The sequence below is a fragment of the Antechinus flavipes genome, chromosome 4 (assembly GCF_016432865.1).
Source record: "Antechinus flavipes isolate AdamAnt ecotype Samford, QLD, Australia chromosome 4, AdamAnt_v2, whole genome shotgun sequence".
Taxonomy (NCBI): Eukaryota; Metazoa; Chordata; class Mammalia; order Dasyuromorphia; family Dasyuridae; genus Antechinus; species Antechinus flavipes.
The window spans coordinates 48,789,864-48,928,589 of NC_067401.1; the positions used below are offsets into that span (position 1 = coordinate 48,789,864).

Genomic DNA, 138,726 nt, shown 5'->3' on the forward strand with positions numbered 1-138,726 from the left:
TTTTATTTTTGAGTACGTAAAAGAAGCCATTCTTTGCCTCATTTCTTACTTAGCCTTAATCACTGACAAATTCAGACCTGTTGGGGATCTTAGCTTAAAAGACCAAGGCGTCCCATCACATCTAGGGCCATCCCCAGTCATTCTGATCTACGTCCGGCCGCTGGACCCTGATGGCTCTGGAGGGGAAAGTGGGGCTGGTGACCTTGCACAGCCCTCCCTCTCTCAAGTCCAATTCACTTCCCTGCTATGATACCACTTTCCCATGTCTAGGTCTTCTGTGTGGAAGAGGGATACTCTATAAGGTGAAAATACGGGATAGAGTGCTGGAACGGGAGTCAGGAAGGCTCATCTTCCTAAATTCAAATTTGGCTTTAGATACTATCCATGTATGCAAGTCACTTTAATCCTATTTGCCTCCGTTTTCTCATCTGTAAAATGGATATGACAAACCACTTCAGTATCTCTGCCTTCTGCCGAGAAATGGGCATCAGGAAGAGTCAGAAATGACTAAAATGACAAAAGAACAAATATTCCAAAGGTGCAAAAATACAGAGTTGGGTCATGGGAAATGGAGTGTCTTCTGAGCCAGTTTAGTTAAGTCACAGAGTGTGGGAGGGAAGAATAATACCCAATAAGATTGGAAAGATAGGTTGAGCTTTGAAAATTTAAGAGAGTAATTTTTAATATTTTATGCTAGTACCCATCAGAATTAATTGAGGGGGGGAAGGAAATCACATGGTCAGCTGTGTAAAGAATGGACTTGGGGCACAGAGAAGGCTTTTAGAATCATTTAGGAGAAGGGCAACAAGGGCCTGAATTCAGGGAGTGGTTGTGTGAGTGGAAAGCGGGGGTCAAGGGCAAAGGTAGAAATAGCAAGGTTGTCAACAGTTGAGCTATGTGAGGAGATGAATAGGAGTAATCGGGGATAATGCCAAGGTTACAAAGCTCAGAGAAAGACTGAAAAAGTGAACTCAGAGTGAAGGATTGGGATGGAGAGGGGGGAGAGCATGAGTTTGATTTGGGAAAAGGTGAATTATCTGGTACAAATGGCTTGAAATGTTCATTAGTCAATTGTTGATAGGGTACTGAAACTTAGTGGAGAAAGGATGTTCATATATATATGTCTGGGAACATCTGCATAAATTTTAAATTCATGGCAAGTGATGAGATCATTGAGAGAGGATAGAAGATTAAAACCAAGCCTTTATTCACAAAATGTAATATAAAACAAAGAAAACTGAGGGAAAAAGTTCTGAAAGACAGAGGGAGAAATAAGAGAGAGGAGTGTGTCTCATCTAGAAAAGTGAGGAGAGGGTGGGCAGTGGGGTCAGATGCAGCTGAGAGAGAAGAGCTGGGATGAACAACATAACCGGAGAGGATTTGGGAGCATGTGCTTTTGTTAACTAGGCATGTAAAGAAAGTGCTCTTCCCTTTTTTTTCGTACTGAGGCAGTCATTTCCGCCATATCCAACTCTTCCTTGACCCCATTTGGATGTTTTTTGTTTGTTTTTTTGGCAGAGATAGTGGGTAGTTTGTCATTTCCTTTTCTGGCACATTTTTCAGATGAGGAAACTGAGGCAAAAAAAGTTAAGTGATGGGTTACACAGATAGTAAGTGTATTAGACTGGATTTGAACAACTCGGGTGTTTCTGAATCCAGGCTCAGCATTCTATCCACTGAGCCATCTTGCTGCCCCACTTCCTTCTCCAGCTCATTTTTACAGATAAGAAAACTGAGGCAAATAGGGTGAAGAGACTTACAGCTAGTTAGTATCTGAGTCTAGATCTGAACTGAGCTCTTCCTGACTTCAGTCCCAATGCTCTGCCCTCCACACGATTAGCTATTAGCTGCCCCCTAAAATTAAATAAGGGAATGAACATTTTTTGGAGTATGATTTGGAAACTAAAAGAATCTTGCTGCTGATGATGCAGAAATCTTTAGAATCATATAAGAAGCAACCCAAAAGGGCAGAAGGGTCTGAGAAGAGCCCGGCTTTCTGCTGTCCCCTGTCTATTGTTTATATCCATTGCCTCTCACATTGGTTTTTTCAGCATGTCTGGAAAAGTACACCCCCAAACGTTTTAGAATAAGGAGTCTGCTACTTTCAGTTCTGAACAGTTTGCTCCAGAGGGAACCAGCAGAGTGAGAGCTCTGTGTCTCCCTATCTTAAACCTCAGCAAGCAGAGCTGTCTGGGAGGTGTTTGTCTGGCTGAGGAGACTAGTTTGGGAGTCATTTCTTACTTTACAGAGCAAAGCAGCAAAGAAAATAATAATTAGGGACACTATCCAGGATAAGATAAAATTTCAATTAATTATGTGGATGTTAATTAAGGAGTTTGAACTCCACTGAGGTAGTATACTATAATTAGAGTTAATTTGGGATATAACTTTTCCCATGGCATTCTGACAACTCCCTTTCACAATGAAGCTATTTAGTTGCCTTTTGTCTTGGACCAGACTTTTAGACTGAATTTTGAACTTCTCTCTTTTTTTTTCCTCCCACTGCCTGAAGATTATAAGAATGATGGGGGAGAAAAAAGTACTTTGTGCAAATTATTCTTAGATAATGTGGCTCTGTGTGTTAGAGTGGGAATAATGCAGGACACAGAAGCAGAAGGGGCTTGGGTTCAAATCGTTCTGTCATTTACTAGCCATGTGGAGTTGGGCAATTGAGACTCAGTTTCCTAATCTATAAAAAGGAAAATATCTATGGTATCTACCTCTGAGGCTTGTTGTGAAGATAGAGTGAGATAATATATATAAAGTGTTTTGGAAACCTTGAAGTGATATATAAACATCTTGTTATTATTATTATTACTCTTGTTCCCTCTTGCTAGGGCAGATCTAATTAACAACGCGCTCTCTGAAAACTTGTAGGACATACTTTAAAGTCTAAACTGAATCACTTAGATTTTCTCTATCATTTTTTAAAGTCTAGAATCGGCAAAACAATTAAATCAAGCCTTGACTTACAGAGGTGTAAATATTCACACTGAAAATTTAACTGTTGCCTTAGGAGCTGGCTAGCTTTGGTAAATCTTCCTCTTCTTCCTCCTTAAAGTTAAAAAAAAAAAAAAAACTCTTTTATGCCATCTTTCATTGTAGTCTTTCCATAACTCCTCCATGGGGGCTCCCACGGGAGCACTGAGGCTACCCCTCTCCCCCAATAAGCTCTTGTTCCCATTACAGGATATCAGTTTCCATTCTTGATTGTGTCTGACACAATTTCTTCTATTTAAGTCATCACTGGGAATGATTGCCATCCTCCAGTGCCCACTCTGTGAGCCTTCCCATGTTCTATAAAATACCTGTAATTTTAATAAATCATAACTTGAAATCACACAGCATCTCAGAGAAGAGCAATGTGTAAAGTACTCCCAAAAGCAGCTACTGAAGACAAACTGGATCAGGATGCTACATGAGTTGTAAAGTGTTACTGGAACACCCTGCCAGAGCGCTGCTCCAGTCTCTGGTCCTGGCATGGGGCTGACCTCAATTCTCAAGCATAAGCTCTCATGGGTGCTGCCAAGCTGGAAAGTCATCAAATATGAGGCAAGCGATGGGCTGCGTGTCCAAGTTCCAACTGGTTCTCATAGTGATCATTTTTTCACTTAACAGAAAGATTATCTGCTAATTCACCGAGAAGGTGTGATCGCATGTTTTCAGACTTTTAAAAATATAATGACCAGTTGTGTTGATCCCCCCCCCTTTTTTTTTCTTTTTTCCTTGTCTTTAAAAATACCATTTGTTATATGGAATTTACCCTCTGGAAGGGGAAGATTTGGGGGAAAACTATGATGATGTATGAAATGAGACATTAATAAAAAGTTGATTTAAAAAAAGTAGGGGGCGGGAGAAGAAACCATAATTGATATTGGTAGAGGAGGTACATTGACCCTTTAAAGTTATATATTTACTACAAACATATTTAGGAGGCAAAATGAGCACTTGGTTAGTCTAGTGATAGAAACCAATCATGATTGCTAGACAATGTGATAAATTCAGTCCCTCTAGAAGCTTCACTGTCTGCCTATAATTCCCTGCCTTATAGCTAACAGATTTCTCCCTCTTTGCATTCTGCTGCCTTTGGGGTGTTATCAGAAAGATACTAAAATCGAATTGGCTTAGAAAGGAAGTTACTTTTTTTTTCTATTTTGGTGGATTGTAGTAATCACAGAATTAAATCTTTGTACATGATGGTCTGGATAATACATAGTATCAAGAGAACAAAAATAATTTCTGTCTGGCTTGGGGGGGGACATATTATATAATTGTACTTTTTTTTGATTTACCTTCTTAAGAAGTTTTTTGCTTCAGCTAACAAAATAACTCACATTTACCTACTACTTAGGGATTTACAGATTTACCAACAGTGCTGTGAAGAAAGTTTTTGTTCAGTCATTTTCAATCGTGTCTGACTCCTTGGAACTCCCATTAGAGTTTTCTTAGCAAAGATGTGGTTTGTCATTGACTTCTCCAGCTCATTTTACAGATAAGGAAACTGAGGCAAACAGGGCTAAGTGACTTGCCTTGTGTAATCCTAACACAGCCAGGAAATATTGGATACCAAATCTGAATTCATGTAGATGAGTCTTCCTGACTGTAGATCCAATGTGCCACCCAGCTGCCGCAGATGAAAGTAGTTAAGCATTGTTATTTCAGCTTTATAGATAAGGAAATGAAAGCTCAGAGAATTTATTGTTCGCCTGCGGTCACACAGCTCTTTAATGTCAGCAGCAGGATTCCGATAGGAGCATCCTGACTCACTCCAGCTCTCTTTTCCATTCTAGCATGCTGTTGATATAATAGTAGGGTTATATAGGGATATGTCCAACTATGTTACACTTTCAGTGGGATTATTGACTCCTTGGAAGATGGCAGACACTAGGGATCAGGGCTTGGGTTGGTTGTTGGCAGGTGTCCATCCATTCTTGAAGAGGACCAAAATGACATCACGGTATGGAGTGGAGTTGTCCCACTGTGGCTGATGAGACCAACGCGAGCTCAGAGTCCTCTGCTGCATGTCGGACACAGATAGTCCCATGAACATCGGGGGGGCTTCTCCAGCTCTGCACATCTTGTGATTTTTCAGAGCTAACTCCATCCTGCTTCTCTCACAGAGCACAGCCCCTTCTCTGATAAGGGCACACTGTGCCGGGCGGTCCTGTGCCAGCCTTTTCTCTGTCCTACAAGCAATTCTGAAGTTCTTGAGAGACCTTGAGAGTGTCCTTGTATCCTTTTTCTGACCACCCTGTGAGCACTTGCCATGTGTGAGTTCTTCATAAAATAATCTTTCTGGCAAGCGTACATTTGGCATTTGAACAATGTGGCCGGCCCCACGGAGTTGTGCTCTCCGCAGTAGAGTTGGAATGCTCGGCAGTTTGGTTCAAAAAACAACATTAGTGTCTGGTAGCTTATCCTGCTAGGTGATCTTCAGAATCTTCCTAAGATAATATGGATCAAGGCTTGATTTATTATTTAGTTGATTGTCTACACTTAAGAAAGTGATGGAGAAAATAATGCAAATTAAATTTAAAAATATGTCATACTTAAGTTTTTTTTTCCTTCCAGAGAGCCATTTATTAAATATTAGCACATTGCTGGATATAAGGATAATGGTAAACTCATACTATAATGTTACTTTGAGCCAATTATATAGTTAAATTTTAGAGCTGCTAGGCGATTCAGTGGATAGAGTTCCGGACTCAGGAAGAATCATCTTCCTGAGTTTAAAAGTGACTTCAGACACTTATTAACTCTGTGACCCCAGGCAAGTCACTTAACCCTGTTTTGCCTCAGTTTCCTCATCTGAAAAATGAGCTGGAGCAGGAAATGGCAAATCATTCCAGTATCTCTGCCAAGAAAATCTTGAAGTATTGGACATGACTGAAATGACTGAACAACAAAAATACTTATATTTCAGCCCAGGGATACGGTTTCATCCATAATATCCATAACAAACATGTTCTAACAGCATTCTGTTATATAAAAATTAGATTGCATTCCTCTAACAAACATCATCTATCTAATAGCAGTGGTAAGTGACTCATAATCCAACTGGGTGAGGAGGCGAAACCAATCCAGCATTAAGAGTTTCCATGCATATTTACAACATGGATAATATACAAATGAATTAGAGGAAATTGGTCATTAATTTTTGCCCACAAACTCAAGTTAAACTTCTCTGTGCTGGGCAGATCTGCTAAGAGAGGCTATGCTTCTCTATTTTTTTCCATCCTAGTTGATGCCATATTTTCCATAATTGTTGACCTTTTGCTGAGAACGTTTGCCACATATTAAAAAGGGGACTGTGTATCCTGAAGGAGTCCTAAAGGGATTATAATGGGAACATCGTGTGGGATGGAGCACAAATTATTAGAGAGACCGCCCCATTAGTCCTTATCCAAGTGAAGATTGCTCCACTGTGGTAAGGACATAATTCATCGGAAGCTTGTTTTCAACTTCAACAGGACTTCTTGGAAAGTCTAGTAGGCAAATCTTATGCCTTCTAAAGTTCTGACTGTAGCCTAAGGGATGAAGATAACAAACATTTATTAAGCACCTACTACTAGCTGTGTGACCCTGGGCAAGTCACTTAATTCTTAATTTATAAAAAATGACCTGGAGAAGGAAATGGAAAACGCTTTTGTGTCTTTGCCAAGAAAACCCCAAGTGGGGTCGTGAAAAGTCACTGGACACAACTGAACAACAATATGCCCAGCATTGGACTAAGTCCTTTATAAATATTCTCTCATTTGACACCTGCAGCTACTCTGGAAGGTCAGTGCTACTATTAACTCTATTTTATAGTTGAAGGAGCTGAGTCAGATGTTAAATAATATTGTGATGACCAGGAATATTTAGTCTGGGATTCTGTAACATACAAACAACCTTTTCCAGGGTGTAGCTTGGGTGGGCCGAGCCCAAAATGTGTGTATTTTGGGACAGGGATGGTGATGGGAGTAGGAATGATGGTAGTGGTGGTTCTGGGGACAAGAGACCATTTTTGGTAAATGAAGAGGAACTCTGTGTGTGTGTGTGTGTGTGTGTGTGTGTGTGTGTGTGTGTGTGTCAGACAGACAGAGACAAAGAGAGGCAGAGACAGAGGGAAAAAGAGAAAGGGAGAGAGAATATTCATGGGAGAATTTAGCCAAATTTACTGGATTTTTTTTTCTATTCTTTTCCTTTCACATTGAGTGAAATCTGTAAAATTCTACCTATATAATATGCATCCAAAAAGTTTTATTTACTCCTAGAACTATGGTTAGTTGGTAGTTTTTTAGTTATGGAAGGTCTTCTGCATGTAGTTAGAGAGTCATAAACAGGCTTTTAAATGATATTATCTAGTCCAGTATTTTAATTGTGCTGGGAAGGAAACTGAAGCCTTAGAGTGCTTTAGTGCCTGGACCAAAGTCACCGAGTTCATTAGCAAGAGAGTAGGGATCACAACCGAGATGTGCTGACTTCCAATCAGTCGCTCTTTCCAATGCACCGTTCATGAAACGCTCAGTTTTCTGAAATGGCCCTTGCTGGGCAGGGAGAGTATTTGAAGGCTGCAGCAGAGTTATTGGTGTGTTCTAGGTTATAAATTTGGGAGCTGCCAGTATGATATCGCATTCTAGCTCTGGCTTTTACATTGACTGTTGCTTTGCTCTGTATCCAAAGTTATGAGCCAAGAATTCCAGTGTCTCTTATGGCCAAGTTATAAACCATAGGCAGGACTCCTTGCACATCGCTTTGATGTAGACTGGACCTGGCCTATGGTCACGGGGATGTCAATGCCTTGGCATATTACCATTCACACAGAAGGTACTTAATAGATGTTTGTTGATTTTAAACAAATAAATAGGGCTCATATTTTGCTTATGCACCATATGTCTAAATGTCTCTTTTTGAATTTGAAGTCACTTCACTTCTTTCATATTTTTTCCTCTATATTCTTTATGGGTACCATGTACCCCACCATTTACTTGTCTATGAGGTGAATCCTGAATTTATTTTCGTGTTTATTTCAGCATAGGATAGGATTGTTCAGCAAACATGAAACATTTTTATGTACTTCAGACTCAAATGGATTTGTGAACTTAGTGATTTAGGATTTCCCTCCAAGGATGCAGTTTGCACCTGTTCCATGCCAGCCATTCCCTGGGGGATTTTTGCCCAGGCCCTCTGAAAGCTCAGCACAGGGCATCCATCTGGTGTTCTCGGATCCTTCTCTTTTTCCCAGGGTCCAGAGGGTATCACTAGAACCCTCCAGTCTTTCCCTCCGTTTTCCTCTCTTTCAGTCACACAGTTCCCCGATGATATCATTAACAGGAGCTCTTCCGAGTTCCCCATTGCTCATGTGTCACAGCCCACGTGCCTTTTCAGTGCCTTATGGGTGATACTTGTTTTTAGTTCTTGAACATACTTTTGATAAGACGTAACCTTAGGGGATCTGCTCAGTATACATCTGTCCTTGTGGTCTGGAGTGTCTGTCTGAGGGTAAATAAAGGGGAAGAGGAAGTGTGGGCTAAGGAGGGAGGGCGCCGAGGCACAGCAGAATAAGGGGACGGAGTCTCCCAAGACAGATTATTGAGTCTGCTATGTTTTGTCAATTCAGGGGTCTGCTGGTAAATGTTTAACAACCAGCTCTCTGGGGGGGAAGGAATATACCGATGATATACTTTCAGCTTAATATGCATTATTGACACTTTCTCCATCACCTTCCTAAATTAAGACAAGCAACAAAACAAATCAAACCCTGATTTACAGCTTTTGCCGATTTCCACCTTGAAGACCTACGTCCAACACATGGAAATTGGCATTTGTCCATCCAGTATCTACTAGATTACAGAAAAGCCATTAGGGGACAGGCTGGGTTTCTTCACCTGTTCTGATCTATTGAGCTTGAGACAAAGGATTCCTGCCCTTCCATTTCTCTTTTGGGAATCTTTGTGGATTCTCTCGCAGCTTCCAGGGGAGCAGGAGAATCCTTGGAGTTCATGCTCTTACTTCTCTGTGGCCTGAGTGACCCCCCCCCCCCGTCCAGACGATGGGGGGAACCCTGAAACTGTCCTGACACATTGTACATGGCCCAGGGATGTATCGTCCCGCCAGAACTTAGTCGTTTGGAGAATAAATCGGCTGGGACATCACACAGCCTCGTGGGAAGGCACTTGAGACAGGAGCTGTGGTTTTGGTTTCCATCACTGAGAAATCTGAGGTTATTTTTTAAGGAAGTTTTAGCCAGTTACTTTTTGAGTTAAGTCCTTGAAACTCTTTATTAAATGACCTTTGCAGTTTAGGGAAGTTAAAATTGTGTGTGTGTGTGTGTGTGTGTGAAATGTGTTAGTGCTTAGGTAAAAGGATTTAGATCTTTTATCTGTGGAAGAGCACTCTTATTGTGATTCCTGGCCTGATGGTATTTAGATTGAATTTAATTGTTTTCCCAATTCACTTCCTTCTCTTTTTTACTAATTGTGCATGTCAGCAGTACATGCGCAAGCTAAGACATCATCCTCTTGATGTCACTGGTCCTTGGGAACGCAGGAGGAACAATAATAAGAAATGTCAGCAGTAATACCCCTGCTCCTTGGAAAGCCTTAACTTTGGCTCCCTTTGCCTGAAGGGAGGCGCTGTGGGATGTTCTTAAATTTTTCTTTGGTTGATTTCATTTCATTTAAAGCAACTCACTGAGTTAAGCAGCATGTGTTAAGCACTTATTAGGTGCCCGGCTTTGTGCTAAGCACTGGGGATGCAGGTAAAACAAAGCCAGCCCCGGCCCTCCAGGAGCAACCATTCTAATTGGAGAGACTGGCACAGTGAGCTTCAATTTGGGGGTTTTCTGCTACAATGGAGTATATGGTTGGAGAGCTCTAAAGTTAATTTCATCTCACTTTTATGTCAATCCTGAATATAGCTGAGGAATGGGGGAGTGGATTGGAGATTTCCTTGGAAGCTCTAGGCTGCCCCTTCCTCTGACACCTGTGCTCTGGCACCCTCCAAATGCATGACCAGTGGTTGCACGTTGGTCCCTACTCTCCCAGTGAGCCACCAGTGGCTGTGTTCCAACAAAGAGGCAGACTGGAAACCATCTCTCACTACTCCATAAATCCCAAGTTGCTCACGGAGTTTTCAGTTATCTTTGCTGTAATCTCATCTTCTCTTTCCTCCCTCCCACCCCAGTACCTTAATTTCATTGGTGTGATTTCTCAAGTTAAATGTATACTAATATATTTGCAAAAATAAATAATTTGCTAAAATAAATTTATGCTAAAATAGCATATTATGCTATTCAAGCTTAAAATTGCCCTGAGACTTTTGGGAAACCCTGTATTTGCCAAGTCAACAACATAGTTGTATTTGTAAATTAGAAGTTACTTTCAAGAAGCATCTGATAGTGTAATACTATTTTATTATCGCCTCATAGTCTAGTACATTATATTTTATTAGGAATATGCAGGAGCATTTATATTGTTTACCAGCAGAATTTGAGACAAGCAAGCTCCTTAATTGCATTGTATATATGCATATGCAATATGCAAAGCACTTTCCTCAGATCAATTCTACAAAGTAAATAGTGAAAGTACTATTATCCCCATTTTACAGAAGTGGAATTGAGATCCAGGAGATGGAAGACATTTTCAAGGAGCTATTGCTGTCCTTCTGCCTCTTAAGTCTTCCTATCCCTCCTACATTGAATTATATGTCTTTTCTTTTTTAAAAAAAAGTTTAAAAATTTTGTTTCCTAGTTTTCTTAACAAAGAAGAAAAATTCAAAGGCATAATTGAAAAAGAAAAAACAATTTACTTGTCAACCCTAAGAAAGTAGTCATTTTCAGTTCGCTTGTCTAAAAATGGAATTTCGTTCATGAGCTCCTTGAGGAAAGGAACCACCTTTTTCCTTTCTTTATATTTTCAGTGTTTAGCACAGGGCCTGTGCTGTAAGCAGGGGATTATTAAATGATTGTTGATTGACTGGAAGGGATAATACCCACAGAACCAACCTCACAGGCTTGTTAGCACGGTCAAATGAGTTGAGAAAAAAATTCTTTGAAAACTTTAAAGTTCTATATAAATGTCAGATGCCATTTTGGGAGAGGAAAACTAGGGATCATCTATCTAGACCAGTGATTTCTTTGTGAAATTCCCATTATGGAACTCCTTTCTACCAATATAGTATTTACCTTATTATAATCCAAAATTAAGTATTATCTGGAATACTGAGAGGTTAAGTTACTTGCCCATGGCCACACAAAGACTTTTAAACTCAAATCTTCCTGAGTCCCAAGACTAACCTCCAATTCATTACACTGTATTGCTTCTTCAGCTGCTATTACTGCCTCTTGATATTATTATGATGATTATAATTATTTATAATAATTATGATTATTCATAAGAATCAAATTTTATTGATGGAATTGTATTTGGATCCTTAATTGAGGCTATAAATCCTCTTTGGAATGTGGGGTCCCTTCTTCTTGCTCAGTTTGGTCTTAATTTATGTTCTCTTAGTCAGCAGGAGAACTTAACTAACTTGGCCACTGACCCAAAACTAATGTACCCAATGGGCATGTGCTATCCTGTTTCCACTCAAACACCTTGCAGAACATATTCCTTGTTTCCTGAAACTACCTTAATTTTTTGAATCTCAGAAAGATCTTATACTTCTTCTTGTGTCATTAGAAATCCAGAACTTTAAATGACTTCTGTAGCAAACCCTTAAGACGTCCATATTTTTCCTTGGCAAATGCAAATAGTTTTAGAAAAATGCTTTTGACATCTAGGAGTGTGTTAGCCTATATCTAAGCATTAGGCTGGCTTCTTGTAGCATGATCATGTGCAAATATGGCTTTTAAGTGAAAACGAGATAATTGAGGCTCTTGTTCATTCTTTTGAGTTTTGGATTTTTTTTTTTGTTTGTTTTGAAATTTTTAAAACATGGGGTTGCATCCATCCATTCATACTTCCTTTGGGGATAAATGCCAAGCATCATGTTTTCCATTTCATGATCTAACCAAGGGTTGGTTCCCCACTGTCTTTCTCTAGTCTCATATCAATCTTGGGGAGAATTTGTTGCCAGATGATTCCATGGACAATAAGTCTCCTCAACAGAATGGACTAAGGCAGCTATTTTTGTGAGACAAAGAAGAATTGTAGATATTTGGACACTGACATGTAAAAGACATGCTTTTGTGGATGACGGGTGGGGTTAAACCACTGAGCTGCAATGAGAGTTGGGGCACAAGGCTAGCTTTATTTTGCTAAGAATCCTGATTATGAATCTGATAGCATGAAATCAGCTAGCATTTTTTCCCCTTCATTAAAAACTTTAGTAGGAGACTTCAGCAAGATAGGGTCTAACATTTGCAATAACTGACCCAGAAGTCATTTTTGAGAGGATATTACTTATTATGCATTGCAGTTCACTCACTGCTTGAATAATGTTTATTGTGCATTGTGAATCAAGATGAGAACTTTTTTTCCCTTAGAGAAAAAAAAAGTTCCTCTGCTATTTTAGGAACCATTTTCTGCTACCTGTAAGCCTGTTTCCTCTGATAGAGATGGATAAGAGACTGATATCCTGTGTGCATTTGCTTTGAAGATATAGTATTAAAGGGACAGCCAAAAAGTCTTAGGAACGAGCTATTTTCTATTCTATTTTGTCCCCTTTATTCTCGGCACTAGCTTTCTTTTTTACAGCTCTGGCTACGTTGAAGCATCTGCAGAGTTGATTCCCCTTTGGTTTTATTACAAATCAGGATGATACATCAGAATAGGGCCATCAGAATGATGAAGGGACTTGAGTCCATATCATGTGAGCACCGGATAAAAGAACGGGGGATGTTTAGTCTGGAGTAGAAAAGAGGACATGAAAACCATGTTTGAGAATTCATATGATTATAGATCTAGAGACTGTCTTGGGATTTTTGCTGAAATACATATAGATTCAAGTGCTTGCCTCACAGACAGTAATTACAAGCAGGATTTAAACTCAGGCTCATGGCAATACATATTCCTTTAAATATGAAAACTTTTGTTTTATTAGGGGAAAAGAGAAGCACAAAAAAAGGAGATAGGACTAATGGCAGAGAGAAGGCAGAGCTAGTTGATGGCCATATTTTTCTTTTCTTTTTTTAATTAAAGCTTTTTATTTTTAAAACACACACATGGATAATTTTCAGCATTCATCCTTGCAAACCCTTGTGTTCCAATTTTTTCCCCTCTCTTTCCCCATCCCCTCTCCTAGATGGCAAGTGATCCAATATATGTTAAACCGTGCAATTCTTCTATACATATTTCCACAATTATCATGCTGCACAAGAAATATCAGCTCAAAAAGGAAAAAAATGAAAAAACAATATGCAAGCAAATAACAAAAAAACAGTGATTCACACTCAGTTTCCACAGTCCTCTCTCTGGGTGCAGATGGCTCTCTCCATCATAAGATCATTGGAACTAATGGCCATGTTTTTCTACATCAAAGATAAAAATCTTTGGACTAGAAAGGAAAGAACAAAAATGGAATTGATATGAAAGAAAATTAATGATAATAAGATGCCCTTGATGTGTTAGGTCACCTGACCCTGCTAAATTGTATGTTTAAGTCCTGAGATTACTGATGGATGTGATGTAACTGCCAAACCCTGACATGTGAATAAGACTCTGAATAATGAGAGACCTAACCTAGTAATTGAGAAGTACAAATATTGAACCAGTTTCCGAAAAAGGGAAGTGATAGTGAACATAGAGAGCCAGTATAACCTTATGAAGAACAGGTTCTATATTCCTTCTTTGATACCTTCACTAAACCAGTTAGTATAATGTATAGATAGGGTTTACCTAAATTTCAACAATGTGTTGACCAAAGTCTGTTTTTGTGGAAGAAATGGAGAGATGTGGGCTATATGATAGAAGAGGTAGGTGGATTTGGGATTGGTTGAAGAGGAAAAAAAACCCTAAAAGAGTAATTATTAGTGGTTCATTGTCAATCCTTCCAGATGATGATCTGGAAGGACATGTACAGTCCAAGATTTGGGATGATGATTTCTTTTTTTTTTTCCTATGTCTTGGCTAAAGGTAAAGGCTTCTTGCCAATTTGTAGATGGCAGTTTTAGAAAGAACACCTAAGACAGTGATTCAAGTCTTCAAGATCCAAAAAAAGAATCTAGTCAATCTAGAACATTGAGCTGAATCTGTAAATAAAAAATTCCATAGGAATCAATGTATTACTGTCTTGTGTCTGGTACAAATCAAGGTTACAAGATTGACAGTGCAGAGAAATGGCTGCATAGGAATTTCTCTGAAAAAGATCAAGACTACAAACTTAAATAGAGAATACATATCAAGGGATATGGTGGCTATCTTGGGCTGCAACAAGAAAAGAGCATCTCCCTGCCAGAATTGTTCTGAGGATCAAATAGAACATGTTAAAGTACTTTAGATACCTAAAATTTTCTATAAATTCTGGCTATTATTCTTGTTATCATTATCTGCATTATCCCCTTTATACCTTACCCTGGTCAGACCATATATGGAGTATAGAGTTAAATTTGGGGCACCACATTCTAGGCAAGACATTGATAAGATGGATAGTATCTGAGGGTGACAGAATGGTAAAGAGCCTTGAATTCTGGCCATAGGATTATTGGCTGAAGGAACTAGAGTAGAGGAAACTCCAGAGGAACATGATTGTTTTTTGAAGCACTTTCATGTGGGACAGAGACTGCTTCTGTTAAACTGGAAGGTAGAATTAGAAGCAATGGGTAGAGGATGTAAAGAGACAGAGCTGTTGGAATTCCAAAGGGCTGCTTTTGGAGGCAAAAGCTTCTCCCTCATGGTCGGCTCTTAAGCAAAGACTGGATTCCACTAGCATATTAGCTAGCCTTTTCTTCATGGTCAGACACCATCAATACAAATAAAAGTTATTTATTACTCTGTGCCTAATATAAAGATATACTATTAAGGTAAAAGGCTATTTGGCTCTATGATACATAGCCCAGGCAGCTATGCTTTTTAAGTCTTTATGTTTATTTTTAATCATTTTTTTTTCTTTTTTCCTGTTCCTTCTTCCTTTATAATTTATCTTGCTTTGCTTATCTCAGTAGGACTGTATATTCACCTCTTCTTTTCTCTCCACTTAATAGTATTTTATTTTTTCCAATTTCAAATAAAGATAGCTTTCAACATATACTTTTGTAAGATTTTGATTTCCATTTTTCCCTCTCTCCTTCCCTTCTCATCTCCCCAAGATGATAAGCAATCTGTATAGATTACATAAGTACAATCATTTAAAACATATTTCCACATTAGTCATGTTGTGAGGAAAGAATCAGAACAAAAGGGAAAAACCAACGCTTCTCTCCCTTTCTAATTGGCTGCCTTTAGTCTTTTTGAGGAATAGGATTCCAAGGTAAACTGAAGTTGTTAGATTTATATTTAAAGTGAGATTGATTGACCTTGACTTTTCTTCTGAGGAATTTTTCGTTAAACAAATTAAACATTTACTAGGTACCCAGTGTGCAGAGCACGGGGATAGAACACAGAAATAAAGTTAGAAGTCAAACACTTATACATACAATATCACACAATATTTCAAATGTATTAGCATTGAAGCTCAAGTGCCTTATGAAGTATGAAGAACAAGGTTGTTGAATGGAAAGAATTAGGGAAAGTTTCATAGAAGTGTTATTTGAGATGGGATTTTAAAAATCAGTAGGAATTCAAAATGTGAGGAATTGGACCCAGGCCTAAAAAAATCATAAGCAAAGCTATGGGAAAGTAAAGTGCATTTTTTAAAGGCAGAAAGGAAAAAAAAAAAAGTCAGTGTAATCTTAGGCTGCAATAAGTAAGGCAATAATCTACAGGAATAAAAGTCAAGAAGTCCTGAGTTCAAATTGTGCCTCAGACACATATACCACACAGGTATACACACGATTGGAATTACGTGATAAGGTAGAGTGCCTGATTGTAGAGGACTTGGAAAACTAGTCACAGGAATTTGGATTTGGAACAGGGGAGCACTGCAGATTTTTGAGCTGAGAAATAACAAGATCAGATCTGTATAAAAAGTTATTCTAATATTGTTAAAAGGAAGCATTGGAAGTAGAGCAGAGAATACCTCTTAGAAGCCCTATAGTAATAGTCCAGGTCGGTAGCAATGAGACTTTGTACTAGAGATGATGTGATGAAAAGAGCAATGGACTTGGAGTTGCAGAACATGAGTTCAAATCCCAACTTCTGATAGTTACTATCTGTGTGACCTGGAGCAAGTCACTTCACTAATCCTTCCCCAAATGAGAAGATTGGATTAGATGACATCTAATCCCACTTGGGGGCAGTTAGGTGGTTTAGCAAATGGAGCACCAGGCTTGAAGTAAAGAACTGAGTTCAAATGTGACCTCAGATACCATCTGATCCTGAGCAAAAAAAACATATTTTCCCTCAGTTTCCTCATCTGTAAAAATGAGCTGGAGAAGGAAATGGCAAGCCACTCCAATATTTTTGCCAAGAAAACCCCAAATGGAATCAACAAAGAGTTGGACATGACTGAGACAGCTGAGCAAAAAACTCCCTTTTTAGCTCTTAATAGATAAGCTTATTTAATGGTAGTGGGGATAGAGGAGGGAGAAGATACAGTAGATACTGTAGAAATCATATGTGTAGGATTTGCTACATAAATGTCCAAAATATTGGAGAAGGAAATCACATAATCCCAAAGTTACTGACATTAGTTTCATTAGCTATGTGATCCTGGGTTTGACACTTTATCTCTCTTAATTTCAGTTTCTTTATGATGAAGGTGGTGCCATAGACAGAAATGGGTATTGGGTTACAGAGAAAGCAATGAGCTAGGGTTTATACATTTTGAAGAAGTTTCTTCCTTTGAGTAAAGTGTCAGATTTTGTGATTCCTATTTTGGCTCCTGGAGGCTTTTTACTGGCTCCTTGTTCCCAGTTTGTGTGTTTAAATTGAATTACACTGGTTAGATCTAAACTAAGATACTTGCCTCAATTCTAAGCATCATATACACTAATGTTTACCACATTTTATAAACCTTAAGGAGGCTTTAGGTCTCCATGAAAAACACTGGCATTGAATCTTAAGAGTAGAATTAATGATGACAGAAAATGCTCTTATGGTTTTATTAAACCTATCCCTTATAAGTAACATGCTTTCACAGAAATTATATGAAAATGTGCAAGAAGATAATGCTGTACCAAGAGACCTACTCTATATACATAACAAAGAATTGCTTAAGCCAACTGTTACAGATGAATCATATCAGTCAATTCATAGCTGACTATGGAGCATCTCACTACTCTGAATGCCATATTTTTGGGAAACAGCATTAGTAGTCTATGAATTTCAGTTATTCCAAAATTCAGAAATGTTCATTAATTTCCTAAGTACTATCTCAGTATGCTTTAGAATAGCTGAAGTCTCAGAATTTTAAACTTGGTTTTAAGAACACATAGGTACATTCTTAACCTGAATGTCAGATAAAACGGTTTATGGATACACAGTAATTGATTGTGGAGGCAGTCCCGTTTGTCTTTTATGGAATTACAAACCTCGGATCAAGTACCTTGCTATTTGATGGTGTTATCTAGCCTCACTGAGTTAGGCTACAGTCATCTTTTAGCATGTGGTGAAATTTCAGAATTGAGACTTTCTGTCTCTTTCTTTCTCTTTCTTTCTCTTTCAGCTTGTTTCTTTCTGTCCAAGAAAGGGAGATAGAATGATCTCTCTTTTTTTAATAACTTTTTATTGACAGAACTCATGCCAGGGTAATTTTTTACAGCATTATCCCTTGCACTCACTTCTGTTCCAATTTCCCCCCTCCCTTCCTCCACCCCCTCCCCAAGAAGGCAAGCAATCCTATACATGTTGAATAGGTTACAGTATATCCTAAATACAATATATGTGTGCAGAACCGAACAGTTCTCTTGTTGCACAGGGAGAATTGGATTCAGAAGGTAGAAATAACTCAGGAAGAAAAACAAAAATGCAAGCAGTTTATATTCATTTCCCAGTTCTTTCTTTGGGTGTAGCTGCTTCTGTCCATCCTTGATCAATTGAAACTGAATTAGCTCTCTTTATCGAAGAGATCCACTTCCATCAGAATACAGCCTCAAACAGTATTGTTGTTGAGGTATATAATGATCTCCTGGTTCTGCTCACTTCATGTAAGTCTCGCCAGTCCTCTCTGTTAGAATGATCTCTTAAGAAAAAATTTTTTTCCTGAGTTTAAATTCCCCCTTTGCAATATGCCCAGTTTTAGGAATAATGCATCTAAGGACTAGATGGCTCAGTGGATGTAATAGCCCTGAAGTCAGAAGGATCTGAGTTTAAATCTGGCCTCAGACACTTAACATTTCCTAGCTGTGTGACCTTGGGCAAGTCATTTAACCTCAATTGCTTGGGGGGGGAGGAATAATGAATACTGTGATGTATTTGTGTATATTTGAATTCCCATTTTCTGAAATACTTATGTTAAATTCTGTCATTGGTTCTAGGCCATTGAAAATATGCACTCTGCATTTAAATTATGCAACTAATGGGATTCCTTATATGCACTAGTTAGGACCCATCATTATTGGCCATGTCATTCCTTTCTGAGCTGCACTTTGCACATCTGTAAAATGAATAGCACTTATCCCAGGGTTGTTGTGAGCATCAAATGAAGTGTACTTTGCAATCTTGAAAGTTTTATATGATTATTAGCAGCTATTATGCTGACAATACTGAAGCACATTCTATATTAAGATATGCACATGCAAATACACATGTACAGCTAAAGCACATGTAAGTTAAATCGCATTTTATCATAATCCCGTTTTGATAATGTATCTCACTGATTGTTGGGTTGCAAGTTGTGTGCTTTAAATACCATTGAGGGAGTAGGTTTATTGCTCTGAAGCAATGAAACTGAAGGTGTGGCTTCTAATGTTTAAGTAATCACTTTAAAGGAGAACTGGGAACATATTCTTGGCACTCTCTTGGACTAAAAACGCTCTGTGCAAATGCTTTGTAATCTTTCACAGATCTATGCTAAAGAATGTTTTGGCAACAATATGGTCGTTTATAGGGTTAGAGCTTTATATAGGAATTTATAGGGTTAGGAGTTTATAGAATCAGCATTAGGAGTTTATAGGGTTAGGGGTTTATAGAGTCAAGGTTAAAGGTTTATAGAATCAGGGTTAAGGGTTTATAAGGTTAGGGTTTTTACTGAGGCCAGTAGACTGGAGTAAATAAAAAACAAGTTTGCTACTAACATCTTGACTTTTTTATTCTTTAATACAGTTATTAATTGTGATCATTTATATCTTTACTCAGCATTAATTGGCCCCCATTCTCTAATTTCATCCCCCTCTAATGACTCCTCCAAACCATTGCCAGATGGATCTTAACAATGTGCACTTCTGTTATGGTTCTTCATTGCCAACAAACTCCTTGGTCCTCCAAAGAGGACCATCCTGCCCTTTCAAATTAATCAAATGAGAATGTTTATAACTGGCCAGCAGATGGATGAATGAGTGAATAAATGTATAGAAATGGGAAAAGATTCTATTCCAAGCATGAGAAACTATCAATACATGGAGAGAGAAAATAGATTGCCTTTATAAAGAATAGTAAGAAGAAGAAAAAAAAATTGACTAGTTTTCCCGTTTTGACTTAGTAATTGAGCAGGAAGATGGAGATAGAAGCAGAGATTCAGGAGGAAATGCTAAATTATCCTATCCTAGAGCTGATGGAGGAGGTGACACATTGGAGGACTCACCCTAATTCAGAAGCGAAAATTGGAGATTCAAGGAAATAGCCAAGCAGAAGGATTGGCTCATATTTGTATGAAATCTCTCTGGGGGTTCCTTAAAGAGTTAGCAGAGAGAAAATATTTTAGAGCCATTCTGACGCCACAGGACTAAAGAAACTTCAAGTGATTGCATTTCCAGGGCAGCGTCTCTATGGTGGCATTAGGTGGCAGTGCCAAGGGCAGAGAAAAGCTAATTCATGTCAAGGAGCCCTAACAGGAAAGCCAATGTGAAGGCAGTGGTAACGAAAGGAATGAGGACTGAGAGAAGATAGCAGTAGAATAGAAAGGCAGGGAATGATGAGAAGAGTCACAGCAGCGAATGATGAGTAGGAGACAGCCAGGTTTGGCAGTGGTGATCCACATGGAGGAGCACCCAAAAGGACCTCCCCTACAAGGAGGCTGTGTACATCTTTGGAGGGAAGCAAAGAATCATCAGGGGAGATGTTCATGGCTCAGTGGATAGAGCACCAGCCCTGAGGTCAGAAGGATCTGAGTTTAAATCTGACCTCAGACACTTAACATTTCTTGGCTGTGTGATCCTGGGCAAGTCACTTAACCCCAATTGCCTCAGGGGAAAAAACTGGTATTCATTTTTGCTTCTAGGAAAAATATGTTAGGAAACTAACCATACTACCTGCATCTGTAATCAAATGGAATTCATATTTCTTAATGTGATAATCAGAATCCAAAAGTAATTAGTCTTTGGGAGTAATTGATGTAGAAAGTTCAAATTTTAAAAATCAACAACAAAATCCTTAAAATGGATTCTTTCCTCATTCCTCTCTTTCTTTTCTCTTAGCCAACACTAATGTGGTGAATGTTACAAAGGATTTGGCTCCACATAGACCCCTCAGGTGGGTCCTGCTTAAGCTTGCTTTTGCAAATTGTTTATTTCTGAGAAACTATTTTGATATTAAACAAGTCTTCAAGTTAAGTTTGAGAATTGTTCGAGTAAAATTTAAGACATTCATTGGCCTTTTTAGAATGAACAAAGAGTTCCTTAAGTATTCAAATGATTTCAGTGAAGGGGTTTGTATCATTTTGTATAAAAAACAGATACAGAGTTTTATACTTAACAAATGTAATCTGAATGGAAGCAGAAATTACTATCATAGTCATTGGAGCATTATTCAGTAAAATAGATTAATTGAGAGCAAGTCATTTCCCAGAAAAGGAAAAGCTTTTCTTTTAGAAGGACCAACAGAATAAATAGTTTCTTCTTCTTCATGCTAAGATTTTAGTGAAATATGAATTCCTTAATGTATTTTCTTCCTTCTCTGTAAAACTCTTAGAAAGGATAGGGGAAGGGCTTTCCATATGACTGGAAAAGATAATGCATAGGATCCATGTTGCATTTCTGTTCATATCAAGGATCCTATTAGAAGAACAGATTACATATAACGCGTACTCAATTCTAGGTTATCTATGAATAGATATTTATCTTTATTTTACTTTATTTTTTTCACTTATATGTAAATTTTTCCAATTATATGTAAAGATAGCTTTCAAGATTTGACTTTTGTAAGATCTGTAAGTTCCAAATTTTTTTGTCCTTCCCTCCCTTACCACTCTTGTCCCCAAGACAACAAATAAGCTGATATAAGTTGTATGTGTACAATCATGTTAAACATATCTCCATATTAGTCAAGTTGTGAAAGAAAAAGCAAAACAAAAGGGAAAAACAACAAGAAAGAAAAATAATTTTTAAAAAGTGAAAATAGTATGTTTTGAGCCTCAGTCAGTCTCCACAGTTCTTCGTCTGGATGTGGATGGCATTTTCCCAAGTTGAATAGATATTTGTCACACACAAAAATTCATGGAGAATGAAAAAGATGCCAAAGGACTATAACTAAGCAAATGCCCCAATTCTCACAAAAGGGAAGAAGGAGGTTCATTCAAACTAGCATGACTATATATCAAAAGCAAGTCATGCCAGACTAACCTCATTTTCACTTCTGACAGCCCTACTAGACTGGGAGATCCAGTGAATGCCATAGATATAATATATTCAGATTTCAGAAAAAATGTTTGACAAACCAGGTAGACAAGATAGAGATGAACTGGATGATCAATCCTCCTGGAACTTGATTCTGCTATTAGCAATCTCTCCTAGCTTTATTCTTTCTACAAATTGTATAATTTCTGCCTTAGTTCATATCACTGACAGAAATGTTGAACATGAAGTGCCTTGAACTACTCAAAAAAACTCATCATCATCCCTGTTTTTTCCTTTTTAGCTTTCACTTCTCCAGGTTAAACATTTTTAATGTCTTCAGTGAAGTGGTTTCTAGTCTCCTGAACATTCTGGTTGATTTTTAGCTTGTCAATACATTTGATAAATTTGAAACTCACAAGTCAACAGAGCAGAGACTAACGATTACCTCACTTTGGACACTGAAAATCCTACATTTGAGTTAGAGATAGCCACAAATTGATAGAGATCATGTGGAGTATTAATTTCTTGTAGGCCTCCCATTTGTCTCGCCCTCACACCAACAAGAATATATCTTTCTATGAATGCCCCAAACTAGCATTTTCATGGCTTCAATTATGGTCTTCACGCAGCTGTTGCCTAAATCTTCTTCTCTAGTTCTGAACTCTCTTTTTTTTTTTTTTTTTCTGCGTTCCAGATCCACATCTTCAATGGCTCATTGGCCATCTCTATTTCTATGTCCCATTAGTAAATGCAACCCAACATGTCCAAAACAGAGCTTATCATTTTTTCCCCTAATCCACTATTTTTATTAGTCCCTGTCCTCAAGGATCCTACTTTCTATTAAGGGAGAAACAACACAAACACAGAAAATTAAATACAAAATATATGTCCAGGTAACTTATGGAGTCAGGGCACTAAACAAATAAAAAGAAAAACACCAGAGAGCAACCCCAGATATAACAAAAAACAAATTCCGAGTTAGAGTCTAAAATAATTTAAGGAATAATCATCACCAGATCTTCTTGGATAGGCTTCGTGTGGGTAGTAGCACTTGAACTGAACTTTGAAGCTAAAAATTCAGGGAAGCAAAAGTGGTGAGGGAGGAGGCTCTAAGAATGAGGCTTAAGAACAAGCTTTAAGCTTGAAGGCACAGGGGTGGAAGATGAATTTCATGCAGCACTGACAGAAGGAGGCCAATTGGGCTGGAATGTAGCATGAGTGGGGATGGATCCCTTCAAACTATCATTTTGTATTTCTCACAGGACCTCAGCACTCAACCCAACCCTGAAAAAACTTTCTTTATAACATCTGCAACAAGCAGTAATCATTCATCCTTTGAAATCTCCAGTGATAGAAGAACCCATTACCTCCTAAAAAAAGCTCATTCCACTTTTGGATAGCATTATTGATGTCCTGAATTTGACACTGTAATCACTAAATTTAGTTTTGTCACGTGGGTCGTTCTTCCATATAACAGCTTTTCACATTCTTCTCAAGAGGTAGCCAGGTTGTGCAGTGTGTATGGAGCACTGGATCTGAAGTCGGGAAGACTTGAGTTCAAATGTGGCCTTAGATACTTTTTAAACTTTATGACCCTGAACAAATTGCTTAATTTCTGCCTCAGTTTCCTTATATGTAAAACGTAACATAATAATACCCAGCTCTAGATTTCCTATGAGACTAAAATGAAGTACTATTTAATAAAGTGCTTTTCAAACTTTCAAGCACCTTATAAATGCTACCTGTTCTTAATACTAGTTATTATATTTTAACAGCTATCATGCCCCACTTTGTCTCTTTGAAGACTCTCCAGCTTGTCTATGTCCTTCCTGAAAATATGTCTAAGGCTATTTTCCAGATATGGTTCAAGTAAAAAAGAAAGGTGGTCATCTCCCTGCTTCCACATTCTATTAATACTGCCTTCTTTTAATACGTTCTCAAATTTCATTACCTTTTTTGGAGTATCATATTTACATTGTAATTTAGTCCTACTTCTCCCATTTTATATTTGTGAAGATGATTTTTTTTTTGAGACCACATTTGAAACTTTAAATTTGTCTCTATAAAATTTAATCTTGTTAAGATTTGGCCCAGTATGCTAGTCCTTCTTTTGTATCCTTTCTCTTTCATCCAATACTAATAATACCTTCTAGTACACTGTAGAGAACAAAAGAAAACCTGGAAGGAAGCACAGAAAATCAGGGTAGTTTTGAAAATGACATGTAGTGTTTATTACATAGTTGTTGCTTTTTTTAAGTTAAACAATATAAATGGAAATTCATGGTTTTATATTGAATCCTCTTTTTATATATGGAAACATGATTTTTTGATCTTTTTGTATTTTAAATCAACACAAATATAAACATTTTAAAAATTATCCCAATTTTGAATAATTTTCAATGTCTATAATTTGATAAATATTCTGACTGTCCATTTCCAGAATCACAAAATTTGAGACTGGAAAGGAACCTTAGTGGCCATTTCATCCAACCTATTTTTGAAAGAAATCCTCACTATAACATATCTAACAAATGGTCTCCAGCTTCTGCTTAAAGAACCCCAAGAAGTGAAAATCATATTCTCTCCAGGCAGCCCCATTTCACTTTGGGAAGTTTTTCTTCACATCAAGCTTATAGGTCTCTTTGCAACTTATACCCACTGTTCCTACTTCTACTTCTGTGACCAATTAGAACAAATGTAACCTCTCCTCCAGGTGACAGCCCTTCAGATCCTGAGACTTGCCTCTAGATTTGCTGTTGCTGTTATTCAGTTGTTTTCAATAATTTCCAACTCTTTGTGACCCCATTTGGGATTTTCTGGGCAAAGATACTGGGGTGGTTTGCTATTTCCTTCTGAATTTCATTTTACAGATGAGGAACTTGAGACAAACAGGATTAAGTGACTTGTCCAGGGTCATACAATTGGTGTTTAAGGTAGGATTTGAGCCCATAAAATGAATCTTCCTACCTCTAGGCCTGGGTGCTTTATTCTCTATATCACCCCTCTCTCCAAGCTAAGTATCCCCAGTTCCTTCTATTCAGTTGTAGAACATTGATTATCCTCTGATAACTCTTCACCTCATCAGTGGTTGCCCAGAGCTGAATAATAGGACTCTGGATCAGGGATTCTTAAATTTTTTCTATTTGCAAACCTTTTTTGTCCAAGAAATTTTTATGTGATCTTGAGTATATAGGCATATAAAATGGGCTACAAATCAAATATTTACTGCTAATCATAATTTTGCAACCCTCACATTCAGTTACACAATACAACAGTTTAAGAAGTTTGGATCTAGACGAGGTCTGAAGAGGATAGAATACAGTTGGATTATCATCTCCCTGTTCTCTGAAGATCACATTACATTTTATGGCTGCCTCATCATGTTGTTGACTCATATTGAATTTACAATCCATGAAAATTCCCAGGTTTTTTTGAGAACTGCTGTCTCACCATGCTCCGCCACCTTATACATTCAACACCACAAAAAGTGCAGATCCTTGAAATACTCCATTAGTCACTTCCTTCTACGTCAACATCAAACCATTAAAGAATATTCCTTTGATTCAGGTATTTGACGATTTCTCAATTCACCCAACTGGGCAAGCATGGTGTACTGGATAGAGCACTGGACTTGGATTCAGAAATACCTAGATTCAAATCTACTTCAGATATTTATCTGTGTAACTTTGGACAAGTCACAGCCTTTCTTTGCCCCAGTTTCCTCATCTATAAAATGGAGATAATAAGAGCACTTATCTCCCAAGGTGGTTGTGAGGATCAAATGAGATAATATTTGTGTTAGCACTTGGCACAGTGCCTGGCACAGAGTAGGTGCTATATAAATACTAGCTATTACTATTATTATTAGTTCCTTCATCTGTAAAATCAGGATCTCACCTATCCCACAGGGCTGTTGTAAATATCAAATGAGAAAACATATGCAAAGTGTTTGTAAACCTTAGAAAACTGTAAAAACTATTACTATCATCTAGCTTATCTCTTTGATTATACAAGCTTAAGGACTTCTTCTTTGTGAAAAATCTAGCAAAAAAAAAGAAAAAAATAATCTATTTTACTAGTGTCCAAAAAATGGGGGCAGAGGAGAATGAGGTGAGGTAAGTCTGTGTGACCTTGGTCTTGATAAAGCCACCTGCACTATGAAACTCCTCCAGAAAGTCTTCTGGGAAAGCTTTCTATTTTTGTCAAGGATACCTTCAATGTGTGCACAAACCATTTTCATATTTAATACTGGCCAAAAAAAGGCAGATATTTAGATTAGTAGTTTCTAATGCTATGTTGAGCCCCTCCCTGCCATGTTCTCAAAAAGCACCATTTGTGATTTTTTTACCCTGATTCTTTTACAATCTTCTTATTCTTTACATAACTTGAAAACTAATTCTTAAATGCCTTTAAAACTGGTCCCTAGAAAATAAAAATAAAAAATACTAAAAATAAATCAATAGATAAAATAAAATCACCATTTCCAGTAAAGGTATTGGGGGGGGGGGGGCAGAATCGGCCCCTACAACATGGATTTCTCCTGCATATATTTGTCAGGTCCACTCTCTTTTCCTGACTTCTGATGGAAGTAGAAAGAGGGCTGTACTTTCTTGGGCTTCCTCCTCACGGTCTAGGAATTTCATCTCCACAAGATTATTTCAGCCCTGTGATTCACACCTGATCTTAACTTCTGCTCACTGGGCCCCTGGGATTGGAAAGGGTGGGTAAGGATGACTTCTCCCAGAATCTTCATTTCAGGAAGGTCAGCCATCTCTTCATTTCCCATATGCAAACTTTGCCATTGTGCCGTTAGTATGGATCTCTTCCCTGCTTCTTTTTCCCTTTCCCAGCTTCCTTTTGTATGTTGTCTTTCCCCATTAGATTCTAAGCTCCCTGAAGATAGGAACTCTCTTTAATTTTTTTTTTTTTTTGATTCTCGGTTCTAATACAGTGCCTGGTGCTCAATAAATATTTATTGATTATATTTAATAAGGAAAAAATATAAATTTTTACATTAAAATTTTTAAATATGAACTTCACAAATACAAAGTGGAGGAAAAAGGGCTAATAGAACAGCTCATACTAAACAAATCTGAGGGAGAGTTAATGGATTACTAACGCAATGTGAGTCAACAGTGTGACGATGAGACAGCTAAGAAAGCGAATGCAATCTTGGGCTATACTAAACTTTACTCATTAAAATTATTAAAAGAGCTATGGCCTCTAGGAATCGTAAGGGATAGATGAGTTGAACACTGTCCTGGTCAGACCACACATGGAAAGTGCTCTTCAATCCTAGACATTACTGCTTCTTCATGTAGCTGATCAGGAACGAATATGGCAGAATGCAAGCGTGGTGTTTTCATTGTGATTGTCAAAGAGAAGAGAACATTGTGAAAATGCTGACAGATCTGTCCAATTAACATTTATTTGTTGTCCTTCTGGTTTCATCTGCAAGTGATCTTCTGGTAATCTGGCTTAGCCAGATCATGAATCATACCAAGCTTTTCAACAAGTAAAATGTCTCTTTATCTACTTTTCCCTGTTTTGTGATGTTTATTATTCATAGTCTTGAGTTTTCCTTGTTTGTAGAGTTTTGTAGATGACTTGTACCCTGAAATAGTGTCATTCTTGCAGTTTTAAATCTATACTTGTATTGTCCTTTTGCCTGCACGTCTCCCTGCTTGGTTAGGAAATTATGTTTCCTGACTGAAGCAGTTTCTGGGCTATTTCTGTGACCTCTGTGGCAAGAAAATGGTTATTGACTTGGTTCCCCTTCCCTTTTATTGAGTTGAAAGTGTGTTTAATTAGATTGAGTTGAAATATTTTCTTCTCATTTTTGCCTTTTCTTCTGATTGTTTACTTTGACTGTCATTGCAAAAGAGGAAGCGGGGACCATGAAGGATTGGGGAGGAGGCTTTATTCAAACTGCTAGAATACTCCTTGGTTAGCAGATTATCTGAGGTTGCCCATAGCTTTTTCACTGGTGTTTTGCTGGCTATCGATAAATCTTTTTAAAGCCCAGAATTATCCCCATGTGATGTGTTATTAGAGTAGGACTTTGGTGAAAGAGTTCTTTTCCTTTTCTTTTTCTTTTTTTTCTCAACAGTATTTTATTTTTCCAAATACATGTAAAGATAGTTTTCAACATTCATTTTTGTTAGACTTTGTACTCCAGATTTTTCTTTCTCACTCCCTTAACCTCCCCCCCCTCTCCAAGACAGCAAGCAATCTGATATAGGTTAAATATGTGCAATTCTTTCAAACATATTTCCATATTTGAAATGTTTTTCAAGAAAAATCATACCAAAAGGGGAAAAAACACAAGAAAGCAAACAAATAAACAAAAAGGTGAAAATACTGTGCTTCAACCCACAGTCTAAAGATGCTATTTTTCAACATCTAATGACTGTTTTCAGATGGTAAAGTCCACGAGGAAATGGTCTATGTATCCCCTACTATGCCTGGCATAGTGCCTGGCACATCATAGATGCTCAATTCATATTTGCTGAATGAATCATTAAGTAAACAAAAAAAGGCCTCTCAGTCACCAAAATAGGTGTTCTAGTTTATTCACTAAAGTCACCTTACTTTCTTTTGATCCCTTCAATCATGAAATCAGCCAGCATTTATTAAGTGCCTATTGTATGCTAGATACTATGCTCATTATTGGATAAAATTTATGCTGAAATTAAAAATCACTGTAAAAGATGGAAGAAGATTCCTCAGGCCTCACAAAAAAAAAACCTATGCATTTTTTATTTTACATACATTTTAGCATTTAGTTGATAGCACCACCCATAGCAAACTAGAAATAGTAAATTACAGAAGGGAGGCAGGCAGCAATAAATACCAACTTATAAATAGTAAAGGAAGACATAGAAGAAACCAGAAAAGCATAGAAGACTTGGGCCATTTAGTGTAATAATAGACAAACATGTATGTGTATGTATGTATACATACCTATACACATATATAGATTTTTATGTGATATAGTTATAGATTTATTATATATGGAATATTTTTAATTGCATATTATTTATTTATATGTATAATTAACATTATAGTTTATCGATTTATACATAGAATATTGTGCTATATAGAATTAGGCATACTATATATATTTATGGGGACACAAGGTAGTATAGTGGATAAGAGTGCTAGGCCTGGAGTTAGGAAGATCTGAATTCAAGGCCAGCCATGGCCATTTTACTCCATTAGCCTCAGTTTCCTAATTTGTCAAATGAGCTAGAGGAGGAAATGGCAAACCATTCCAGTATCTGCCAAGAAAATTCCAAATGGAATCACAAAGTATAAAATATGACTGAAGTAACTGAATAATATATATATATATTGTGTGTGTGTGTGAAAATAGATATATACATATCTATTTGTATTAAACACATGTGTATTGTGTGTATATATACATATATGTGTGTGTATATGTATACATATATGTATATTTACACACATATATATATATTCACTAAAGCCCTAAGGATATTCTACTTTTGCAGCTCAGGAGAGTAATTGGCATTCATAATGATAATCATGATGAAGAAAAGTTTTTAGATGTTATAATACTTGAAAGTAAGGTTAAAGATTTTCTATGGAAGCTTAAAAAGAGCCCCAAAGTAAGACTTTCTCCATTGTTTTGATATCTATTTTTTAGCACCAGATATCCATGAATATGCAATTACAAATACCAGTGCTGGTAAATTCATTAATCCAAGGTACAAATAAGGTCACCAGCACTAGCAGTGGGTGGGCTTAACACAAGCAGTGAAAAATATTTGGTTCTTGAAATAATACTGGCACTATTTTCTCTTGAACCTTTGGCTTCAGAAAATGAAGTCCAAATGAGACCTTTTTTTGCATTGAAATATGCTTGCAATACTCTCAGACTTTGATGAAATGAAACCAAATTGAAACTGATCATCACAATTATTTATATTTAATAAGAGGCTCCACAAATTTTTGTTAGTCTCATGGATATTCTCAATAACATTAATTATATATAAAATGAACAAATTTGAGTCATTTAAAATCTAAAAGTTTCAAAATATTTTTAGCAGCATTTTGGTGGATAGCAAATAATTATAAATAGAGTTGATGTCTATCAACTGAGGAATGACTAAACAAATGTGGCCAGTGAATGAAATGGAATATTATTGTACTCTTAAGAAATAACAAATGTGATGGGTATAGAAAAGCATGGAAAGATCCAAGAGAAATGAAGAAGAATAAAAGTGAGCAAAGTCAAGAAGACAAATAAAAACAATGACTACAGTAATATAGATGGAAAGAACAATCACCAAATAAAAAAATCAATAGTCAATGTTGCAAAATTACAAAGAACAAGCATGACAAAAATAATATGAGACTATGCCTTTACTCCAATCCTTTGCAGAGGTGGGAGGTCCACAAGTAACATATTTTCAGGCTTTTTAAAAAATAGACTGATGACTTAGGAGTTTCCTTTTCTTTTTCATGTCTTTAGAAATGTTCTATTTAATAGTACATAGGATGGTTCTTTGGCTAGTATTCTTAGCATACTAGCAGAAAATATAGTAATGTAAAAAAATCAATAAAAGCTTATTTTAAAAAAAATTAAGTTTATTTACCTTTCACTTTGAGGTATCAAATAGCTGATTTGTCCTTACTATATTAAATATTCATTGGACCAATTCAAATACCATGATGAGTAGAAACTTCCTCTGGTGGTATAGGATTTGGATTAGAAAATTAATCATGAAGATTGTTTCTGCTTCCTACAGAGAATCTCACTTTGTGCATGCTTAGCTTAAGCTTGATTCTGTTTATCTTTTGAACAAACTTCAAGAATCAAGAAGACTATACTTTTGCTGAATTTTATAAATGGGCAACCAATGATACTACTAGTGTTTTTCTTGTATAAATTTATATTTCATAAGAATGTTAGAAAAAATTAATGGAAGTGATTAGAACTTCCAGAATCTTTTATATAAAACTCAGTGCAATTTCTGAGAGAAACAGAAAAAGGTCTTTTGCTGGAAACATTATTGTTTCCAATGTATTTTTATTAGCAAAAACTCTTGAGTTTATTTAGATACTTAGAAATAACTCTTGCCCACTTGGCTCCTGGGTATTTCTTTTCTAGTGATGATCCCTCTCAGTCAAAAAGTGAATTACTTCAGAGTTGGGATTATTGTATTAGACTATCATGATTGTAAGTTTCATAAATAATATAGATAGATGGACCCTCTGATCTCAAATGGCTGACCCACGTGTGTCCTGGATATATTTAGATAGATATGATCTGACCCACCCTGTCTCTAAGGGATACTGTAGTTTCTGCTTTTGGAGAGCAAAGAGATTTGAGCTTGCTCATTCACTCCATTATCTGACTTCCAGGAAGAACATTGGATTAGAATTAGATCTAAGTACTACTTATATATTTTTACTTAATAATTAATAATAATACTTAAAATATTTTTAACCTAGATATATAAAATCCTCTTTTTAGGGGTCCAGAACAAATTCTACTTTTGCTTGTCAATCTAATGGAAATGATAATAGCTTTCATTCAATAGCTTGCTTAACTCCTATAAAACTCTTGGTATACACACATACACACATTCACACACACATACACATACAGTTAGTGAAAATTGTGAACAAGCCCATTTGTCAAAATAAATAGTAAAAAGAAATTGGAGAAGTTATTTACATTAGAGTAGATTAAACAATACACATGAGTAAATGAACTTTTTGCTCTGGAGCAAGATGAAATCTCAACTAAATCAAATAAAGTACAATCTCACAGGAATCCATTCATAGCCGTCTGCAAGGGGTAAAGGTACTGAGGAATCAAAGGATATGTCATGGGGGGTGGGATACTGATTTCTTCACATGCTCGTGTCTCAAGGGAGATCTTCCATCCCCATTCAAAAGGGAACCAAGAAAGATAGCTCTTATGGAATACCTTTCCCACTACATTTAAAATAAAATTTTGTTGCTTTTTTCTTCTTTCTTTATCTTCCTTTTCTTCTTTCCCTCCTTCCTTTTTTCCTTCCTTCCTTTTTTTTTCTTTTTCTTTTTTCCTGGCTTTCTTAAGTTTTAACATTTTTATTGATTTCTTTTTATTTTTTTATCACCTACAATTCCAAATATATCCCCTCTCTATTAACTATCCAAAAACTATCCCTTCTAACAAACACATCAATGAGGTCTGACAATAAATGTAGTGTTTCACACACAAAGACATCCCACCCTTCAATCTCTGTTAAAAAAAAAAAAAAGAAAGAAAGAAAAAGGTATGTTTTCTCATTTCTTCTGAGGCCCAACTTATTATAATTATGTGATACTGTTTCATTTTTCTATTGTACATTGTGTAGTCTTTGTACATTCTATTTTCTTGTTTCTGCTCACTTGACATCATTTCATATAAATCTTCCCATGCTTTTCCACATTCTTCAAATTCATTGTTTCTTATAGCATTGTAACAATCTTGGATGCTGGAGCCAGCTCTATCAAGCTCAAGTTCTTTAGTTAAATTTTATACCTCAAAAATCAGCAACAAAAATCAGAAATTAGGTATAACTCAGAACTTGGTTTAATGTTTTGTTGATTGTCTAGACATAAAAAAATGTTAATAATGTACATTAAATTTAAAAGCTTGTGTGTTTTTTTTTCTTTTGAGAACCTGATTGTTAAACATTTTCCAGTACACTCTTTTATGATCTATAAATGTTACTCGAAGTAAGCAGTAATGCAATAGAATTCTTGAGGAATGAAGACTGCCTAATAGGGAGCCTTGTGGCTGTAGGACAATTACTGTTATTTATATAACATTTTAAGGTTTGCAAAGTGCTTTACATTCATTATCTCATTTGAGGTCACAATATTCTTGATAATACTGTATTATGTTCATCAATCACTCAATTGATAATCAATAAACATTTATTAAGTGTCAGACACTGTGCTATGATTGGTCTTTCCCCAGTCAATAAGCATCTACTTTGTTTCTAATTTTTATTACAACAAAAAAGGGGTTGCTGTAAATATTTTGGCATATATGGGAACTTTTTACCTTTGATGTCTTCGGGGTATGTGCATAGCAATGGAATCTTGGGGTCAAAGGATGTGAATTTTTTCACCAGCCTCTCAGCATCATTCCAAATTGCTTTCCTAAATGTTTGGAGCAATTTACTACTTCACCCACAGTGTGATATTAAACCTGTATTCCACCACACCTCCAACCATGACAACCATCTGTGGTTATCTCCACCAGTTTGTTAGGATCGAGCCTCCTTTATTTAGATAGCTATAGTAAGTACATATATGGTTCTGATTCTTTTTCATTTTCATTACCTACTTAAGAAATTATACAAACTGATTCTAGCAATCAACGCTCTCCATCATCTGATGTCAGCTTGTCTTCCCATCATTACCTCATATGGTCCATTCCAACCAAATTATGATACTGTCCACCTCCTGTTCTCATTCTGTTCTTCTTGGTCCCTCAGCTTCGCCTTGCCTCTCATGCCTGAAGAGACCTCTTGGGGTTTCTTTTATAACTTCTCCCTTGCTTCAAAACCCAGCTCAGACACAGTGTCCATCATGAAATCTTCTTTTAGTCTCTCTCGATGAAAGCAGTTACTTCCTCCTCAAATTGTTCTTAATATTTTGACTTAAATCTCTCCTCATTTCTTTGTGTCTTTCTCTCTGTCTCTATCTCTTTTGCTGTCTGTCTCATATGTCTGTACATGGTTTATCTCCACCATTAGGTTATAAGCCTCTTTCAGATGTGTTCTATGTTACTTTGTAGGCATAATATATGACATGGTTCCTTATACATAATACTTAATGTATTGAATAAATAACTGTATCACTTTATATAATTCTTCCATATGTTGTATTCATTACATGCCAACATGTCACAATTTATTCAAATGTTCCAAAATTGTTGGATGCAAATTGTTTTGGATCTTCTGCTTTTAGAATGCTTTTTAGAGTGTTATCATAAGCATCTGTATCTAGAAAGTCTTTTTCTTTTAAATGGTATCCTAGCATTTGGGCATTGTAGTGGGAGTACTGGGCTGAGAGACAGGATCAGTCTGGAATCTCATTTTGTCATTGGGTAATTTTTCAGTCTTGTCCAATTCTTCGTGACCCCATTTGGGATTTTCTGGGCAAAGATAATGAAGTGATTTGCCATTTCCTTTTCCAGCTCATTTTATAAAGGAGGAAACTGAGGCAAATAGAGTTAAGTGACTTGACCAGGGTCATACAGCTAGTAGGTATCTGAGGCTACATTTAATTCTCAAAAATGTCTGAGTTGAAACTTAGTGTTCTATCCACTATGCTACCTCACTGCCCTAAACTCTCATTATATACTTCTAAGTTGCTTTCCCAAAAGATCATGCCTTGTGCATTTCAACTAATAATCAATGAACCTTAAATTTTTTATAATGGCTATAAAGTTGGCAATAAACTAATAAAATGTGCACTAAAAATGGATTAACATTATAAAGAGAAGTGTGTTGAATTAGGAAAAAGAGACCCAGAGTTCAAATTATGGTTCTGCTGCTTACCACTTGTATGACCTTGGATAAATCACTTAACTCTTTCAGGTTCTGTAAAATTAAAGAACTGGAAGATATGATCTTTAAGATCTTTTCTAGCTTTCAGTCCAAAACTCCATAACAAATGTTTATTAAATTTGAGTGAGTTCACAGCTCCACCAACATGACATTCCTGTTAACCCATAGTCTTGACAGTTTTAAATTGAACTCTCTTTATTAATTCAATTTCATGGGTATATTAAAGTGGTGTCACAGTTCTAGTTTGTATTTCTCTGATTATTAAAGAGTTTGAAGAATTTTTAAGTGATTATGAATAATTTCTGATTCCTAAAAGAACTATTCTTAGCTTTGGTCCATTGATACACTGGGAAATAGACATTGTACTTATTTATATTAGTTTCTTTTCAATTCTGCATTTTTAGATTTTTTTTCTAAGATAACTGAACGTACTTTAACTACTTTTTTCTTTTTTGTTTTGGATACACTTTTTGTTTTTGACGCAAAATCCTTTTTTTCCTCTCAGCATTTTGTTTTTCTAATTATATGTAAAGATAAGTTTCAACATTCATTTTTATAAGAATTTGAATTCCAATTTTTTTCTCCTTTTTTCCCTCATCTCTTCCTTTCCTAAAACAATAAGCATTCTGACATGGGTTGTACATGTACAATCTTTTAAAACATATTTCCATATTGTGCTATGAAAGAAAAATCAGAACAAAAGGGAAAAACCATGAGAAAAAACAAACAAACAACCAAAAAAAGGTGAAAGTAGTATGCTTTGATCTGCAAAGTTCTCACTCTGAATGTGGATGGCATTTTCTATCCCAAGTCTGTTGTCTCTGATCACTGTATTGCTGAGAAGAGCGAAGTCTCATAGTTGATGATCATATAATCTTGCTATTACTGGTACAATGTTCTCCTGATTCTGCTCATTTCACTTAGCATCAGTTCATGTAAGCCTTTCCATATGTTTCTGAAACCAGCCTGCTTATCATTTCTTATAGAACAATAATATTCCATTACATTCATCTACCATGACTTATTCAGCTATTCCACAATTGATAAGCAGCCACTCAATTTCTAGTTCCTTGCCACTACAAAAAGAGCTGCTACAAACATCTTTGCACATGTGGGTTCTTTCCCCTCTTTTATGATATCTTTGAATTCCTTTACTTGTAATAATATTAATTTATTTTGTGTTTTTTTGTCTGAAATATTTTTTAATCACATCCTTTTTGTGTCTAATAAAATGATGATTTTTGTTTTCTCTACAAATGGGATGATTATTTTTTTCCTCTAAGTTTTTATATTAAAAATATTTAGGTCACCACTACAATAGAAGAGCTCCTGGCACATAATTAATGATGAATAAATTTTTGTTTGCTTGCTTGATAGTGTCTAGTATAGAACATTAGGGCAGCTAAGTCTGATGAATAGAACAATGCATAGAGCCTTAGGCCTGCAAAAAGGAACACTCTTCCTGAGTTCAAATCTAGCCTCAGATACTTAGGAGCTGTGTGATTCTGATCAAATCCCTTTATCCTGTTAACCTATACTATGGACTGGAGAAGGAAATAACAAACCACTCCAGGATTTCTGCCGAGAAAATTCCAAATGGAATCACAAAGTTGGATACAAGTGAAAATGACTGAAACAACAATAGTGATTTTAGCGTATGATCAGTGCACAAGGGAAATGTTACAAGTAACACGTGGGACCAGAGAACATATATAGACAAGACACATGTATAAGAAATATAGCCAGCCACATCAATGTCAAGAATGAAAAATTTGAAAATCCTTTCAAAATTCAACAGATTTCCCACTGACTTCTGGTGATTCTTTGGACTCCCTCAGTCCAAACTGTTAAATTATGGACTGAAATTCTTTTAAACTACTTTCATACTCCTAGGTAAGCAGTCTGGGTCATTTCCAGGTCGTCAGAGGGATCTCTACTTTAGCAAATACTGAAAAATATCTGAATGTGAAGAGTTAGGAGAGTGCAGAGTTTTCCACCCGCATAATGTTGCCATGCAAATCAGCAAGACTGAATCGGACTGTGGGAAGCTACTGAGGCTGGCAACCCCCTTTCTACCCTTCCCGTGTGCCCTCCCTGCCACTTGCTGCACTCCCTACCACTAAAATAACTATACTCAGCTAGAGTGGGGTTAAAGGGGCTTCGTCCAGGGCGCCAACATCCAGGGAGCCTCTCTTCCATTTCTTTGAATTGCCTTTTGACTCTTGGGCAAGCACTAAGCACCCCTAAGCAGAGCAGGCTTTCTAAATTTTCACTACCAGGATCCCATAAACGTCCTGTTTTCTTAGGGTGGCCTTACATACTCCTCCCCAGCCCCTACTCTCATATTCTGGCCTGTGGTTGGACTGTCCTCTGACTGCCCTTTGTTACTGCTCCCCTCCTTTTGCCCAATGCAGACCTCATTCAACCTTTTTCCCAGAAGAAATCACTCCTAATTATGGTCCTGTATGTAGCTCATCCTTCCCGAAATATGTCACCGGAACTCCAGATGCGGCCTGACCAGATCAGAGCAGGGCAGATCACCCCCTCCCTACTCCCGGATACTAACTGTGCTTCTAAGATTGCATTTGCTTTTTTTGGATTTCGCTTCAGCTGTTGACTCATTGAGCTTGCTTGTGAGTTCAGTAAAAGAGAAAAAAAAAGGCCATTTTTTCAGATGTTTTGATATTTAGCCACAGTCCCCCATCTTGTATTGCAAAGTTGATTTTCAAAAATGAACATTTTTAAAAAAGTAAATGTAAGATTTTATATTCCTCCATTCCGTCTTATCTAAGATGCTACTCAGTGTTCTAGTCAGCCTTTCAAATCTTGACTGTAATTTTACATCCCTCTAATGTTTAACATTTTGCTTTTCTGAATCATTTGATTTATTGCTTATTAATGTTCTCAAGTAATTTACATGCATATTTTATTTTTATTAAATTATAAGGTCATCATGAGAAAATATTCTATTTTTTTTCTCTTTACTACATACATTATTAAGGCAAATGTTCTCTGTACTCTAGAATTTAATAAAGCACGTGTGAAATAAACCAATATTTACAAATTCTATGACTTCAACATTATATATTAGATTGAGGGTTTCTCAAGGGCAGGAAAGATTGAGGGTTTCCCGAGGGCAGGAACTAGGCCATTTTATGTTGTTTTGTCATTCTGACCCCAACATGAAATACAGTTGAATAAAGTGGGCATTTACTTGATTGTCAAATTGAAAAAGTGCAAAGATATTTAGAAAACTCTTAAATTTAAGTGTAAGATGAGATAAAATTAAGTAAATAAGTAAAGGAGAAAATTAAGTTTGTTGAATCATCTTAAGCCATGAGCTTCTCTTCTTCATCTCAGTGATCTCATCAGCTCCTGTGGGTTTAATTGCCATCTCTGTGCAAATGTCTCAGCCTCAGTCTCTCATGTGAACTTCAGTCTTACACATCACCTTTTATCTAGTGGACATTTCAAACCAGGAATCAAATAGATATATTAAAAGAACATTAAAAACCAAAACGGAATTCACTCTCTTTCCCCTCAAAGCTGTCCCTCTTTGAGGGATATTCTAAAGGACAGCTCTCTATGATTATAAATCACCAAGAAAATGTCATTATGCATTGGTTGAGAACGTTTATGTCCTGGGAATTTCCTATCCCAGTGAAATGCTAGAGTGGACAAAAAATTTAAAATTATTTCTGTTGGGGATATCATCATCTTTTCCAATCCCCAACTTTGCATCCTCCATCCCCAACTCTTCCTTTCACTGGCCACACAGATCCAGTCAGTTGCTTACTCTTGTCCTTTCTTATTCCATGTCTCTTGCATTTGTCCCCTTGTCTCCACTGGCATAGCCACCCCTCTGGCTTAGGCCCTACCTCAAAACCTCTCACAATAACCTTCAAATTGGTCCCTCTAACTCAAGTATGTCCCCTGTTCCAATCTGTACAGCCAACAAAAAGTACAGATCTGACCTTATCACTCTCTCCCCTACTCATTAAACTCGAAAGATTCCCATTTATGACTAATATCAGTTATGAACTCCTCTGGCATTTAAAGCTTTTCACCATCTAGTCCTCTACTATCTTTCCATACTTAGGACATAATCTTTTCCACATACTCCACGGTCCAGCCAGCTGGCCCTCTTCTCACCCACAACACTTCAATGGACTGGACTCCATGTCTGGAATGTACTCCCTCCTTACCTTCTCCCTCTAGTACATCTGGCTATTCTAAGTTCCAAAGTTTGGAGCACATAGTTCTTGTTTTCAAGAAACCGACAATCTAGAGCCCACAGAATTTGTAAATATTGGCTTATTTAATTTGTTCTTTATTAAATTACAAAATACGGGTGAGTCTTCTTCAGGAGGCCTTTCTGGTTTGTTTCAAGAACTATTGCTTCTATTTTGTACGCATTATATATATAATTTTATATGTACATGTAAATTCCTTAAAGGTAGGATCTGTTTTATCTTTTTATTTCTATTTTGTAGCATACTGGCATATTTGTTTTGTGATTCAGTCATGTCTGACTCTTTGTGACCCCATGGACCATTAGATTTCTTGACAGAGATACTGGGTTGATTTATTATTTCCTTCTCCAATGGATTAAGGCAAACAAAGGTGAAATCACTTGCCCAGGATTACACAGTTAGTGTCTGAGACCACATTTGAACTCAGGTCTTTCTAACTCCAAGCCCAGCACTCTATCCACTGAGCTATCTAGTTGCTTCCAATTGGCACATAGTCAGTGCTTAATAAATTCTTGTCAGTTGAATGATCCAATTTTCAGTCAGTAAACTGCTTATAAACAAACTTATTTGAAGAATAGAATTGATCTGAAAATATAATTTAAAAAAAACCTCATGTTGGGACAGCTAGGTGGTGCAGTAGATAGAGCACCAGTCCTTTAGTCAGGAGAACCTGAGTTCAAATGTGACCTCAGACACTTAACACTGCCTAGCTGTGTGACTCCGGGCAAGTCATTTAACCCCAACTGCCTCAGCAAAAACAAACAAACAAAATTCCTCATGTTATCTGATATCATTATAGTAGACGTTTAATTTTATTTAAAAAGATACTTGTTAGGGTTCCACCGGACTTTTCTTTGAATGGCTGAAAATCTACTGGAGAAAAAAATTGAAAACCACTAATCTCATTTTATTCATTCAATCAGCCTCTAGTCCTGAGAATCTAAGTGGCTTACCTAAAGTAATACCTGGCCTAGAATTAGAAATCCAGTCTCTTGGTTTTGGGTCAGCTGTTTTAAAACAAACCAAACACACACACACACATACACACACCCCAATTATCCTGTACCCCTACTTTACCATCAGATAATGATTTAGCTCTTATTGATAGAGAAAACAGAAGCAGCATTGCAGATACAAAATTGGCCTTGGAGGCAGAAATATTTGGGTGTGAACGTAACCTCTGTCATGTCCTGCCTGTGTGTGATCATGAGCAAATCACCTACCTTTCTGTGTCCCAAGCTCTTTTAAGCTTATCAATTGTAAAGAAAATTTCATTTTACATTGCTGGAGAGAGTTTCTGCCTTGAGAATTTCCTATCGCAGTAAATGTAGGTTGGCCAAAAACAAAAACAAACAAACAAAAACTTAAAGAGAAAAAGTATTAAGTATTTTTTTCTTAAATTCAAATCATCTTTACAACCTATCAGTGTGATACATTGGTACGGGCAATTTTTATTTATTGATAAGATTTCCAGAAAATACGAAAATAAAGTGAAGGCAGCCTGCTGTGAAAAAAACCCTTGACCCAGATGAAAATAGGTTCTGGAAAATCCTTCAAATGCTTGAATCACATAGGGGCTTAATGCATCTGAACTTCTATTAAATAACAGAGGAGAATTTGAACCCATCTCTCTGTCTCCAAGCCCAGCATATTATCCTTAGAGGCAGTACTCTGCCTTGACTTCCTTAGGTAAACTAGGCTAATGTTGACAACTATCTGCAATTTATTTGTCTCTTTTAGGGTTTTGTTGGGGGCCCCAGATGTGAATATGAGATGTTAACTAGAGCCAGATTTTGGTTTCTATGGGATTTACTTAGATTGTGCTATTTTCTGGTTATTTTTTAAATTAAAATTCTTTTCTTCTTAGGACAGTCTAAAGAGTCATTTTATTTGCCTTTTCTCTTTCCATGATACTTGAAAGATCCAACTATAGTATATGGAGAGAGAGATGGATGGATGGACGGTGGTATAAAATTAGCCAAGTAATTTTAGGTGCTCAGTTCAACCTTAGAAAAATCCTTTGAGGGAGATACTGCAGGTATTAAGGTTCCCATTTTACAGATGAGAAAACTGAGCTCAGAAAGGTGAAGGGCCTGGGGGTCAGACTATTTTTAAATGTCTGGGGCTATTTAAGGTTCACAAGCTACAAAGTTCATCCAAGAGACTGATAGGTAGTGAAGGAAAATCTCATTTTCAGGAGCAGCTCAACCCAAACCCTTGGAACAAAGAAGGGCATTCTCAAGAGTTGTGGAGATGGACTGTGGCACTGTGCCCTGGTGGGACTGCTTCCTGTCCTCTGCTTCCCACATGGGTTTCACGTAGCTTCGTTTTTAGCGGCGTCCCAGTGCCACCGTTCGTCCGGGCTTCCCTGGATGGGACACAGGAAAGCTGGTGACAATTCCTTCCCATCAGCGTTTGCTGCGCCTACAATGACAAGTGGTTTTGGTGCTCTTTTATCAATCATGGTCAGCTGCCCTGACAAGGGAGGCCAGGCGGCTTTCCTGCCGTTAATCAAGGCCTCACAGACAAAGCCCGAGGAAGGATGACCCGTGGCTCAGGAAGTTTTGAGTCAATTGCTATTTATAAGTCGCATACAGGAGATGGTGAGCTCGGGCCTCCATTCAGGATAGGAGGGGAAAGTCTTCAGCCAGACCGGCATGTGAGGAAACGGCTAATGGGCCTGAGTGAGTGAGACCCTGTGTGAAAGGAAGGGTGGCTTTTCTGGCTCGCGGGCCATAGTGGGCCATGGGCGCGGCTGCAGTGTGGGGAGAAGTTCAGATTTGGGGCGCAGAAGGGCTGTTAATGGGCCCTGGCATTCTCAGCTCTGGACAGAACTACAACTTGATGGTGTGTTACACTGGTCTTTACATAGAAGGGAAACAGGAAGAGCAGCCAGGGACCCCACTTCCAAGCAGGCTCCTCCATTGGTGCAGTTTCAATTCAAGTCAACAAGCATTGATTAAGCTCCTACTGCAGATGTTGGAGCTATAAAGGCAAAAATAAAAACAGCTGAGGTTCTACTGGAGTGCGGGGCCGCAAGGACAATAGGGACACAGACAAGTAGACAGTCCCTTGCAGAAGGGAAATGGTAGAGCGGGTGATGTACCCAAAGCCTTGCAGAGGTTGAACAAGTGGAGAAATTCCAAGAAGCACTTGCCAAAACCCTCCAAGCTAAGTTATTTTCATCAAATAAGAGCTGACATTTGTACTCATCCAGTACTTAAACATTTATAAAGATTTTCAACACAAGTAGTATTATGATATCTATTTTACGGATGAGGAAATTGAAGCTGTAAGAGGTTGTATGATTTGTCCATGGTCACAAAGCAAATGTGGAAGCCAAAAATTCAGACCCAGATCGCCTGATCCTCAAAACAGTGAAATTTCTCTTAGATTGTCCTGCTTCATTTGACTTTTGTCATAGATAACCAGTGGCCCAATGGAGGGAGAGAAGAAAAGAGGAAGGGAAGGAGAGAGGGAGAGAGAAAGACCACTAGACCTGAAATTGGGAAGAGCTGTGAGTCTGTCACTAGCATTACCATGCTAGGTTCACTTAACCTCTATTTGCCTCAGTTTCCTTAACTGTAAAAGGAGATATAAATAATCCCAACCTCCCTAAATTGTTGAGAGGATCAATTGAACTAACATTTGTAGTGTTTAGCTTAGTGCCTACCACATAGTGAGTGCTGTTAAAATATCTAGTACTAACTATTATTACTTAACTTCTGTTGCCTCAGTTTATTCAACTATAAATGGGAGGTAATAATCACACCTCATAACAGGGTTGTTATGAGAATCACATGAGATAATATTTATAAATAACTTTATAAACTAAATTTATAAATAAATATTATAAATAAATAAATATGATTGACATGTCACCTGGCACATTGTAGGTGTTTGATAAATACTTATTTCCTTTCTCTTCTCTCCTTTCAATCTCTAAGATATATTTTTCCAGTGGTTTGTTTACTTTTTCCCTTTTTCTTTTCTGGGTATGATAGGTAGGGCCTGACTCTGCCTCTTCGTCATTTAACCTCTGAGTTTTGTTAGCTTCTGTATAAACTGAGGATAGTTTCTAAGACCCCTTTTAGTACCAACTATATGCTAATATGAAAAACCTTTAGAAAAAAAAAAGTCGTAGATGAAATTAATTTTGTGGATCTTTATAATCAGCTTCTTTAAAAAAAAAAAAGGTTGCCTTCAGGAAATTAAAATTTCATTTATTCAACAACCTTTATATAGATGCAAAGAACTTTGCTAGACTCTGGGAGAGATTTAAAGATATGTTCCTGCCCTTATGGAGTTTACACAAGGAGGAAATATAACAGAAATAAATAACTAATGATCTATAATAAACAATTAAACTGTGCAGAATAATTATAAAAACATAGGTGAGTTACAAAAGATTTTTATTTCAATTAAGGTTGATATACATTCAACATGCTAAAGATAAGGTTCTCATATTACTATTGGCACTCTCTTTCAAGGGATATCTTTTTAGTGGTTATAGAATTTCATAAGTAATTGGGACATTTTTACATATGCAAAATATTATTTAAGGGTGTATGCTTTAGTATTTCCAAAGACCTGTGATTTTATCAGTGTTATTATTTTATTACTCCTTCCACTGCTTTTAGCAGAACAGATGATCTTTATGAACTGCTGTGGCCAAAATCATTTGCTTGCTTTCAGCACAGCTTCTGATAATTGACCTCTCTGGATTTAGCTAGGCCTGGGGCAACAGACATAGTCAATCTTGAGTAGTCTCCAATTGGGAAATTGGAGACATTTCCAACTTGGTAGGATGTGCTGCAACAACCAATAAGAGGTACCACTATAACATGATGAGGTATCATAATAGGACTTTAATGAAGATACTCACTAGCAAAGTAGTTAAAATTGAGAACTTAAAATTATTGGGTTTTTTGGTCTTACATTTTTTTTTTTTCTTCCCTTTTGAATAGACCTGGACCAGATCAAACTCTTGGGCACTTTTTTTTACAAAAGAATTTTAAAAAGTCATTTTTTGGTGGCAGATGAAATGGAAATAAAACAATCATTGGAATTACAACTGAAAGGGAAGAGGATAATAGCTTTGTATCACTTCTTGCAATGAAATCTTTATAAAAATTCAATCAGTTGACATGCGCCCAACGGGGAATATGGAGCTTGGCTTTTCCCGTTCAGCTGTCCAGACTCTGTCAAGAAGCCATTGCAAGAACATCAAACAAAAGATCTCTCAGTGGGAAGGAAGGACTAATGGTGGATCTAATCCAGAACACCGGCAACTGAAAGACTTCGGAGTGAAATATAATTGTAATCGTGATGTTTTTCCTAAGACAACGGCTGCTTACAAAAGTAAAAAGCTGGCTCCTATTAACTCTCCAAATCTGGGACTGGATCTGAGGGAAGAAGAGGTCAAAAGCTGTGATCAAAGTGAGGATGAAAATGAGAGGCATGAATATGATTCAAATTTATTTAACAATGAAGCAGAAACCAACATAGTATGTTCTCAGGTCAAACAAATTGAAAACTGGAAAGATGATGTTTTGAATCCAGAGAATACATTGCCTCCTGGAAACTTTTATACCTCAAGAATATTATGGAAGAAAATGGAAGCACTTCCTCCAGATAAAGTCTTGAATTTGTCCTTAGAAAGCTGTGGCTCTCCAGCAAAGGAACTGAATTTCAGAGTTCTGGATAGGCCAAATGGAATAGCCAAGAGTTTAGAAAATGTTTACTCTGATCCCGAGGGACAAGAAGCTGGACCTTCTATAAACCCTCTGCCAAAGCCTCGTAGGACATTCAGATATTTATCTGAATCAGATGGTATACCACTTAAAGAGAGTAACTGTAAACGAGAGCACTGTGAAAAGCAACCACTGGATAAATTGTTTGTAGAGCCCCCTCTTCCCCCTGCTCCAGGTCTTGAAACAAAGAAATATGGTGGAAAAATTAGAAGGAGATCTAAAAGGTTTGTCTCAAATAATTTTATAAGTGATTACAAATGTTACGGGTTGGACTAGATGGTCTATGACATCCCTTCCAATCCACAGGCAATTTTGTGTTGCTGAGTTTTTACAGAGTTGTACAACTCCTTTTTCCTCTTCATAACAGGCTCAATACCATTTTCTTTCTTTTGGTTACAATCCTATTCTGAACACCCTGACACTGAATTGCCTGAGAGGAAAAAAATGAGTAGAACAGGAAAAAGTGGAAGGACAGGAACTAGCTAATGTGTACTAGTTTGGGAACAGCCTCATAGGCTAGCAGCTCGGGGCTTTTAAAAAGGTCTAGATAAAGCACATTTTTCAGCCCATTCTGTTAAACATGCAGAACTTTATTCCATTTTTTTTTTTTACTATAGTTTGGATCATTCTTTTTCTTAAAAAATGAATATGATTGCATAAAAATTTTTTAAAGGTTTAAAAAAATTTCCTACAGTATGTCCAAGGTATATATAGCTAGCTTAGTTTACACACGTGGCTCTACATTACTGACAGAGGGTAAGAACTAGGCAAAAATTATTGTTTTCTTTAGGAAATCCTTTGAGTTTGAAGATATCCAGCACTTTCGGAATCGGAACTCACCCAAGATCCATGAAGAACTTGGAGAAAATTCTGGATCAGCACTTTATTATACACAGTCAGAAGACAATATCTATGAAGATATCATATGTAGGTATCTACAATCTGTCTGGTTACATTTAATAAGTATGAATTTGGCAAAGCCTTTAACTGTAGGGTGGTGGTTTCTTTCATAATCAGTCACTCTTTGCCCTAAAGGGGAAAAAATCTAAACCTTTCAAATGTAATTTCTCCCCCCTCTACTGGACTTTTTTTTTTTAACAACTTTCTTAGTAGGCTGCCTAAATTCAATGTTGATAAACTTTGTTCAACATTTTGTTTATATTTATCAGAAGCAGGGGTGTGCTGGAATCAAAATCAGCTTCTAAAAGTCAATTTCAACTTTGAAGAACCAATTATTAAATTGAATTAATTAAATTCAGTTAATTAAATTAGCATTAATTTCAAGGTTAGCCTTGACCCCTTAGAAGTTGGTAAATACTATAAATCAGGGCTCAATTTATTGTTTTGTTGATTTTCCAACTTAAGAAAATGATGGAGAAAATGTTAATTGTGCAAATTAAACTTTAAAATATGTGTGTATATGCAGGTGTATCTATATGTATATTATATATTTACATGGATGTATATATAATGCATTATGTGGTACATACACACATATATGCATATGTATATGTATAATGTACCCTATAAGCTGCAAAGGAGTGAACACCTGTAGACAAGGAGATGCTAGTAAATGTTATAACCAGTTGCAAGAGCTCTCAGAGCTGGTTCTTAAATTTTTATCAGCATATACTTGTCTGTATTCACTCCTTGAAAATTTATAGGACTGAGTGGAGGTGCTTGGATTATAATCCCAGATCCCTTCAGTAGAACAGAAAGTCTTTGCATATTGCCTGAATTAATATTGCCATTGCTAGCTGTGGTGACTCTGTTTTCTATTAACTATCATTTTCTATCATTTTTTCCATGTTTCTTTCAAGATCCTGCCAAGGAGAATCCATATGAGGATATCAAAGTAACACCTCTACCTGTGTGGAGGGCTCCCTCAACATGGAAATTGCCACCCTCTAAACATACTTTTAAGCCACCCAAGGTATGTGAACACATTTGGTTGAATTGACTAATAGTAAGAAAAATTAGAGTTATTTCTTGAATCCAAACAGAAGGGTTAGGAGAGTCTTCAATGTGTATTACCTTGAGACATGGTTCTTTGGGAATTTATCTAAATTTCAGTAGGAGGGATCTTAATTAAAATTGAGGGAAACTTCCTAAGAATTCCACAACCCTATGATTCTTTTTACAAGAAAGAATGGAATTCTTGCTTTGGAAATTTTTTAAGAGAATTGGATAACATTTAATGGAATATTTTAGGTATATAGAGGATACTTAAATTTTATGCTCTTTACAAATGAATTTTCTTCCCTTTCTTTAGCTTCCTCCCAAACCTCCATTCCTCCATCGTAAGACTATGGAACTGAAGAATTCACAAGCATATTTACGTTCAAAGCTCACAAAGGACACGACTTTGCCTGTCACTTTAACAGAGTGGAAAGTATTCCGAGCTGGAGAAGTTGCAAACAGGAAAAGAAAAAACCTCCCAAGGGTAAAGATGATTCTAATACCTTCCTTCGTCTTTAACACTTCAGCATTGTTCTATGAAAGACCAAAATTAAACAAACTTTGCTCTGAAAATGAATAGTGGGTTAGAACTGACCTCTTGAAGCCAAGGCTGGAGAGTCAAATAAGTAGCTTTTGGCAAAGCAGCTTTTATAAATTTGGCTGATCTGGATTATTTTAGATGTTTTAAATCTCAGATTTTTCCTTCCAATTACTTCAATCTATATAAAAATCAAAGGATGTGGAGTCTCATTTATTAGGAACCCATCAGTCTACCTTTATTTAGCTCTTGTTCATTTCTTTTGTTATCCCTCAAATGAGGATGGCTTTTTATGCCTTTTATCAATATACCTGCAACAATGCACATTTTGCTCGAAGGAAAGGAAGGCTGTGGATTTCTTTATTTTTTTGTTTTGTTTTGTTTTTGTTTTAAAATTTATTCTTTTGGAGCTGGTGATAATTAGACAACACTTGGTCTGGAGAAAATGTATTCTCCTTAAAGGAGGAGGATTAGTGTATGGTGATTGAGTCTTTTAAACTAGACCTGCTGCTATCTTAAATACTGACACTAGGCATATTAGTGATAAGGCCCCAGATCCCAGCAGTCCTTTTAAAAGAAAGGCTAACAAGATGTGGATTTCCTCTGGGACAAATATCTTCACATAGAAAGTGACAGGAAGTCATTCCATTCTATAAACACTAATTTTCTCAGTGCTTTTGAAATTTGTAATTAAAACTTTTGTTATAAAGCCATGTAATAACCTCAAAATTCTGTTCATCTTAATATCTTAATTCTCTGTGAGTTAATTCTAGTTCAGGAGTTCTTTAACTTTGGAGTCCATGGATCCCTAAAAGGGAAAAAATATTAGCTCTTTATTTCCATTAACTTCTAACTGAAATTGAACATTTCCTTCAATTATCTAAAAACATGATTTTAAAGAGGGCTCCATGGGTGATATTAAAAAAAAAAAAACCCTGAAATGTCCCTGGTTTTTCTAGAAAGTCAGTTAGAAAGCCTGTATTGCTGACTTAAATGTTTAAAAAAGAAAAAAAAAAGAAAAGAAAAACAGCTGTTTCTTGGCTCAGTGACCTGTGATTGGCTCAGTGGGAATGATCTTGTTTCCTAATTGCCTTAATTCTTCTGATGTTTCCTGCCACTCCCTCCTCTATATGTGAAAGAGTTAAGGACACACACTAGAGTTTGGAGAATCCCAGAGTTGAGAGAGAGTTTGGGTCTTTTTTTTTTTTTTAAAGTGAATGTTCTCTTGAGCTCTTCACTCATCCTTAAATGTTGAGAAATGTTTATAAATTGAGGGTTTTAACAAAAGTGCCAAGAACCATGCAAGTACCTTTGCCTGCTGTGTTCATCATGCTGAGATAACCAAGTGGCCTCCTACACAACCCAGAAGCACCAAATCTATGTGTTCACTGGATGAAGAGCAGAAATCCTCTTGTATGAAGGCATTTCAGCTTCTAGTTGGCCTGGAAAATTTAGAGAGGATTCCTAGTCCTCTGAGATTCTTATACTTCTCTACAATCATTCCAGTTGACCCCCTATTAAGTAAAAAATCATTATGACAGTGACACTTGTATTGTGCTTTTAAAGTTAACTACTCATAGTTACCAAATTTCATTCTGCTTGGAATGGAATAGGCTCATTTTTTCTTTGAATTAAACCAGAAAATTTTCTTGAAAAGGCAGGAGTGAAAAATGGTGAGGAATATGTTCAGAGGTGGACAAGATGGTTAATAGTCCTACCTGAAGCCCTGCCTGGAGATTGAATCCTTTCAGGATGCTCCATGTTGAAGAGAAATTCTGATTTTGGAGCATTCTCAGGAAAAGCATTCCATAAAAAATAGCATTTGTTGTGTTGACTGTGTTGACTGGAGCATTCCCTGGAAGAGAAACTTGTCTCACAGTTTGAAAATCACTGATCTAGTCCATATGTCTTTTCCCCACCCTTCCTTTCTCTTTCCTGCTGTGGATCAGAGGGCAGCCTGGGTGGAATTATTAGTTCAAGCACCTAGAATAATATAGTTTCCATTATATCTTAGGAAGAATATTCTACTAAATACAACCTCCTTTTTTTAAAGGTGGGCTCTTCTGAGCTTTTAACCTAAATTTTAATTTTTATTATCTAATTCCCTTTTTTTAAATCTTTTTTTCATCCTGTATTTGTAGGCCTTGTTCTTTAATCATTATTTATGTAAGATAGAAATATTCATCATTATTGCTATTATTAATCATAAGATTAATTCATACTTATAGTGTACTTTAAACTACTTTGATGATTTCCATGTTGGTCTTTCAGCTTTGTAAAGTATGTTTCTCTTTCTAAGTTCTATATGAGGTTTAAGAGTAGGATAAAGTAATAGGGGATAGGTAATGGGCTTGAAGTTAAGCAATGATATAGATTTGAATCCTGGTTCCTCCAGGCATTAGTTGTGTGATAAGAAGTAAGTCTCTTCATTTTTAGGAGGTTCAGTTTTCTCATTTATAAAACGGGAATAAAGAATACTTGTGCTGTTTGTTGTGAGCAAGCCATTTTGTGACTGATCAAGGATCTTATAAATGTGCATTCCTCCTTCTATTTCTATTGAGGTTTTAGACCAAGGATTCTTAAAAACTCTTTGGTTTTGGCAATCTGGTGCAACCTCTGGATGCTTTATCAGAAGAACAGTTTTTAGATGCATAAGACAAAGATATAGGATTATACAGGAAACCAATTATATTGACTTATAGTGGTCAAAATATACATAGTTTTAAAAGTACACTGACCTCAAGTAAAGAAGGCCCATTCTAGAGTGATCTACATAGATCCCTGTGGGATAATTATTATCTTCATTTTGCAGACAAAAAAAAGATCATAGGTCATGTGGTAATTAAGTGGCAAAGTCAGGATTTGAATCCAGGTCTTCTGACTCAAGCCTAGTGTCCTTCCTTTTACACATGGTTTTGTTGAATTTCCTATTTAATAGTGTTGATAGTTGTTTTTATAGTGAAGCTTAAGAACAACAACTTTCTTGCTTTTGCTGTGAATATCCATTAATAAAAACTTTTAGAAAATCAGACTAATCCAAAAATGTGAGAACATTATTCATATTGGAAGCATGTGCTATTTTCCTTTTCTGAAATGATTCAACAACTTTTCCAATTGCCAAGATTGCTACAGAAACATAAAAAAATACTAAAAACTATCAGAATATTTTTCAAGCAATTTTGAGGGTGGACTCAATTTAATGCTCTCAATGGCTCACATTCTTAGTGTTAAATCTTGCGAATATAGCTTAATAATGTCGTTCAGTAAACATTAAGCCCTGCTATATGCAGGCACTTTTGCTAAGTACTGGAAATACAAAAAAAAAAAAAAAAAAAAAGGCTCTGCCCTCAAGAAGCTCAGGATCTTATCTATAATGAAGACTAAAAGAGCATTTGCTTAATGAGAACCTTTTAAAAAATAAATTTCTCATTAAGAAGGTGTTAGATGGTGATCCCTAATTTCTCCTTCCTTCTCCCTCATCCTGCTCTTTCCCCCCAACTCCTCCCAACAGCTTACAAAGAATTTAACTGGGGCAGGTCCTTCATTCTAAGGCGCACCCAGATAATGCAGAGAAGCAGTTGGGCAAGAGTTTTGACAATGAACGGGCAGGGCCGCATTCGTCTGAGATTGATTAAAATAATAACTGAGGCTTGAGTCCTGTGCCAAGGCGCTCCAGCAAACTGGCTGTACAGTTTGATGTTTCAGGTGGGGTGAACTGGACCACTTCTACATTTGCTTTGGGCTCTAGATTCTATAACTCCAATTAAAACTACAAAATAAGCTCATGGGCTCCCAGACTTAGAGGCATCCTGGAAAGGGCACCAGAGCCACCATTAGCGTGGCAGAAGTGGCCTCCTCTCCTTGAGTCACTATATGCACACATTGCCTTGGGACCCTCCAGGGGCATGGGCCCTGGCCAGCAGCCCTGTGGACTTACCTTCTTGTAGCCCAACTCTGGGTGGGGCAGGCTCCCTGGCCCAACCATACACTGTGTGGGACTGTGCTGCTTTCTTCCTGCCCTTCCTCCCACTTTGCCCTTGCCCTGGCTGGACAACTGAATTTGCCCCCCAGAAAGCTTGGCTGTTACAGCTTTGCTTTTGCTCTTTAGAAAGCACCTCCCATGACTATCTTTGAGGCAGCTCTTAAGAAGCAAGATAAAAGAAATACTTTGGACTCTGCCTATTCTTCAGGAAAGTACAGTTGATGAGGACCCTTTGTGTTCGTGATGCTGTTGGATATGTCTTTAAATAGCCTTGAAATGTTATTTAGACCAAAGAGGTAGAGAGTTCAATTTGGCAAACGATGACAAAAGTATGATTATTCTCTTCTTTGCACAGTATTGGTGGGAACAGAAATAACTGAGCTCCGCCCTGCCTGCCAAGTAAATGAATGTTTCACTTCCTACTTTGGGCAAGAGGAAACTTGAACTCCATAGTAAAGCCCACTTCAGATACAGCTACTCTAACCAGATTCACTGACATGCTGGGACATGGGATCCTGTCAAGGCCTCCAAGGGAGTTCTGGAAACAAGCTCACTCTCCTCCACTTTCATTGCCTAAATGAGATCAGCGCTCAAAACCACAGTTAATGACAGTTAACCAAAAAGCATAACTAGAATCTCCTACTCCTAAAAACAAAAGAATCCCCCAGAAACTCGAACAAAACCCAAAGTTTTGGTGCCTGTGGCTACTCCTTGTAACCTATACTTTTCTGTTTGGGATTTCAGCTTGTGTTGAAAATACAGGATGTTTTTGATTCTAAGAGAGGAAAGAAGAGAGTAAAATTGCATCCTTGTACTGGGAAAGAAACACCCCCTGCTAAAGGTAGGAAGAGTTTTCTGTCTCAACTTTTCCTCAACTCCTGAGTGGAAGATGGAACACAAAGGGTGCTATTTGCTGTGTGAAGAAACTTCAACTCCAAACAAATAAAAATTGGTTTTCCTTTGGACTCTGAACATGGAGCCTTCCAGAATGAGGTCTATTCTAACTTAGCAGAGGCTGTAGAGTATAAATGAACATGATTTAGAGTATGTTTGAGGAATAATGCTTGGTGTGTGGTTATTTAATAAACCCAATTGTTTATTAAAAAGCTACATTTTTCAAAGGCTTAAGATGGAAACTCCACTGTGTAATAGCCCTAAAAAAAAAAAAAAAAAAGATAATGAGGACCTTATGCTCAAAACCCATATGCTATCTTAACATCTTAGTTACTAAAAATGCTGTCAATAATATGAGAGTTCATCTTGTCCATCCACTTGCTGTCAGAAAGGATGACATTTGATTCACTGAAGCCAAAAGAAATTTAATATTATATTTGAAGGCCACCAAAGATTGAAATTCTTCCCACCCCTGATGTCACTTGAAAATTCATTTTAATGTTTAACTCACTACTTTAAAAAATGCTTCTTTAACTTGAAGGACTTAGAATAGAAAATTTTGTTGTTATTCTCTCTTATTCTACTCTCAGTCGAGCTAGATAGATGGTCTTTTCACAAAACTCTTTCCAAATTCTTCATAGTCCATTTTAAAATATATACTCAGAAACTGGACCAAGGTTTCTAGTTAGGGTCTTATCAATACTGACTAATAATGGTATTTATATAGTAATGTAAGGCCTGCAAAGCACTTTACATATTATCTCATTTGATCCTTACAAAGACCCCAGGAGGGGTTATGTTATGTTATCATCCCCATGTGACAGGTAAAGAAACTAAGTCTGAGAGGATTTGACTTGTCTGGGGGGACAAAGTCAGAATGTGAGGCAAGATTTGAATTCAAGAGTGTGTCTGAACTCTAAATTCTATGCTCTCTCCACTCTACCACCTTGTTGCCTTATAGAGATCAAACCCATAGTACCTAGTTCATTGATAACATACTCATAATTTAGTACTTAATCCTGTCTTATATTTTTGATACACTTTCCTATGGTCATCTTTCCTCAATTGTAAACTCTCCATAATCAGTTCTAATGAAATCTCATATCAGGGGTAGAGGGAAGATAATCATTTATTAATGGCTTTATAAATATTATCCTCACAATAAACCTGAAAAGTATTATGATCTTCATTTTACAACTGAGTAAACAGAGGCAGAGAGCAGTTAAGTAACTTGCCCCATGTCCCATAACTAGTAAGTGTCTAAGGATGGACTTGAAGTCACATCTTCCTGATTCTAGGCCTATTTTCATTATTTTGCTCTCTAGCTGCCTCTGTTGTGACTAGAAGTATTCAGTAAATACTTCTTGATCAACTGATTATAATCCTATTAGGGCATTTTTTGTAGATATTTCTTCATAAAAATATTTTGATCAATTGTCCTTGAATTAAGCAGTGCATTATCTACTAGCTTTCTCAGGATTGTTTTTTTTTTTTTCCCCCTCTCGTATTCATCATGGAATCTATAGAGATGGGTCTCAGAAGTGACTTCTGTTCTAGTTTTTGAAGCATATTATCAAGAATCCTGTGGGTTTTAATTATATACATACATTTTCCAACAGAGTTGGTAGCAAGCCTTTTTTTTTTTTTTTTTTTTTTTTTTTTTTGGATTACCTGCATTGTCTCCCAAATCTTCTACATGTCTTAAAGTCATGTCATTTTTTAAAACTTTGGCCATAGTTTAGCTTGGAAGATTACACTCTCAAAATTCTTCTTGAAAATGAGAATAGTTTAGTAAGGAACCATTTAAATTAGACATTGGGAAATTTAAGTTTAAAAGCAGATATGCAAATCACTGCTCATCACCATGGAAGTTCACTCCATCTAAAGAACTCTGCATAATGCCATACACATAGTCTTCACAGATATTAACTGAATTTAGGGTTTTCTAACAGTAAGGCAAGGAGACGCATACAGAAGGGAGATGAATTGGGCTAAGATATATGACAGGTGGAAGACCAACACTCAAAAATAGGGTCTGAAGGGAAGGAAGCTTTGCAAGGAAAATATCTCCAGAAAGATAGAGATAGCTTTAAGAGAGTCCCATAGGAATGTTTTTGCTGGCATGTTCCTTGTAAGACAGGGAGTGGGAAGAGTTAAAGTGTGGCTGAGTCAAATCCACTGACTGTGGAGTGAGAACCAACACCTAGGGTTAGCATTCCACCTGTGTGATGCTTCCTGCCTGTTTGACTTTAGGCAAGCCTTTTAACTTCTCTGGCCCTCAGTTTCCCCATCTTGAAAAGGAGAGAGTTGGAATGGACAACTTCTAAGACTTCTTTCAGCTCTGGTTCTATGATCTTACTAACCAGGTAGCCCTCTGAAAAGACCAGAAATCCGAAAAAAAGACAAATATTCACAAACACATAATTCCTTCTCTAAGATGGAGGCCACTTTCTTTTTTCTTGCCTATGGCAAGAAAATACACCACCACCTCTAGCCAGTCTCAAATTTTCTTTTTTCTTAATTTTTTTTTTCAAACTGCAAAATACATAGCATTTTCTACCATGGGAAAATGGGTTGTATTAGAAGCATTCTTTGTTCTATCATATCTCTTACTGCTCCAAATTGGCCTTGAAAATGTTTCATTTCTACAAAAGCAAGGTTGTTAGCCTGTACAAAAGATAATTAAAAAGCCGTGGAAGGAAGAAAGGGAAACCTTTCTTTTAAAAAGGGGGTAAGAATGGGGGGCATACTTTACAGTTATACCAGATTCTGATCTGAGGATTCCATCCAGCTTTGGAATATTGTCATGGAAAGAGTTCTCCTACCCTTTATACTGCTCTTAGCTCTTCACCTGGAACCAATTAGATGAACCTGGCACATCAGGATTATTATCATGGTTTCATGGGCATTCTGAGAAATAGTGTGTTTAGTGATCATCCATTCTTCACTAAAACACCTGCGGGCAAGACAAACTTGATAACTTTTGGCTTGACATCCTATATTTGTGCCATTGATTAAAAAAAAAAAAACTAAATTAAAATCAAGACTTTATACTTGCTCCTTTTTAATTTCGTTTTACAGATTTAGCACATTGTTCCATGGTCCAAATTTGTTTTGGATTCAGATTCTGTCATCCATTGTATTTTACTGATTTGAACAGCCAGACCTTGAGGTAGTTACAAAAGATAATGGTCTTTGTCTTCGAAGGGATTTACAATTTATCTCAGGAATACAATGCTTGTTTGTGCCCATCTACAAACACAGTAGTTAGAGTAAAACAAAGGAATTGAAGATAAGGGAAAGGCTTTGAATCCATTTCTTGGTCATCTGTCCACTTTCACCTTTTTTTTTTTTTTTGACATTGTTTTAACTATGAATGGAGGTCTTTTTTTTTTTTTTTTAAGCTAATTAGGTTTCAACCTACCTTTTCTATATCTTTTGTACAAAGCAGAATGGGGAAAAGTAACTAGGTCCATTCTCAGCTAGATTTACATTTCTAGAATTGACCTTTTTCCTAGGATTGAGCAGTGGGAATTAGGCAGGGAACCGGAGGGGGGGGGGGGGGGGGGAGACAGCTGGAGATAGTGAGAAGAGAGACTATGGATAGTTCTGTCATGTGTTATCTCTTCTTATGGTGGGTCTCAAAATCTCTGAAACTATCTGTTAGTTACCCTAGACAGGGGGACCTCTGTTATTCCATACTCCCTCAACTTCCCAACCCTTTGCACAGAATACAAATGAAAACCCTTTTTCTGTCCTTTCAGGTGAAGCCAGCGGAAACGAAAGTGATGCTGAATATCTGCCAAAGAGTGAGTGAGTCAATGGGGCGCTTTCCATTTTCATGATGAACATGGTTAGAGGTGTGGAGTTCTGATTAAGATAACTTTTATCAGATGGAGTTTCATGGTTTTGATTATTCCCTTGCCATTGATACCTGTTGAATCTAGGCAGCTCAACTGTCTGGATGTTTTTCATTTAAAAAAAAAAAGTTCACATATTAGGGAAAGACAGCCAAATATGACATGGGTTGGAAAGGCCCATGGGAGTGGCCCAGAGTACCTAGGTGGTCATATGCTCTAGTCTGCCAAACAAGAACAGGTGAATCATTATCTAAAATTAGTTATTTATCAGTGAAGGTCCAAGTTTTCAGGCACCTAGATGAATTAGTTGAAGTAAATTAGATAGCTTACAGTTCAGAAAGGCTACATTTCACCCTTTTTTATTTTCCATTGTGTGAGGTCATTTCCCACTGTTGGAACAATCGGAATGATTTATCTCATTGGCATGTTTTTTACAAGGACTTTGGGGGTGTGCTATAACTTCACTTAATTTGATTTTGAATAATTGCTTCAGAATAAATTGTTTCTATTTAATAGAATGAGAGTGAGAGATGTAAAGATAGTCAGAAATTGGAACTGGGTAGGAAATAGTCTCAAGTATAGACCCCAAATCAATCCCAGAATTTGATTTAACTGATTATTAAGTACTCAATGCATGATTTGGATGAGAGTATGTGTGAGGCTCTGTGTTAGGTGCTTCGAGATGTAATAGGAAAAGAAATTACCCTAAAGAGCTTATCAATAATTTGCTATAGGGCAAATTTTATACTTTCCATTATGAATCTTAACTTAAAGATGGGAAACCTCATATTGTTCTAGGCCTAAAATGGAAATGAAACTTTTGGCAGGTTAAGGATACAAGTAAGCAAGAGAAAGTCAGAGTATATATGTATCAAAGATCAGAGTAGGTCATGGATTTTTATTAAAGTACATCTAATACTACCTCTATTGGTCCATTTTGCTTCAGGCAGTTTCATTTTGTAGTCTGGGTGAAGGTGAAACTCAGATCATTACCAGTGTTCAGTGTGGATGTATTATAGTGACTAATTCAGTTTTGCTGGCTCATAGAAACAGGCTCTGAATATTTAATTTGCTGGAAGTGAAACAGTCCTTTGGGATGGAAGTTTGCCTAGAGCATGGGATTTACTGAGTACTGCCATGAAAGATATTTGGGGTTGTTCATTCCTTGGGGCATCTTGTATGAATTTTCATAATGAAACTTTTGATCTGCAATGAAACTTAACTTGTGGAATGAAAGCAGAGTGAACTGTAACTCTTTTAAAAAAAAAAATGAGTCACAAGACATGTCTAGTCTTATTGAGTCAAAACTAGACACTGATTCTTGGGATGTTCGATTTTTATGTGGTATGTACTTTCATGATATAATTAGTTTAAAGATGACTTTTTTCCTTCCCTATTTTTCCTTTTTGGTTTATCCTACTTCACTGATGTAAGCGTATAGAGGTTTTTTTTTTTTTTTTTTTAACAATGTATGTCATGGAAAAAGCAGAGAAAGGAAAGGATTTCTTTAATGACAAGATGATCTTGTTTTTGGAGTAATTAAAAGTTGACCCTGAAATTTTCAAGACTGTAATTTTGGTTTTGGTTTTTTAATCAGATACCAGAGACCTAATAGTGGCTTTTGTCATTAACTAAATTTTCTTCAAAAACAAGCCTTTTTTGCATAGATTTTACATCTGATTTTATAGTGTGGTGGTAAAATAGAAACTTAAAGAGGACATTGACATGCTCCTAAGGAAATGATAGCATAAGAACCTCAATACATTTGTGTTTGATGGTCCAAAATAGATGTCTCTTTAACAAACATCATTAGTCACCATTCATTACACACTCTATGGGTAACCCTTAAATTCAGTGTGATTTCTAGATGCTGGAAGCAAGTATCTCTGCAAAGGAAAAATATCATTCTTGGATTTCCTTACAGATCGTCATAAACGAATAGCGCAGCTACAACAGTCATCCAAAAGGAACCCTCACTACCAGACTCTGGAACGGGATCTCATTGAGCTTCAGGAACAACAGTTATTTGAACTCTTTGTCGTGGTATCTCTGCAGAAGAAACCACTAGAAAGCACATATACTCCTCAAGTCATACAACAGTTCCCCAGCAAGGTACTTAATGAAGGAGATCTAGGGTCATTTAGCAGTTTTTCTAATGTTCTGTGTGTGGGTTTTTTTTTTTTTTAACTTTCAATCAATCTATCTCTTTTTCACCACCAATCTTTATTTATAAAAGATGGTATATTTTTTGTGATTGTTCAGTTGTTTTTTCGGTCATGTCCTACTCTGCATGACTCCATTTGGGGTTTTCTTGGCATAAATACTGGAATGGTTTGCCATTTCCTTCAGGTCATTTGACAGATGAGTAAAGGGCTAAATAACTTGCCCAGAATCACACAAGTAGTAAGTGTCTGAGGACACATTTGAACTTAAGCCTTCTTTGACTCCAGCCTGGCACTATGACAACATAAAGCTACAAGAAGTCTTCAACATAAGAAGACCAAATCATGGATTTTTGAAAATCTGCTCTAGAGGGTGAGAAAGTTCAGGGATGAGCACATTTTCAGCAAAATCTGGATTAGTAAATTCATTGGCTCTCTTCAAACAAGTAACTTGACCTCTCCCCTTATGCCTTAGTTACACTTTAAGAAGAGGTAAAAGCTGAAGTGGACAATGTTGAAGAGTAGGAGTCATTTTGCATAAATAAAAATGTTGGCTTCAAAAGAGTTGTGATTTTATTAGTGTGAGAATCCCTCCTGAATATAGAAAGGAACTCCTTTGTGCTTTAGAAGATGTCTTTATAAATTGCTGCAACTAAGAACCATAAAAAACCTGGTGACCTGATTGATGATGAGTGTTACTTTTCAGAGCTTTCACTCTTTTAGAATATTCTTCAAGAATCCTAGGGTCACCTCCATGAGGCTTCAGAGTTGAATTTTGGTTGAATTTTGGCTAAAATAGAAGATGCAGCTAGAATGAAGTAATCTTGAGATTGATTTTGCAGGATGAACCTGACCCAGAATGATAAAATGAAGTGAATGGGTAGATCACTTTATTGGCTAGAAAGAGGTAATGGAGTAATCAGATTTATTAACTGCTTGTTATTGTAGCAGAACAAGCCAAGTTAATGAATTTTAAAATGTTAATTTTTCTCAATTTAGGCTATTTTGTGAAACATAATGCCAAACTTGTATAAAAGTCTTTTCATACTAAATTTTACAGGAAACAACAAACCAGTAATTACATAGCAAAGATTATATGGTAGAAGCAATGATTATACATGGGTTTGACTCCCAAAATAGTTCTCCCAAAATAACATTTTTTATCTGCTTGTCATAATGTCTTTAATTATTGATCACTGATAGTAATTGACAGAACTTTTGTTATCACTATAATTGTGAACATGTTTGTTAATTTTAATTCCCAATTCTTCTTACATCTCTCTCCTGTATTTGACTAAACAGTGAAGAATCACAAACCAATTCCAACTGTTTAGTAAAGAAGAGAATTGGCTACACCCAGAGAAAGAACTATGGGAAACGAATGTAGACCATAACATAGCTTTTCCCCTCGTTCTGTTATTGTTTGCTTGCAATTTTGTTTTCCTTCTCAGGTTTTTTTCTTTCTTTGTAGATCCAATTTTTCTTGTGCAGCAAAATAACTGTATAAATATGTATACATATATTGGATTTAACATATTTAACATGTATTAGACTACCTGCCATCTAGAGGAGGGGGTAGGGGAAAGAAGGGGAAAAGGTGGAACAGAAGGTTTTGCAAGGGTCAATGTTGATAAATTACCCATGGATATGCTTTGTAAATAAAAAGCCTTAAAAAAAAAAAGATTATTTTCATCCATGTCTCTAATAGAAGATTATGGAATCTCTACAGATAATCTGTGCAAAGAGAAAACGCCTCATTTCTATTATAAGTTAATACACCTTATGTCATTATGCCTTTCTTATTTTTGTCAAGCTATATTTTATGCATAGCCTCATTTATAAATACCAAAATAATTACTTAGGTTTATCATATGTCTCTGTGATTGGGAGTTGGTTAGGACTCTGCATTCCCTTTTCAAAAAGTATCTTTTTCAGGGTGAACATCCCTTCAAGCAATCCAAAGATACTGAGGAGAGGCTCAAAGTCATCCCCAGCTTCTGTTTCCCTGATTCTAAAGACTGGGTGCCTACATCAGAACTGAAGAGGTGAGTGGACTTTTACACTTGGGAAATTGCTATGAAATGGAACCTGACTGCCTGAAAGGACCGGAAATGGAGTTTAAGTGAATGCCATCATTGATGAAGAAGGATGGAGTGGGAGGAAAGGAAGAAACAGAATTAGAACTTTCTCTCTGTGGGAGCTCAAAAAAAGAAAAACACTGGAATATTTCAGTCTCTGAAGGGAAATTCATTGGAGAAAGGCCTTCACAATGACTTTCCTAGCTGAGCAAAAGCCAGGAACACCCCCCAGTGGCAGGAAGGAGATTTGAAAACAGCAACATGTCTCCATCTTGGTTTTTCTCTCCAGGCTTTTTGAAAGCACCACAGCCCAGCTGTTTATTCTCAAGTACTTTTAAGGGAGGCTCTAGTGTAAAGGGTGTGACAGGTAGACTGCACCCAGTCTTTGTGGGAAGGAGAAAGTGTTTTGCAGTGTTTGTAGAGCTGCCTGGGTCAATGGAGTACTTGGTAGGTAGATGTGCTGATCCTGGAAACCTTATTGTACGTGCTAGGTAAATCCCCATCCCCTTCTTTATGATGGCCTGGGATGCTCAATAGTCATACTCTTCAGCCCTGTTATCTTCAAACGGAATGGCTTTCCTCTTAATTCCTAGTCATAGCTCTGGAATGATCAGGGGCTTACAGTCATATAGTTTTGCAGCATAGGTAATGAGGTGAAGTGATTGCCTATGGCCATACGAGAGCCCAGACTCGATACCATGTTTTCTGGCCCCCATCTATACATGTGCCCCTACACAGACCCATACGCGTGTATTTTCATTTCCCAGTCAGCTCCTTGTGTAGCTTTCACACCTGTTTCAAGCTTGACCTCTGGTGCTCCATTAATGATTTTCTCTGCAGCGAAACTTTCTCCTTTGTGCTGACGGGTGAAGATGGGAGCCGGTGGTTTGGTTACTGCAAGAAGCTCTTGGTAAGTCCCAGACTGATGCTGCCAGAAGAGTGATAATGGGATGGTAGGTATGACTGAGGCAAGGGTCTTGGGGTATTGAGATACTGACACTCTGCCAGCATTAGGCAGTCAATGCAAGGTAGAAGCTGGAAGGGAATAATCTGGAGTAGTACATAAAGTTACTGACACAGTTGCTTCATTCTAGGGCTCAAACATACCATCCGAGGCAGCTCCGAGTGGTCACCCCCAGCTCTTTCTGCGGGAAGCTCTGTCAGTCTAGGGAATGTGTGCTGCTAGGATTCCCCAGAATTTTTCCGTAACAAGAGACAGAGGCTCCAGGTTGGTCCTCATAGGTATTGATGGTATATCACTCTCTGTGCTATTTTCTTATATTTTAGCCGGAAGGCAAAGGAAAGAGACTGCCTGAAGTATACTGCATGGTTAGTCGATTGGGCTGCTTCAACCTCTTTTCAAAGGTGAGTGAAATCTGTGGAGTGAAATTTTCTGGAAAGTTATTCTCTCTGGACTCTAAAAATGCTATTTTCCCTGTCAGGGATTTTCTACTTAGTGTGAATGGACACAAAATTAAAAGTTACTTTTCAGAAAGGTTAGTCACCTAACTAGCATTTATTAAACACTTATTATATGCCAAGCACTACCAGCTTTTGACTAACAGATTTTGAACTGTTTACCTGGTAAGATCTCTACCTTCTGAGGCTTGGCTGAATTTCCAGATGAGGAGAAAGGTGTGGTCAGTAGAGATACTTCCCTCCCACCAGTCTTATTTCACCAGTGTGGAGTGGGTGTGAGAGAGAGAGAATATGTATACATATACACATATACAAGGCTGTATGATCCTGGGCAAGTCATTTAACCCTGTTTGCCTCAGTTCTTCATCTGCAAAATGAGCGTGGAGAAGGAAATGACAAACCAGTCCTGTGTACTTGCCAAGAAACAAATGAACAACAACAAAAGGACTTTATATTTGTTGCCATTAAATTTTAGCTCAGTATTGTGGATAGAGTCTGACCCATTACTGGCCGTGTGACATTGGGCAAGACTTTGTATGTGTTAGTGTCTCTAAAACTATACATTTCAGCACACTACCCCCTTCACTTCTACCTAGTGATCTCAAGGCTTCAAGGAAGCTTATGTACCCTTACGTACATTAGACTGCATGTGGTCCTAGCTATGTGACATGAGGCAGATTACTTAATCTCTGTTTGCTTCAGTTCCATCTGTAAAATGGGGATAAAGAATAGCACCTACTTCCCATTGCTGTTTGTGAGGATAAAATGAAAAAAAAAATTTATGAAGTGCTCCTCAAACCTTAAAAGCACACTATGCCTGCTAGCTATTGGTTTTTGCTATTGTTCAGGAGACTTGGACTGAAGTCCTGATTCTAATAATTATTATATCTTTGTGACCATAGGCAAGTCATATTGAGTTTCCTGAGATTTAGTTCCACTATCTATAAAATAGCAATAAAACTTGTATTTCCTATTTCACAATGTTGTGAGGAAAGTGCTTTGTAAACTGCAAAACCCATTTGAACAATTTTTAATGTTGTTATTGTTACTAATGTTATTCTAGAACAATTTAGGCTACTGGGCTCATGCTCCCAAAATTCACTCTCATTGGCAGACTGAATCCCCAGAATGTGGAAGATTCTACCTCACTATTCCATGTTTAACCTTGAGGAGCTGTGGAGTGATTGTTAAAAATGTTATTCCTAAGAGCCCCTATTGGTATTAATCCCCCATTAATTATCAGTATCAATTAGCCACCCAGACTTAATTAGTTTTTTAAAGTAGATATTTAATTAGGTAGGGTGATATAGACAAATGGAAGCAATGTGGATCAAAGCATAGTATTTTCACCTTTTTTGTTGTTTGCTTGTTTTTTCTTTCTCATGTTTTGCTCAGCATGATGAATATGGAAATATGTTGAGAAGAACTGCATGTGTTTAACCTATATTCAATTGCTTGCTGTCTGGCAGGGGAGGAGGGAGGAAGGGAGAAAAATTAGGAACACAAGGTTTTACAAAGGTTGAATGTTCAAAACTATCTTTACTTGTATTTGGAAAATAAAAAGCTATTATAAGTTAAAAGAAAAGAAAAGAAAAGAAAAAACAGGAGCATACTTTCACATGGTGCATGCAGGGGAAAGCAGACTCATATTCAAATAGTATAGCTAGCAAAGAGGTAACTTAAGTAACTATTGGTTGCTAGAAGTTAAGTTTCTCCTCTTTGTGAGGTCTTGTATTGCTCTTAGATATGGTATAGCTTTCTGTCAGGATCTTTGGAGAATCTTGAATTTACCTTTCCTCAGCATTAATTTTTTCCCTGGATCCTTATGCAAATACTACCATCATCTGTTCAAGAGACACTAATAGCAGGCCTATGAGAAGTCCAAAATCTCCCTACCTTTCAAAGTTTACAGTATCAAAACAACCCCATCCCCACCAAAAAACAGAGGGGCAGCTAAATAGTTCAGTGGATAGAGTACCAACTCTGGAGTCAGGAGGACCTGAGTTCAAATCCAGCCAGATACATAACATTTCTTAGTTGTGTGACCCTGGACAAGTCACTTAAGCCTAATTGCCTCACAAAAGTTTATAGCATCATTTTCTGGTCAAAGCAGGAGAAGAGACATCCTTCTCTCTCAAGCAATTATTGATCAAAACTTGGGATTTTTTCCTATTAGAAGGCTTGACATTCAAATGCCCAGGTTTGAAACTGGCTTCTTTATCCATAATCCACATGACATGAGAAGGTCTCTTCAGCCAATGATAATACAATGACTTTCATTTCTTCCTAATTGATTGAGGACACTTTGAAAATCAAATACCTTTGACTTATTGATTCAATGACATATATTTACAACTGATTTAAGGTATTTACTTCAAATGAAGTGAGGTGATTGAATCAACCCCTATCCTTCCACTAGAATGATAAAGATAAATGTGTTTCTGTTCTGAGGGAATGACTGTAATATACTGCTTTGGAGATATTCGGTTGGCTGGGGGAGCTTACTTGGTGGTATTTATGTTTTCAGATTAGAAAATGGGTAATGTATGAATGTTGCATATAGGGTGGCTAGAAATTCTGGGCTCGCTCTCTCGCTCTCTCTCACAATGGGATTATTGGAGAAAAGGGCAATTAACTCTGAGGAGACAGCAACAGAATGATTTTTTCCTACAGATTCTGGATGAAGTGGAGAAGAGGAGAGAGATGTCTCCAGCACTTGTACATCCTTTCATGCGGAGTGTCATGGAAGCACCTTTCCCTGCACCTGGACGTACCATCACTGTCAAAAGCTACCTTCCAGGAGCTGGAGATGGGGTGAGTTGGTTGGTCCTGTAAGGGTTTGATAACTCAGTAAATGCTTATTAACTTAATCATTATATAAAGTACCTATTGTGTGTCAGCATCTGTGCTAAGTGTTGGAGATCCAATAAAGGGGGGAGGAACTTCCTCTGTCCTCAAGAAGCTCACAATGTGATAGAGGAGATAACATGTAAATAACCATGTGTAAATAATAGATGCAAGATGAATAAAAGATAATCTTAGGTAAAGGTGCTAACATGAATATGGACTAGGAAAGGCTTCTCCCAGAAAGTGGGATTTCAGATAAGGAGGGTAACTATTCCAGACATGGCGGGCAGCAATGAAATACCTAGTATACTAGACAAAAACAGCAAGGAGGTGTGTCTCTGTTGTCACAGAGAACATGGAGAAAAGGTGTAAGAGGACTAGAAAGATATAAAGGAGCCAGGTTATGGAGGGCTGTAGTAGTCGAGCAGGATTTTATATTTGATCCTGGAGACAATACAGAACCATTGGAATTTACTGAATAGAGAAGAACACAGTTGGAGTTGTACTTTAGGAAGATCACTTTCAAAGCCAAAGTACTGTACTAAACCCTAGAGATACAAATAGAAAAACAAGTTAGTTCCTCTTTCAAGGAGCTCACATACAAATGGGAGAGAACACATATGGAAGGATTTAGCTTTATGATGGATGAAAAAGCTCCATTATCAGCCTTTGTCTCAGAATGCCCTAGATACTTTAGAGAATCTAGACTGACTAAATCTGGTAGCAGTTATAATAGCTAATTTGAAGATGGCTAAGTCTTTTTATAATAATTATGCTCAAGGCCTAGGTTAGTGTATGAAAAAAAAAAAAAAGGTCATTCTTCCTGCAATGGTTGTATCTCTATTGTTTTTGTGGAAGTTGGACATTCTAAGCTGGGATTACTGTGTTCATTGGGAAATGAAGTCCAGTTGAAGGCTTTCTGCAGGAAGAATACAACATATCCGTGTTGAGGCAAATAATATAGAAAGAGCTCTGACTGACTGGAAGAAAAAGAAATTCTGTATTCTAAGTGACAAATAGGAGCACATGGAAAACTGGTTTTTTCTCCATCATAAAGTCTGTGCTAGAGCCTTGTGGAACTCAAAAAAAGTTTGATTCAAAATTGTGAGAAATTTATGAGAGAGAGAGAAAATGCCCTATGGAATGGTATTTGATCTTTGTTTGCAGGCATTAGTTTTGCCTTATCTTAAAATTTAAAATATCAAAATAAGTTACAGAAAATTATGCTGATCAACTAATGAAAATCCATGATTTATTTTTACTTTTTTCCCTGATCTTTTTAGAAACAATCATTCTAATCTTCAAGACAACATCACTTAAAAATCATGTTTGTAAAAGTAAAATTATCTTTAAAAAGACAAAGAATGAGTTCTATTTTGAATGTGCTGAATTTAAGATATCTGAAGACATTTTGTTTGAGATATGTAATGGGCAGCTGGAGAGAGGAGAATAGAGATCAGGAGAGGTTAGAACTGAATAAATAAAACTGAGAAAGAGTAGAAGGTAGAAAAAATAAGTATTAGCACTAGTGCTAGTCACTTTACAAGTATCTCATTTGATCTTCACAATAACCTTGTGCAGAAAGTGCTATTAATATCTCCATTTTGCAGTTGAGGAAACCGAGGCAAACAGGGTTAAGTTACTTGTCCAGGATCACACAGCTAGTAAGTGTTTGAGGTTAAATTTGAACTCAAGTCTCCAGACACCAAGCCCAGAACTTTACCCATTGGGCCACCCAATTGTATCATATGAAGAGAAAGTCATCTGAAGAGAAATGAGATGATTATGGAATCCGGGACAGCTGATGACCAAGTGTTCTAGTGTGGAAGGAGGAGAGAGTAGTTGGGGTCAATTCTTAATCTTTTTGCCAATAGATGTAGCAAGACATAGATGTTCTCTCTCTCTCTCTCTCTCTCTCTCTCTCTCTCTCTCTCTCTCTCTCTCTCTCTCTTCTCTTCTCTCTTCTCTCTCTCTCTCTCTCTCTCTCTCTCTCTCTCCTCTCTCTCTCTCTTCTCTCTCTCTCTCTCTCTCCTCTTTCTCTTTCTTCTCTCTCTCTCTCTTCTCTCTTCTCTCTCTCTCTCTTCTCTCTCTCTCTCTCTCTCTCTCTCTCTCTCTCTCTCTCTCTCTCTCTCTCTCTCTCTCTCTCTCTCTCTCTCTCTCTCTCTCTCTCTCTCTTTCTCTTCTCTCTCTCTCTTTCTCTCCTCTCTCTCTCTCTCTCCTCTTTCTCTTCTCTCTCTCTCTCTCTCTCTCTCTCTCTCTCTTTCTCTTCTCTCTCTCTCTCTCTCTTTCTCTTCTCTCTCTCTCTCTCTCTCTCTCTCCCCTCTTTCTCTTCTCTCTCTCTCTCTCTCTCTCCTCTTTCTCTTCTCTCTCTCCTCTCTCTCTCTCCAGTCTCTCTCTCCCCAAGTACAGAAAATACAGGTTACTCCCACAATCCACTGGACAAATTCAATTCAATAAATTTGTATTAAAGTGATAGGAATATAAAGACAAAAAAGAAATAATATATAATAATAAATATATGATAATTTGAGAATTAAAAATTAGGGGATAATATGTGTTGAGGGAAAGAAAGGAAACAAGTATTTATGTAGCTTCTGCTGTGTGCCAAGCACTCTGTGAAAACATTTTTTGCAAATATTATCTCATTTGATCTTTGCAACATGAGAGGTGGAAGCTGCAAATGAAGAAACGGAAGCAAACAGAAGTTAGGTTGACTCGTCCAGCATCACACAGCTAAGTGCTCAAGAGTAGATTTCAACTAAAGTTTTCTTTACTCCACTTCTGTGCTCTGTGCACCATGGTGCCACCTAGTGGTCTGCATGTGAAATAGCACCAAGCTAAAAGAAGCTAAAATGTGGGAATGAGGAAATGGGAATTCTAGGGTTTGGAGAAGGATTGAGCAGAGTCATGGAAGCCAGAGATAGAAACCAGTGTTGGCCACTTTAGTTAGGATATAGATTTCATGAAGGGGAGAAATTTGAAATAAGTCAGGAAAGAAGCTGGAGGGTCGTGAAGGGCTTTAAAAGTGAAGAAGTTTCTATTTTTTCTTAAAGGCAATAGGGAGCTACTGAAGATTTCTGAGCAGGCAAGTAGCATGATCAGATTTATAATTTATTTAGGAATATTATATTGACAGATGTGGAGAATGGTCTGGAGAGAGTAGAAACTGAAAGCAGAGAGAACAATGAGATGGCAATTAGAATATTCCAGGTGAGAGATGATGAAGACTGTACTACAATGATGGTCATTTGAGTTTTGAGATGTATGCAAAAGATACTGCAGCAGTAGAATTCACAGAATGTAATAATGGGTAAAACATATTTAAGAGAAAAGAGACAAGGATGGTTCCAAGGATGACATTTGAAAGATGGTGGTGCTCTCAAGAGAAACAGGGAACTCTGAAGAACATTGAATATGTGGGGAAAATAGAATGATAATGATAAGTTATCAAGGCAGTAGTTACAGATTTTGAGAGAATTACTGGAACTTTAAAAGAAATGCTTTTAAGAGAACATGTTTAAATCAATTGACAGCTAAGCAATTACGTACAAACATAGAAAATAGAAAAATTGGAAAACATTCTCACAAAAACACATCTAATATTAATGAAACACAGAGCCCTTCATCCAAAGGAAGATACAGAATGCTTACAGAATTCTTTTTTTTTTTTTAAGAAAGGAAATGCCAAGATAATAATGACCAAGTAGGATTTATACCATGAATGCAGAGTTGGTTCAATATTAGGAAAACTATTAAAATATTAGTATAATTGACTATATCAATAACCAAACTAACAAAAATGATATGATTACTGCAATAGATGCAGAAAAAGCAATTGAGAAAATCCAACATCCATTCCTATTAAAAATAGCCTAGAGTATAGGAATAAGTGATGTTTTCCTTAAAATAATCAGCATCTATTTAAAACCATCAGCAAGCATCATATGTAATGAGGACAAACTAGAATCAACTCTAATAAGATCAGGGGTGAAACAGGTTGCCCACTATTACCATTATTATTCAATATTGTATTAGAAATGCTACTTTGGCAATAAGAGAAGAAAAAGAGATTAAAGGAAGTAAAGTAGGTAATGTGGAAACCAAATTATCACTCTTTGCAGATGATATTATGGTATACTTAGAGAATCAACTAAAAAACTACTAGAAACAATATACAACTTTAGCAAAGTTTCAGAATACAAAATAAAACCACATAAATCATCAACTCTTTTAGCAAGAGATACAAAGAGAAATAATATTTAAAATAGCTGTCAATAGTATAAAAGATTTGGAATCTATCTGCCAAGGCAAAATCAGAGCCTATATGAACACAACTACAAAACACTTTCCACACAAAGTCAGATTTAATCAATTGTAAAAATATCAAGTGCTCATAGGTTGGCTGAGAGAATATAATAAAAATGATAATACTACCTAAATTAATCTACTTATTCAGTGCCATATCAATCAAACTCCCAAGAAATTATTTTACAGATCTAGAAAAATAACAATAAAGTTCATCTGGAAGAACAAAAGGTCAATAATTTCAAGGGAATTCATGAAAAAAAATGCTAATGAAGGTGGCCCACCTGTGCCAGATCTAAAACTATATTATAAAGCAGTGGTCATCAAAACCATTTGGTACTGGCTAAGAAACAGAGTAGTCAATCAGTAGAATAAGGTTCACAAGACAAAATAGACAATGACTATAGTAATCTAGTATTTGACAAACCCAAAGCCCCCAGCTTTTGGGATAAGAACTCACTATTTGACATAAACTGCTGGGGAAATTGGAAATTAGTATGGCAGAAAGTAGGCATTGACCCACCTTTAATATCACATACCAAAATAAAGTTGAAATGAGCTCATGATCTAGACATAAAGAGTGATATTATAAACAAATTAGAAGAAAAAAGGATAGTTTTATCTGTAGAGAAGGAAGGAATTTGTGGCCAAAGAACTGGAGTTCATTACTAAACACAAAATAGATAATTTTGATTATATTAAGTTAAAAAGTTTTTGTACAAACAAAACTAACGCAGACAAGATTAGAAGGGAAGCAATAAACTATTTTTACCTTCAAGGGTTCTGATAGAGGCCTCATTTCTAAAATATATAGAGAATTGACTCAGATGTATAGAATTCAATCCATTCTCCAATTGATAAATGGTCAAATGATATGAACAGACAATTTTCAGATGAAGAAATTGAAACTATTTCTACTCATATGAAAAGGTGCTTTAAATCACTATTGATCAGAGAAATGCCAATTAAGACAATTCTGCACACCTGTCAGATTGGCTAAGATGACAGGAAGAGATAAAGAAAAATGCTGGATAGCATGTGGGAAAACCAGACACTAATACGTTGTTGGTGGAGTTGTGAATTGATTCAACCATTCTGGAAAGCAATTTTAAACTATGCCCAAAGGTCTATCAAACTGCCCATACCCTTTGATCCAGAAATGTTTCTACTGGGCTTATATCCCAAAGAGATCTTAAAGAAGGGAAAGGGGCCCACAAAAATGTTTGTGGCAGCTCTGTTTGTAGTGGCAAGAAACTGGAAACTGAGTGGCTGCCCATCAATTGGAGAATGGCTGAATAAGTTATGGTGTATGAATATTATGAAATATTACTGTTCTGTAAGAAATGTTTGGGAGGATGATTTCAGAGAGGCCTGGAGAGACTTATATGGAGTGATGCAAAGTAAAATAAGCAGAATCAGGAGATCCATTATACACGGCAACAGCAAAATTATACAATGATCAATTCTGATGGACTTGACTTTTTTCAGCAATGAGAAAGCTGAGGCCAGTTCCAATGATCTTGTGATGAAAAGAGCCATGTGCACCCAGAGAGGACTGTGAGAACTGAGGGTGGATCAGAACATAGCATTTTCACTCTTTTTGTTGTTGTTAGCTTGCATTTTATTTTCTTTCTCATTATTTTCCTTTTGATTTGATTTTTCTTGTGCAACAAGATAACTATAAATATGTATATATATATTAGATTCAACATATATTTTTAACATGTTTAACATATATTGGATTACTTGCCTTCTAGGGAAGAGAGTGGGAGGAAGGGGAGGAAAATTTGGAACACATGGTTTTGTAAAGGTCAATGCTGAAAAACTATCCGTGCATATGTTTTGAAAATAAAAAACTTTAATAACAAAAAAAGAAAGAAAGAGGCTGTATAGATTTTCTCAGAGTACGTGATATTAAAACTTCACAGTTAAAAATTTACAGAAATACTTCTGGAATAGATATCATCATAATAGGCATATACTACTGAATTTGTTAGATGTGACCAAAAGAAATGTATCTCCAGAAGGAGTTATTAAATGACTAAAATCTGGATTTGAAATCAAAAGTCCCAACAACCACATGAATGCAACTAAAATGTCAATAAAGAATGGAACAAATAGCTGTGATCATGCACATTTAAAAATGAAAATGGAGAGGTTTATGAGGGCAGTTCAGATCAGATTATTACCACCAGAAATTGGAGAAATGTTATCTTTGGTATTATTTTTTGCAAGTAAATGGTAAAAATAATGTGGCACATCATTACAGATTACAATTTATCACCTGCCAAATGCCTAATTATATATGAGCTGATGGCTATAATTATACATCAGAAGTTCATCTTTAATAAAAATAACAGATGACTAATCCCTATGCTCCAAATGCAGACCTTAAAATAACCTTGAGAATTCAGCAAATAAACTCTACTGGAACCAGAGCATTATTATATACAAAACTATTGCTCATAATTTCCTGAACACATGTTGACACCGATCCAGCAACATTTATGAATACTGTTCTTAATGGATGAAACTATGCCAGATGTTCATAACCTCCGAGTTATATGAAAACCTTTCAAAGTATAGATACCTGGCAAAGAATGCAAAATTAAGTAGGAAGGGGATGACGTAAATATCCTCTTCCTCATTCTATCTGCTCTTTCAACTACACTTGAATTACTTGAATAAAGCAGTAAGTCAGTAAGCCTGTAGAAGAAAAGCATAAGTCACAGTATTTTATTCAGTTACCAAAAAATCATTTATTTTATTCTTCTTATGCAGAAATCCAAAGAATATATAATATAAATGAATAACAATGTTCCAGGATGATTTATATCAGAATTCCATTTTTATTTATTTATTTTTATTTTATTTTATAATAACTATTTATTGACAGAATCCATGCCAGGGTAAATTTTTTTACAACATTATCTCTTGCACTCGCTTCTGTTCCGATTTTTCCCCTCCCTCCCTCCATCCCCTTCCCTAGATGGTAAGCAGTCTTATATATGTTAAATATGTTGCAGTATATCCTAGATATAATATATGTTTGCAGAACCAAACAGTTCTCCAGAATTCCATTTTTAAAATGAGTACTAAGGGAATAAGAGTACTCAGAACATCATTTATATATTACTTTTTAAGATTTATAGTGTATTTCATATAGATGTGCACATGTGTGCATTTATAGTATCATCTGACTCTCACAACAACTTGTAGGACCTACATCACAGGGTGTTTGTGAGGATCAAATGAGAGAATTATGTAGAGTAATGAACATTTTGAATTTGAGATGCCCATTAGAAGGCATTCAGGAGAAAAATGAGGGCTGGGTATGTAGTAGTTTTCAGTGTAGAGATGATTATTAAATACCCATGTAACTGGATAAGGTCACTAGAGAAGAAGTTAGAGAAAAAAGAGAGCTTCAGATAGAGCCTTGAGGGAGGTTGTGGTATATTAATGTATACAACAAAATTGACCAGTAAGGGGACTCAAGTAAGGAGAAAGAACAATGAGAACAATGTTTTGAAATTTGGGTTAAGGAGAATTTCCAGGAGGTAGGACATGGTTGACAGCGCCCAAAGCTACACAGAGATCAGGAAGAATGAAGTCTCCATTTTAGCAGGTAATTACTAGTAATATGGAGACAGTTAACTCAGTATAATGACAGGGGATAGAAACCATGTCACAAGTGGTTGAGAAAATAAGTAAGAATGTGGAGGCAAAAAGGGTAGATGCTTTTTCCAAAAGATTGGCTGTGAAGGAGAGACAAGATGCTAGTTTGAATAGCTAAATGCTTTGACTGATCTCTGAGACAGCATGAGTTTAGATCTGAGAAAGTAGTAGCACTTTTCCATACTTCTATAGGCCTTTATAATAATGTAATGATTTGCTATAGAAAATGAAAATTATATGGGAATGCTCTTGTTAGAAGGAAGAAATAAATTTAGAGCAAGAACATAAAGTAGTGAATTGTGGGGCTAAGACAAGAAACCTTACAAGAGACCTATCTCTTATATTATTAATAGATGTTAATATATTAAAATTAAAATGTTTTCACATCATTTCTTCCAACATTTTTTCTTCACAGTCAATTGAACTCTGCCGACCGCTGGATTCTCGGCTTGAACATGTGGATTTTGAGTGTCTATTTAAATGTCTAAGTGTATGTCAACTCATCCGAGTCTGTGCCTCACTCCTTTTGGAACGAAGGGTTATATTTGTTGCTAACAATTTGAGGTAGGGAATTAATGTAATATCCAACTTAACACTTCTTTATTCTTTTTAATTTGATCACCTTGTTAAAAGAAAATATGTATATGTTAAGCTAATTAAATTGAGAACCAAGTGATCCAAAACAATGAATGATACAGAAGCCATTTAAGTTTGGATTTGCCAGTGTCCCTTTTTATAGTAGATAATGTTTTATAATTGGTTTTGTTTAAGCAGTTTAATTTGCATTCTTTAGAGCACATAAATTTATTACAGATTTAGCTATGGAGTCTAGAATTTAAAGTAAAATTAATTTTAAATTTAATTTATAATTAAAATTAAGAATTTCATTATAAATTGAATTAATCTTAAAGATAATTTATTTACATTCAAGTATAATTGAATTTAAATTACAATTAAAAATGAGAAGTAAGAGTGAATGTGTGAGAATAAAAAGTCAACTGTAACTTCTCTTTTTATGTCATACTTGCCTGGTCCTCCATGAGTCCCTCTGTGTAATACTGCCTACTTTTGCCTCTGACCAGTACTTTATCTAAATGTGGCCATGCTGTGGTAGCCACCCTGTATCCCTTCACCTGGCAGCATACCTACATCCCAGTCTTGCCAGCCTCCATGATTGACATTGTGTGCTCACCCACTCCATTTCTTATCGGCATTCTGTCCTGCTCCTTACCATTGCTCCAGGATCTGCCCATTGAGGAGGTAAGGTTAGGGTGGGGGGAGATTGATAGTTTAATTTTAACACATGTGAAAACTCTTACCATGTCCTTCCCACAATTGAAAAAGAAATACTAATTTAAAATATTGCAATATAACTAAGTACCATATTATGTCATATTTACTATAACAAGTCAAACTCGTTCTTGTGTTACATGAATAGGATGACCTGCTAAAAAGGAAACAGACTTCAAAACCCAAGAAATAGCCTGGGTTGATTTTGAAATAGGCCAGAACTTTGAGTCACTTGCATGAAATTTGTTCCCACTGTTTATGAAAACCACAATCCTCTTTTTGATTCAGCAAATTTTATGTGAATGACTCCAGTTTAACCTGCTTGACATCTTTCTCCAATAGGTGCTGATTGTTGATCTCTGTGCAGACAAGTTTTTGCAGGAGGTGAGTGACACAAAAGGAGATTACATAAAAATATTTGGGGAGATAGCTTTCAATAGATTTTTTACAGAATAACTAATTTTCTTAGAGGAACTGGCTGTTAGACTGAGAGCTTTTCCACATACTCAGTTTTATATACAATGAGTAATCTTCATAATTATGACCCATCATACAAAACTAGTTTGAGAAAATGGGGTGCTTTGCAGGAATCTAACCCAAGCAAGGAAGAAAGCTTCAAGAAGAGAACTGCTCCTTGCAATGACTTTCTTTAAGTCCAGATGAATTAATGTCAGCCTACCAAACATCATATAATTTGTGTCAGGAGGTAGATTTCTGACCATGCATAAAACAAAAGTCAGAATATTACTCAATAATTCTGATTCAATTTCAAAACCAACTGGCATTTCAGAGTTTAGCATCATTCATTTGGAGGATGTCTTATCAAATCAGTAGAGATCATGAGACTTGTAGATGGAAGCTTATTCACAAGTAAAATCTGAGTCATATTACTGGGTGATTGTTTTTCTGATTGATGTTAGTGGTTGTTATGTAATATTTTGGCTTTAAATTTTCTTCAGTTTAAGGGAAATAGTTGTCCATATAGCAAAGAATAAAAAGTTCAGCTTTTTCTGGATCTCAATAGTGAGAATTTGTGTTCCAATCCATAAATCCATACACAATCCTACGGTTGTCTGTCTAGGTCTCTGATGAAGATGAAATTCTACCACCAAAACTCCAGGCTGCTCTGGTGCAGATTTTAGAAGAACGAAATGAAATCTTGGCTCAAGAGCAAAGTTCTCCACAAGGTACAAGAAAGTATATTAACTAGATCATAGGATTCTAGGACTCTTGAGTCAACTAGTGTTTAGTTAGTGCTTAATCCAATGTTTGCTCTTTATTCAACATGTCAAAGGATACAAAAAGAAGACAGAGACTGTCAAGCTGTTCAGCTGAAACATGAAGTGAAAGATGCATATTACATGAAACAACTAGGGAACAATAAGTAGCAGCTGAGAACCCCATGCCAGAATGTGAGGTAGACCTAAAGGGTTAAAGAAATTCAGAGAAAGAAAAGATCAGCATGGAATGGTATAATCAAGAAGACTTCTCCAGAGCAGGCGAGGACTTGAACTTGTCTCTAAAATGTAGGATTTGGATTAGTGAGCAGGAGTGGGGAATGTATCCTATTCATTCAATAATCAAGCAACCATTTATTATATGCCAAGCATTATGCAAAGTCCTGGGGATACAAACAGAAAAAGTGAGATAATCCTAGTAAGGAGCTTGTATTTCCATAAGAAAACAGAACACATATAGGATGGTAGTGGCTAGAAAGAAGGAATTTGGTGTAGACTGTTATAGAAATTGTGAAACCAGACATAGGACAGTAGATTGCCAGAACTTTCCCATTAACGATGGTAGCAGGACTAATTTGATTATTGTTTCTTACTATTGTCAAGGGCACTACCACCCTCCCAGTTACTGGGCTAATTAAGCCAAAGTGTGGCTTGATTCCTCCTTCCCACTATCCCTGTTACCAAGGTCTTTACCATGTCTCTCATACACGACCTTCTCTCCTTTGACATTGCTACCATAATTGCCCTCATCACCTCATGCCTGGACTGCTGGAAAAGGTGGTTGATTTATCTTCCTGCCTCAAGTCTACCCCATCCTCCACTCAGTTGTTAAATGGGATCTTTCTAAAGAGCAGGTTCAGCAAAGTCACCCATTTAAAGCATTCCAGGTACTCTGGTAATCAAGCCCTTTGTAACCTGGCCCCTTCCTATCTATTCCGCCTTCTTATGTCTTCCTCACACCCCCCACCCCCAACTATGCAATACACACATGAGAGCCTAGTGACGCTGGCCTCCTTCCTCCTCTTCATCTCCCAACTCTAGGTATTTTCACTGGTTGTTCCACATGCCCAAAAAGCTTTCCTTTTTCAACTCCATCAACTAGCTTCTCAAATGTCGGCTATAATCCCATCTTTTATGAGAAGCCTTTCCTGTACCCTCTCTAGAGCCTTCACTCTGAAATTTTCTCTAATTTCTCATCTATACTCATATATGTAAGTGTGTGTGGGGGTGTATTTTGTGAATAGAGGCTTGCGTGTACTCTCTGTAAATTCTCTGAGAACAGCTTTTGTAGTTTCACTTTTCTTTGTATCTCCAGCACTTAGCTTAGTGCCTGACATGTAGCAGGCATTTAATAAATGCTTGTTTATTGACTGAATAAAAGATGAAAGAGGTAGTGGAAGGTACAGTGTTCAGGTCAGTTGCTGGATGGAATGATAAATAGTCTTAAGGCCAAATACATCTGATGAGATTAAGTGTGTTTTCACTTGACATCCACAGATCAGCTCCAAAGTAGAATCCCAAAAGTGAATGGAGAAATTGCAGGAGGGCATGGACCTGTACTAGATGCAAAGCCACTAGTTTCAGCCCTCAGGGGGTTTATAATCTAGTGTATAATTAAAAAAAAATTTTTTTTTACCATAGTGGATAATAGTTAAAATCACAGTATACATGACAATTATTTTGACCTCTTGACATTTAACCCTTTGAGAAAAATGGAAAAAGTAGGACAGATCATTTAGGGCAAGGTGATAAGCTTTTCAGAGCCAAATTAAGTAGTTTGGACATTGTATGATAGATAGTTACAGAGTTAATATCATAGTTAATTCATGTTTACTTAAGACTTTCAAATGGTTCATAAAATGTTTTCCTTAGAAAAAACTATAGGTAGCGGCCAAAAAGAAAAAGAAAATAAGAGTGGTAGGAAGAAAACTAGGAGAGAAGGCAATGAGGATGATCAACAGTGTCATGAAGCATAGATGAGCACTACTAAAAATTCCTGGATTTATCTGGGAGTCATTGATAGCTTCTGAGAGAGCAGTTTCAGGGATGGTAGGTTGAAAGTCAACAATTCAAAATTGTTGGAAGATAAAGCAGTGGCTACTTGTTCAAGTTCTCTCTTCTATATCTGGCACATGGAAATCAGAATTTATACAGTTTGATCTAATTCCTCTTCTAATAACTACTTCTAAGCAGGACTTATATCCAAGTAGCACACACATACACAAAAGCCCAAACCTTTGTTTTATATCTTGCAGTAGATGTGACACTCAACACCCTGGTGTCTGAAGCTTTTGTCAGATTCTTTGTGGAGCTGGTGGGACATTATTCTTTGAACATGACTGTGACAGAACGTGGAGAACGTGTATTCCAAAGGGAGCCATTCCGCAAGTCTCATACCTCCCGGAGTGTGCGTCACTTCCTGGATCTGTTCATGGAGACACAAATGTTTGCTGGTTTCATCCAGGACAGGGAACTTCGAAAGAGTGGGGTCAAAGGTCAGTCTTTATAAGTAAAGTCCCTTCCATTTGAAGTACTTGATAAGCTTGGAAAATCCACAATTTTATTAGTATGGATTCCTCACTTCCTCCACAAAAGTCTTATACCTATGTCTTATTGTGGAACACTTAAAAGGTTTCGAATACAGGCCTGGTAAAGCACTCTAAATCTGCTGTGAGGTTCAATCAGTTTAGAGAGGCTCATGGTTGTCCTTATTCTTATCAGCCCCACTCTTGGGGATCCCATTCGGGGTTTTCTTGGTAAAGATATTTGGTAGGTTTACCATTTTCTTCTTCAGTTCATTTTGGAGATGTGGAAACTGAGGCAAACAGGGTTAAGTGACTTGTCCAGGGTCAAACAGCCAGTAAGTGTCTGAGGTTGATTAAAACTCAAAAAAAGTCTTACTGACTCCAGGCCCAGCATTCTTATCTACCATGCTACCTAGCTGTCCCCATGGCTCGTTCCCTCTCCACAATTAGTTATCAGGTTATCAGGTAATTAATTTTTTTTTTTTTGTCACAACTCCTTAAGACCACAACTCCTTAAATGTGAAGCAACTGAGATCTGTCTTGGTGAAAGGAAGATCTGCACTGATGAAATCACTATTTTAAAAATATTACAGTAAAGGTATTCCTTCCACCAAGTACCCTTTCCGTCTTGTGTGATTTTTTTGGTCCATGTTTTTTCATAACTCTTCTACAGATGTGAACATATTCAAACCAGAATAGTAGAGAAGACTGTGGCTAATTCTTGCATTAGCCCCAAATTGAAGTTGTAAGATATGAGGTTTGTTTGGCTCTAGGGGAAAGCCTGATTTTTAATTATCTAGCTTATCCCAAAGAAATAATCAAGTTTTCTTGCATTAGTTTAGTGGTTGGATGTAAGATACTTTCAACAGTATGAATTTCCCTTATAGGACTGTTTGAAGTCCGGGCCATTCAGTACTTGGAAGCTATTCCAGAGTCTGAACCCAGTGGGGTGAACAAAATTCTTCGAAGTCTTGGTGAGTTATTATGTTTGTATTAAGTATGTCTAAGAAAACTTTCATGTCACAGTCCAAAGATACCTTAAAATATCGACATGCATAAAATCTCTAACTGCCAATAACCTGAAAAAGCCATGCTGATGACAGTCTTCCTGTTGAAATAAGTCCCTAGTTCCCAAGTCTGAAAGTAGAGATAAAAAAAACACCTAAGTAGTTGTGAATTTTCCCTCTCAGGCTTGGATCAGTCAGTCTCTTCCCAAAGCCATTCTCTGGAGCCACTTACTTCAGACAGCTTACCTTACAAACCAAAAGATTAACATCTGAGTATACAAGGGACTTTGAACAAAATAGGAATTCTTGCTTCTAGAGTTGGGGTGGGGAACTTTTTTTTTTTCCCTGCTAAGGGCCATTTGGTTATTTGTAACATTGTTGAAGGTCATTTGAAATGATCAACTCAAGGAATTCAAGCAGCCAGAGAGTGTTGTCACTTGTAGTTGCTTTGGCAGGGCCAGACTAAAGGATTTTGCCAGCCTTATATGGCCTGTAGGCTCCTCTATTCTAGAGGAATGCAACTTTAAACAGTATTATTTTCAGATTCCTAGTTGCTTATAGTCAATTTTTAAATTATTTTCATCTGTGGGAAAGTATACTTGGAGCTGATAAACCAAAATAACAAATACACATATCCAGTCCCTCCCCCTCCCCCCCATTAATTTTTATTTGCCTTTGGAATATATGCTCCTAACTCCACTCTGTATTAGTTAAACATATTTTTAAGTCACTTAAATTCTTTGAGCTTTGGTTTTCTTTAAAGACCAAAGGAACAGAATAGAAAATTTAGATTTTAGATCCTTGTTAAAAAATGCTTAGCACAGTGCTTGTCATATAGAGACAACATAAATGCTCATCCTCTTCCTAGCTTCCTTCTAAATGAGGGGTTGTTAACCTTTTTTCTCATGGACACTTTTGGAATTTGGTGAAACCTATGGACCCCTTTTCAAAATGTATAAAATTACAAAAGAAAAAAATTATATAATTTACCAAAAAAAAAAAAAAGTATACTTTCAGTGACTTAGATTAAGTCTTGAATTTACAAGGATCTTTCAGGTCCAAACTTCTGGTTCTTTACTTTAATTAGGCAAATGTTAGAATTTGTGTTATAATAATACAGAAGAATTGACTTACTGATAAGTTTATGTCTGGCAGAGGTAATTTGGTACTGAGTAACAGTGATAAAACATTAGTCTTATAATTTATAGTAGATAGAAATGAGTGACTTATGAGTATGCTATGTTTATTTCTCCTTTTAGGAAATAAAATGAAATTTCTGCAGAAGAAATGAAAACCTGAATTTTCATACCTGAAATGGAACAGGAAATGTTGTCCAGGTCCAGGTGCCAGGATGTATTGACTGCAGAACTCTTGGAAAAGCTTAAAAGGTTCAAAGAAGCAGTCAGTCTGAAGATTTTATCCAGATACTGGTTTAGGAATCACTGCAGAATTGTTGAGGGCGATCTGAAATCAGTGCTGCCTCCACTTTATATCCAATTTCTTTGGAAAGAAAACATTTCTGCTTCTTAATATCTAGGCTCATTCTCTGGTGCTTGGACTATAGAGAATTTATTTTTCTTAAAGTCTTATTAATGTTCAATTAAAATGAACACATTAAGTGAGCATGAGCCTCATGCTGAATTTTAGGGTATTTGGGAATGGTGGGAAAATGTCCTTAACCAAGTTCTATGGCAGCTTTAAAATGTTGGGATGATTGACCCAAGCTAAATGTTATCTTTGTGGTGTTTGTTTTTTTTTTTTTTTTGTGGGATTCCACTCAGGTGGGTAAGTCCTGCTCTTCAATACCTTTTCCTTATAGGATAAGCATCTTGCAGTCCATTCTTCCAGACATAGGGGGTATTAAATCCTGTGACTCTGGTTAACAGAGCTGTTTCCTATCAAAATGAACCAGTGCCACTTTGTATCTTTCAGAACAAGGGACTCTGTAATCAGCCGAAATGACATAAAATTGGGGCATCTCCCTAAACCTTGCATTTTTTGCTATGAAGAGCTGAACCTCTGGTAATGTAACCTCATTCTAGGGTCATACCACTTACCTACCCGGACCCTTGGCACCCAAAGCAGTGCTAGTCTTTGGAAAGTCTGATCAGTGGCATTTAAGTAGCACTGTTTAATTTTCAGATTTTGGAATCTCCATCCAATGGGGATGTATTTAATTGGCACAAACACACAATAAAATCTTACAGTCTGTTAGGATAAATGTAATTGCCATTCTCACAAGCAATAAGCTTGTTGGTTTTGTTTTTCTGGCAAACTAGAATTTGCCTTCACAGCCCAACCAGGTATTTATACCTGTATAAATCTAAAGCACACACCATTCAATGGCTGATGCTGTGTAATATAATTCCTATATTCTGGGCCTAGAGGAAAGATAGCCCTATGCCTATTTTAAAGTGTGTAGTAAGCATCTTATTCCAACAGGATCCCTGTTAGATTAAAACTTTGTCTAGTTTTTCCTTTTTAGAACTTCACCCTCCTGTCTTTTCCCAAAGGAATCTCTGATGGGGAATATTAATAAAATGGTGGGTGTGAAGATGCGGGGAAGAAATAAACTAAGTTAAATATAGCAGGCTGGGTCCTGTTGGTCCCTCTGTGAGGAGACCCCTTGCCTCAGGGATGGGGTCCTTTATGCCTTCTAAATTTAGGATGATTCCTTGGGCTATTTGTTATTTTATTTTTGTAAAGTACTATGGATCATGGGTACGTCTGTTAACGCAGAATTGCTCAAGATTTGTAAAAAGTTTACAGATTTTATATTTCAAAGAATAAAAACATTTTAAAAGTCAGACTTTTTTTTTCTTTGAATGGAATAAAAGTCATCTGCTGTTGGGAAGTTTTACTTTATTCAAACCCCCCCCCCCAAAAAAAAAAAAAAAAAGACCAAAACACTTGTGCCATTGAATATCTGAGCCTGACTTTTTAAGTTTGGAGTAGGGGAAAAAAAAACAAAAACGAGTTTGTATAGTCGAATTTCTTCCTTTTACAAATTAGGAGTTTCAACACACAAAATTAAAAGCCAAGATCGCTTGTTTCCAGCTCAACATTGTTTCCACCACACCTAACGCCGCTGCCTCTTCTCACCCAGATCCCAGAACGGCAGGTGTCAGACGAATGACTTGATCTGAGAAGCCAAGCTTAGCTGAAGGTTCTCCTTGAATTTGGGGGAAGGCCCACCTCAGTCCTTTACTCTGAGCTGCACCGCTCAGACGCCTCAGGTTCTGTTTAGTCTGCAGCAGAGGGATTCAGAATTCAATGAAACCGATACCAGGGTCATTTTTTTCTTCTTCAACATTACCTCCTTGAGAGAAGTCTCTCAATTCCAAAGGCCTCAAGAAAAAAAACGCTCTCTCGGGGGAGGGGGGGAGGGGCGGGGAACTATTGATGGATTCCAAGTGCAAACAGAAGCATACAATATTTTTTTTTTCTCTTTTCCACTTGGTTAATAATTTGAAAATGTTTTGCATGGCTTCACATGGGTAATAGATACATAATCCTGTTTGCTTCTCAGTGGATGAGGAAGGGATTCAGGGACGGAAGGAATTGGGTATGAAGGTCAAATTCTAACTGGGGAGGGGAATCGCGCACCTGGCCTCACTCCCACCCTATAAACCCGAGGGGCTAGCCCGCATGATACCGATTCCAGCCACACCGCATCCGCAACACGATTCCTCCCCCTGGTTAATAGAAATGTTTCCTATCCTATTAACTCTTTGGACAAATCCCGTTAAGCCACAACTTGGGCTCGATGCACCCTTGGTAGCTTAATCTAGTCTAGAAAAACTGGGTACCACAGAGGTTTTAAACGCGGGAGCCACAAGCCTGGCCCCGAGGAAGCGATGTTAGATTATATACTTCGTGTCAGATCGTTTTTTCCCAGACCCGAATCTAACGGGGATCCTCACGAGGCGACCTCGCCCTCTAGGGTTGCAACCATGCAACCATGAAAAGAATTTGCCACAAACCTGCTGCCGCAGCAAGTGATTTTATCAGGTGGTGGGGAGAAGGGGGAAAGCAGAGTTTGGGAAGGATGACATTAGTCCTAAGGAGATGGAGAAAAGACTCGGCTGAGGCAGCTTTGATCTCCAACCCCTCAGGATTCCCGCTTCCCGCAGAGCATGCTGGGAAAAGTGCTAGCGTCCTGGCGCCTCACCTAGACGTACAGCCACGTCACACGTTGCAGAAGGGCCGGAACTTATCTTTTTGCGTCTTCGACTTTTCTGTGGAGATACTGAATCAAACACATTTTAAAAATCCATATTTTCCCTCACAGGAGTGTGGGATAGTCAGGCGGAAAAATCGGGAAAAATTCCTAACAAAAGATCAACCCTATTTAGCAATTGCCATCTGAGCACGCGCGAGAGAGCTGCGCACGCGTACCACCAGTGACTCCCTCGGCGTGCAGACGCAACGCTAACGGCTCGGCCTGGAAGTGTGCTCCGCGTGAGGCTGAGACCGCAGGATGGCGGGTACCGGTCTAGTCGCTGGGGAGGCGGTGGTGGACGCCCTACCTTACTTCGATCAGGGTTACGAAGCGCCCGGCGTGCGGGAGGCTGTGAGTACGGGCGGCTGAACACCTTTCTCAACTTCCCACATTATTTCCTCATCTTTCCAAAGCGCCCAAGCCCTGTAGGCTCCCGCTCGCCCCGCCCCATCTCGCTGTAATAACAAAGTCTCTCCAGCCCCGAATCCGGTGACTTGACTTCTCCCAAACTTGCAAGGTCTCCCAGAAACCTGCGCGCAGCCGTCCTTGCCCGGCCTTAGAACACACCTTGCTGGTGTCCATGGGCGTCTTTTCCTGGCTGTTGGGCAGCTTCAGCCCCACCTCCGTGGCTTCTCCGGCTGTCCCTGGTCTCTCAGCTCAAACCTCCCATTTATCCCGTAACTTGCGACTTCGGTTCCCTCTCAGTAGGTGTCCATGCGCGGCGTGCACGGACGAACAGCACAAACAAGCGGAGTTGTGAGGGTTGAGAGGGAGCCGGTTTTTTGCCTTTGTGTGCGCCCCCGCATTTAACGCGGTGCTGGCACAGACAAGGGACGGAGTCCGTTCTCATGTGGCGAGATTGAAGGCCCTTCCTGAAACTTGGCGTGGCTCTGCCTGTCCAGAATGGTGCTGTGTTGCTCCTGGACACACACCCCTGCCAGGCTGGGCTGGGATCTTGGGCAAATGAGTGTTCTTAAAGCACTGACTTAGATAGGACGAGGGCCTGGGTTCCAATTCTGCGTTTGGCACATACCAGGCTGGTGGCCCTGGACCAGCTCACTAGAATCCTTAGCTCTCCGGGTTGGGAGCTTTCTTTGCTGGAGGTCCCGTGCTCATGAGAGCCGTGGGTCCTGTTCTGTAGAGGAAAAAGGAAGGCAGGCAAGAAGGCTTTCCCAACCCTTTTTGTTTGATCAAAAGGGCGCCAGAATCTGGAGTGATGAACAGAGGTTCACATTCCCATCACATCAGTGGGATGTGGAAGGTGGTGCTGGAGCTGAGGATTGAGGGCGAGAAAGGGATTCTAGGAAGCAAAGGAACAAGAAGGCCATTTGGCCTGGACCACAGTGTGCCAGGAGTGGAAGGGCAGGCTGGGGCTAACTTGTGCAATAGGCAAATAACATGGTTAGAAAACCGCTTTAAAAGCTGCAGGGATATGAAATAACAGATGATTTGCTCTAGTGCTTTTTCCTGCAGAATTAGTTTGAAATAATTTCTGTAGAAACAATTGCCTTTTTTTCCCTCTTTTCTCTACCGCTCTTTCTCTCTTAACTCTTTCTATTCTCTATGTAAATTCCCCTGAGATTCTCCCCATTTTTCTTAGGCTGCTGCCTTGGTAGAGGAAGAAACACGTAGGTATCGGCCTACCAAGAACTATCTGAGCTACTTACCGGCCCCGGATTACTCAGCCTTTGAGGTAAGTGTTGTTTTGTCTTCCGATCTAGAAAAATGTTTGGGAGTACAGGATAGAATCCTGGTTTCCTCTAGCTGGCTATTGTTGTAATTTGTGTTTTTCAGTCAGTAAATCTGAATATGGCATTTCTAATTGATTTCACAAAGGTCAGAACTTTAGAAACATATATCAGCAATTACCAAAATAGAAACAATTGTCCTGTTTTGTAAGGAATTAATAACTTAAGCAAAACAAATGAACACATTAGTGGTACCTGAAAATAGATTTCATTCCACATCTCTAATCCAGCTTTCTGTCAAAGGATGGGGAAACATATTTCCTTGGCAATCTTCTGGGTTGTAATTAGTTATTGCACTAATCAAGGTTCTACAGTATTTGAGAGTTGTTTTATTTTACGTTGTTGTGATCACTGTGTAAATTGTCCCCTGTTTCTGCTTAGTTTAGTCTGCATGAGTTTATATAGGTCATCTCAAGATTCTCCAAAACAGTCCCTTTTGTCATTTTTACACTTTGGTTCTATCATATACTAGATTTTGTTCAGCCATTCCTTGTTAGTGAAAAGTGCTGTTATCAATATTTTGTATGTATGTGTTGCTTGATCCCATATTTGTCTCTAATCAGTAATGGTATTGCTGGATCAGTACTTTCTTTCTTTTTTTTCTTAAATTAATAGCTTTTTATTTACAAGATCTATGCATGGGTAATTTTTTAGCATTGACAATTGCAAAACCTTTTGTTCCAATTTTTCCCCTCCTTCTCCCCATCCCTTCCCCCAGATGGCAGGTTGACCAATACATGTAAAATGTGTTAAAGTATAAGTTAAATACAATACATGTCCATACAGTTATTTTGCTATACAAAAAAAATCAGATTTTGAAATAGTGTACAATTAACCTTTAAGGAAGTCAATACAGGCAGACAAAAATAGGATTGGGAATTCCATGTAGTGGTTCATAGTCATCTCCCTGAGTTCTTTCGCTGGGTGTAGCTGGTTCAATTCATTACTGCTCTATTGAAACTGATTTAGTTCGTCACATTGTTGAAGAGGGCCACTGTCCATCATATAGTATTGTTGTTGAAGTATATGATGATCTCCTGGTCCTGCTCATTTCACTCAGCATCAGTTCTTGCAAATCTCTGCAGGCCTTTCTGAAATCTTCCCGCTGGTCATTTCTTACAGAACAATAATATTCCATAATATGCATATACCACAATTTATTCCGCCATTCTCCAATGGATGAGCATCCACTTTGTTTCCAGTTTCTGGCCACTACAAACAGGGCTGCCACAAACATTCTTGCATATACAAAGTCCCTTTCCCTTCTTTAAAATCTCTTTGGGATATAAGCCCAGAAGTAACACTGCTGGATCAAAGGTTATGCACAGTTTGATAACTTTTTGAGCATAGTTCCAAGTCGCTCTCCAGAATGGCTGAATGTGTTCATAATTCCACCAGTTTTCCCACTGGATCAGTATTTTCAGAATGGTTGACCCATTAGACATCTTCACCAGTAATGCCTTAGTATGATTGTTGTCTCAGCTCCTCCAGTGACAAGTTAACATTTTGCCACCTTTATGAGTCGAGATTTTTAATTTACATTTTTCTAATTAGTGTTTTAGAGCATTTTTTAATGTGATTGTTATGGCTTGCATTTCTGCACTTAACATCTGGCATTTAATATATGTAATCATAATTGGCCATTTTATCTTCCTTAACGATATTAATGATAAAGGTTCCCCCCCACACTCAAAATTGTGAACAAATTTTACTTTCCTTCTGTAATGCCACTTTAACGATGTCTTTAGTAACATTTATTAAATATTACTATATTCAGGAAATTATGCTAGGGACTAGGGAAATAATGATTAAATGATTAGGATTGAGAAAAATCTCTTGAATTTGGATGTTATGGGATCATTGCTAACTGGAGAAAGCAGCTTTTAGTATAGTGAAAAGGCATCTCTATAATTGAATTTTACTCTTTTTGTGCTAACTTTTTTGTTTTAATGGAAATCTTTAAATAACATATGCTTTCTGAACTTTATAAATAGTTGGTGACCACATCTGAACTTTTTCTTAATGTCTTATGACTATGAAAATCATTCTATTGAATGATCAAGAAGCTTTTAAAGAGTCTAGACAGGAAATTACCATAGTGCAATGCTGGTTGTATTTTTTATATCTTCTTTTCCTAATTCCTGTTTTCTCACTTGTTTTCACTTCTTGCTGTTATTAGTGTTCCTGCTTCCAGCAGCTGTAAATGAGGGCCCAGTGAACTTTCCTGTAGATAAAGGGAATGGATTTATATAGTTTTTTTTTTTTTTGTTTGCTCTTATAAAGTGAAATGTCACTGTAAGTGAATGTTGTATTGAAAATTTTCTTTTCTTACTGACAGTGTTGAAAAAATATGCAGTTAGACATCAAAGACAAGGGGAAATCTCATTAACAAAAATATTTATGATAGCATTTTACATGCTAACAAAGAAGTGGAAACAGTTCCATTAGTTAAGGAGTGGCTAAGCACATAATGGAATGTAAATGCAATACAATATTATTGTGCTGTAAAAAATGAATATGAAGAATTTGAAGAAACTCGGAAAGATTTGCATGATCAATATAGAAGGAAGTAGGCAATGCCAGGGAAACAGTTAACATAGTAATGGAAAATAAAACAGCATTGAAAGACTTCAGAATTCTGATTAATGCATGATTAATTATAACATAAGCCTCTAAATGATGTCCTTTAGCAGAAAATTGTTATACTAGAGAAATAGAGTTAAGCATAAGTTTTCAGACATGACCTATATATTGATTTGTTTTGCTTGACTGTACTTAATTCAAGAAAGAGTTTTTTGGTGGTAGGAAAGAGTCAGTAGGAAATCACTACTCATTTATTGGGTGCTTCCTATGTACCAGACACTACACTGTGTGGGTAATATGAAGAAAAGGAAAGATAATCCCTGCTTCCAAGGAATATGTATTTGAATAGAGGAGACAACATGAAAATGGCTATGTACATACAAAATGTGCAGGTAGGTTGAAGAGAATCTTGAGAGGGAAGGTTCTTCCCATCACCGCTTCTAAGCATCTCATGCCCATCAAGATAATATGGACCCCTTGTTATGACTTACTCATAATGCATCACTAACAAGACTAATTTTGTGGATTTTACTCCTCATGAGGCTCAGATGATTGATGTATTTGATGAGAACTCAGGGAAGATGGCATGTCAGCTTTATGACCCAGACTCCTCCAGCATCATCTCGCTAAATAAGTTTGTGTGTGTGTACACAATTTTTTGCAGAAGATAGGATTTTAGCTGAGACTTGTAGGAAGCCAGAAAGGGGAGATAAAGAGAAAAAATATTTCAGGCCTGTGCAGCCAGTGAACATATCCAGAATCAGAAGAGATTTTATGTGAAGAACAGCATGGAGACTAGTGTCACTGAATTGTGGATTGAGTAGAAGAGATTAAAGCAGAAGAAAGGTTATAAAAGACTTTAAAAGCCAAATAGAGATTTGTGTTTGATCCTGGTGGAAATAGGGAACTATACTTTATAGGAAAATCACTTAGGTAAGAATGGAGATTTTTGGGGGTAGGTCATAAAAAACAACCACAAGGCTGTTGCAGTAGTGTAGACAATAGATGATAAGGACTTGTATCATGGTGATAGTGTCAGAGGAGAGAAGGGAGTATATAGGAGAGAAATAGTGAAAATAAAAAGGACAGGTCTTCACTGGCCTGGACATGGAAGGGTGTAAGACTGAGGTATAATGCTGGCCCGGGAGCCTGGGTGATTATGGTATGGGGAAGAGAAGAGGGTTTTAGTTGAAAGGTAATGAGTTCAGTTTTGGACATGTATGTAAGATGTCTGTAGGATAAAAAAAGAATCATCTGAGGGTATAAATCTGAAGAGTAATTGATGACACTAGATTTTTCAAGAATCGTGTGTAACTTTAATTGCTTTGAAAATATAACTTTAATTGCTTGGAAAAAATAATGATGAATGTTGGAGGGGATGCAGGAAAACTGGGACACTGGTGCATTGTTAGTGGAGTTGTGAACAAATCCAACCATTCTGGAGAGCAATCTGGAATTATGCCCAAAAAGTTATCAAACTGTGCATACCCTTTGATATCCCAGCAGTGTTACTACTGGGCTTATATCCCAAAGAGATACTAAAGAAGGGAAAGGGACCTGTATGTGCCAAAATGTTTGTGGCAGCCCTGTTTGTAGTCACTAGAAACTGGAAAATGAATTGGCTGCCCATCAATTGGAGAATGGTTGGGTAAATTGTGGCATATGAGTGTTATGAAATATTATTGTTCTGTAAGAAATGACGAGTAGGATGAATACAGAAAGGCTTGTAGAGACTTACATGAACTGATGTTAAGTGAAATGAGCAGAACCAGAAGATCATTATATACTTCAATAACGATACTGTATGAGGATGTATTCTGAAGGAAGTGGATCTCTTCGACAAAGAGAAGATCTAACTCAGTTCAAATTGATCAAGCTACACCCAAAGAAAGAACACTGGGAAATGAATGTAAACTATTTGCATTTTTGTTTTTCTTCCCAAGTTATTTTTTACCTTCTGAATCCAATTCCTGTGCAACAAGAGAACTGTTTGGTTCTGCACACATATTATATCTAGGATATGCTGTGACATATTTAACATGTATAAGATTACTTGCTATTTGGGGAAAGGGGTGGCGGGAGGGAGGGGAAAAGTCAGAACATAAGTGAGTGCAAGGGATAATGTAAAAAATTACCCAGACATATGTTCTGTCAATAAAAAGTTTTAATTATAAAAAAAAGAAACGAAAATATATGTCCTTTTTATTACAAATTTGACAATTTTGAAAGAAATGAACAATCTGGGTTTTTTTTTTTTTTTTTTTAAGGAGCATCATCATGGTATGTGTTTATTAGGCTAAATAGAACTGATTATTAAAACAGTTATACCAGAGCAATTCCTCTAGGTTTAGAGAGAAGCTACCTATTGTTTTTATTCAACTTCTCAGCCCAAAAGGCAGAACTTGGTAGCATTATTCAGTAATAGAAAGGAAAACAAAGCAGGCTGGAGGAGGCATACAACAATAAAATTTAATATCTAGATTTATTCCTTATTACTTCTTTCACATATGGTAAGATATGTCTTTTCTCAAAGTGAGCAATGGTATTATACAGAAGTCTTACTATTGCTCCATCCTGAGCAGTTTACTTATCACCTGAATTTAGAATTGAAGTTACTACTCTATTCCCTGTTCTGTTTCTGGAGGGACTAGATTAGGATGAGAGAAAAGGATGGATAAGGTTTACTTGTTATAAACTGTTGAATTTTTTGTTATTATTTATGTAGAATTAGTTTAGTTGTTGAATCTAATTTGCAATTGTCCTCTAAAAATAATTTTCTCAATTTATAGACTGACATTATGAGAAATGAATTTGAAAGATTGGCTGCCCGACAACCGATTGAATTGCTTAGCATGAAACGGTAAGTTCTTTTTCTGGGTCAGTTTGTGTTAAAATAATATGCATTTTCAGGTTTTCTCTGGAGAAATATCTAGAGGTCTCCAGAAACGTGTGTTTTAATTATAATTGTTTTATATGTATGTATGTTTTTTATAGCATACTCATTGTTCTAACTTGTGCATACTTTTCTTCATATTCCATACAATATGCGATAGTGTGATTCATAGGGTGGGTAATAGTCACTAGGACCCCAGCTAAAATTGATGAGTAGACGAAGTTTGTCTTTGATGTACTCCCACCTCACTTTCTGCCCTAATGTTGTTCATCTCAGAATCCCATCCAGGCCTATTTTCCCTAAGAAGTGCTATGTACTGTAAAGTTTCCTCTTTACTCCCACCTAAGTTCTTATTCTCATATTTAGAGCTTAGGCAGTAGCATTATCTAATTCAAAATGATTTGTGAAAAAGTACCATTTAACTTCTGTGTAATTGAGGAGAGGGAGAGGCTTCACTAACTAAGATGAATTTAAGCACATATTTTAAATATTTCTAACTCATCTTTAATTGGTGGGCTGGATGTAGGAGTTACTTGCTTGACATGGACACTTTAGTTCCATGGTTGGGATGGGAAGGTTGTAGGGAGTGTTTCTGTCCATTTTTCCCTTTTCTTCTGAGCTCCCATTTTCTGGAAAAGAAACAAATCCTTTTTGGTCTGGGGAGGAGGAAAAGCTGAAATTATGAGGTTGCTATTTTTGGTATCTGTACATCTCCTAATGATGCCTTTTCTCTAAATAAGCAAGGTTGTAATAGTTAATATGTTTAGATGTTTTATTTTTTTTAAACTGAAATGTGATCCAATCTTGGTTCTAAGTCCCTCCCCAATTGCACATGAATTTAAAGCCTCTGATTAATGGTTTTTGGCAAAATTCTTTGATTAAACTCAAGGATTTAGCTGTATTTGGTAAAAGTAATCGAATGAAACTTTGTGCATAGTTGTATGTTGGTTCCTTTTAAAAGCATCAACACTGAAAAGAAATAGAAAATAAAAAATTCTAAATATAATACATAAGCAAAAAATTACTGTCTAGAATTGAAAATATTTTTGGTAATTGATATCTTGTTCTCTTTTTATCTTTTTCTAGTTTTAACATTGGCTCATGTTAGGGAACTATGGAAACTAAATGTGGTTTGAAGCATAGTTTTTTCACCTTTTTATTTATCTTTTTCTCATGATTTTTCCTCCTCTTTTGATTTCTTATACAGTATGACAGATATGGAAATGTGTTTTAAAAGATAGCACATATTTAACCTATATCAGATTTCTTACTGTCTTGGAGAGTGGGAGGGAGGAAAAATTTAGAACACAAAGTTTTACAGAAATGAATGTTGAAAACTATTTTTACATATATTTAAAAAAATAAAATACTATTGAAGACATAATGGCTCATGTTTTAATAGTATTTTTAAAGGTTTACAAAACACTTTATATACATTCTTATTTGATCCCTTTGACAGTCATTGAAAATTCAAAACCTCTTTTACAGATGAGAAAACTGAGGCTCTAAGAGCTTAAGTGACCTGCCCAGAATCATAAAACTAATATCAGAAGCAGGATTTGAACATAGTTCTTCCTCATTCCAATTTTAATACTCTCTTCTTTGTCACTGTTAGGTTAAATATTCTTTTCCTCCCCTGTAATTTCAGATATGAACTTCCAGCTCCCTCCTCTGGGCAGAAGAATGATATCACTGCATGGCAGGAATGTGTAAACAATTCCATGGCCCAACTGGAACATCAGGCAGTTCGCATTGAAAACCTTGAGTTGATGTCACAACACGGTTGCAATGCCTGGAAAGTATATAATGAGTAAGTAAGAACAACTCCAGCCTGGCTGGGTGTTTTTAAAATCAAACTTTTATAGAAAAGAATTCAGACTGAAATTAAGTACTAGGTAAGCACTTTGCTAAAAAAAAAAAAGAAAGAAAGAAAGAAAGAAAAAAGACCATTTTATATAGAAGGATGAAGTTGTCTTCTTTAATCTCTGATGTATTCCCTTGGAGACCTGTTTTACAATGAAGCAGTCCCCTAGGTGATAGATCATACCCCATTCTTCCAGCCCATTGTTTTCTTCCTTATGAACCTTCCCTTTATATTGCCATGAGAGATGTGTGTCTGTTGGATGTTCCACTCTGTCTTTTCCTTGCTTCCTTCAGCAGTCAGTGGGTTCAGGAATTCTAAGGAGGTTTAGACTAATAGACCCATATATTTTTGGGATTATAAACCGCCCATGTTTGGAATTAAGTCCTCCACTAAAATCGTAATCTTAATGCCTCGTCTTGGCATATAGGTCTTCCTAATTCCTTGAAACATTTTGACAGCAGAGAAAGCACAAGATTTGGCTTATCCTGTTCAAGGTAGAAAGGTTTGTTGATGGTCTGTCTTTTTTTGGAGACTTGACTAATTAATTGCTGAAAAGCCAGGTAAATGAGTAAGTTTCAGAATCAGGTCACTTAAATTCAATAAGTGTTTGTTAAGCTTCCTACCTTGTATTGTGATTGGGCTTGATTAAGACAACTGAATGATCTGTGGCCTATGAGAAGAAAAGACTGGAAACAAGAATACTAATTAGTTAATAACAGGTAAGGCAAGGAAAACTGAGACTTGGAATTAGGTTCGTATTCCTATGTGTTCAAAGGTGGGAGGGGATGGATTTTATAGATGGGGGATTGAAATTGAGAAGACTTGACAACTGGACATGAAGGATGATTGGGAGGGGAAGAAGTGAGGGTAGGTAGGATTGGGAGACTGAGTGAAAGGGTGTGTTAGTTTAGGGAAGAAAGTAATGGGTTCTATTGAGGATGTGTTGAATTTTTCCAGTTGAAGTTGTCCATGCAATTGGACACTTTGTGGGACTAGAGTTAAGGATAGAAATTAAGACAGAAAATATTGAGTTGGGTGTCATCTATGTACAAATAGTAATTGAACCTATGGGTATAAATTGATCACCAAGGGACAGTATAGATGGAGAAGGCAGTCCAGGAAGGCCCCAAGGAACAGCATGATTAAGGGTTAGCAGGTGAAAGATGATTCAATAAAGGAGACTGAAAAGAATAGGCAGGTAAGAGGACAGCCAAGAGAAGCCAGTATCGAGGAAGCAAGGGAAGAATCATAGGATTTAGAATTAGCAAATGCATGCAAAAATGCAAAAAGCATTTATTAGGAGTTGACAAAACTTCCGAAGTGCAGCTAGCATGCTTCTCAAGTAACACCAGAAGATTTTTGGCCATGCAACTAAAGCAGGGCTTGAAGGACATGGAAAGGTGCTTACTCATCTCATAGATCTAGGCTGATAGTTTCTTAGGTGGCCCTCAGGTAGATGCTTGTGTAGCTGTTCCAAATTTGAGTCTTCTTTTTAAATAGAAATTTTAAAAGAAGATCAATTTGAAATAAACACTCTTTTTAACATTCACTTTTAATTGATGTTTTTTATTATCAGTAAAAATCTTTTTTTCCCTAAAATTATTTTTTCGATAGAACAATGAGATTGAATATGCATCATTATTTGTGAAAATCTTGGTTTAACACTTCCAAGTCAAAGATTTGGTTCTATATTCAGTTTATTTGGATCCTGGATTTTAAAGATTGTCATAGGTGATTAAGTTACCTCATAAAGGTAGATAGATCTAAGTGGAAGGTGTGTTTCATCATGTGCTTATGAAATTATACCTTATAAATCATGATGGCTTCCATACCATCATTAGCCAACATTTCAAGGCACAATATACATTTTGAACAAATTTATTTGAAGATGATCTTGGAGATCATTTTTCCAACCTTTGTTTTATAAGAGAATATGACCAAAAAAAAATTAAGTGCCATAGGTGTCATAGATATTTCATAGAAAACTTGGGATTAAAATCCTGATCCTCCAATAGTTGCTCCAGTGCTATTTTCAATATAACATATTGTCTTTCTAGTGAAGTTGAAAAGGAAGAGGAGGATTTAATGTGGAAATAAATTATAAGCAGTGTTTTGATATGAAGGTATAATTAAATGAGAGCATACTTGTCAAATGATCTTTTTCTTTTCAGTGAAGTTATGACAAGGTGGGAGAGGTCAAGATAGTTTAAATTTAGATGAGATTTTTCCAGATGTTAAGCCATCAGTGAAAATTGATAAACAGTAAAAATCAACTTAAGTACTTAATTTGTACATGCAAGGCAATAAATTAAACACCTTTAAATATCAAAGTAGTATATTCTAGGAATGGAAACACATATTATTTTTTCAGAGTAATTGCCTCTATCTCAGTAGATTTTTTCCAGCAATTAATTTTTTGTATGTGCAGGTCAAGTCATATTCTAGAAGAGACATGATGTTTACTAACTAGTAGAGAAGGTCAGAATTGATGTAATGGTTTAGAGCCATAGTGTCATGTTTGAAAATAATAAACCTACCATATATTCTTTACTAGTCAGACCTTATCTGAATATTCTAATTCTGTACACTAAATTTTAAGAGGAATTGACAAGTTAGAGAATGTGATACAAAAGAGGAAAAGAATTGTGGAGGGTCAGAAAACTTCAGTAGGTGAATTAATTGAAGAAACTGATTGTTTAGAGTAGAGAAAAAAAGACTTGGAAGGAACATAAAATTATCTTCTGCTTGGCTACCAAAAGGTAAAAGGAAGGCCAGTCTGCAAATTCCAGCATAGAAGGATTGTGGGGTTCATTGAGAAGAGCATTTTATTTACTGGAGTTGAGTCCCCATTCTGACACTGGATAGTTGTATGATCTTGGGAAAGTCACTTGGTAAATATGGACCATAGAATGAGAGGTTGGACAAGAACTCTGAAAGACCCTGCCATGCCAAGCCTAATAATACATGAATTATACAGTATGTCTTAATAATTACACCTGTGCAGATAAATTGCTATGGAGCAGCATTTCTTTTCTTTTTTTTTCTTTTTTTTTTTTTTTAATTATTATTATAGCTTTTGATTTACAAGATATATGCATGGGTAATTTTTCAGCATTGACCCTTGCAGAAACTTCTATTCAAACTTTTCCCCTCCATTCCCCCCCCAACTCTCTCCCCCAGATAGTGGAGTAGCATTTCTTTATACATCTTTGGAGTTTTTGTGACAGAAGCTGGGTAACCTTTTTTTTTTTTTTTTTTTTTAAGGGGTAATTATGTACTGAGGGCAAGACCACTGACCAAAGGGTAACTTCAAGCTCTACAATTTACTGTTTTTGTTTTTTTTTTGCCTTGATTCAATCAAAAAATAAACCTTTTTGACAAAAACAGTACTATTTTGAATGTTATTCCAGAATTTTCATTTCTTTTTGCTCTATTCCTAATGGAACCTAATAGGAATGCTAACAGGTGACGTGGCAGTATAAGAACTGGAATACAGTATGATAGTTGTTAGAAAGTTTCAGGATCTTAAATTTCAGTTCTGCTGTTACTTGGGTTACATGTAGGTAGGTGTTATCTTATCTTATTGCAAAATTACTTCTGATAGGGCATGATATCTTTTTAACCAGATTATTGATATCCTGTTGCTTTGAGAAAAGTGAGAAGAAGTACTTGCAACTGTATCTTTCAAAGAAATGTGCTATGGTGGGACCATTCCAAGTTTCAAATACAGTCACCTGTTTTTTGACCATTTGGTTGGATATTGATCTATTTGCTGATGAAAAAATCTCTTCTTTGCATTTTGTTCTTGGGAGCCATTATGTTATACCCATATTTTTGTAGAATTTATACAATTTAGGTATGTTTTTAAAAATAATATTTATACCCACATTTTCGACAGATTCTATTTAATATGCTCTAACAGTAAGAATTTAATTATATTATGCACTTCAATTTCTTTGCTGTGTTATTGGCTACTGTTTTGAAAACTGTCATTGACCATATTGCTAACTCTGTGTGGAAATAATGTACCATGTTCCACATATGTACTGACAGCATATGGTAATACATTCATAAAAGTTTCAAATTTCTGAAAAATAAATTCTCTGTGGTAATTAATTCTTGCTTTTAGATATGTGCATAAAAATGTAAAAGCATGAATACTTGGCCTGTTTCATTTATATACTGCTGTAGTAAGACTTTGCTGTGTCCTAATCTTTTTATTTCTGTGTCCTAATCTTTCTATTTCTGTTTTGTTTTTCTTCACTTTGAGAAATCTAGTTCATATGATTGAACAAGCCCAGAAGGAACTGCAGAAATTAAGGTAACTTTTCCCCTGCATTGACTTCATTTTTATTGAAGAACACATTTTTTTAGTATTCCAAGGAAGTATGTTACAGGATGATAGCCATGCCAGAAATCCCACCCTGCTCCATTAGGTCTCACCACATAATTAGCTCTTTTATTTTACTGAATTTTAGAGATACCCTTTGAGTTCAAGTGCAGCATTAGGATCAAATAGACACTTGAAGGTTATTGAACAGTTAATAAGTGATGGAAGCAAGATGGCATAGAGCTGACACAACACTCTATGACCTCTGAGCTTCCCCTCAGATTAAGCCTCTGAACTGGTTTTGGAGTGACAGAATCCACAAATATTTGGAATATAACACTTTTCTAGAGAAGATAACATGGAAGATCTTCAGAACAGCCTGTTTCAAATGGGCAGGGGGACAGTCAGCTGAACCCAGACCCACAGGGAGCACAGGGTCAGGAGCTGGGGCCGTGAGTCAGAGCACTGAGGCAGCCACACAGCAAGGTACCTTCTATGCTGCTCTTGGGCTATTCTATCCTGGTTGCAAGTGGATGATTTAGCAGATTTGCTGCAAGACACTCAAAAGCGAATACCTAGAGGAGCAATTACCTACCACTAGAAGTTAGTCAGCAGAAGTGCTCCAGGGCAAATATAGCAGCTGTCACCCATTTGCCTTAAGAGCAGACCTCAATCCTTTAAAAAATGAGCAACAAAGCAAAAAGAACTCTGACCATAGGCAGCTTTTATGGAGAGAGAAAAGGAGAGAACAGACCTCAAACCTTAGTGTTTCCTGTAGATATAGGCAAACCAACTCTAGATGAAGCCCCAAAGGTGATATAAGCTGGTCCCTGTTTCACAAGGCTCTCTTGGAAAAATTCAAAAAGGATCTTAAAAAGAGAGAAGAAAAATGGGGAAAGGAAATGACATCTTTTGACAGGAAAAATAATGACAAATGTTGGAGGGGATGTAGGAAAACTGGGACATTGATACATTGTTGATGAAGTTGTGAACTGATCCAACCATTCTGGAGAGCAATATGGAACTATGCCCAAAGGGTTATCAAACTGTGCACACCCTTTAATCCAGGAGTGTTTCTACTGGGCTTATATCCCAAAGAAATCTTAAAGAAGGGAAAGGGACCCACATGTGCAAAAATGTTTGTGGCAGCCCTTTTTGTAACAGCAAGAAACTGGAAACTGAGTGGATGCCCATTGTTTGGAGAATGGCTGAGTAAGTTATGGTATATGAATGTTATGGATTATTATTGTTCTGTAAAAAACGATCAGCAGGATGATTTCAGAAAGACTTGGAGAGGCTTACATGAACTGATGCTGAGTGAAATCAGCAGGACCAGGAGATCATTGTACATGGTAACAACAAGATTACATGATGATCAATTCAGGTAGACATGGCTCTCTTCAACAATGAGATGATTCAGGTCACTTCCAATGATCTTGTAATAAAGAGAGCCATCTACACCCAGAGAGAGGACTGTGGGAACTGTGTGAATCACAACATAGCATTCACACTCTTTTTGTTATTGTTTGCTTGCATTTTGTTTCTTACTCATTTTTTTTCCTTCTTGATCTGATTTTTCTTGTTCAGTAAAAAAAGTGTATAAATATGTTTTTACATATTGGAATTAACATATATTTTAACATGTATAACAAAAAAAAATTTAAATGGAAAAAAAGTAAATAGGGAAGCTCCAGCAAATTAAAAAAAAAAAAAAAAGGAAATGACATCTTTGCAAGAGGGTATGAAAAAAGGAAAAACAGAAAAGTATCTGAAGAAAACACCTTACAAAGTAGATTTAGTGAAATGGGGAAAAAAATATAAAACTCCCTATAAAGTAGATTTGCTAAAATAGAAAAAGCATGTAACTCCTTACAAAATAGATATGAAAAAAAAAATTCTTTGAAAAACAGAATTTGTGAAATGGGGAAAAAAATGCAATGAACAAAACAACTCTTTTAAAAATTCAGTTGGCCAAATATAAAAGTTAATAAAAGGAGGTTTTTTTAACCATAGCACAGAAAGAATATTTCAGACTACAGTGGATGTAATGCTGGGCCTGGAGTCAGAAATACTCATTTTTCTGAGTTCAAGTCCAGTCTCAGACATTTATTAGCTGTGTGACCCTGGGCAAGTCATTAACCCTGTTTGCCTTAGTTTCTTCATCTGTAAAATGAGCTGGAGAAGGAAATGGCAAATCATTCCTGTACCTTTGTCAATAAAATCCCCAAAAAGTCCATGAAGAGTTAGACATGACTGAACAACAATAAAAATATTATTTTAATAGTCTCCACTCTAAACTTCTATTTCTTTCTGTCCTTTGTGCTGTGGCTAGAGTGAGTCTTTTATAACTGACATTTCATAATGGACTACATATTTGCCACCACGGAGTAATGTAGTCTATAAAGGAGCCCATGGTGCTTATTTGTTTATTATTTTTAAAGCATTTGGTTTGGCAGAGCAAAATGCTGCTCTTAATACTTTTTTCCAAAAATGAGTGTTGTATTTGTAAAAACAAAAAAAAAAAAAAAAACCAGCTATTTGGTATTCCTTGAAAGTCATGAGGCAAGGTATAAAACAAAATATATTGCTTGTTAACATTGCCAATGTGATAGAAGCAAATTCAGATTGAAGAGATATTCCATGTGGATGGTGAGATGCTTTAGATATTCTTTTTTGTGAATGACATTGTGCAAGTTACATTGAGGAAAAACTCTTAGAAGAGATCTATACCCATTCAGAAGAGGTTGACTTGACCATCAACACAGTAAAAAACTGATGAAGTATATCTATTGCCTAAATTATGACAGGATGTGGATGTGCAACCTAGAGAGCTCATTACATATATATGGGACAGTAGGACAAATGGACAATGAGTTGAGCTCAGAATTGAGAACAGGTTGAATTGCTTTCAGGAAATGACAAGTTTTTTTTTTTTTTTTTTTTTAAGTACCAATATTAAAATATTGTTTTTATGTGGCTCTGAAACAAAGTACAACAGTCAATAAGGATTTTAAATTAATATTATATCAAAGGTAATGGAAAAATATATGGAAAGTATAAGCAAGGCACAACATGGGGAACTGCAAAATGAGGAACTTTAAAGAATAGTAGAAGTTGGGTTGGTCAGATGACAAAGGTGAGGGTTGACAAGTGGATAGCTTGAATGCTTTGTTGACACTTGAATGTTGATACACTAGGTGGACTGTCTGGTAAACTTGTAGGAACACTTGGCTAAGAGATGGACAAAAAGAGGCAGCATAGATGAGTTATAGCCTTGCTGAAGGGAACAGCCAAATTGTTCCTATGAAAGAATTGTGTGACTAATACATTGTTGGTGAAGTTGTGAACTGATCCAACCATTCTGGAGAGCAATTAGGAACTATGCCTAAAGGGCTACCAAACTGTGCATACCCTTTAACTCAGCAGTGTTATTACTGGGCTTATATCCCAAAGAGATCATAAAGGAGGGAAAGGGACCCACATGTGCAAAAATGTTTGTGGCAGCCCTTGTTGTAGTGGCAAGAAACTGGAAACTGAGTGGATGCCCATCAGTTGGAGAAAGGCTGAATAAATTATGGTATGTGAATGTTATGGAATATTATTGTTCTGTAAGAAACGATCAGCAGAATGATTTCAGAAAGGTCTGGAGAGACTTACATGAACTGATAATGAGTATTTTTCCCCTTTTTGGTCTGATTATTCTTGTGCAGCATGATATTTGTGGAAATATGTATAGAAGGATTGTACATGTTTAACATGTATTGGATTACTTGCCATCTGGGGGAGAGGGTAGGGGAAAGGGAGGGAAAAAATTTAGAACATAAGATTTTGCAAGGGTGAATGTTGAAAATTATTCATGTATATGTTTTGAAAATAAAAAGCTTTAATTAAAAAGAATAAATATAGTAATCTAAAAAAAAAAAGAAAGAAAGAAAAGAAAAATAGAGTTGTGTGAAAAACTGCTGTCGAGATAAATTGGCGTAGGGGATGGTTAGGTGATGCAGTGAGTAGAGCACCAGCTCTGAAGTCAGGAGGAACTTATTTCAAATCTGGCCCCAGACACTTGACACTTCCTAGCTGTGTGACCCTGGACAAGTCACTTAACCTCAATTGCCTCAGGAAAAAAAAAAAGTCACTGGAGATAAATTGGCATAGGCCCGTGAATTGACTGGCTACTATTGTACAGAATGATAGAATAGCAAAATTAGTATTTAAAAGCAAACCAATTTTTACATATCTATTTACAGAAAACATATTCAGGATTTAAACTGGCAGAGGAAGAACATGCAACTCACTGCTGGATCTAAATTACGAGAAATGGAGTCGACGTAAGTATTTTAAGATTTCATCTTTGTCCCAAACTCCCTTACACAATTTTGTTCAGCTTTTGAATTGGTTGTTAAATGTGATCTCAGCTGATCTCAAGAATCCTTTGCCATTGTTGAGTCCTAGGCCTCCCCTGTCTCACCTCTTCCTCTTTCTACCTCTGGATGCTTTACGAGGGTTTGAAATGATAGAGAAGGGAACCAGAAACTAATAGAAACCCATTGAAAAGAGAAGCCCTGCCAATTTCAGATTGCTGTCAATATGTGTCTGTTTTCATTGACTGTGCTATTGATGTAAGCCCTAAGATTGTAGAATAATTGGACTTAAAAAGACTTTTGAATGCTCATCTGCTTTGGGATAATACTTTGTGTATATATTATCCCCTGAAAAAGCTGCTCTGCCTTTTCAGAATATTCCCAAAAAAGAACTCCTTGCCTCTTATATTTTATCTACTAGATGTCAGAGGATAGAGCACTGGGTGTCGGGAGATCCAGAGTTTGAATCCTGCCTTTGTTATTTAATAGTGATGTGATCATGGTCAGGATTCTGTGCTCTCTAAGGTCCCTTCCATCTCTAATCTATTATTCTAATATTATGATGTGTCATAGGATCTACAAAGAACACTTAACCTGATCCTGTTGTTTTTTTCTTCCTGCCTGTATTTTCTAGTTGGGTCTCCCTCGTCAGTAAAAATTATGAGATCGAACGGACTATTGTACAGCTAGAAAATGAAATCTTCCAAATCAAGCAACAGCATGGGGAGGCAAACAAAGAAAACATTCAGCAGGATTTTTGAAAAACTGGGGTGTAAGGGGAGGGAGAGAAAGGGCATTTTAGGAATTCTTAAGGCATCAGGAAATTGAATGATTCTCAAATCATGGAAAACCTGTTGAGAGAGTGGTAATGACCTGAAATAGCTTGTGAATGCTTTAGGAATATGATAGAAAGTTAGAAACTGTACAGAATGTGTGAATTAATAGTTCTTTGTATTATATTTAATTCTATTTGTATATTTCTTTAACCAATAAATTTTTATCTTAAAAATTTTTTGATAATTTGAACTTGACTGGAAATTTTAATAATGCCTTTGACTTTCATATCACATTACTTGTAAATATACATAACCTTTCTCCCTTACCCTACAATAAAAATGAGGAATAAAAATAGTTCAAATCAACAATTTCATTAAAGTGAGGCAACATAGCAGATTTTTATGGGATACAGCCAAAGCAATACCTTGGGAAGATTTATATCTCTATAAATACATCAACAAAATAGACAAAAGAACAGATCAATGAATTGGGCAGGCAATTTTTAAAAATGAAAAAACAAAAGTTGCCAATTAACACCAAATTAGAAATCCTAAAAATCAGAAGACATAAATAAAATTGAAGATAAGTAATAAAACTAGGAACTGATTTTAGGGAGGGGAGGAGCTAATAGAATAGATAAATCATTGCCTTATTTGATTAAAAAAAAGAATCAAATTGCCAGTATGAAAAACGAAAAGGGTGAATGCAAAGGTAGAAAGCAATTTATTAGGAGCAATTTTGTTTGCCCAATTATGTACTGATAAATCTGACAATCTCAGTGAAATGGATGAATATTTACAAATAATACAAATTGCCCAGATTAACAGAAGAGGAGGTAGAATATTTAAATAATGCTGTCTTGGATAGCATCTTGGATAAAGAATTTAACAAGCCAATAAAAAGCTTCCTAAGAAAAAAATCCCAGGACGAGTTGAATTTGCAAATCTGACAAATATTTAAAGAATAATTCTAATACTGTATAAAAAATCATTTGGAAAACTAAAGCTAAATTCTTATCAAGTTTCTATAACATATGTATGAATACCTAAACTAGGAAGACAAAACCAACTAATTTCCCCAATATCAATGCAACTGTGATGGACTTGACTTTTAACAAAGCAGTCACTCAAAGCAATTCCAATAGACCTGGGATGGAAAATGCCAGTCATATCTGAAGACGAATGTGTATTGAAGCATAGTATTTTCACCATTTTTGTTTTTTGGTTTTTTTTTTCTTTTGGTCTGATTTTTCTTGTATAACATGGCAAATAGAGAAATATGTTTCAAAGGATTGCATATATTTAATCTAAATTTCTAATTTCTAAAGAAATTTAGAAAAATTTTTTACAAAAATGAATATTGAAAACTATTTAGGAAAATAAAATAATATTGGGGAAGAAAAAAAGGAATATTGATGCAAAAAATTTAAATAACATCAAGGAGGTTACAGCAATATATCCCAAAGATCATACCCAGGTATGAATAACCATGCATGCAAGGCTGTTTTTATATTAAGAAAGCTATCAAAACAATTGACCATAACAATAACAAAAATCATGATGAACTTAATTGATTACAGAAGTTTTTGACAAAATACAACATTAATTCTTATTTAAATACTAGAAAGAATAGTAATAAATGGTGCTTTTCTTAAAACAATAGATATTAGCTAAAACTATTAGCATATCTGTAGCAAGGATACTCTATAAGCCTTCCTAATAGCTTGAAACAGGGATGTCCATTATCTCTCCTACATTCAATATTATACTAGAAATGGTAGCTGTGAGGAGTAAGACAAGAAAAAAAAATTGAAGGAATTGAAATAGGAATGCAATGAGGAAACAAAACTATCATTGCATTATATTATATTATACTTAGATAATCCTAAGGAATCATTTGAAACAACTTTAGCAATATTGCAGGCTATAAAGTAAACCCATATATATATATCATCAGCAATTCTCTATTTTATCAACGAAGTCAAGCAGGAAGAGTTAGAGAAATTACACTAAATGCAGACAGTATAAAATACTTGGGAATCCTGCCAAGACTATATGAACACAATTATAAGACTTTCCCAGAAATAAAGATGTGTTAATTAGAAAAAAATATGAATTGCTCATGGGTAAGTTGAACCAATATAATAAAAAATGACAAGTGCCATACCAATCAAATTACCAAAGAATTATTTTATAGAGCTAGAATCAATAATAAAAAAATTCATCTGGAAGAACAGAAATTTAAGAATAAGGAATCAATTTTTTAAAATGTGAAGGAAGGTGACCTAGCAACCAGATCTTAAGTGGTATAAAGCAGTTATCAAAAATCGAACATAGGCTAAGAAATAGATTGCTAGATCAATGAAACAAATTAGGTACATAATACATAATAGAAAATTACCTTACTGATCTAGTATTTTATAAATCCAAAGATAACAAGCTTTTGGGAAAAGAACTCACTGAGAAAAATTGCTAGAACTGGAAAGCAATTTGGTTGAAACCAACATATCACATAAGATAAGGTCAAAATGGTTGTGTTTTAGATATAAAGGGTGATTGGTGAACTTTCCATGATCCCCAAAATTTCCCCTTGTCAGATCTATGGATAAAGGAAGAATTATGGCCAAACGAGATAGAGAAGATGAAGGGAAGTAAAATGGATAATTGTGGAAACATTAAAAGATTTTATGCAAACAAAACCAATGCAGCAAGATTACAACAGAAAATTGAGGGAGGAACTTTTTTTTTAACAAGTTGTTGAGATAAAGGCCTCATTTATCAATATATAGGGAACTAAGTCTAATTTATGAAAATATAAGTTACTCCTCAATTGATAAATGGCCAAAGAATATGAACAGGCAGTTTTTGAAGTAGAATCAAAGCTATCAAGTCTTGAAAAAAGTGCTCTAAATCAATATTGATTAGAGAAATGCAAATTAAAACAGCTCTTTGAGTTACCATTCCACACTTCTCAGAGTGGCTAGCATGGCAGTAAAAGAAAATGATAAATGCTGAAGGGGAATCAGAAAAATTGAGACACTACTGTTCTATTAGTAGAATTGTAATCTGGTCCAGCCATTCTGGGAAACAATTTAGAGGTGTACTCAAAGGATTATAAAACTACATACACTGTGACCCGCAATACCACTACTCAGTCTATAATCCCAAAGATTTCAGAGAAAAAAGGAAAAGCACCTATATATGCAAAAATATTTATAATAGCTCTTGTAGTGGCAAAGAATTGAATTTGAGGGGGATGCCCATCAATTCAGAAATGGCTGAATAAGTTATGGCATATGGTTATAATGGAATACTATTATGTTAACAAGGAATGATGAGCAACATGATTTCAGAAAAACCTGAGAATACTTACATGAACAGATGCAAAGTTGTGGTACATGTGGTAACAGCAATGAATGACTTGGCTATTTTATCAATACAATGATCTAAGATAATTCTGAAGAGTTTATGATCCCTCCAGAGAAAGAACTGATGGAATCTGAGGGCAGATTGAAGCATAATTTTTTCACTTTATTTTTTGTGCTTTTTTCCCCCCAACAAACATGGCTAATATATTTTGCTAGATTTCACATGTATGGCTTATAATCACATTTTTTTTTCCTAGTAGTTTTCTCACTAGGTAGGGAAGGAGTAGGGATGGAGAAAATTAGAACTCAAGTTTTTAAAATAAATATTGAATATATTGGATTACCTGCCATCTAGAGGAGGGAGGGGGAAGGAGAAAATTTGAAACACAAGGTTTTGCAAGGATCAATGTTGAAAAATTATTCATGCCTATGTTTTGAAAATAAAAAGCTTTAATAAATAAATAAAATGAATGTTGAAAATAAATTTATTTTTTAATTGAAAAAGCAACAATTCAGTAAAGTCAAGGCATTGAAAGTCTCTGACAACCTATATAATTAACATTTATATTTTATATTATAATAAGCAATGTCTTCCTTCCCTTACCCCCAACCCACTGCAAAAGAAATGAACTTGAATCTCAGATCTGATTCCCAGCTGAACTCTTATTAAACCCACTTACCAATGAATTAAATTAGTAGATATTTCTTTTTTGTATTTTTGCCTCTAAGTGGTTATGTTGCAAAGTGTCTATTAACTCAGCAGCTTTCCAGAAAGTGAATTAGTTACTGCTGCTTCTTTGTAATGAGCAGAATGTTATTGCCTAAGACTAAACTTGGTCCAAAGCCTGGAGTCCTACTTGTCTTTCCCTACCTGTGTGATCTCAGACAAATGACCTAATATCTCCAGAGTTAGTTTATTCATTTGTAAAAAACAGGGAGTGTCCTGGATGATCTTCAAGTTCTCTACTAGCTCTAAATATCAATCTATGAAATGATGATGCAAATATACAACCTTATAAGGCAAAAAATAATAATTTTTAAATATTTTTTTTAAATTTGGTATAATAGATATAAAATAACTTGTTTTGCTGATGATGCAATGAATGCTTTTAAACTCTGGAGAATAGGAAAAGAAAAAAATGTCCCAAATGCTCTAATAATGTAGGAGGCAGAAAATGTTTCTTCTTTTGTTAAGTAATAGAAGTAGTCTGGATATTTTGCCACTATTTTATTTAACAAATAAGCCTTAATTAATTTCCTTCCAAAGAGAAGCAATTTGAGTAATATTCATCATGGAATTATTTGAAATATGGTATTAGACGTAGCTACAAAGATGGTCAATTCTCTTCAAATCCAGACTAGTTGGGAAGAAATGTTATAACAGCTGGCATTTCTCACAGCAGCTCTCAGAGATAGGAACTTTTTTTTTTATTCTGGATGTGTGAATTCATTAGTGTAAGTTTGACATTCTAAATCCCATATCCTCTCCACCCGATCTCCTACTTTATAGAGAAGTGTCTAGGACCTTGATTCATGGCCACATTGCCAGTATGTCAGTGAGCAAGACTTCCTGACTCCAGCCTGACGCCCCCCAGTTCTTGAGATTGATATTGCAAGTGTCTCTATTTTACAGATAAGGAAACCAAGATATGAGAGATTATTTATGGTCACACAGCTAATTAGAGTCAGAGGCAGGAATTGTACCAAATTGCACTAAACCCAGTGCTTTCTATCACACTGTCTATACGCTAAGAGAAATAATGTGAGGTAGCTCACAGTAAATACTCTTGGAATTTAGAGAGAGACTCTTGGTACTTTACTTAAAAGTAGTCATATAAAAATTTTAGCCCTGGAAGTTTAGAGGCCTTAGAAATCATCTACTGACTTTTTCAACATATTGATCAATTATGCTGGCTTTCTTCCCTTGTCTTTTTGTCTTTTAAAAAATATTGTTATATGAGATGACTCTTGGGGAGAAGAGGAAAGAATATTGTTATGATGATGTAAAAAAAATCAATAAAAACTTGTAAAAATCTTTTAGTCTGATCCCTGTATTTTACAAATGAAAAGCTAACTCATTTAGGTATCACAAGTTCGTGGCAGAACAGCATTTCTTCATACGGAAAGGTAAGGTAAAGGCATTCCAAATGTGGCTTATGGCAGGATAGAAGAAATTTATAATAACCTTATAAACTACATTTGATCTACAGTGATTCTGTGAAATAAGTATCCTAGTTATGTAAATGAAAAGTTTAGACTGATCCAGTGACAACATAGCTTAACCTGGGTCTTTTAACCCCTGAATTCCAACATCTATTTTTTAAAATCACATTATCATATATATATGTGTGTGTGTGTGTGTGTGTGTGTGTGTGTATGTGTATATATATATATATATACATATATATATATATATATATACACATACATATACATATTCCCCCAAGAGATTACCCTACTTGAAGGATCTTTCAAATATATCCCAGACAATAAGGTGCCCTTGGCTTTTTGTCTCACAATCATCCTTAACATGATATTTCATCTGCTAAGCAATGCTGCCCCTGTAGTTGTCAAACTCCTACCGCCTTTTATTTTCCACAATCTATATCCTTCAATCCTATTCTGGAGTAAAGGATCTCCTCTCTCCAGTCGCCACCTCTCCTCACTACCCTCAGCCCTGGCACCATGTCCCACTCCAACTCTGCCCCAGGCCTGTGCCTTCCGGAATTCCCATCCTATCACGAACACACTTCCCTCCATTCTGGAACTCTCCTCAAATCTCAGGGAGATTTGGCTTCCTACAGATGGTGCTACCTCCTCGGCCCTGTCGGCCAGCTTTGTAAACTGGGTCACAACGCCATGATGTGTCTCACAAGTGAATGTGGGGATCAGTTATGGCTTATTATGAGTGTGTTGGATTTGTACCTATTTTATATACTGGTATGCCCTGGGGTCACATAAAAGTTTCTTGGGCAGAAAGTGGTTGTAAGTGTTTGAAAAAGTTTAAGAAATCCTGCTCTATAGAAGCTGCTGGAACCACTCACAGCCCACTGGTCCTGGAAGGAGGAGTGGGAATAGACATCCCTCATCCCACTTCTGGTTTGCCACTTCTCACCTGTCCCTTACCCTCCACCATTCAGTAACCTCTCCTCCTTCCTTCCTTTATTAATGTTCACTTTATTATTAAAGTTTTTTCACCCTATATACATCACGAGAGTCAGCATGGTCCAGAAAGAGTTCTGTCACACAGGAATTCTCCGTGCCCATAAACCATAGGTCTGGTCCTCTCTCTGGTATGAGGCTGTTGTCTACAGCCCTCAGGAAATTCTCTTTTGCTAAAGAATTTTAAGCAAGTAGTCCAGTGTCTTCTTCTATCACCTGTCCTTCCCAGATCAGAGGACTTCAATATTCATGTTAATAGTCTCACCCACACGCTAATCTCTAAACCCCATAATCTCTGAATCCCATGATGTATTCAGTCATACAGGAATTGTTGGATTATAGTTCTCACTATTATTCCACTTTTTTATTATCTACTTCCTTTTTTAAATTTTATTTTTATAATAGCTTTTTATTTTTCAAAATATATGCAAAGATAGTTTTCAACATTCACCCTTTTTTTTTTTAATTTTTTATTTAATAATTACATTAAATTGACACTCGTTTCTGTTCCGATTTTTTTTTCCCCTCCCTCCCTCCACCCCCTCCCCTAGATGGCAAACAGTCCTTTATATGTTGGATATCAACATTCACCCTTACAAAATCTTGTGATCCCTATTTTCTCTCTCTCTCTTGCTACCGTTCCCCTCCCTTAGATACCAAGTAGTTCAATGTAGACTAAACATGTACAATTCTTCTAAACATATTTCCACATTTATCATGTTGCACAAGAAAAATCAAATCCAAAAGAAAAAAAAATGAGAAAAAAACCAAGCAATTAAATAACAAAAGAGATGAAAATGTTATGTTGTGGTCCACACTCTGACCCCCATAATTCTCTCTCTGGGTGCAGATGGCTCTCTCGATCACAAGGCCATTGGAACTGGCCTGAATCACCTCATTGTTGAAGAGAGCCACATCCATCAGAATTGATCATAGTATAATCTTGTTGCCGTGTATAATGATCTCCTGGTTCTGCTCATTTCACTTAGTATTAGTTCCTGTAAGTCTCTCCAGGCCTCTCTGAAATCATCCTGCTGATAGTTTTTTACAGAACAGTAATAGTCCATAACATTCATAGGCCATAACTTATTCAGCTATTCTCCAACTGATGGTCAACCCACTCAGTTTCCAGTTTCTTTCTACATGTGTTTTTGACAGCATCCCTTCCCATCTTCCCTAACATTGCTCTCTTGACCATCCCTTTTTTCTTTAATCTTCAGTCTCTCCATATCATCTCATACCTTTCCTATTGCCTTCTTACATCCTTACAAAACCCTCCATAGGCCCTATTATCCTCTCAAACTATTATCCTATAGGGTCTCCTTCCTTTCCCAGCCAAGCTTCTACTTCCTTTTACTTCCTTCTCAAGCCCTGGCAGTCTTGCTTTCTACCTCTTTACTCAACTGAAATTGCTCTCTCCAAAGTCCTAATTATCTTAGACAACTGAGAAATGGCTGAGTAAACTGTGGCATGTGACTGCGATGGAATATTATTGCCCTGTAAGAAGTGAGAGAATATGACTTCAAAGAATCCTGGGTATATGAACATAGAAGTAAGCAGAATCAGAACGCTGATTCTGTAATAATCACTAGTATTTGTCATTTTAAGGTTCGTAAAGCTCTGAGCCTATGGCAAATCATTTTATCTCACCACAACCTTGGGAAGTGGGGTGTTATTATCATGATGAGAAAACTGAGTCTGATAAAGTGACCTGCCTAAGGTCACAAATCCAGTAAGAGTCCGAGGCAGGGTTAGATTTTAGGTTTTCCTAATTCCAAACCCAGAACTCTTGTCCAAGGCACCATTTTAGGAACTCTGATGGATGTAATGACCAACCATACCGCCAGAGAATCTCTGGAGTTACTCATTTCTTGTTAAATAGATGATGAGCACAAGATGCAGACATGTTTTGGATTTATTTTGTTTGACTGTGTTTATTTGTGGCAAAGCTTTTATTTATTTATTTGTTTGTTTTTTGTAAAGAAGAGAGACAATATGGAGGAATTAGCAATTATGATGGAAAAAAGGGCCAAGATACCATTTTTAAAAGTGTACAGAAAAATAAGTTCTATAATATTTTTCTCAATTATATGTAAAAACTTAATAAATTTTGAGTTCCAAATGTTTCCAGCTCCTTCCTTAACCTACTTGCCTTCCTAAGACAGTATGTAATTTGATATGGGTTATATATGTGTAATTATATAAAACCTTGTTAAAAATAGTATTTCATTTTTTCCAATACATGTAAATTTTTAATGTTCAGTTTTAGTATAATTTTGAAAAATTTTAGTGAAATTTTCTCTCTCCTTCCCTAGGCCAGAAATAAGTTTAGAAGGAAGCATAGACAGAACAATTTTTAAAGTAATGTGTAAAATTTATTGTGTAATTTTTTTGAAAAAAAATCAAGTGATATAAAATGGAGGCTAATTAGTTTCATATACAGCTCTCATGTTCTGTTGTGTAAATATTCCCTTTTTTCGTGTTTAAATACAGAATAAGGATTTTTTAAAATCCAAAGTCACAAATGATTTCTTAATTGTCAAATTTGAAGGTCTCTCATTCTCTCTCTCTCTCTTTTTTTTTTTTTTTTTTTTTTTTTTTTTTTTGCTGAGGCAAGTAGGGTTAAATGGCTTGCCCAGGATCACACAGCTTAATACACAGTGTCAAGTATCTGCAGGCAGATTTGAACTCCCGTCCTCCTGACTTCAGGTCTGGTGCTCTATCCACTGTGCCTCCTAGTTGCCCCGAAGGTCTCTTCTTAATCTTCATCCCTTTCTACATGTCTTTTGTAGTTGACACTGATGTCCACATTATGTAAACTCTTTTTTCTGAGTTTTTGCAACAGCACTCTTCTGGTTTTTCCTATCTGTCTAACCAGGTAGGAGTGGATGCTGTTTTAGGCCCTCCTCTTTCTACATACTCTCTCTTGATAACCTTACTAGCTTCTATGGGTTTAATTATAATCTTTGTGTAGATGACTCACAGATCTATCTAATCTCAGTCTCCTTTGAGCTTTAGTCCCACACCACCATTCGCTTATTGTATATTTCAAATTGGAAATCCTGGAAATAGCTGAAATTCAAATCTTTCCAAATCTTTCTATTTCTTCTTTGAAAGAAGATGCTATCCACCTCCAAAAGAAGAACTGATATATAGAAATATGTATAGTATGGTTTTACACTTTTAAAAATCATTTAACAATACATAATTTAAATATAAGATTAATATATTGATAGAAACACATTAAACAAATTAATATAACAATGCATATCATTTAAAATAACAATACACACACATATATATTTGTGTATAATGGTAGCCTTCTTTAGTGCACAGTGTGGAGGTAGGGAAGAAAAAAGTACACAGCAGAGAATAAAAGGAAATTTAGAAGAAAGTATAGAAAAGCAGGGTAATTTTGAAAACAATGTGTAGTGTTTATTACATAATTTTTTAAAATAAAACAGTGTGAAATGGAAATTTGTGATTTTATTTTGAATCTTCTTTTTATGTTGTATTGTGTACAGGGAAGTGTTTTCTTTTTTTGTCTTTTTGTCTTTAAGTTTGAAATTAATTTAAAAATATATTTTTTAAAAAAGTAAATCTGAAAAAAGAGAAAGCCCTTCACAACCTACCCCCATTCTATTTGTCCAACTTCATTTTATGTTATTTCCTTCTCTTATACTTTCTGATCTAGACTAAGTGGCCTTTTCTCTGTTTCTCATATACTACACTCCATCTCCCATCTCTGTGTTTCCACTGATTCTTCTTCATTCTTGGAATACATTCCTTCTTTCCTTCTGCCTCATAAATTCCCTTTCTTCCAGACACAGTTTAGGTACTACCTTTAGCAACATGCTTTTCCTGAGCCCTGCCCTCATCCCAAACTGATTTTGCCTTGCCTATCTTGTATTTTATTTTGTATTTATGTTATGTTTATATACATATAGGTTGTCTTTCATCTTAGAATGTCAATTCCTTGAGAGGAGGGATTGTTTCATTCTTTATATTTATATCTCCAGTGATAAGTACATAGTAGGTAATAATAAATGTTGATTGATTGATTAAATGCTAAGGAAATATCTTATAATGCATTCATATGAGAACAGCGATAGCCTGTTGGGACTACTGTTTTGAAGCAAATAAAATACTCTTTAAATCTCCACCTTTGTTGTTGTTGTTGTTGCTACAAATATCATGTATATCTGCTTTTATTTAATAAATATAACTATCTACTTTGTGCAACATTTTGAGATGATCTATATGAATAAAAATTTAAAAGACATGATAATAGTAATTTCTATTTTAATGAAGTTTGAAGACTCCTCACCATAGGATTCTTCCTGGACAGCAAAACCTTGTTTCATATTCTATTCTATTTATTCATATTCTGTTTAGAATTGCTCATAGTTCAGATTGGTATAAAACTAATTTTCTTTTCATGGCCTTCAAAAAACAAAATTAAATAGAACATGTTTAACCAAGTTAAGAATACAACAAAAAGTATATCAACACTATTCATATGAATTCTGTTAATGGAGGAATTTTTTTACAAAAGGACATCACTGATGGACATCTACTTTGTTTCTAAAGTCTTTGCTAGTACAAAATATACTTTTGTTAATAATTTTGCCTATATAGAGCCTTTCTTTTTGTCTCTTTCTGGGGAACATGCCTGGTAGTACATTCTCTGAATCAGAGTATTGACATTTTAGTTACTTTCTTAACTTTCCAGAATGTGTAATCTGTCTTGCAGATCTACTGCCAGAACTCCATCTTTCTACAACTCCTTCAACACGGATTATTCCCACTCCTTATCATCTTTATCAGTTTCTAGATATGTGGTAAAACTCTAAGAGTTGTTTTGATTTGAATTTTTTATTAGTGCTTTGAAGTATTCCTTCAGATGGTTATTAATAGTTTACATTGCTTTTTTAGAACTGTTCATATGCTTTCATATATATTCTTTCACATTTCTTTAGAGAATAGCTTATGGTCTTATATTAGTTAGTTAATCTATATGTCTTGGATATCATTCTTTCATTGTAGTCATTTGACACAAAAATTCCCTCCATTTAACTGCTTCCCTTCTTATCTTACTTTGCATAATATTTTGTTTATGCAAAAAGCTTTCTAATTTTATGAAATTGTAACTATTTTATATTTTATAATTTTTATCCCTTGTCTTTTGTTGTTATTGTTATTCATAAAAATAAAGCTGTTAAATGTTTAGGCAATCACTATCTAAGACTCAACATTTTATGACTAAGTTCTTCCAAATATGACGAATATTAGTGGACTACACATAGAAAATAGTTTTGGCACACAAATTCTTTGTAAAAAATATTATTGTTAGAGAACTTTACAAGTGAACCTTAACTATTCATTGCAGCAGGCTCTTAAAGAGCTCTACTTAGGAGTATTTGAATAGGCATAGATTATATGTACTTAGAAATAATAAAACCTTGTTATCTAAAAATATCCTGTGATTTGTTTGTATTCTTCACCAGTGAAAACCTCTTGAATAATAGCTCAAATTGGTGGGGTTCTACTTGGGAAAGTAGAACACATGCAACTTTAGTTTTATCTTCCTATGGTGTTGTTCTGGATTGACTTCATAGTAACCACTAGAGGGTACCATAAAATACAATTCAATAACTTCCCAGCACTGCTGTCTCATATATTAAAAAAAAAAAAAAAAAAGCATTATATAGTTTCTTCTGGTATCTTATAGATTATATGTTTTTGTAATTCTGGGCTTCTTTTTATTCCAGATAAAGCTTATCTTTGTGGTATTCAATTTAATCACAGAATATCACGATAGAAATAGGAAAAAAGCTTATTTAAAAATCAGTTAATAAGGGGCAGCTAGGTGATACAGTGACTAGAGCACCAGCCCCGAAGTCAGGAGGACCTGAGTTCAAATTTGATCTCAGACACTTACCACTTCCTAGCTGTGTGACTCTGCGCAAGTCACTTAATCCCAATTCCCTCAGCAAAAAAAAAAAAAAAAAAAAAAAGTCAATTAATAACTATTAACTACTATGAAAAGGCACTTGTGTTAGGCCCTGAATATACAAAAATCATTAATGAAACAATACCTATTTGTAAAGAAGTATACAAAAGTCTCTGTCCTATAGTAAAAGATATTTTAAAGGATGTAAGTCAATCCCGGTGCAAAATAAGATAGACATTTTAAAACAAGGATAATGAGGGAATTAATTTTGTTTGAATATTCATATTTGTTACTAGAGTTTATTTTTCTTTTTTTCCCCAATTAGGGGCAGGAGAGTAAGAAAGGGAGAAAAATGCTTGTTACTTGAAAACCAATTTCAATTTTATGGGTGGCAGGTAAGAGGGAAAAATGCTTGTTAATTTAAACAAAGTTCTAATTATTTTTTTTAAAAAATACTGTAAAATGTTAAGTCCATAATTTAAAAAAAGAAAAAGAATAGAGATCGACCAATTCTTGTTAAAATGTTTAATTCAGAAGAACACTGGAAAATGAATGTAAACTGTTTGCATTTTTGTTTTTCTTCCCGGGTTATTTTTACCTTCTGAATCCAATTCTTCCTGTGCAACAAGAGAACTGTTCGGTTCTGCAAACATATATTGTATCTAGGACACATTGTGACATATTTAACATGTATAGGACTGCTTGCCATCTTGGGGAGAGGGGGGAGAAAGGAAGGAGAAAAGTCGGAACAGAAGTGAGTGAAGGGATAATGTAGTAAAAAATTACCCTGGCATGCATTCTGTCAATAAAAAGTTATAATTATGAAAAAAAATGTTTAGTTCAGAAAGCCGGCTAAAAACATAATTTCTGTTTTACATAATTACAACTCACATTTATATAGTGCTTTAAGACTTGTACAGCACTTTGCAAATACATATTATTTCATTTTATCCTGGAAAATAGATACTATTGTTTGTAGAGGGCCACAGCAGTGGGGGAACTCTGGGTGAGGTATAAGACCCTTCAGCTCAGAGAGAACCTGCTGACAATGTCTGGTTCTGTTCCCCATCTCCCCTAAGGGCTCTCTGGCCTTTCTGAGAAGTCAGGGGGCAGTGACAATCTGTGTTGTGATTGAAGCAGAGTGATAGCAGGTGGCAAACTACATACAATAGCAAGTTGTTCGTGTGGTCCCGTGTGCACAGTATTTTTGTTACTTAAGGGTATGAAGGTATAAAAGGGGAAAAGACCTTGTAATAAACAGACTCCATTTTCCCACCATCCTCAGGAGTCCCTCCTCATTACTTCTCCACTAGGAAGGTATATTTTAATCATCCCAGTATGGGGGCTCTAGAAAGCAGTGGTATGTTTTGTCATCCCAACTTGGGAGCTCTAGAAAGCAGGACACAACAATTATTGCTACCATTTTACAGGTGAGGAAACTAAGGCAGACTTCAAATCAATTAATTAAATGCTGAGATAGAATTTGAACCCAGGACTTCCTGATTCCAGGTCCAACACTGTCCTTTTCACCACCTTTCTAAATTCCAGAGGTAAGTACCATGCTACCTATACTATTTACTAGAACTGAAATTGAACAAGGGATATAACCAAATGAAATTTTATTTAATGCAATTGTAAATACTGCTTTCCACAGTCTCCTTCAGCTAACAGCTTGATGAGTATTGTTTAACTGCTAATGCTTTTTATTTTAAAATTTGCAAAATGTATGAATATAATCTCTAACAGATCAGTTATCTTAGCATCAGCTTTCTTATAGACATATGAGGGTTATAATAAAATGATCATATCTTTTTAAACCAGCTAATCAAATGTAATTGTTACAATTATTATTACTTTGCTGTTTTCTCTTTATATTCATCATAGCCAAATACATAATTATAGCAGGGAATGTAATTTATTCTTTGGCAGTGTAGCAATTACAGCCTAGAATTTTTGATGCAGGCTTCCCTTTTTGAAATTGATGTGTTTCATAAAAAGTGCTATGTGAGCACTAAAATGCTTTAGTGTTCTGAAACAATTTTTAAACAATGTGGATAAATAATTTTTAAAAAGTATTGAAGGACGTAGGACTGCCTCAAAGTCCTACAGGGAATAATAATTCTCCTTACATTTGTTTATAAAGTACTTTTCTGTTGGAAAAGTGCTTTTAATCTTAAAGGTAAGGAAAACAACAGAAAAAAATAAACCATACAAGCTGGTGTTGCAGAAACACACACACACACACACACACACACACACACACACACACACACACAAAATGAAGAGACAAAGTCTTCTAAAGGATGAGAGTAACAAGATGAAGATTAGATATTTTCTCCAATTCCTGTGATCTTTCTAACCTCTTTAAAACAGAAATTATGCACCAAACAGAAAACAACTTTAGCTATTTCCATGGTCTAGGACTAGAATTCAAAAGAAGATAAAAATAAAAAATCCCAGAATCCAGGAACTGATATTCACTGACTCTAAGCTCACTCAGCAGCTCTCTTTCATCTTCTGCTCTACAAGTAGCAAAGGAGCCCTAGAAGACCCAAAGACATAACAGAGGTTTACATTAAAAATCACTTTATAACCAAAGGACTGTAAAACTATGTCTACCCTTTGATCCAGTAATACCACAACTGGGCCTATATCCCAAAGAGAACATAAAAGAGAGGGAAGGACCCACATGTGCAAAAAAAAGTTTGTAGTAGCTCTTTTTGTGGTGACAAGGAATTGGAAAATAAGTGGGATTCCCATCAATTGGGGAATGACTGAATAAGTTATGGCATATGAATGCAATGAAATATTATTGTTCTATAAGGAATAATAACAGGCTGATTTCAGAAAAGCCTGGAAAGATTTACATGAACTGATGCTGAGTGACACAAGTACATTGTACACAGAAACAACAAGATTGAGGTTCAAATACGCTAGACTTAGCTCTTCTCATCAATTTAGTGATCCAAGGAAATGCCAGAGAGAGAACTATGGAAACTGAATGTGAATCAAAGCATATATTTTCACCTTTTCTTTTTTTCTTCCTCATGGTTTTTTCCTTTTGTTCTGACTTTTCTTTCCCAACATAACTCATATGGAAATTTGTAAAAAAAAAAAAGAATGTACAACTATAACGTATCAGATTGCTTGCTAATATGGGGAGGAGGAAGATAAAAGAGAGAGGGGAAAACTTGGAATTCAAATCTTATAAAAATGAATGTTGAAGATCATCTTTATATGTAATTGGAAAAATAATTTTTTAAAAACCCATCCTAGTCCTCCAATCTCCTTTCCCTTTTTCCAGTGGAAATCCTTCAGGCTTCTGAAGTTTGTTTAGAGTTAAATGGTCAGCTTGTTCATAATTCTTGAGAAGCAAAAGTCTGCTAGGGGCTGCAATCCAGAAGCACCAATGCTACAAAGTTCTGAACTACCAGTGCTGGGGAAACAGGCTCTGAATTGCTGGTGGTAGGCCAGAGAACTGAGGAACAAAAAGAGAGGGAAAGGTAGCCAGGAAAGGATACTTGGCCTGTGGGGAGCTAGGCTACATTCCACCGAACCTGAAGGAAAGAGCATAGCATCCAAGTGGGGCAATTTCTGACCACTAAAAAAATCAGTGAGGGCAAAGACCTATATAAATAATATGTATTATTATTATTATTATTATCATTAGGTTTCTTGAGTTCCATGCTAATGTTTATTTACATTGAGCTCCCAATCACAGATATTTTTCAAATTAAAATGATTATGGTTTTTATTTCTCATTGTGCAATAATTCATATATAATTTAGTCAGCTACTCATTCCTCAATGTTTTGAGCTAGTGTAAGTTTTTATGCTAGCAACTAGATGGCTTCTGGAGATCTCTTACAATCCCAACAACTCTACTATATGCAAGACTACGGATCTTGCATATCCCATAACTACAAGAAATCTTATAATCATATAGGGGATGAGTCACAGACATAAATAATTATTACCTGTATGGAACTCCTCCTCCCAAAGAAGTTAGAATTGCAAGAGGATCAGGCTAAAGGGCATGGATCATCACTCCAGAAGCTACAGGTCCTTCCAACTCCCACTGCCTTGGAAGAGGAGACAGGTTTGACATACTAAATAGGACAAAGTGCTTTCCCCTCCATTTTGCACCACACCGGAGGGAAGTGGAATAATGACCAGCAGTCATCAGTCGGAGGACAGGATGGAGGACAGTGAAGTCCCCCAGGACCGGGACCAGGGACTAGAGAGTGTCAAGGGGCAGAGGGAGAGGGATGAGAGCTGAGGTGCTGAGGAGTTGGGTGAAAACTGCCAATGTGGCTGGTGAGATGCCTGCAGCATCTTTCCTCCTTCCCCTTTCCTGGAATGGGGAAGTCACTGTTTATCTAAATACTCACTTCCTTTTTCTCCTTTAGTCAGTGAGATGGGCCTTGGAAGGAGGAATCCCCTTCTGTGATACCGCTGGCATTCGATGGCCTTTTAAAGTGCTTATTCTGAAACACTTTAAAGTGTCTCAAATACTAAACTGTATGGCTACTTACCATGATTCTTCCTGTTTATAAAATTGCAGAGTGAAATTAAGAGGGGAACCAACCCCAAAAAGGGAGAGACTTTTCTCCTGAGCACCAGCTGGGGTGAGCGTGATGAAGACAATGAAAGAGAGCGGCTGCTATTTTAATAATTTCCAGAGTGCATATAGATATATTTAGATCATACCTTAGAGTTTTCCTTTAGAAGTGTGGGGGCAGGGGAGAGGGAGAAGGAAAGGGAAAGGCTGAAAGGCAAGGAAAGGAAAAAGATGAAGGGAAGGGAAGTGAGACTTATAAGGAGCTGAGCAGGTAACAGCTATGTGGGAGTTGAGACCTTTTTCACCTAAGGGAACACAGACATGCTGTGACATGGACTGCTGCTGATGCTACACAGGCCCACAAACTCTGCCTTTTCTCATAAGTTCCACTGAGAGCCTTTTCCAATGGAGCTAAACAAGTCAGAAAATTATTTAGTATATAGGATAAGCTAGAGAGGTTTGAAAGATTGAAAGAAGGAGGAATCACTTCTAATTGGAGGGTAGGAGAGAATATCAAATAAGGCTTCAAGGAAAAGACAACACTCAGCCTGGCTATGAAAGAAGGAGAATGTATCACAAGGTAAAGAAGGGAGAAGTCCATTCTAGCTGCGGAGATGGTAGCTACTAAAGGTTTTAGAGCAGGAGAGTGAAATAATCAGACAGGCAATACTGAGAAGACAGGACTGCAAAATGTAGATTATAGTTTTAATTGTCAGGTGACAAATATCCACAGTGACACAAAAAGAAAGATTCAAATAATGGTTCATGTGAAAAAGGCCATGGGTTTTTAATGCACTAAAAGATGTGTGTGTGAGCCACAGGAGGGGAAAGCCAATGTGATCTTAATGTCCCTTAATAGATGAGAGGCCTGATATATCCTGCCCTGGTATTCTGGAATTTGGGATTCCAGGGAAATGAGAACAAGCTGAAATGATGCTTCAGCAAGTGATTTATTGATAGGGTGAAGTCAGGGGAGGAGATAAGAACCTGAGGCTGGAGTCTGGGCACAGCAGACAAGCTCAAGAAAACAAACAACCGAGATGGGAATAGCTAGATTTATAGGGTCATATTCACTTGGAGAGCGGAACAGTCATGTGTGGTGTCCCCCTCAACAAACTAAGCCGTCAGAGTTTATTATACCCCTTTGTTGCCAAAGGGTTGAGGCAGGCTATGAGGGAGTGATTTCTCTTGAAAAATTGTAAATAGGTGAAGACCATTCTAGGAATAGGTGGAGACACTCTGGGAATAGATACATATGCAAATGAGCACATTTTAGAAATAGCTGCAGGGTATATTCAAGTGATAGCCAAAGATACATTAGCTTAATTGATTTATTTGGACTAATAATTTTATGTCACAACTAGTCAGACTCTATACCTGGAATATTCATTCACATTTTAGGAAACAACGGAGAAGTTGAAGAAGAAACTATAGGAAGGTTTAGGCTTCAGAAAACATAATTTAGTGAGAACATTAGAAATGTCTTCATGAATCTGAAGATCTATAAGGCAAAAAAGGGATCATACTTGTGGTTCTTGGAAATTTGGAAGTCAGAATTAGGAATAATGGGCAGAAAATAGAAAAAGGCAGATTTCCAAACCATTTAAGAAAAAGACATCTAACAGTTATAACCATTCTATAGTAGAATGGGTTATGTTGTTGTGCCACAATACCCTTTTAATGTCGTGACCCAGTTTCCCTAATTGTCCTATTCAGTTACTCTGCCTCAGGTTATAACCATTCTCTCTTACTGTTTGATAGGATAAAGGTCTTATATCTTAGACCTTAGGCTATACTTATTCCCTCTTAATGTTTAATGGGATAAAGGTCTTTATCCATTTTAGACATCATTAGCATATCAGGAGCCTCTCCAGTACCTGCCTCCATTATGTCATCCTCATCCTAGGTTCCTCCCTCCATTAGGTTATCCTAAACATCGGTCTTGTAACCCTATAAAAAGAATTTTGTATCCAACATTCAGGGTGGAATTCTTTGAGACATAGTCTCATTCAGCCCTGGAACCAAACATGGATCCATTTGGTCCCAGTAAATCGCTCCTTTTAAATAAAATTTTAAATTGTTGTCTAATCTCTATCTTGCTCAGTTTCTCCGGCATTACAATGTCAGAAAATATTAAGATAGCTATCACTAGAAGTCTTGATGTGATGGTTAGATGACTAAATATAGGGGATAGTGTAAAGGGGATTCCTACTGAGATATAAGATTATATTAATATCTGAGGTTCCTTCCAACTCTTAGGTTCAATAATTCTATAGTTTAGAGAGGGGAACCAAAGGAAAATAGAGAGACCTCTTTTCATAATCTATAATTATAAGATTCTGAATTAATGGCAGCAGTAGGAACAAAGAGAGGAAAATGGATTTATGAGATATTTCTGGAGGTAGAATCAGGAAAGTTTGGGAACTAGTTGGATATGGAGAATATGTGAATGAAAAACCACAAATGACTCCAGGGTTAAAATAGTGAGAGAACAGTGGGATCATCAGCAGAAACAGGAAATTTAATGTTGTGCCATAGTTCCCTTTTGATGTCCTTACCTAGTTTCCCCATTATCCTATCTGCCTCAGGTTATAACCATTCCCTCTTAATGTTTGATAGGATAAAGGTCTTATATCTTAGACTTTAGGCTATACTTATTCCCTCTTAATGTTTAATGGGATAAAGGTCTTTATCCATTTTAGACATCATTAGACTATCAGTAGCCACTCCAGTACCTCCCATTATGTCATCTAGGTGCCTCCCCCCATTAGGTTATCCCCATCCAGGTACCTCCCCTATTATGTCATTGTTCTTGTTATCCTATAAAAAAGCTTGCTGTCTGATACTTAGTGCTGGATTCTTTGAGAAGATAATCTCGTCCAGCCCTGGGACCAAGATCCATTTGATCCCAGTATATCTCTCCATTTAATAAACTATTAAATTGGTCTAATCTCTGTCTTGCTCAGTTTCTCTGGCATTACATTAAGAGGAAGAAGTTTTGGAGAGGAGATCATAATTCAGTTTTAAAACATGCTGAGTTTGAGCTCTTAGCAAAATGTAGGAAGGAAGGCAGTTAGAAGTGACGTACTAGGGTCATAGATTGACTCTATGGTTGAGATTAGAGATATAGATGAAAGAGTTATTTGCATATAGGGGATAATAAATTCAAGGGAGTAAATGAGATTGCCAAAAGAGAAGAGAATGGGATCAATAACAGAGACTTATGAAAGTTTTTAAATTATGAAGTAGAAGGTGGAAGGCCCTGAGTGAAGTTAGTCTGATGGTTCAGATTTGGTACTGAGATAAAATGAAATGTATGTAGAAAACCTAACAGTTAACAAAAAGATGTTTAGGAATAATATAGAAAGAATAGTCAACACTGATTCAACTTCTTTGATTCAGAATTGCTACGTGATGCCTGTCGGGAGCTTCTGTCAAATTTGTATTCAAGATGACTTATTTGACCTTAAAAAAAAAAGTATCATGCGTGAAATCCAAGACAGTAGTTCCTGATTCCTCATGTATTCTCCTTTGTATTAAGGAAACCAGAAAACTATGTTAATGGTTCAGCTTTAGTCATCTGTATCATTTAAGACTTGTTCACAGTTTCAATATCTTTTAAGAAAATAAACTAGTTTATCCTGTTTCTCTTAGGATACAACATTCATGCATTCTCTAAAAGTAGAGTCAAGATGGCAGAATAGTGGAAAACAGCACAGTTGAGCTCTCCTCTAAAAAAACTAATCAAACAGATCTTAACAATGCGCCAGAGGGAATCCCAATGGGGAAATCCAGAAAAAGTTATAGTGAGTCATTTATGCAGCCCAACTTGATGTAGAGTGAAAACCAAAGACATCTGCAGATACTAGGGATTAGTCAAAGCAGGAGCACTATAGCTCCCAGGGAGAAACTGTGAACTAAAGCAAGAGGAAATCCCACCCCCATACTGGGGCACCCCCCATTCCCATATTCACATACAGTGGGTAGTTGTGAATGGACAGCTGGTGGATTGAGAAAAGAACCTGTTCTTAGAGATGGTGTACCCCAGTAGGGAAACCCTGTGCTGTGTGTCTCTACTTTAAGAAAGAAGAAAGGGAGGACAGCTAGGTGGCTCAGTGAATAAAGCACCAGCCCTGGAGTCAGGAGGATATGAATTCAAATCTGGTCTCACATATTTAACGCTTCCTAGCTGTATGACCCTGGGCAAGTCACTTAACCCCAATTGCCTCAGGAAAACAAAACCAAAAAAAAAAAAAAATAGAAAGAAAGAAAAGAAAGAAAGGGGAAAGTTCAGAAACCATCAGCAACATTGTGGCTCAAGCACCTGGAACAGAGCAGGATCAGTTCCAGCATCTAGCCTCACTAGCAGAGGACTAACCAAGGCAAGAATCCAAGACCAAAAGAAAAACTACAATTCTGTCACTCTGAAACAACAGAGCTTTTCCCCTCTCTGATAGGGACAGAGTCCAGCACATATTTGTTGTTGCTCAGACCCAAACACAGGTCAGAAACTGGAAGTGCCCAGATCAGGGGAGCAGCAGTCAGACTCTGCTCTGGATTAGACCACTTTAACAGCATGGAAAGCTTGCATGTCTTTAATCTATCTTTAAGATCCTGAAATAACATAGTTTTCAATATTCCAAGAAAGCAGCAACAATACTAGTGTGGATTTTCTTCCAGAAGGACTGGGCTGCAGAGCTCAGTCCTAACAATAAATCTTAAGTCAGGAAGTAGGTTGGAGAAATGAGCAAACAAAAAAAAAATTATCATAAAGAATTATTATGATAGTAGAGAACCTTAAGTTGCAAATTCACATGAAGAGAATGATTCCAAAACATCCACAACTAAAGCATTAGAGAAAAATACAACTTATATAAAAATCCAATTAGAATTCTTGGAAGAATTGTTGTAAAAGTTTTAAAAGAGTTCAAATTTTCTTTTTTTTCTTTTTGCTGAGGCAATTGGGGTTAAGTGATTTCCCCAGAGTCACACAGCTAGGAAGTATTTTTTTTTATTTTAATTTTTATTATTATAGCTTTTTATTTGCAAGATATATGCATGGGTAATTTTTCAGCATTGACAATTGCAAAACCTTTTATTCCAACTTTTCCCCTCCTTCCTCCCACTCCTTCCCCCAGATGGCAGGTTGACCGATACATGTTAAATATTTTAAAGTGTAAGTTAAATACAATATAAGTATACATGTCTTAACAGTTATTTTGCTGTACAAAAAGAATCAGATTTTGAAATAGTGTACAATTAGCCTATGAAAGAAATAAAAAAGGCAGACAAAGATAGAGGGATTGGGAAATTATGTAGTAGTTCATAGTCATCTCCTAGAGTTGTTTCGCTGAGTGTAGCTGGTTCAATTCATTACTGCTCTATTGGAACTGATTTGGTTCATCTCATCGTTGAAGAGGGCCATGTCCTTCAGAATTGATCATCATATAGATTGTTGTTGAAGTATATAATGATCTTCTGGTCCTGCTCATTTCACTCAGCATCAGTTCATGTAAGTCTTTCCAGGCCTTTCTGAAATCCTCCTGCTGGTCATTTCTTACAGAACAATAATATTCCATAATATTCATATACCACAATTTATTCAGCCATTCTCCAATTGATGGGCATCCATTCAGTTTCCAGTTTCTGGCCACTACAAAGAGGACAGCTAGGAAGTGTTAAGTGTCTGGGATCAGATTTGAACTCAGGTCCTCCTGACTCCAGGGCTAGTGCTCTATCCTCAGATTTTCTTTTTAATAAATAAGGTGGGTGCTTGAGGAAGAAATTGAAAAGAAAATGAGAACTATGAAAGAAAGAATGAGAGAATTAACATAAGAGATTCAAAACCTTGCCCCCAAAATAAGCGCCCTGAAAAATAGAATGGACTAAATAGAAGTCAAAGCTTCTATTGAAACATCATGAAATAGTAATGTCAAAAGACTGAAAAAGTAAAAGAAAATATAAAGTGCCTCATAGCAAGAAAAACAGATCTGGAATACAGATTTAAAAAAAATTAAGGATCATTGGACTATCTAGATGCCAATGCCAAAAAAAAGAAAGAAAAGAAAAGAGAGTCTAGAACTTTTTATTTCAAGAAATTTTAAAAGAAAACTGCCCAGAACTCTTAGAACCAGAGCCAAAATGGAAATGGGGGGGAAACCCATTAGTCATCTCCTAAAAGAAACTCCAAAATGAAAACTCTCAGAAATATCATAGCCAAAATCTAGAATTATCAGGTCAAAGAACAAAACACTGCAAACAGCCAGAAAGAAAGAATTCAAATGCTGAAAAAACACAATCAGGATTACAAGAGCCATCACCATAAAGAAGCAGAGAACTTGAAATATAATATTCCAGAAGACAAAAAATATAGACTTATAGCTAAGATTAATTTAGCCAAAAAAAAGTATTACAATATTCTGGGATGGGGGTAAGGTACAGAATGGACCTTTATTGAAATAGAAGACTTCTAAGCATTCCTGATGAAAGATCAGAGTTGCAGAGAAACTGAAGTTCCAACACAGAAGTGAAGAAAAATATAAAAAAGTAATCATAAATGAACAATAATAAAGGACAAAATAAGGTCTAACAGTTTATATTTAAATATAGAGAGATGGTACTTGGGTCCCCTCAGAACCTTTATTCTCATCAGAAACTATAGAGAGATTCTTATCTAAAAGCTTAAGAGTAGTCCTGTTATGTCTGAATATCTTAAGAGAAGAATGGAAAGAGAGAGGAAGAGGAATATACTGGGGTGGGGTAGGGGAGGAACGAAAAGTAAAGGAAAATTATTTAATATAATCAGGATGTGCGAGGAGATATCTATACAAACAAGGAAGAGAGAGAAGGTAGGAAAAAATTGACTGACATTTTAATCTCGATCTCATCTGACTTGGTCAAAAGAAGGGTACAGAAATATATTTCTTAATAGAAAAATATGACAGAAAAAGGGAGAAAGCAGGGAAAGGTAGTAAAGAGAAGTAGACTAAGGGAAAATTACTCCCAAGCAAAAAATATTTATAACTTTTTGAAGTGACAAAGAATGGGAATCTGGGGGAGTGCCCACAAACTGGGGAATAGTTGTACAAGTTATGGAATATTATTCTTCTGCAAGCCAACAGTGTTGTACAAAATGATTTAAGAATTTCAGAGAAACCTGGAAAGACTTTTTATGAAGTAATGTACAGCAAAGTGAGCAGAACCAGGAGAACCATTTATATAATAATGACTCTGAAAGAAGTAGAAATCTTTTAACAGAATAATGACCAACCGTGAATCTAGAGGACAAATGATGAAAACATGCTACATATCAGGAAGAAAAGGACTTGGTATGGAAAAGGAGACAATTTTCTTTTGACATGGCCAATGTGGAAATTTGTTTTGGTTGACTACTTATATTTTAGAGGACTTTGTTTTTCTTCTGTTCTCAATTAGGGGTGAGGGGTAGTCAACCAAAACAAATTTCCACATTGGCCATATCTGAAAAAGTTTTTTGTCTCCTTTTGCATTCCAGCTCTAGCTATCAGTCCATTTTTACTCTCTTTATTTCCCTTCCCCAGAGCCTAGACTTAGCCCCCTAAGATATTTGATTTGATAGGTGACTTTTTATCTTATTTTTTCTGGAGCCAGGCCTCTATGTCATATCCTGGTCATCTCTTCCTTTCCAACTCTCCTTTATATTCGGTCTTCCCCCATTAGAATTTAAAATCCTTAAGGGTAAGGACAAACTTTCTTAGATTTGTATCCCCAGAACTTAATACAGTGCTTAATAAGCTTAATAAATGCTTGCCCCATCTGTCTTTCAATCTATCCATTGACTTATTTCCAAGGAGTTCTCTCTATCTAGGCCAAAGCATAGGTTCCTCCTTCTATGAGAGCTTATTCTGTCTGAAGCAGGCGACTTCTCTGGGTGTCAGTCAGCTTTAAGTTAGCTTCTTGGAACTTCTAAGACCACTGCCAAGCTTGGGACTGTCCTACCTCAGGATTCTTGTTTGCTCATTTATGATCAGGGAAAGAGACATACAAAGCAGAAGAGATAGTAGGTGGTCCAGGATCATGATTCTCTTGACTGGCACGTGAACCTTTGTGGCCAATTTGCAATTTTTCTGCAAAGCTGGGAAGGAAACCCAAGACCTGAGCTAGAGCCCACTTTGCTGGTACTCTCCATTCATCCTCTACTGTAAGTCCTAGAAAAAAAAAGTTAAGAGTTCACAGTTCTGCAAAAAGAGCAAAAGTTTTCTTCTTTTAAACTTGCAGAGTTTCCCTTGTCTTCATTGAATTGACTAGAATGCATTTGGCACATTTGCCCACATCCCTAATTCTGGAAAGATCTTTAGGTTTCTGGATAGACTCAAACCCTGTTTCTCCAAGTGCTTTGCCTTTAGTGCCCTGAACCAAAGGATGTCCAGTAAGTCCATGTGGAACAATTCTCAATGGTCTTCCAATTACCATATTAAAAATTACTATCAAAATTTGTCAAATTCATCAAATTATCAAATCAAAAAGATTATCAAAAACCTCAAAATTAACAGTCAACCTACCATAGCTAGTGATCCTGAAGATCACAAGTCTATTGGAATTAGCCTGAATCACCTCATTATTGAAAAAAGCCAAATCCTTTGACCATTTATTAATTGAAGAATTGCTCAATTTTAACAGGAAGTCTAAAGTCAAGAAATAGACTAGGGAAAATGATCAATTAAAGAAAGAAGAGTAATAGAAGAAAAAAAAATAAGAATAATGCAAGAAAATTATAAAAAGAGAATTAACGGTTTGGTAAAAGAGGCGCAGAAAAATAATGAAGAAAAAAACACTTTAAAAAACAGAATTGACACACAAAAATTCACTGAAGAAAAAACAACTTAAAAAGCAAAATAGGCCAAATGGAAAAGGGGGTACAAAAATTCATTGGAAAAAAAGAACTCCTTAAAAAAGAAGAATGGCCAAATGGAAAGAGAGGTACAAAAGCTCACTGAAGAAAATAATTCCTTAAATATTAGTATTGGGCAACTGGAAGAGAATGAATCTACAAGACATCAAAAAACAATACAACAAAGTTAAAAGAATGAAAAAAATAGAAGAAAGTGTGAAATATCTCATTGGAAAGCCAACTGACCTGGAAAAGAAATTAAGAAGAGATTATTTAAGAGTTACTGGACTACTTGAAAGCCATGATGAAGAAAAGAGTCTAGACATCATATTTGAAGAAATTATTAAAGAAAACTGCCATGATATCTTAGATCCAGAGAGTAAAACAGAAATCATCTACAATGAAAACTTCCAAGAATATTATAATCAACTTCCAGAGCTCTTAGTTAAAGGAGAAACTCACACAGGGATCCTCAGACTTTTTAAATAGGGGGCCAGTTCACTGTCCCTCCGACTGTTGGAGGGCTGGACTATAGTAAAAACAAAAACTTTGTTTTGTGGGCCTTTAAATAAAGAAACTTCATAGCCCTGGGTGAGGGGGATAATCATCCTCAGCTGCCGCATCTGGCGTAGTTTGAGGACCCCTGGAAGTATTGCAAGCAACCAGAAAGAAACAATTCAAATATTATGAAGCCATAGTCAAGATCACATAAGATTTAGTAGCTTCTACAAAGAATGGAGGTCTTGGAAGGTGATATTCCAGAAGGCAAAAGAGCTAGGATTGCAATTGAAAGTAATCTACTCAGCAAAACTTAGTATAAACTGTTAGAGGGAAAAATGGACATTTAATGAAATAGAGAATATTCAAGTATTCCTGATAAAAAGACCAGTGCTCAATAAATTTTTTAACTTTTTTTGGTGGGGACAGTAAAGAGGAAACAACTTAAGGTTATTAAATTTAAAAGGATATTAATTTGACCATCTTTTTAGACCAAGACAAACATGTCCATTGAACACTTGATAAAGTGTTTCTAATTATGGGACTTATGAGGGGAGTCAATGTGAAAGAAAAAAAGGTAAGATGGAGGCTAAGAAGACAAGGCTGCTCACTATCATGCTTGATAATCTCCTTTGATCATACTGACAAAATCAAAGAAGGCAGTCCCCTTTGATAAGTAGACCTTATAGATCAAAGACAGCAAAAAAAAAAAAAAAAAAAAAAAGTAGATGTCTCTCTTCCTCTGGAAACATCTGATGTAATCCTGTGGCTCAGGTGTAGTCTGTTCTTTTCCAGTTCAGGTCATTTGTAGAAATTTCATACAAAATTAGTCTTAAACAAATTTCCAATTTCCTTTGCCAAGAAACAGGTAAGATACTGAAAGTTAGCTCAAACCTTATGTCTTTTCAAATTTGGAATCTTTTAAACCAGGAAATTCACAATTTTACCTACCATTTTTATCACTTATTTCTTTATCTACAAACAAAAATCAGAAGCCAATTTTATAAGATGGATTTCGAAACAAAAATGAATTGATGTAAAGTTGCTAGATTAATCTAAAGTTAACAAAATTTCTAGAATGGATATATAAATACATTGAATAACAACAAAAAAGTCTGACTTTCAAATACAAGATACAAGAGAAACATAATGAGGTAAACAGGAAGGAATTTATATGGTTAAATTGTTTATATTCTTATATGGGAAGAAGATGATACATTAGGAGGGAAAGAGAATAAGAGAAAGAGGGGGAGAAGTGACAAAAGGGAGGACAGATTAAGGGTGGCAGTGGTTAGTAGCAAAACAGACTTTTGAGGAAGGACATGATAAAAACAGAGGGAGAAGAAACAGAAGAAAATGAGATGGAAGGAAATACACAGTAAGCATAACTGTGAATGTGAATGGTATGAAATCACTCATAAAATGAAAGTAGATAGCAGAATGGATTAGAAGCCAGAATTCAACAATTTGTTGTTTACAAGGAGAAACACACTTGAAATAGAAAATCACACAGAGTTCAAACAAAAGGCTTCTATTTTAGCTCAAGTAAAAAATGCAGGGTAGCAATTTTGATCCCAGACAAAGCAAAAGCAAAAATAGACCTAATTAAAAGAGATAATCAGGGAAACTATATTTTGCTGAGTTACATAAACAATGAAGTAATATATAAATCATATATATAAATATACAATATACAAAAATAATATATAAAACCACAGCAAATTTCTCTGACAAAAGCCTTATTTCTCAAATACATACTAATTATAGAACAAAGTCAAATTTATAAAAATATGAGCCATTCTCCAATTGATAAATGGTAAAGTAATATAAATAGACAGTTATGAAAAAAGCTCTAAATCATTATTGATTAGGTAAATACAATTTTAAAATAATATGAGGTACCACCTCATGCTATCAGAAATGGCAACTGCTAGAGGGGATGAAGAAAAAAATAGGTACACTAATGAATGGTTGTTTAAGTAGTCAATTAGTTTAACCTCTCTGGAGAACAATTTGGAACTATGTGCAAAGGGATATATAACTGTGCATAACCTTTGACCCAGCAATACCACTAGTAGATCTGTCTCCCAAATAGACCAAACAAAAAAGGGAAAAAAGACCTATATAGATAGTTATAGTATTTCTTTTTGTGGTGGCAAAGAATTAGAAATTGAGGAGATGCTAGAGAATGACGAAACAAATTAAGGCATATGATTGTGATAGAATATGAAATATTAATCAATTATTAATTAATCATTTATTTTTCATCACATTCTTTAATTACACATATATGAGCTCCTGTGGAGCTCAACTGATAGACTGTCTTCTCCATTTTCATTCAATGCTTCTGACAAGCTTGCTTCCTCATTTCTACTAAAAGCAAAGTTATAACTTAAAGGTCGTGGTCAGTACAGATCACTTAGGATTAGAAAAACTCTATGCCTTGAATGTTACTCACCTGTCAAAGTGCCATATTCTCAATGAACTTCCCACTTCTTGACACAGGACATCCTTTCATGACAATAATGGAAAATCCCAAAATACCCAGCCAATCAGAAAGCATAAATTTTTATGAGAAACAATATGATGTTCCTCAATTTAATATCAATGCTCCTCATTTATTGTTCCTCATTTATACCTATGAGAAAATACTATGAACTTAGTTCAGTGTCCTTATACTAATTGATGTCATCTTGGATTCACTTTATTGGCAAACTACTAGTCATTGCTAATAAAATGATCATGCTTGAAAATTTTTCCCTCAATTTCCTTTATTCACAAATTTCATTTGCAACAGCTGGCACCCCAGATGAGACTTGAGTGTGGGACTCTGATTTCTGGGAAAATTTTCTCAGAAGATTTCCCCTTGTGTACAAAGGTTGATTTCATTGAGGGTTTCTCTTTGAGAGACAACCTCTAGAGGTTGGGTTCCTCTCCAGTGAGATCCAACTTTTCTCCATGCCCAAGTAAACTTTAGGAATGTTCCCTTAAGACAAATGAGTATCATCCCCAATAAGATCAGGAGTGAAACAAGGCTGCCCACTATCACCATTACTATTCAATACTGTATTAGAAATGTTAGCTTTGGCAATAAGAGAAGAAAAAGAGATTAAAGGAATTAGAGTAGGTCATGAGGAAACTAAATTATCACTCTTTGCAGATGATATGTATGATGGTATACTTAGAGAACCTTAGAGAATCAACTAAAAAACTACTAGAAACAATTTTAAACTTTAGCAAAGTTTCAGGATACAAAATAAACCCACATAAATGATGAGCACCTAACTGTGCCAGACTTAAACTATATTATAAAGCAGTGGTCATCAAAATCATTTGGTACTGGCTAACAGAGTAGTCAATCGGTGGAATAAGTTAGAATCATAGGACAAAATAAGCAATAACTATAGCAATCTAGTGTTTGAAAAACCCAAAGATCCCAGCTTTTGGAATAAGAACTCACTATTTGACAAAAACTGCTGGGAAAATTGGAAACTAGTATGGAAGAAATTAGGGCTCGACCCACACCTAATACCAAATACCAAGATAAGATCTAAATGGGTTCATGATTTAGACATAAAAAGTGATATCATAAGCAAATTAGAATAACATAGGATATTTACTTCTTTTTTTTTTTTTTTCTGAGGCAATTGGGGTTAAGTGACTTGCCCAGGGTCACACAGTTAGGAAGTGTTAAGTGTCTGAGGCCAGATTTGAACTCAGGTCCTCCTGACTTCAGGGCTGGTGCTCTATCCACTGTGCCACCTAGCTGCCCCTGGATATTTACTTCTTAGATCTGTGGAGAAGGAAGGAATTTCTATCCAAAGAAGAACTGGAACTCATAATTGAACATCAGATAGATAATTTTTATTACATTAAGTTAAAAAGTTTTTGTACAAACAAAACTAATGCAGACAAGATCAGAAGGGAAGCAATAAATTGGGAAATCATTTTTACATTTAAGGGTTCTGATAAAGGCCTCATTTCTAAAATATATAGAGAATTGACTCAAATTTATAAGAACAAAATGGATTCCCATCAATTGGATAATGGCTGAATAAATTATGGTACATGATTGTTATGGAATATTATTGTTCTATAAGAAACGATCGGAGAACTATTTGAGAGAGGATTAGAGAGACTTACATGAACTAATGCTGAGTGAAATGAACAGAACCAGGAGATCATTATACACAACAATATTAAAATACAATGATCAATTCTGATGAACGTGACTCTAACAATGACATGAGTCAGGCCAGTTCCAATAATCTTGTGATGAATAGAGCCATCTACACTCAGAGAGAGGACTGTAGGAACTGAATGTTCACATATAACATTCTCACTCTTTTTGTTATTTGCTTGCATTTTGTTTTCTTACTCATTTACTTTCTTTTTTTGATCTGATTTCTCTTGTGCAGCAAGGGATTTGTATAAATGTTTATATAGATTGGATTTAACATATATTCGAACATGTTTAACATATATTGAATTGCTTGCCATCTAGGGGAGGGGTGGAGAAGGAGGAGAAAATCTGAAATACAAGGCTATGTAAGGGTCAGTGTTGTCAAATTGTTTGTGCATATGTTTTGAAAATAAAAAGATCAAAAAAGAAAAAAAAAAAGGAATGTCCCCTTATCTTCAGTTTCTCTGGGAAAACTTAGGAAACCCCTTCATTTGTCTAGTTTAGGGAAGCCTTTGGTTAATTTATATGATTTGACCAGAGGATTCCTTTCATCTTTTTTCTGTGTATATTGGAGAACTCTCTGATCTCTTTATCTGATTTGAGGAGTTTTTTTCCTTTCTTTATCTTGTTTGACTGGGAAGACCTAGAAGATCTTTCTTTGTCTGTCTTAACTAGAGAATTCTTTTTCTCCTTTTATCTATTTTGATTTGGAATCTTTAAAAAGGGCACTCCTTCAGGTAAAAGAGCTCTATGGGTTGTTTTCTCTTACCGCTGCAGCAATTAGGAGTCTAAAGGGATGATTTGCTCGTTACTCCCCCAACTAACAGGGGCTTAGCTTCTACATCTTTAGTGAGAGTTAGGGAGGATGACTTTGCTACTAGATATTTAAGAGTGAATTTTGAAAATTGGTATTAGGTTCAAAAAATTTACTTGACAAATTACATAAAATTTTATATGGGTCCCTAATCTGGTCCAAAGAAAGGATTTTTCAATCACTACAAACTAAAACTTTAAAATTCTTTTTTTTTTTTAAAGTGCATCTATGTGTCTATTTTTTTGGTTTGTTTTTGTCTTAATAGTTAAACCAACCTTTTCCTGTTGTCTGATAAACCAAAAAATAGTACAAAGAGTAAAAACTTTCTGAAGAACTTTAAAAATCCTTTAAAAAAAGGTTTTCTTTCTGCCTTTCTTGCTCTAGTCAAGGGGTGGTGGGGGTGGGCAGCAGACAAAAGAGACAGATAAGAAAGCAGGAATCTTTGTTACCAATTGCAGAAAAGTAAATGATGTTATAAACTAATTATAGACAGAAGCTTGTTTCCTCTAAAATAAATCTTAAAATTGTGATTTGACTGCTTCTGTAAAATTTACTCTTATCACTCTTTCTCCAGAAAATAATCAGTTTATTTTAGTATAGAAAAGGAAAGATGTTTTTACTGATTAGAGAAAAGTAAACTGTGAACTAGTGAATTCTCAGTTTGGAATATGATCATGGCAAGAAGAAAGTTTGATTTAAAATAAGGAAGCATCTGAAAGGTAGGTGAAATGTAATGCTACCCTTGTATTTTAAATTAATTATTAAGCAAATTAGAAATATTGAAAACTTATGCTGAAGTCAGTGAAAGTGAAATTAGTTCAAAAGTATATTTCAATAGAAGGAAGGCTATAATAAGTTATGGTAAAAATTACTGATGATATAATTAAACAACAGCATAACATTGTAGGAGCATATAAGAGTCAAGTAAATGTGTGCTCATCTAATATAAAGGATACTCGTGTTACAAAATATCAAATTAAAATGAATGTATGGCTTATTAAAAAATGAAAGTTTTGAGAGAGAAAAAAATTACAAATCTTTTCATTATGTTCTTTACCTCATTGTCTTGGGTACTAAAACAAACATTTTATAGAATAAAATCAGGAAACTTACAATTTAAAACAAATTTTTATGATTTGTGTCAAGTTATTAGGAAACACCCTGTATTCCAGAGCTAAGGCCCAGGAAGCAAGCTGTGCCCTGAGCTTGGCATAATAACAAACCTTCGTGCTCGTCCTCTGGAAAAATCACATAATTATTATATTGCTTTGGCCAGCACCAGGTATTCTCTGAGGTTGGAGAAGCACCAGACAAGCTTGGACAAGTACCCATGTTCCAGCCATGAGTCCCTGCTATGAATCAAATTTGTCCCATTGTTGCTGTTCTGCCTCACTGCCAGTTACAGCTCACTATACAGCCACTGGCATAAATATTGAGACATTTCCACACTGCTGCAATCCCCTTCCCCCTCATTAGAGGCAGGGCTTGGACACAAGTCTAATCTGCCTCCTTGCATGCAAGCCATTGAAATTAAACTTCTGTTTGATTCTCAATTCTCCTGTCTCTAACCTGTTCTCTTTGGCTCTGGCCATCCACAAGTTAGAAGTCAGTCCAGTCTGGTTGACGCTAAATTAGTGTCAAAAGTGGGCCATTGCATCCTCCAGGACCAGCAGGCATGGACTAGGTACCAGTGAGATTTATTTCTTCAGAATCTAAGCAGGATTCTTTCTCCCTTCTCTCCGCTCTAATGCCCAAGCTCTTGTCTTGATATTTTTGAGGAAAACTCCAGGACCTCTCCAGTGATCCAGTTCATCTTGGAACACTTTGGTAAGAATATCCTTTCTTAACTATATACCTGTTAATCAATCCCTCTGCATGCCTTTGTTGTTTTTTAAACTGCACAGCTCTGTAAAATTTTAACTGTATGCCTGTTGTGTTCCTTAAACTGCAAACATCTGTAACTGTGTGCTTCGGTATGGATTGTAACTGTGCATTTTATGACACTAATACATTGTTGGTGGAGTTGAGAACTGATCCAACCATTCTGGAGAACAATTTGGAACTTTGCCCAAAGGGCTATCAAATTGTGCATGCCCTTTGATCCAGTAGTGTCTCTACTAAGCTTATATCCCAAAGAGATCTTAAAGGAGGAAAAGGGACCCACAAGTGCAAAAATGTTCGTAGCAGCCCTTGTAGTAGTGGCAAGAAAGTGGAAACTGAATGGATGTCCATCATTTGAGGAATGGCTGAATAAATTATGTATATGAATGTTATGAAATATTATTGTTCTATAAGAAATGATCAGCAGGAAGATTTCAGAGAGGCTTGGAGAGACTTACAGTAACTGATGCTCAGTGAAGTGAGTAGAACCAGGAGATCACTGTACACTGAAACAGCAAGATTATAGGATGAACAATTCTGATGGTTGCGTCTCTTTTCAACAATGAGGTAATTCACACCGTTTCCAATAGATTTGTGCTGGAGAGTTTTGTGCTCTAGATTCTGCATCTAGAGAGAGGACTACAAGAGTCTGAATGTGGATCAAAGCATAATATTTTTACCTTGTTGTTGTTGTTGTTTGTTTGTTTGCTTGCTTTTTTCTTTCTTTCTCATGTTTTTTTCCACTTTTGATCTGATTTTTCTTATGCAGCATGATGAATATGGAAATATATTTATAAGAACTCACATGTTTAACTTGTATAGGATTGCTTGCTGTCTTGAGGAGGGGAAAGAGAGAGAGAGGAAGAAAAATTTGGAACATAAGGTTTGCAAAAGTGAATGTTGAAAACTATCTTTGCATGTATTTGAAAAAATAAAATATTATTTAAAAATGTCAGTAACTGTGCACTTTGTTAAAACTATGTGTATTTGTATCTGTCTTGTCATTTTGTCTGTGTTTGTGTCTTTGTAAAATGTATAATAATGCCTGTGTTGTGTTTGTGTTGTGAGCTAGATTCTGTTACTTTGACAAATTTAAAATGCAATCAGCCAGAAAAATTTTTTTAAGGATTGTAGCCAAAGAGTTTAAAACATCGGAAAAGGTGAATGAATTTTCCTACTTGAATTGTCTCTGTTAACAGGACTAACTCTTATTTCAGGTTGTTCTTGGAAGATTAGATAATAAGAAAAAAAGTCAGATAGTCAAAGTTTGTAGAACTGCTAAAAACACTGTAGCAAATTCTGGAGATTTGGAGGTTAATAATTTTAGGATCACAGGCGAAAACTCCTGGGGTGTGGAGTAATTCTAGGTACTCATTCCTTTCTGAAATCAATAAGTTTTGGAGCATCATTCTGTAAGAATTTGTTTTAAGGGGAAAAAAGAATTAAATTGAATAAAAGTTAAAGTAGATGATATTTTCCCTTGCAAATGGAAAGCTTCATTGTTCTCAGAAAACAGCTAATTTGGAAATAATTTCAGAATAAAGCAAGGGGGGAAAATAGGTAAAAGGTTTACACCTTAAAGCTACCATTTGTTAACCCTTTCTTGATCATCTCAAGTCAGGTTCCCAAAGAAGTCTTGAAAAGAATGCTGGAAAAATGTAGGAAAATGATAATAGATACTGGAATATCTCTGAGTTACTATAATAAGATACAAGTATGAACATCTTTCAATTTTAACCTATATTTGAAGTCAAATTAAACGGATGATATCCTCTTAAGGAGGAAATGATTAGACAAAGTAATAAGACAAAGATACAATATAAAAGTTTTCTAAATAAGTGAAATAGTAAATTTGGAGAAAAAATAGGATTATATTATTGGTTTCCAGATTTATTTATCATAGAGATTCAAGCTTGGAATATATTTTAGTAATAAATTCTCAAGAATTTTACACATAAATTGATAAGAAGACTCCATTTTATAGTTGGACCCTCATAGTTTTTAAAAGATCCTCAAATTGGATACAGGATTTAGGTAGTAATTGGTATGTTAACTAAAATCCTCTGAAGTTTCAAAATTATAAAACCAAATTGACTAAAGTCAGCATTATCTAGGAATCTCTAGAGTTGGAACCAGAGAAGTATAACCACCTTTAGAGCTGTCCTGATAATAAAGCCTATTGTCCAAGAAAAGATATCGAGGGACCAGATAACTATAAGAAACATTTGGGACTCAAAAATGTGCTGATTAAATGGATATTGAGAATGGGTGACTAGGATACAATGAAACTTGATGTTAATTTAACTTTGGTGATAATGATTGTATTGTTTTACATAGTTTATGTTAAGTTTTATTGGTTACTGTGGTGACATGTAAATCTCCCTTCTTAAAAATTGGTTCATTGTGAACCTTCTAAATATTCGCATCTGTACTCAATTAAATATAATTATGCAATTATTAGAATCCTGAGAAAATTTTATTGCACTGTTTGAACCTAGTTCTGCATGGCTGGGAAAATGGACCATCTCTATGTGCTGTTTAGGGATCTATAACCAAGGATCTATGTTATACTTATCAGAAACTCAGTTCCAAAGATTGGTACAAGGAGTTTTCTGCCCTGCTCCTGAAGTGGATTATAAGAACCCTCTGGAAACCTTTATGTTCATCTAGTACAGACTCAGAAGCTGTCCCAAGATTTTGGATGAGGGCTGAGTATGCTGTCCCAGGTTTTTAAACCTTTTCGCTTGTGTTATGTGCCCAACCACCAAGGCCTTGATTCAAGGAGGTGTTGGCATTTTCTCACTCTAGGTTCTTGCTCCCCTTCTCCAACTTTGCTATTTGCAAACAAACAATGGTTGGACAAAGATGCTTACTCTCTTTATTCTACTTCAAATAACTCATCCTTTGGGCAACATCTCGTCCTGATCCATCTTGCCTCTTGTAACATCTTGGTTTATACCCGTCCTTCCTTTATTAACTAGAAAGGAAGAAAATTTTTCAAAGTTCCTTCTTTTAGCCAAAATGGGAAAATGTCAGGATATTAGGAGATACCCAATTATCCAGAGCTAAGGCCCAGCAAGTGGTACCCTAAGTGGCATAACAACAATCCTTTGTGCTTACCCTCTGGATGATCTCACCCTCTGACAAAATCGCATAATTATTGTATTGCTTTGACCAGCACCAAGTGTTCTCTGAGCTCAGACAATACTCATGTTCCAATCAGGAAGCCCTGAATCAAACTTTCCTATTGTTGTTGTTAGTCCTCACTGTCACAGGTACAGTTTACTGTGTAGCTATTGAGATAAATATTAAGCCTATACTAAAGAGGATTCCCTCTCTAGGGCCGGGACCCTCTCACAAGTGTCTAATCTGCTCCTTGCTTGCAAACCATTTCTCTCACTCTGAAATTCAACTTCTGAGAAGGAATCTATGGACAAAGAAGAACTAGAGAACATAATGAAATGCAAAATGGGTAATACTGATTAAATACTTCCTAGTATTTAAAAAATTTTTGTACAAACAATGCAGCCAAGATTAGAAGGAAAGCAGAAATCTGGGGGGGGGGGGAATATTTACATCCAGTGTTTTTGATAAAGACATAATTTCTAAAATATATATAAAATTGACTCAAATTTGTAAGAATGCAAGTTGTTTCCCAATTTATAAGTGATCAAAGGATATGAACAGATAGTTTTCAAAGAAATTAAAACCAATTCTAGTCATGAGAAAACACTTTAAATCACTATTGATTAGAGAAATGCACATTAAGACAACTCTGAAGTACCATTTCATTGGCTAAGATGATGGGAAAAAATAACAATAAATGTTGGAGATGTGGGAAAACTGGATTACTAATGTATTGTTGTTAGAGTTGTGAATTAATCTAACCATTCTGGAGAGCAATTTGAAACTATGCCCAAAGGGCTATCAAACTGTGCATATCCTTTGATCTAGCAGTGTCTCTACTGGGTCTGTACCCTAAAGAGATTATAAAAAAGGGAAAAGGACCCACATGTGCAAAAATATTTATGGCAGCCCTTTTTGTAGTGGCAAGAAACTAGAAACTGAGTGGCTGGATAAGTTATGATATATGAATGTAATGAAATATTACTGTTCTATAAGAAACAGTAAGCAGGCTGATTTCAGAAAATCCTGAAGACTTGCATGAACTGATGCTAAGTGACTAGAACCAAGAGATCATTGTACATGGCAACAAAAATATGTGATGGACTTGGTTGTTTTTAACAATGGGATGATTCAGGGCAATTCCAATAGACTTGTGATAGAAAGTAGCATCCACATCCAAAGAGAGAACTATGGAGATTGAATGTGGCTCAAAGCATACTATTTTTGCTTTTGTTATTGTTGTTGTTTGCTAGTTTTGTTTTTTTTTTCTCATTTTTTTCTTTCATCTTTTCATCTGATTTTTCTTGTGCAGCATGATGAATATGGAAATATGTTTAGAAGAATTGCATGTTTAATCTAAAAAAAAAATAGAAGAAGAAATTAAACTTCTGTTTGATTCCTGATTCTCCTGTCTCTAGCCCACTATTTGATTC

General features: G+C 36.3%; 2 protein-coding genes across 3 annotated transcripts; both read left to right on the plus strand.

Moving 5' to 3' along the window:
• The first annotated feature begins 43,367 nt into the window (after positions 1–43,367).
• Positions 43,368–80,909, plus strand: DENND2C (DENN domain containing 2C). Of its 2 annotated transcripts, none has more exons than XM_051992959.1 (18): positions 43,368–44,547; positions 45,114–45,250; positions 46,144–46,256; positions 46,596–46,766; positions 51,547–51,643; positions 55,461–55,505; positions 57,481–57,668; positions 59,654–59,763; positions 60,637–60,706; positions 61,084–61,161; positions 63,889–64,029; positions 72,458–72,606; positions 73,125–73,302; positions 73,675–73,716; positions 74,414–74,519; positions 76,826–77,065; positions 77,983–78,069; positions 79,362–80,909. In XM_051992959.1, the coding sequence occupies exons 1-18, from the start codon at positions 43,718–43,720 to the stop codon at positions 79,391–79,393; spliced, it is 2,814 nt and encodes a 937-aa protein (XP_051848919.1). In that variant the 5' UTR covers positions 43,368–43,717; the 3' UTR covers positions 79,394–80,909. The 2 variants fall into 2 exon arrangements, with proteins under 2 accessions (XP_051848919.1, XP_051848920.1); XM_051992960.1 differs by having other exon boundaries at positions 76,829–77,065.
• Positions 80,910–82,478: 1,569 nt separating this feature from the next.
• On the plus strand, positions 82,479–101,112 carry BCAS2 (BCAS2 pre-mRNA processing factor). The gene is made up of 7 exons (XM_051992961.1): positions 82,479–82,675; positions 83,925–84,017; positions 89,445–89,515; positions 91,197–91,358; positions 95,683–95,733; positions 99,990–100,070; positions 100,738–101,112. Exons 1-7 carry the CDS (start codon positions 82,583–82,585, stop codon positions 100,862–100,864), a joined length of 678 nt encoding a protein of 225 aa, XP_051848921.1. The 5' UTR covers positions 82,479–82,582; the 3' UTR covers positions 100,865–101,112.
• Positions 101,113–138,726: the final 37,614 nt, after the last annotated feature.

Bases quoted from the DNA above. Each gene is read 5' to 3' on its own strand.
- DENND2C (XM_051992959.1), top strand. From the start codon at position 43,718: ATGCGCCCAACGGGGAATATGGAGCTTGGCTTTTCCCGTTCAGCTGTC. The intron at 45,251-46,143 runs GTAGGTATCTAC...GTTTCTTTCAAG, and splicing joins TATCTATGAAGATATCATAT to ATCCTGCCAAGGAGAATCCA. The intron at 59,764-60,636 runs GTGAGTGGACTT...TTTTCTCTGCAG, and splicing joins CCTACATCAGAACTGAAGAG to CGAAACTTTCTCCTTTGTGC.
- BCAS2 (XM_051992961.1), top strand. From the start codon at position 82,583: ATGGCGGGTACCGGTCTAGTCGCTGGGGAGGCGGTGGTGGACGCCCTA. The intron at 89,516-91,196 runs GTAAGTTCTTTT...CTGTAATTTCAG, and splicing joins GAATTGCTTAGCATGAAACG to ATATGAACTTCCAGCTCCCT. The intron at 100,071-100,737 runs GTAAGTATTTTA...TGTATTTTCTAG, and splicing joins TTACGAGAAATGGAGTCGAC to TTGGGTCTCCCTCGTCAGTA.